We start from the raw sequence: 144,179 nt of genomic DNA on the forward strand, positions 1-144,179 counted from the left end.
TGTTTAGTATTTTGATTATTATGTGGCGAGGGGACTTTTTTTTTTTTTTTTGGATCCAGCCTATTCAGTGTTCTGTAAGCTTCTTGTATTTCTTTCTTTAGGTTAGGAAAGTTTTCTTCTATGATTTTGTTGAATATATTTTCTGTGCCTTTGAGTTGATATTCTTCTCCTTCTTCTATCCCTATGATACTTAGGTTTGGTCTTTTCATGGTGTCCCAAATTTCCTGGATGTTTTGTGTTACGACTTTTTTGTCTTTAGTGTTTTCTTTGACTGACGAATCTATTTTCTCTATCATATCTTCAGTGTCAGAGATTCTCTGTTCCATCTCTTGCAATCGTTTGGTTATGTTTGTTTCTGTAGTTCCTGTTCGTTTAGTCAGGATTTCTATTTCCAGCATTCCCTCAGCATGTATTTTCTTTATTGTCTAAAATTCATTTTTCCGATCTTGGAATGTTTCTTTCATCTGTTTAATTGCTTTTTCTTGGCTTTCTTTCATTTCTTCCCATTTTTTTGTTCATTTTTTCTTCCATTTCTTTAAGGGAGTTTTTTTATTTCCTCTTTAATGGAGCTTTTCATTACCTCTTTAAGGGAATTTTTTATTTCTTCTTTAAGGGAATGTTTTATTTCTTCTTTAAGGGCCTCTAGCATCTTCTTAAAGTCGTTTTTAGGGTTGATTTCTTCTGTTTCTTCTGTCTTGGTATGTTCAGGTCTTGCAGGTGTAGAATCACTAGGTTCTGATGTTGCCATATAGGTCTTTATGTTGTTGCCTGTATTTTTGCACTGGTGTCTACTCATCTCTTCCTCTGCTCGGTGCAGGTGGTGTCTGTGTCTGAGAGTGCCTCCCTTGTTCTAATTTTTAGTCTTGGTTCAGTAGGAGTTCTTGGTTAAATTGGTGCTATTGGGCTGTTTCTTCAGGGGCAGCTGATCTCAGTCAGTGAAGTATATACTTATGATTCTGGTGATCTGGTTTGGTGGCTGGGCAGGGCCTTCTTCTGTGTTCCCAGGGCACGTTTTGTTCATTCGTGAACTCCTCAGCTGATCTTGTTTCTTCAGACTTCAAACTGTAGGGATCTGAATCCTCTCCCAGATGGATTTCAGCTGAGTGGGGTATTCTCGTTTTTGTTTGGATGAGCTAGTGATGAGAGTAGAGTATTAAAGGCTTCCAACATCAGTGTGTGAGGGTCAATGTGTGATTTAAGCTGTGTTAGTGCTTCTTTTACAAACTTGGGTGTCCTTGTGTTTTGGGCTAAGTTGCTAAGAATTGAAATGTCCTCTTGGTGAATTTTTCCTTTGATTGAGTATGTAATGTCCTTCCCTATGTCTTTGAATTGGTTTGAAATCTGTTTTGTTAGATATTAAAATGGCTACACCAGCTCATTTCTTAGTTCCATTTACTTGGTGGTGGTGGTGGTGGTGGTGGTGGTGGTCGTGGTGTGTATTTCTTTCAGGAGCCATGGTCATGAACTATTGTGGGATGAAGTGAGAATTCCACCATCATTTACAAGGTCAACCAACCAAAATCCAGGATTCTGATGAATACAAGGCATTTTGGAATTATTTCCTTTTGAATGAATTGGCTGTTTCTTGTTGTAGGTTTCTTGTGCAATTACAGCAATGATATCTCCCTATTCCCACACAACTTCATGTATGTGTATAAGTAATCTCATGATTACATCTCATTGTATATATATGGATGTTCAGGATGATGACTTCTCATTAGCTGTACAGTTTTGATATAAAGAAAATGTACCTGGGTATGCTTCATAACTAGATCTTTTGTACCATGAGCCTGTAGACACTTAAAGCATGCCTTGTTCCTTTTACTTAGACTAACAAAGACAATAATCTTGCCTCAGTCAAATTGCACACATTTGGCTCATTTTTACCTTAGAGCTAGTTCACACTAGCCTAAGGACCTTTGTAAATAGATCATAAGTTTAAAACTTCACATTTATACACAAGGATAGAGTCACAGGTGTCTACCAAAATTGCTAACACAAAACACCCTAAGAAAAGCACGCCAGTTCTTCAGTTTCCAAGTCTGCTGACAACAGATCTATGTCTGAAACTTTGTCTCATTTGTGCACTATGGCCTTCCCATTTATTCCTGAAACCTTGAAAATGTGTGTTGCCATAGTAAATGGCTCAGCTCCTTATTGTTTACTCTAGGAATGTGCTTTTGACCAATGAGAAGTAACAGAAGTTACTCTTGTAACTTTTTCTATTGCTTCAAGCCTCGTGCACAGGAGGCGTTTTAGGCTAGATGAAAGAAGCTAAGGAATTAGGAGCTAAAATAGTAACAGAGAATTAGAGCTAAGAAATTATAGACATGTAGGAAGAGAATTAGAATTAAAAGTCAGAAGAATAAAGAGACATGCACAGAAAGAATATGGTGTGAACAAATTCATTCCTTCACCTCAGGTTCTTAGATTTCCTCGCTTATTCGATGCTACTTATTGTAGCATCGCCTTTAGAACCCTAAAAAAGGCTTTAAGTCTGGTCCTTAAAAGCCTTCCTTATGTTTCTCTACTCTTGATTTTGCTGGTCTGGATTATTTTTTCTCTGTTTTCATGTATGTGGATATTTTCAAGTTGGAGTTTTCTTTTTTTAATTTAAAACATTTTTAATTGATTTTACATACCAACTACATAGACCCCTCTCTTCACTCTTCCCACACCCCTCTGCAGTTCCCTGACCCAGCCTCATTCCCTTTTCCAAAAGGATAAGTTCCTCCATGGGGGGGACAGCTAAGCCTGGTTCATTCATATGAGGGAGGACTAAACCTTTCCCCCCTGCATCAAGGATGAGCAAGGTATCCAACCATAAGTAATGGGATCCAGAAAGCCAGCGCATGTACTGGGGATAGATCCTGACCACACTACCAGGGGTCCCTCAGACAGACCCAGCTGTACAACTGTCTCCCTTATGCAGCAGGTCTAGTCAGGTCCCATGCAGGTTCCACAGCTGCTGTTCTAAATTTTGTGAGTTCCTATGAGCCCGGTTCAGTTGTCTCTGTAGACTTCTTCATCATATCTTGACCCCAACCTTGCTCATATAATCCCTCTTCCCTCTCTTCAACTGAGTTCCCTACTTGTTTTATGATAACTTATAGGTTAACTCATAATCACTTTGTTTTCATATGAAAAATATTTGAATGTGTGTCTGTGTGTTTGATAACTATACAAGAAAAAAGTACATTCATTGAAGGTAAATAATAGATGTAAACAATATATTTTACTAATCACTCATTTCTAAAGCCATTAACTCGCTGAAGTCACCAGGTCATTGGTATTAAAAAAAGTTCCCATTTTATTGACAAGAGGTTAATTTTTATTTTATTTTTTTCTTTTCCTTTTCTTTTAAAACATTTTCTACTCACTCTACATACCACCCACAGATCCCACCTCTTCCCTCCTCCCAACCTCCAACCCTCCCTCCCAAGCCACCCCAAATCCTCACATCTCCCAAATCAATGTCTCCCATGGGGAGTCAGCAGAGTCAGGCACAATGAGCCTAGGCAGGTCCAAGCCCCTCCCCACTGCACCAAGGCTTCACAAGGCATCACACCACAGGCACTGGGCTCCCCAAAGCCTGCCCATGCACCAGGGATGGATCCTCATCCCCCTGCCTGGTTGCCCCCCAAACAGTTTGAGCCAAACAACCATCTTCCATATCCAGAGGGCCTAGTCTAGTCCGATGGGGGTTCCTCGGCCACTAGTCTACAACTCAAGGGCTTCCACTAGTGTGGCCAGTCATCTTTGCCTGTCTACCCATCATGATCTCAATGTCCTCCACCTGCAGAATCCCTCCTCTCTTTCATTGATTGCATTCCTAGAGCTCAGCCTGGTGCCTCACCATGGATCTCTGTATCTGCCTTCATCAGTCACTGGACAAAGGCTCTATGATGATGGTAAGGTATTCACTAGACTGGTAACCAGAGTAGACCAGTCCAAGGACCCTATAGACCACTGCCAGCACTTATGGTGATACTTTATTTGTACTAAAATGTGATTTTATTTGTATGTTAATAAATAAAGGTGCCTGGGGGTCAGAGCTAATAGCAAGCCATAGCAGAAGCTGGGCGGAGGTGGTGCACGCCTTTAATCCCAGCTCTTGGGAGGCAGAGCTAGATGGATTTCTGTGTGTTCAAGGATATAGCCAGCATGGAGCCACATGCCTTTAATCTCAATACCAACCATAGAAGACCTGACAGTGATGAGGAGGTCATGTGGTTGGGTGTACAACCAATGAGAAGGCAGAACAGAAAGTCTATATAAAGACAAACACACAGGAAGTAGGTCTTTTGGCTGAAGAGCATAGATGCAGCAGTGAAAGCTAAGGCTCTTAGCTCTGACCTCTTGGGCTCTCATCTCCACATTGGCTCTGTGTTTCTTATTTAATAAGACAGTTACTTCTACAGCACTCCAAGTTGGGGTCATCCTTGAGGATTCCTGAGAGTCTCCCTGGCACCCTGCCTCTTCCTAGTCCCATGATGTCCTCATCTATCATGGTATCTCCCTCACTGTAGTCCCACTTGGTCCCTGTTCCAACTCAACTCTCCCATTTCCCTATGTTCTCATGCCCCACTCCATTCCCTCCACCATTCTCCCACTCCCAGTCCACTCATGTAGATCTCCTCCACTTCTCCTTTGCTGGGTCACCCATGTGTCCTTCCTAGAGTCTTTCCCTGCTAGCTAGCCTCTCTGGAGCTGTGGGTTGCAGTCTGGCCATCCCTTCCCTCACATCTAGTATCTACTTATAAGTGAGTACATACTACGTTTGTCCTTCTGAATCTTGGTTACCTCCCTCAGGATGATATTTTATAGTTCCATCCACTTGCCTCTAAATTTTATGATGTCATTGTTTTTTGCTGCTGAGTTCTACTCCATTGTGCATATGTGCCACATTTTCTTTATCCATTCTTCAGTTCAGAGGCATCTAGGATGTTTCCATATTCTTGATATTAGAATAATGCTGATATGAACATAGTTGAGCATGTGTCCTTGTGGCAAGATTGAGAATTCATTGAGTATATGCCCAAAATGGTATAGCTGGGTCTTGAGGAAGACTTATTCCCAATTTTCTGAGAAACTGCCATAGTGATTTCCAGAGTGGCTGTACAAGTTTGCATTCCCACCAACAGTGGAGGAGTGTTCCCCTTACTCCACATCCTCTCCAACATAAGCTGTCTTCAGTGTTTGGGGTCTTAGCCATCCTGACAGGTGTAAGATGGTATCACAGAGTTGTTTTGATTTGCATTTCCCTGATGACTAAGGATGTTGAGCAGTTCCTTAAATGTCTTTCAGCCACTTGAGGTTCTTCTATTGAGAATTCTCTGTTAAGCTCTGTAGCCCATTTTTTAATTGGATTGTTCAGTATTTTGAAGTCTAGCCTTTTGAGTTCTTTTTATATTTTGGAGATCAACCCTTTGTCAGATGTAGGGTGGGTAAAGATTTTTTCTCATTCTGTAGACTGTCATTTTGTCGTATTGACTGTGTCCTTTGCTCTACAAAAGCTTCTCAGTTTCAGGAGGTCCTACTTATTAATTGTTGCTCTCAGTGTCTATGCTACAGGTGTTATATTTATATTTAGGAAGTGGTCTCCTGTGCCAATGTATTCCAGAATACTTCCTACTTTCTCTTCTGTCAAGTTCAGTGTAACTGGATTTATGTTGAGGCCTTTGATCTACTTGGACTTGAGTTTTGTGCATGGCAACAGATATGGATCTATTTGCAATCTTCTGCATCTTGACATCCAGTTGTGCCAGCACCATTTGTTGAAGATGCTTTCTTTTTTCCATGGTACTGTTTTGGATTCTTTGTCAAAAATCCTATGTTCATAGGTATGCAGATTAATGTCAGGGTCTTCAATTCGATTCCATTAGTCCATGTGTCAGTTTTTATGCCAATACCAAGCTGTTTTTATTACTATAGTTCTATAGTAGATCTTGAGGTCAGGCATCATGATGCCTCCAGAGGTTCCTTTATTATACAGCATTCTCTTAGCTCTCCTAGGTTTTTTTGTTTTTCCATATAAAGTTAAGTATTGTTCTTTCTAAGTCTGTGAATAATTGCATTGGGATTTTGATGGGGATTGCATTGAATCTGTAGATTGCTTTTGGTAAGATTGCCATTTTTACTATGTTACTTCTACCTATCCATGAGCATGGGAGATCTTTCCATTTTCTGATGTCTTCTTTGATTTCTTTCTTCAGAGACTTAAATTTCTTATCATACAGGTCTTTCACTTGCTTAGTTAGAGTTACTCCGTATTTTATATTATTTGTGGCTATTGTAAAGGGTGATGTTTCTTTGATTTCTTTCTCAACCCATTTATCATTTGTATATAGGAGGGCTACTGATTTTTTTTTTTAGTTCATCTTGTATCCTGCCACATTACTGAACATGTTTATCAGTTGTAGGAGTTACCCCATGGAATTTTTGGGGTCACTTATGTATACTATCGTATCATCTGCAAATAATGCAAATTTGATTTCTTCCTTTCCAATTTGTATCCCCTTGATCTCCTTTTGCTGACTTATAGCTCTAGCTAGAACTTCAAGTACTATATTGAATAAATATGGGGAAAGTGGACAGCCTTGTCTTGTTCCTGTTTTAGTGGGATCATTTTGAGTTTCTCTCCATTTACTTTGATGTTGGCTGTCAGCTTGCTGTAAATTGTCTTTATTATGTTTAGGTATGTTTCTTGTATTCCTGATCTCTCTAAAACCTTTATCATGAAGGGGTGTTGGATTTTGTCAAAGGCTTTTTCAGCATCTAATGAGATGATCATGTGGTTTTTTCTTTCAGTTTGTTTATATGGTGCATTACATTGACAGATTTTCATATGTTGAACCATCCTTGCATCCCTGAAAGGAAGTCTGCTTGGTCATGGTGGATAATTTTTTTTGTGTGTGTGTTCCTGGACTCTGTTAGCCAGTATTTTACCGAGTATTTTTGTATCAATATTCATGAGGCTGATTGTTCTGTAATTCTCTTTCTTTGTTGTATCTTTGTGTGGTTTAGGTATCAGGGTAACTGTCGCCTCATAAAAAGAGTTTGTTAATGTTTCTTCTGTTTCTATTGCATGGAACAATTTGAAGAGTATTGGTATTAGCTCTTCTTTGAAAATCTGTTAGATTTCTGTGCTGAAACCATCTCGTTTGGGCTTTTTTTGGTTGGGAGACTTTTAATGACTGTTTCTATTTCCTTTGGGGTTACTGGTCTATTTAAATAGTTTATCTGGTCTTGATTTAACTTTGGTATGTGGTACCTATCCAAAAAATCATCCACTTCTTTTAGATTTTCTAATTTTGTGGAGTAGAGGTTTTTGAAGTATGACCTGATGATTCTCTGGATTTCCTAATTTTCTGTTGTTATCTCTCCCTTTTCATTTCTGATTTTGTTAATTTGGTTGCTCTTTCTCTGCTTTTTGGTTAATTTGGATAAAGGCTTAGAAAATCTTGTTGATTTTCTCAAAGAAATAATTTTTTGTTTCATTGGGTTTTTTTTTTTTGTATTGTTCTCTTTGTTTTTATTTTATTGATTTCAGCCCTCAATTTGATTATTCCCTGGCATCTATTCCTTCTGGGTAACTTTGCTTTTTCTTGTTCTAAAGCTTTCAGGTGTGGTGTTAAGTCACTAGTATGAGCTTTCTCCAACTTCTTTATGTGGGCATTTGTGCCATGAATTTTTCCTCTTAGCACTGCTTTCATAATGTCCCATAAATTTAGGTTTGTTGTACATTCATTTTCATTGAATTATAGGAAATCTTTAATTTCGTTCTTTATTTCTTTCTTGACCCATTGGTGATTCAACTGGGCATTATTCAGTCCATGAGACTGTAGGCTTTCTGTAATTTTTGTTGTTGTTGAAATCTAACTTTAAGCCATGGTTATCTGAAAAGATACAGGAGGTTATTTCAATTTTTTTTTGTATCTGTTGAGATTTGCTTTGTGACCAAGCATGTGGTCGATTTTGGAGAAGGTTCCATGGGGTGCTGAGAAGAAGGTATATTCTTTTGTGTTAGGGTGAAATATTCTGTAGATATCTAATAAGATCATTTGAGTCATAGTGTCTGTTAGTTCCCTTATTTCTCTGTTAAGTTCCTGTCTGGCAGACCTGTCCACTGGTGAGAGTGGGGTGTTGAAGTCTCCCACCTAGTAGTATATGGGGTTTGATATATGATTTAAGGTTTAGCAATATTTCTTTTACAAATGTAGGTGCCCTTGTATTTGGGGCATAAACATTCAGAATTGAGACTTCATCTAGTCAAATTTTCTCTGTGATAAGTATGTAATGTCCTTCCCAATCTCTTTCGCTTGATTTTAGTTTAAGTCTATTTTATTAGACATTAGGATAGTTACACCAGCTTGCTTCTTATATCTATTTGATTGGGAAGTCTCTTCCCAGCCTTTTATTCTGAGGTAGTATCTGTTTTTGAAGTTGAGGTGTGTTTCTTGTGTGCAGCAGAAGGATGGATCTTGTTTTTGTATCCATTCTGTTAGCTTGTGTCTCTTTATAGGTGAATTGAGACCATTGATATTTGTGGATGTTAATGACCGGTGATTGTTAATTCCTGTTATTTTTTGGTGGTAGTATTGTATATTTCCCTTCTTTAGTATTGGTTGGTGTGGAACTGTCTATTGCCTGTATTTTCATGGGTATATCTAACTTCCTTAGGTTGTATTTTTCCCTCTAGTGCTTTCTGTAGGGTTGGATTTGAGGAAAGATATTGTTTAAATCTGGTTTTATCATGGAATATTTTGCTTACTCTGTCTATGTTGATGGAGAGTTTTGCTGGGTATAATAGTCTGGGTTGGCATCCATAGTCAATTAGTGTCTGTATAATGTCTGTCCAGGACCTTCTGGATTTTAGATTCTCCATTGAGATATCAGGTATTATTCTTATAGGTCTGCCTTTTCATGTTACTTGGCCTTTTTCCTTTGTAGCTCTTAATATTTTTTCTTTATTCTGTATGTTTAGTGGTTTGATTATTATGTGGTGAGGGGACTTTTTTTTTTGGATCCAGTCTACTTGGTGTTCTGGAAGCTTCTTATATCTTTATAGGCATTTCTTTCTTTAGGTTGGGAAAGTTTTCTTCTATAATTTTGTTGAATATATTTTCTGTGCCTTTCAGTTGGTATTCTTCTCATTCTTCTATCCCTATTATTCTTTGGTTTAGTCTTTTCATGGTGTCCCAAATTTCCTGGACACATTGGGTCATGACATTGTTGACTTTAGTGTTTTCTTTGACTGATGATTCTATTTCCTCTTATCATATCTTCAACACCAGAGATCAGCTCTTCCATCTCTTGTATTCTGTTGGTTATGCTTGCATCTGTAGTTCCTGTTCGTTTACTTAGATTTTCCACTTCCTATATTCCCCCCAGTTTATGTCTTCTTTATTGTCTCGATTTAAATGTTCAAATGTTGAACTGTTTAACTCACCTGTTTAATTGCTTTCTCTTGGCTTTCTTTAAGGTATTTACTGGTTTCTTCCAATTTTTTTTTAACTTTTCCTCGAATTAAGAGAATTTTTCATTTCCTCTTTTAAGATCTCTATCATCTTCTTAAGGTCATTTTTAATGTCGACTTCTTCTTTTTTTTCTGTGTTGGGATGTTCAGGTCTTGCTGATGTACGTTCTGATGGAGCCATTTTGGTTTTTATGCTGTTGTCCCTATTTCTTCTCTGGCATCTACCCATCTCTTTCTCGACTTGGTGAAAGCATTATCTGTGTCTGAGGGAGCCTCTCTTGGTCTGATAGATACTCTTGGTCCAGTGGGAGCTCTTGGTCTAATTGGTGCTGATGATTCTTTGTCTCATGGAACAGCTGTTTGTCAAATCTGGCCCTGGCAGGCTCTGTCTTAGGGAACACTTGCAATCTCAGAGGGTGGGTGATATTTGGGGGAGATAGAGCTTGTGGGTTACAGGGTGTGATGGGGCATGGTGGTAGTCTGACGTGCTTGCACGAGGCCTGCCAATTGACTTGAGACTGGGACAGCAATGGGTGGTGGTGTGGGGGCACAGGGTTGTACCCCTGGGCCCCATCTAGACAAAGACTCACCTCTTAGTCCAATCAGGCACTGGCAGGCTCTGTCTCAGGGAGCAGCTGCAGTCTCAGATGGTGGGTGGGTTTTGGGGGAGGTGTGGCTTGGTTACAGGGTCTGATGGGGGATGGGGGTAGTCTGACCTATGTGTAGGAGGTCTGCCTGCCAACTGGTCTAAACTGGAACTGCAATGTGTGGTGGTGTAGGGGCACAGGGTTGTGCCCCTGGGCCCAAATCTTAGGGCTTGGGGTGTTCAGGTATGAGGACAAAGACTCACCTCTTAGTCCAATCGGATGCTGGCAGGCTCTGTCTCAGGGAAAAGTTGTAGTCTCCTGGAGTTTTTCTTCCAGCACTTTGTTTAGGGCTATACTTTTAGACAAATATTGTTTAAATTTGACTTTATCTTTGAATATCTTAATTTCTCTATCTATGGTGATTGAAGGTTTTGCTGGTTATATGGTCTGGGCTGGCATCTGTGGTCCCTTTGAGTCTGCAGCACATCTGTTTCAGCCCTTCTGGCTTTTAGTGTCTCCATTGAGAAGTCAGGTGCAATTCTAATAGGTCTGCCTTTACATGTTCCTTGGTCTTTTTCCCTTGCAACTTTTAATATTCTTTCTCTGTTCTCTACATTTAATGTTTTGATCATTATGTTCTGAAACGACTTTCTTTTGTGGTCCAATCTGTTTGGTGTTCTCTATGCTTCTACCTTTATAGATATCTCTTTTATGTTAGGAAAATTTTCTTCTATGGTTTTGCTGAAACTATTTTCTGGTCCTTTGAGCAGGGATTCTTCCCCTTCTTCTATTCTTATTATTCTTAGTCTTTTCATAGTATTCCAGATTTCCTGGATGTTTTGTGTAAAGAGTTTTCTAAATTGAACATTTACTTTGACCAATGTATCCATTTCTTCTATCATATCTTCAATGCCTGAGCTTCTTTTGTCAATGTCTTGTATTTTGGTGGTGAAGTTAGCCTGTTTAGTTCCTGTTCGATTTCCTAAATTTTTCATTTCCAGAATTCTCCCACTTTGCATTTTCTTTATTGATTCTATTTCTATTTTCTGTCCTTGAATAGTTTATTTCCTTCTACTGTTTGTGTTTTCCTATAAGTGAGCTATCCATCTCCTCCCACTGTTTATATTTCCCTAGATTTCTTATTTATTCATTTCCTCTTTAAGGATCTCTATCATCTTCATAAGGCTCTTTTAAATCTTGAGCATGAACTATGTTGGAATGTTCAGGGCCAGCTGTGGTAGGGTTGCTGGGCTCTAGTGGAGACATACTGTCCTGGCTGTTCCTGATTGTGTTTTTGTGCTGGCATCCAGGACTCTGGGATTGGGGTGATTATAGGTCTAGGTGCAGATTTCTGGGTTTGTCTGTGTTGGGTGGGTGTCTTGTTTCTTGGTCTCTGTTTCTTCTCTGGTTTTTAGGTGATTCTAATGGCTGTGTGTTGTTACCTAGTGGGAAATTTTCTTTGTCCTTTTTTCCCTGGTCTGCCCAGCTGGTGTGTTCCCAGGGAATGCCTGCTGGCTTTGGAAGCAGGAATAATGGATGAGTTGGGGGGAAGGTAGGTTGGAGGAGAGGATCTTTGTGATTCATTAGGTATGGGTTCAGGGAGGACAGGGAGTGCACAGCAGGCATTCTGTTATAGAGCTGGGGATGAGACTGGGACTTGGGTGGATCTGGAGGAGCAGAAGGAGAGGTGGGGATTCTTTGTCAGTCTACCTGCTTCCTTGACAGGAATGGTGTTTGGGTTAATAAGGGGTAACTTCTGGGGAAGATGGGGGAATCCACAGGAGATGGGGGAAGAGGAGCAGAGAAGGATGCAGCATGTGTTCCATTATAGAGTTGGGAAGAAGGCTAGTGACTGGATATTGGAAACTGAGGAAGAGGTGAAGTCTGCAGGCAGCCTACTTGTTTCCCTGGCAGGAGTTGCTTGTAGGTTAGCAGAGAGTGCAAATTCATTTTCTTAAGAAAGAATAGCAAGAGTAAATGACATCATCTATGAGCCTGGTAGAGTCTTTGGTCCAGGGAGGTATTTATCTGTGAGCACTGGGGAGATGGGGCATGTGCTGGTGCAGTTGTCTGCATTAAATACTCTTTGTCTTGTTAAATTATAAGAGAAATGAAAATTACTAGCATGTATTTAAGCAAAAAAACAAAAACAACAAACAAACAAACAAAAAAACAAACATCCATGATGGGTAATATCCGGAACCAGAGAAAGCTCAGAGTTACAGCAACCATCAGAGTCATTCCACGGTTTCTACAGATAATAGGGAGCTGTGCATGGACACACAGCTTGATTGGTGCCAGCTCTGCTTTTGCTTTACTTGGCCATGCTGGAGTAGTTGGCAGCCTGGGGTGGGTCAACTGTTATGAATGACTGAGACTTCTACTTCATTGGAAGATATAATCTCAAGTTATTGAGTAGTTGTGTTGGCTGTTGTGTTTGTTTAATTTGTTAGGGCCTCCAGCCAAATTTAAATCAGTTTTATAGACTCTATGGGTTGTAAACATGGAAAATTTGTGTTCAGGTTTATATCCTTTGGAGAAAGGGAGGCTCTAGAAAGAATTCCTTAGCTTTTAATTGTACATGTTTCATTCTTTTTTTTTTTTTTTTTTTTGGTTTTTTGAGACAGAGTTTCTCTGTAGCTTTGGAGCCTGTCCTAGACTAGCTCTTTAGACCAGGCTGGTCTCGAACTCACAGAGATCCACCTGCCTCTGCCTCTCGAGTGCTGGGATTACAGGCATGCGCCACCACTGCCCAGCTGTTTCATTCTTTTATACATCTCAAATCACTTTCTTTTCATTCTCATCCCTTCATAACTTGCTTTTCCATATCCCAATAACCTGCATTTCACATGCCTTAAGTTTTTTTTCCTTCTTCCCAAAACATTTTGTTTGTATATCTATACCTAAAACCTTTTCATCTTAGACCCAACATATACTTTACTTATACTCAAACCTCATGACTTACTTAAACTTTAAAGTTTCACATTTTTGTACCTCAAACTACTTCCTCGGACCCAAGACAGCACTTATCCATACCCTGATGACATACATAAGGCTTCATATTTTTATATCTTAAACTGCTTACTGAAATCAAAACATCAAACTTTGATCCTCATATCTCAAACCTTGATATTCTTTTAAAAACATTATGGCAAGCCATATCTAGATGGAATGGCAGAAATCATAAAGCCAGCACAGCTGCTTGACAAAAGATCCAGCAAAGCTGAGCCCCATGATGGCTGCCATGCCACCTTTGATTTTCATCTCCACATGTTGCATACTTGAGAGATTTTTATCATTTGTACAATTTGAGGATATTAGACTGATGAAATATTTCTTATGAACCATTTTATACCTTCGCCCAGGAATCCTGCTTCTAAGCTTCCCCAGGAGAGTCCTGAACATATTATTCCCTCTGCTTTTAGGGAAGTATCCTTATCTACTTGAGGGTCTTCCTTATGCCTTGAAGGTTATGACACATAAAGAAGCCAGAGGCCTCTTCATGGGGCTCTGAGACATTCTTGAGACATCTGTCCCTTTTCTTATATGGTAATAAGATATTCAGAACAAAGTAAACTAAAAAAGGCCAACAAGATTTGGTGGGCTAGAGGAGTTTGACACAGTTCAGATTACAAGCCTCTTTCCACTATACACTCAGCCCATTATGTGGTGTAGAACTCTGCCCTACATAGAGGCATATTGATGAGCAAAGTATGGAGTGGAAAGATGATAAAAAATATGAGGTGTCAGGACTTCACTCTCTTAGAAAAGTTAGCTCATGCAGAGCCACTATAATGTCATATGACTAAGGAACAACAGAATGCTAGGATTAGACATATAGACAGATTGTATAAAGATATAAATATGAACATTGTATTATGGCAGAATTTGAATAATAAAAGCTTTGCAGCAGCTTTGGCCTGAGGATTTCTCCTGGGCACTCTGACCACTAGCAGTTAATGATACACTGCTTGGGACATGGCAAAATGGCCAGGATGGTTGAAGATTTTGTTTTGGTCTAATGCCCTTGAAGCAGTCAAAGCTACCAGCCTGAGAACAGGCTGTCATATGCCTCAAATTCTCAAACACTGGCTTATGGTGTTAATGAGTAAGACTGATACTTTGTTTATTAATGATGTCAAAACCTGAGGGAAAATGATTGGAAATGATAACTCTGTTCTGTCATAGTTTATTAATGATGACTAAAAGACAAGCAAAAGGAAGTGAAACACATGTCCAAAACAAAAAAATGACGTGATCTGTGTTTTGGAACATCATGAATGTATCCTTGCTTACTAATTTCTGTATAAAGAAAGAAACACTGTGGCTACTAGTTAGTCAGGCTAAGATTCTCCCAACCACCATGGCCTGGCTCACTTCCTTCCCATGCTGACTCATTAAATCTTCTGCGGGGTCTATACAACCTGAAGGAAGGCTCCTGGCAACATTACATCTGAAAATATATTATTTTTTTTTTGTACTTAATTCATGGTGCTATCCTCTACTTGGAAATTAATACCTTTTTTTTCTTTGAAACAATAATAATTTGTAACCAATTGTCTTAAATGATGACAAATGTTTGTAACCCATTGAACTCAAATGACCAAAATCCATGTAAATTTTTCTTTTCCTGTGGAAACAAAAGCATAAATCTTCCCAAATAAATTGTAACTATGACTTTCATACTGAAGTCAAATTTTTTCAAAGTATGCAGGCTGGTAATTCAACATTTACCGAGCATTATCAAGACAGAGAAGGGTTAAGGTGGGAAGCATCTAGCCAGCACAAGAGATCTTGATATTTCCACAGTGAGGAAGAACTTGGCTTAGGAAGAAAGGGAGGGGATGTGGTTCCAGAGTGTGTCCTTGGCTGCCAGTGTTCCTGGAAAATAATGTTTTTGTTAATTCTCTAATAATTAACAATTAAGATCAGGTTGTCAGTTCAGCATTCAAACAGTTTGTCAGTTGCAGCCAGTTCCCATCACCTGGCCATAGCTCCTGTCTCTGCCCACATGGACTGAGAGCATGCACCCCACCCTCTGTGAGAGCCACTGGCTGGGTATGGCCTCTCCTGCAGACCAAGACCAGCCCTGCCTGTGCTGCAGGCCTGATAGCAAGAGAACTATGGAGGGAGGTGGCCCTTGCTGGGCCTCTCTCCTTCTCTCCCAGGAACATAAGGGAGGTTAGTCGACAGAAATTAGTAACACTGACGTAGACATAAGTACCATTACATCAGCACTGAGGTGACAGCCTCACTGATGCTTAGCAAGCCCCATCTAACAGAAGGCCTCTCTTGTAGTACACAAGCCCCACCTGGCAGAAGCTACCTGCTTATCTCAGTTCAGTCAGGCAACCCAGTCCCTTTAAACACATGGAACAGAACAGTAACATAGTAGCAGTCAGAACATAGACCAAGATAGGGACAAAGACATCATTTTGTGGGCACAACCCACTCAGCGACCCACTCTGCCTCTACAGAGTAACCAGGGGAATCCAATCCCCAGAGAACTGTTTCCTGGGCCCTGGAACATCACCTAGGACCCCAACCTATGATCCACCAGTACCTCACCATAGATCTTATGTGGGCTTCACAGACACATCTCCCACTGCCATAAATGGCCAGAAACAGAAACAATAAACCAAAAATGCTTGCCAGGCAAATCTGATGTCACCTGATGTTATCTGTTGTTACCTGATAATGGGCTCCAAAGGACTCAACAGAGGGTGGTTCTTGTGGGATTGGGAATCATGGTGGGTCTTCCAAATGTTGTACCCCCAGTCCCCAAGACACCACCTAAAGACCACATACAATGCAAAAGCAAAGAGTCTTGGTATTGTTATGAGATGACTCAGGACTCTGCATCTATCTGACCCATCAGCATAGCAGGAAAGACCTTGAGCATCAATGGGGCAGGGTTTTCAAAGCAAGGGGGATTGGGGTCTACAGATTGTATAGGAACAGACTATGGATTGGTTTATGCAAGTGGCAAACATGTTAGTAACTTTATTTATTTATTTATTTATTTATTTATTTATTTATTTATTTATTTATTTATTTATTTATTATTGATTCATTGATTGAGGTTTTTTGAGACAGGGTTTCTCTGTGTAGTTTTGATTCCTGTTCTAGAACTTGCACTGTAGACCAGGCTGGCCTCTAAATCACAGAGATCTGCCTTGCTCTGCCTCCCAAGTGCTGGGATTAAAGGCGTGTACGACCACTGCCTGGCAATATTAGTAACTTTTAATTGGTTAAGTTCAATTGGGGGTTCCAGTTGGGAGTTATCCATTTTTAGGCAGGCCTGGACAAGTCCTAGGCTTTGTCCTTGAGCTGCCATGGAGGCTGGCTGGCCTAGCATGGACTCATTGTGGTTGCTGTATCAGTGGCCCAGGTTTCACAATGATGCACACACATAGCTCTAAGTTGGTGAGGGCTCCCAAAGAGTAAACACCGGGCTCAACCTTGAGCGGTCAGAGTTCATGCAGAAAGGGAGTTATTGTAAGGACTGTGTGTTTTGTTCATGGCCTTCCCAGAATGGCTTGCTCAATTCTCAGGACATGAAATTGTGGTCTGATCTCTGAAAGAAGACTCAGCAGCCTCTTATGGCTTCTGCTGGGTCTTCTCATTCCCCCCTCAAATAGTGTATCATCTCCAATCTTGGAGATGTTTATTTTTGTTAAAAGACTTTATTATAAGGGTAGTAGATTGTTTTGAAGACTAATCAGAGCAGGACAGAAGAGGTTTTCCATTATCAACAGCAAAGTGAGCCTCTCCTTATTCAGTTGTTGCCATCTGCAAGAGTGTCATGGGTTTGGTTCTGGGATTGGTGATATTGTGATTCTAGCATCCTCAGTTTAGTGATACTCAGACAGGAATTATTATTTAGTTTAGGCATCAGTGAAGTAAGAGCCAACAGTAATTAGTAGAAGCAGAAGGGCCCAAAGACCTGTAATGGCTGACAGAGTTCCTTATCCTAAAGGAAGTTGGAAATGAGAATGGGGACCAGTCATTATTTTATCTCAGATTCCCTTTGACAAGAAATTCCCTTTTGATCTAACATTGGGGGGGGGGTGGTTGACAATAAGGGAGACATTTTTGCCTCTGTAATTTCTTCCTGCTGACATTGGGATGTTGTTGTCAGGGTCCTGGGAAGCCAGAATGTTAGTCAACAGCAAGGAGGGAATAAAGAAGCATCTGTTTTATTGACCAACTGAAGAGATGGCGTTTATATAGGCTGGATTGGTTCATATTAGATTTCAGAAAGTTCAGGTGTCATAGTCATTTGGAGTAGGTTGTCAGCAAATGATGCTTGGATGTGTCTGTTAGCCAAGTGGTTACCTATTGAGACAGATATAAACTAGGAACAGCCATTGAAATTGATGAACTTCACTTATTCAAACCCCGATGACATACTCAAGCCCTCATATTTTTATATCTTAAACTGTTATCTCAAACCAAAAGACCATTTATTCAAACTTTGATCCTCATATCTTTTTTTTTTTTTTTTTTTTTTTGGTTTTTTGAGACAGGGTTTCTCTGCGTAGCTTTGCGCCTTTCCTGGAGCTCACTTGGTAGCCCAGGTTGGCCTCGAACTCACAGAGATCCGCCTGGCTCTGCCTCCCGAGTGCTGGGATTAAAGGCGTGCGCCACCACCGCCCGGCTGATCCTCATATCTTAAGCTTTCATATTCTTATAAAACATTACATTCTAAATATCTTTTTTCTACTTAATTCATGGAGCTATCCTGTACTGGAAATTTGATACAGTTTTTCTTCTTCTTTGAAGCAATAATAATTTGTAACCATTTGTCTTAAATGATGGCAAATGTTTGCAACCCATTGAACTCAAATGACCAAAATCCATGTAAATTTTTCTTTTCCTGTGGAAACAAAAGCATAAATCTTCCCAAATAAATTGTAATTATGACTTTCATACTGAAGTCAAATTTTTTCAAAGTATGCAGGCTGGTAATTCAACATTTACTGAGCATTATCAAAACAGAGAAGGGTTAAGGTGGGAAGCTTCTAGCCAGCACAAGAGACCTTAATATTTCCACAGTGAGGAAGAACTTGGCTTAGGAAGAAAGGGAGGGGATGTGGTTCCAGAGTGTGTCCTTGGCTGCCAGTGTTCCTGGAAAAAAATGTTTTTGCTAATTCTCTAATAATTAACAATTAAGATCAGGTTGTCAGTTCAGCATTCAAACAGTTTGTCAGTTGCAGCCAGTTCCCATCACCTGGCCATAGCTCCTGTCTCTGCCCACATGGACTGAGAGCATGCACCCCACCCTCTGTGAGAGCCACTGGCTGGGTATGGCCTCTCATGCAGACCAAGACCAGCCCTGCCTGTGCTGCAGGCCTGATAGCAAGAGAACTATGGAGGAGGTGGGCCTTGCTGGGCCTCTCTTCTTCTCTCCCAGGAACATAAGGGTGGTTAGTAGACAGAAATTAGTAACACTGACGTAGACATAAGTACCATTACATCAGCACTGAGGTGACAGCCTCACTGATGCTTAGCAAGCCCCATCTAACAGAAGGCCTCTCTTGTAGTACACAAGCCCCACCTGGCAGAAGCTACCTGCTTATCTCAGTTCAGTCAGGCGACCCAGTCCCTTTAAACACATGGAACAGAACAGTAACATAGTAGCAGGCAGAACATAGACCAAGATAGGGACAAAGACATCATTTTGTGGGCACAACCCACTCAGCAACCCACTCTGCCTCTACAGAGGAACCAGGGGAATCCAATCCCCAGAGAACTGTTTCCTGGGCCCTGGAACATCACCTAGGACCCCAACCTATGATCCACCAGTACCTCACCATAGATCTTATGTGGGCTTCACAGACACATCTCCCACTGCCATAAATGGCCAGAAACAGAAACAAGAAACCAAAAATGCTTGCCAGGCAAATCTGATATCACCTGATGTTAGTGCTGGACCTCAGCAGTTTTCTGGAAGTTTGATGTAAGCCTCTGGGATACCATCAGTCTTGCATCTTTCATGTCTGCCAAACCAGTTCCACATGGATGCTGCTGCCAAGTTCTAATGCTAGATCAGCCATTACCTTGCTCCATGGATCACATTGTTCTATAGCCTGAAGAACCTTTGGCCACTGGTTCCTGACGCTGGGATAACACTTTCTAGGTGACAATTTTTTAGAAAGCAACCATGCAATTTACAAAACGGAGCCTCCAGTGGGTGAATTCTTGCCCTCAGGGCAGCTATCCCATTGTCCCAGTGCAGAGCTGTTACTCCCAAAGATGGGAGGAGAAACACAACTGACCCATATCATCATGGCCAAATGAATTAAAGCAAGCGTTTCTTTTCATGTACACAGGCTGCAGCCCCCAAAAGCAAGGTTCAAGATGCCAGCATTGGACCTGAGGAAGACAAGGCTTTTTTAGAGCTTAGGGATAGATAGCATCCAAATAGGGGAAAACAGGCAGGATTACAGGCACAGAACATAACAGGTGGTCATAACAAGGCAATCACAATTGGTGTTCTTAATAAGGTAGTTACATGTGGTCATATAACCTTTTGAAACAAAGGTAGGGTCACAAATGACTATGAAAAACACTTTGAGGTGGCTGAAGAGATAGCTCATAGGTTAAGATCACTAGCTGCTTTTCTAGAGGTCCTGAGTTCAATTCCCAGCAACCTCATGGTGGCTCACAACCATCTATGATATATGTAATAAATAAATGAATCTTTAAATAAAACCATTTTGAAACAAATAAATGTTTGCCATTCCTGGAACAGGCAGTACAGAACTACTGGTAATTAAGGTTACAGTTGGGGCATGGCCAAATCCTTGCGAAACAGAGGTTTAATCATAAACAGGAATGAACCTAGTCTGTCTTTACTATAAGTTGGCTTTTAAGCTTAAGATGGAGGCAGGCTGGTTTTTCACACAAATTTGTCCTCAATGCTGCTGATTACTCTAACAATTAGAGCTGCTTTCTTGAACCCACACTGTCTGCAACTTTAAACTCTCTGATGTTCCTTTTTTCTTTCTTTTTTTCCTTTCTCTTTTTTTTCAAAATTGCATCATTCTCCTATCTTCCTGCTCTACTTTTGGGTCCTTGTCCCCATGGACTTGAGTCAGAGCCGTGAGCAGTAACCCTGCCACTGTCCTACTGCTCTCTTGTCATTAAATGTCTATCACCAAATAAATGACTCCTTCATTTTTTCTTTATTAACATAATTCTCTCCCTTGACTCCTTCAGAATGTCACACCATGTACCCCAATACTCCTCATTTCCCAATCTTCCCGTATCTGCCCTCCATCAGTTTCTCCCCCTTTCTCTTCTTGCATATGACTAATCACATCTTTCCAGTTCTTCATCTGTCATCATCTCCTTTGTCAAAATGTCAAGATAAGACACAATCTCCTTCCATAGAAGATGAAGGTTCTCTTCCAAGACACAGACATGGATGCAGGTTGAACCCGGTGTGTAGATGTTAGCTCTCTACATTTATGCTAGTTTGTAGTTTACAACTGAATGATAAGTAACAAAGATGGTAAAATAAGTGTTGGAACATGGGATAAGCTTTAATTTACTTTAAAATTTGTGGTATTGGGATAGAATGAATGCCCTTTGAGAGAGCAGGATGGGTTATTTTTAAGGATGGAGGAGAGTGTTAATTGTTGAACATTCCCTGTAAAGTTGAAGTTGAAATTTAAATGCCATTATCACTGCATTAAGAAATGAGATGTGGATGGATCCCAATCCCTCCGCCTGGGTGTCCCCCAAACAGTTCGGGCTAAACAACTGTCTCCATTATCCAGAGGGCCTTGCTGTGGCATGGAGGGGCTTGAACCTGCCTGTGCTCAGTGTGCTGGGCTCTGCTGACTCCCCATAGGAGACCTTGATTTGGAGGATGTGGGGATGGGTTGTGGCTTAGAAGGGAGGGCAGGGGTGTGGGAGGAGGAAGGAGGTCGGATCTGTGGGTGCTATGTAGGGTAAGTAGAAAATTTCTTAATAAAAAAATGAAAAAAAAGGAATGAGATGTGAACTGGGAGGTGGTTCATCAGTGAAGAGCACTTGCTGTTCTTGCAGAGGACCTGGGTTCAGTTCCCAGCACCTCCATGGTGGCTCACAGTCATCTACATCTCTAATTTGAGAGCATATACTGTTCTCTTCCACCTTTTGAGCACCAGACATGCATGTAGTAAACATATGTATGTTCAGATGAAATACTCATACACACAAAATCAAAATTAAAAAAGAATAAAATGACAGCGTGAAACTCTACAGCTTCCTAATGTCTATTCTAAGTGAATAGATGTTCACTGAGTTGTATAGACTGTGGGTCTTGTCAATTTCTTTGTGTTATGTCTTATAAAACAGTTAATTAAATAAAGCAGCAAAAGATGAAATGATATGTTTAAAATGTGGTTCAGGCTTTGCCTTTATGTTGTTTGGTTGAGGAATGTTCCTTACCAGCTTACTTATTTGATCGGTTGATCTTTAGTTGATAGTCATATTTTGGGAGTTGTAGAGAATTTAAAGGGTTGTGAGTGGTGGTAGCAGGTTATTTAGATTGGGTGACATTCATAGCCTCTCTCTCTCTCTCCCTCTGTCTCTTTCTCTCCCTCTCGCTTTCTCTCTCTTCCCCCGCCCCTTGACTTGCATTTCTTTTTTGATACTGATCTATGATCCTTCCCATGTCAAAGCTGGGGCCCAAACTACCTAGAATTCAAACAGGGAACTAAATGGCGAGAGCAATCACATAACAATCCCACTGCTGCACCAGTCCTTTGTCACTGTGGTAAATACCTGCTCAGAAGCCAGTGTGAGGAAGGATTTACTTAGGGTCAGTTTCAAGGCAGGAAGGCAGGGCAGCTGGGCCTCTAGGTTTGCTGTGGGAGCATGTGACAGCTGGGAAGGAGAGAGAGGAGGGTCCTCTCGGGAACCTACATCTTTCTGCCATGTCTGTGAACGTCCTAAAAATACAACTAGTTAGAGATCAAACATTCAAACATGTGGAGTCCTGGGAGAAATCTCACACTCTAACCATGGCACTCTGTGAATGGATTGTGTCACTGTCATAGAGTGTGTCCTCTGTGGGAGGGTTCGGTCTCCTTTTTAGCTCTGTCAGTCTTAGGCACACTTGATTGCCCCATGTCATGTTATAATGCAGCAGGAAATGCCTCACCAGACACCAGTGCGGTGTTCTTGGAAATAACTGCTTCTAGAAGCACAACTTTAAAATGCCTACTAATTATCACTTCCCAGTCTCTGTCATTCTGCCTTGTTAGAAAACAGAGTAAGACATTCTCAGCATACTGAGGTCGGAGTCTACAGGGGACAGTGATGCTACTAGAAAGAGATGGGTCAGTGGGAAGGTCAGAGGGCTCTACTTCCCGTGAGACAGCCAGGAGGAGGAGGTGATCACCAGTCACACTGATCAGAACCCCAGGGGCTCCAACTGCTCCTCGGCCAGGCTGAAGCCTCTCTCCACATGACTGCTGAGCCTGACCACTACTGTGTCTCTTGTCTCCCTACCACAGAGGTAGCTGGGCCCAGTGGCGGCCCCCTGAGTTAGACGGGCCCAGCGGCGGCAGCTGGCAGAGACATTCAGGCCCAGCGGTGGCCCACAGAGGTAGACAGACACGGTGGCAGAGACAAGCAGATGCAGGTAGGCCCGCGGAGGTGGCCCTCAGAGGTAGACAGGCATGGCAGCAGTGGCTGACAGGAATATACAGGTCGAGCTGCAGCCAGCAGAGACATACAGGCCCGGTGGCGGCCCCCAGAGGCAGACAGACCCTGCGGCAGCTGACAGGGAAATACAGGCCCAGCGGCGAACCTCAGAGATAGGCCCAGGGACGGAGACAAGCAGACGCAGCTTGGAACAGGGACGCCCCTAACCCCAACACCTGGGGAAGAAGCTATCTCCGTGGGTCAGAACCAGAACGAATCTGAACACTCCGTCTGAGGACAACCCAGGGCCCAGCTGCTGATCCTGTGAAACCCAACAACTTGGAGGTGTTGGTGAGAATACCCTGCTCAGCTGAAACCAATCTGGGAGAGGATTCAGATGCCTACAGTTTAAAGTCTGAAGAAACAAGATCAGCTGAGGAGTTGACAAATGAACAAAACGTGACCTGGGAACACAGAAGAATGCGCTACCCAGCCACCAAACCAGATCGCCAGAATCATAAGTATATAATTCACCGATTGAAATCAGCTACCCCTGAAGAAATAGTCCAATAGCACCAATTTAACCAAGAACCCCCACTAAACCAAGACTAAAAATTAGAACAAGAGAGGCACTCTCAGACACAGACACCACCTGCACTGCACAGAGGAAGAGATGAGTAGACGCCAGTGCAAAAATTCAGGCAACAACATAAAGACCTATATGGCAACATCAGAACCTAGTGATTCTACACCTGCAAGACCTAAACATACCATGACAGAAGAAACAGAAGAAATCAACCCTAAAAATGACTTTAAGTAGATGATAGAGGCCCTTAAGGAAGAAATAAAACATTCCCTCAAAGAGGAAATAAAAACTTTCCTTAAGAGGAAATGAAAAACTACCTTAAAGAGGAAATAAAAACTTTCCTTAAAGAGGAAATAAAAAACTCCCTTAAAGAGGAAATAAAAACTTCCCTTAAAGAGGAAATGAAAAACTCCATTAAAGAGGAAATAAAAAAACTCCCTTAAAGAAATGGAAGAAAAAAATGAACAAAAAATGGGAAGAAATCAAAGAAAGCCAAGAAAAAGCAATTAAACAGATGAAAGAAACATTCCAAGATCTGAAAAATGAATTTGAGACAATAAAGAAAACACATGCTGAGGGAATACTGGAAATAGAAATCCTGACTAAACGAACAGGAACTACAGAAACAAGCATAACCAAACGATTGCAAGAGATGGAACAGAGAATCTCTGACACTGAAGACACGATAGAGAAAATAGATTCGTCAGTCAAAGAAAACAATAAAGACAAAAAAGTTGTAACACAAAACATCCAGGAAATTTGGGACACCATGAAAAGACCAAACCTAAGAATAATAGGCATAGAAGAAGGAGAAGAATACCAACTCAAAGGCACAGAAAATATATTCAACAAAATCATAGAAGAAACCTTTCCTAACCTAAAGAAAGAAATACCTAGGAAGATACAAGAAGCTTACAGAACACCGAATGGGCTGGATCCAAAAAAAAAAAAAATCCCCTCGCCACATAATAATCAAAATACTAAACACACAGAACAAAGAAAAAATATTAAGAGCCGCAAAGGAAAAAGACCAAGTAACATATAAAGGCAAACCCATCAGAATAATACCAGACTACTCAATAGAGACTATGAAAGCTAGAAGATCATGGACAAACCTCATGCAGACACTAAGAGACCACGGATGCCAACCCAGACTATTATACCCAGCAAAACTCTCAATCACCATAGGCGGAGTAAACAAAATATTCCAGGATAAAACCAGATTTAATCAATACCTGTCCACAAACCCAGCCCTACAGAAAGCACTAGAAGGGAAAATCCAACCCAAAGAAGCTAAACACATCCATGAAAAATCAAGCAATAGATAATCCCATACCAACAAACACCACAGAAGGACAACACAACACAACCACAAAAAATAACAGGAATTAACAATCACTGGTCATTAATATCCATCAATATCAATGGTCTCAACTCACCTATAAAAAGACACAGGCTAACAGAATGGATAAGAAAACAGGACCCATCCATTTGCTGTATACAATAAACACACCTTAACTCCAAAGACAGACACTACCTCCGAGTAAAGGGCTGGGAAAAGGTTTTCCAAGCAAATGGACCTAAGAAACAAGCTGGTGTAGCTATCCTAATATCTAATAAAATAGACTTCGGCCGGGCGTTGGTGGCGCACGCCTTTAATCCCAGCACTCGGGAGGCAGAGCCAGGCGGATCTCTGTGAGTTCGAGGCCAGCCTGGGCTACCAAGTGAGCTCCAGGAAAGGCGCAAAGCTACGCAGAGAAACCCTGTCTCGAAAAACCAAAAAAAAAAAAAAAAAAAAAAAAAAAAATAGACTTCAAACTAAAATCAATCAAAAGAGACCAGAATGGACATTACATATTCATCACGGGAAAAATCCACCAAGATGAAGTCTCGATTCTAAACATTTATGCTCCAAATACAAAAGCACCCACATTTATAAAAGAAACACTACTAAAGTTTAAAACGCACATCAAACCCCACACATTAGTAGTGGGAGATTTTAACACACCACTCTCACCAAAAGATAGATCTACCAGACTGAAACTTAACAAAGAAATAAAGGACGTAACAGATGTTATGACTCAAATGGACCTAATAGATATCTACAGAATATTCCATCCTAACACAAAAGAATATACCTTCTTCTCAGCACTCCATGGAACCTTCTCAAAAATTGACCACATGCTTGGACACAAAACAAATCTCAACAGATACAAAAAAATTGGAATAACCTCCTGTATCTTATCAGACCACCATGCCTTAAAGTTAGACCTCAACAACAACAAAAATTATAGAAAACCCACAAACTCATGGAAACTGAATAATGCCCACCTGAAACATCAATGGGTCAAGGAAGAAATAAAAAAAGAAATTAAAGAGTTCCTAGAATTCAATGAAAATGAAAGTATAACATACCCAAACATATGGGACACTATGAGAGCAGTGCTAAGAGGAAAATTCATAGCTCTAAATGCACACATAAAGAAGATGGAGCAATCCCATACCAATGAATTAACAGCACAACTGAAAGCTCTAGAACAAAAAGAAACAAAGTCACCCAGGAGAAATAGACCCCAGGAAATAATCAAATTGAGGGCTGAAATCAACGAAATAGAAAACAAGAGAACAATACAAAAAATCAATGAAACAAAGAGTTGGTTCTTTGAACAAATCAACAAGATAGACAAACCCCTAGCCAAATTAACCAAAAGGCAAAGAGAGAGCACCCAAATTAACAAAATCAGAAATGAAAAGGGAGACGTAACAACAGACAAGGACAAAATCCAGAGAATCATCAGATCATACTTCAAAAACCTGTACTCCACAAAAATGGAAAACCAGGAAGAAATGGACAATTTTCTGGATAAATACCACATACCAAAATTAAATCAAGACCAGATAAACCATTTAAATAGACCAATAACCCCTAAAGAAATAGAAACAGTCATCAAAAGTCTCCCAACCAAAAAAAGCCCAGAACCAGATGGTTTCAGTGCAGAATTCTACCAGACTTTCAAAGAAGAATTAATACCAATCCTCTTCAAAGTGTTCCACACAATAGAAACAGAAGGAACACTACCAAACTCTTTTTATGAGGCTACAATTACCCTGATACCCAAACCACACAAAGATGCAACAAAGAAAGAGAACTACAGACCAATCTCCCTCATGAACATTGATGCAAAAATACTCAACAAAATATTGGCAAACCGAATCCAAGAATACATCAAAACAATCATCCATCACGACCAAGTAGGATTCATCCCAGGGATGCAAGGATGGTTCAACATACGAAAATCATTCAATGTAATACTCCATATAAACAAACTGAAAGAAAAAAAACACATGATCATCTCCTTAGATGCTGAAAAAGCCTTTGACAAAATCCAACACCCCTTCATGATAAAGGTCTTAGAATGATCAGGAATACAAGGAACATTTCTAAACATAATAAAAGCAATTTATAGCAAGCCAACAGCAAACATCAAATTAAATGGAGAGAAACTCAAAGCGATACCACTAAATTCAGGAACAAGACAAGGCTGTTCACTCCCTCCATATTTATTCAATATAGTACTAGAAGTCTAGCTAGAGCAATAAGACAACAAAAGGAGATCAAAGGGATACAAATTGGCAAGGAAGAAGTCAAACTTTCACTATTTGCAGATGATATGATAGTATACAAAAGTGACCCCCAAAACTCTACCAGGGAACTCCTACAGCTGATAAACTCCTTCAGTAAAGTGGCAGGATACAAGATCAACTCCAAAAAATCAGTAGCCCTCCTATACACAAATGATAAAAGGGATGAGAAAGAAGTCAGAGAAACATCACCCTTTACAATAGCCACAAATAATATAAAATACCTTGGGATAACACTAATTAAACAAGTGAAGTACCTTTTTGATAAGAACTTTAAATCTCTAAAGAAAGAAATTGAAGAAGATATCAGAAAATGGAAGGATCTCCCATGCTCATGGATTAACATAGTAAAAATGGCAATCTTACCAAAAGCAATCTACAGATTCAATGCAATCCCCATCAAAATCCCAACACAATTCTTCACAGACTTGGAAAGAAAAATACTCAACTTCATATGGAAAAACAAAAGACCCAGCATAGCTAAAAGAATCCTATACGATAAAGCAACCCTTGGAGGCATCACCATCCCTGACCTCAAACTCTACTATAGAGCTATAGTAATAAAAACAGCTTGGTACTGCTATAAAAACCGACATACGGACCAATGGAAGCGAATTGAAGACCCTGACATTAATCCATGCACATATGAACAACTGATTTTTGACAAAGGAGCCAAAACTATACAATGGAACAAAGAAAGTATCTTCAACAAATGGTGCTAGCATAACTGGATGTCAATATGTAAAAGATTACAAATAGATCCATATCTGTCACCATGCACAAAACTCAAGTCCAAGTGGATCAAAGACCTAAACATAAATCCAGTTATACTAAACTTAATAGAAAAGAAAATAGGAAGCACTCTTGAACGCATTGGCACCGGAGACCATTTCCTAAATAAAACACCAACAGCACAGACCCTGAGCACAACCATTAATAAATGGGACATCTCGAAACTGAGAAGCTTTTGCAGGGCAAAAGACACAGTCAATAAGACAAAAAGACAGCCAACAGATTGGGAAAAGATCTTCACCAACCCCAATCTGACAGAGGATTGATCTCCACAATATATAAAGAACTCAAGAAACTAGACATCAAAGTACTGAACAGTCCAATTAAAAAATGGGCTAAAGAGCTAAACAGAGAATTCACAAAACAAGAAATACAAATGGCTGAAAGACATTTAAAGAAATGCTCAACATCCTTAATCATCAAAGAAATGCAAATCAAGATACCACCTTTCACCTGTTAGAATGGCTACGATCAAAAACATCAATGACAACCAATGTTGGAGAGGATGTGGAGCAAAGGGAACACTCCTCCACTATTGGTGGGAATGTAAACTTGTACAACCACTGTGGAAATCAGTATGGCGGTTTCTCAGAAAATTAGGAATCGAACTACCTCAAGACCCAGCCATCCCACTCTTGGGCATATACCCAAGGAATGCTGATTCATACCATAAAGATACATGCTCAGCTATGTTCATAGCAGCACTATTTGTAATAGCCAGAACCTGAAAACAACCTAGATGCCCATCAACGGAAGAATGGATGGAAAAAATGTGGTACATATACACAATGGAGTACTAATCAGCAGAGAAAAACAATGAAAGCATGAAATTTGCAGGCAAATGGATGGAACTAGAAAAAATCATCCTGAGTGAGGTAACCCAAACCCAGAAAGACCGTTATGGTATGTACTCACTCATAGGTGGATTCTAGATATAAAATAAAAAACAATCAGACCACACCCATAGAACCATAGAGGCTATATACATAGCATGGAGGTCCCTAGGACGACTGTGGCATATAATAAATTTCAGTTTTACTCAATTATTAAAAAAATAGCCAAATGAATGGAAACACATGAACTATGAACCAAAGGCTGAGGGGCCCCCAGATGGATCAGGCCCTCTGAATAGGTGAGACAGTTGATTGGCTTGATCAGTTTGGGAGGCAACTAGCCAGTGGGACCAAGTCCTGTGCTCATTGCATGAGTTGGCTGTTTGAAACCTGGAGCTTATGCAGGGACACTTGGCTCAGTCTGGGAGGAAGGGACTGGACCTGCCTGGACTGAGTCTACCAAGTTGATCGCAGTCCTCAGGGGAGGACTTGTCCTGGAGGAGGTGGGAATGGAGGGTGGGCTGGGGGTAAGGGGAGGGGGTAGGAGGGGGGGGAGAATAGGGGAACCCATGGCTGATATGTAGAACTGAATGGTATTGTAAAATATATATATATATATATATATATATATATATATATATATATGGAATATACAATGAATAAAAAAGAAATATCCCTTCACATATACAGCACACACACAAATCCATTCCCAAATCAATAAACAGACAAAACTGAGCTGAGAAATGTACACTCACCCCAAGAAATCAAGATGTGTTACTCCCAATGTTCTTTTGTCCTGTGTATCTATTTCAAGTCCTTGACAACATCTGTGGAACAGGGAGTGAGAAGGTCACTGGCAGCCCAAATAGGAAGCATGGTTGCTCACACTACTGGACAATGATGAAATAGGAGGTGGGAATAGCTGAAGTTACATAACTGGGTGGAAAGACAGGCTCAGCATAAAAGTCCTGCTGGAGTGTGCAGTGGAGTGGATGGTGGTCAGACCAGGACCATGGAGGCCAGTGTCCTGCTCTTCCTCACTATCATTGTGGGCTTCTTACTGCTTCTGGTCAGGAGACACCCAAAAGCCCATGGCCACCTACCACCAGGACCACGTCCACTGCCCCTCTTGGGAAACCTTCTACAGTTGGACAGAAGAGGCCTCCTCAACTCCTTCATGCTGGTGAGACATACACAGTGTCTGTGCCCTATGGGTTTAGCCCTGTGTTTGCTCCTGGAGATCACTCAGCAGGACGAGAAAGGGATTCCATCCAAGCTCTAGCCTCAGGTGGGAAGGGGGCTAAGGGAAAGTTGAAAGGCTGATTGGTGATGGATGGTGCCCAGATCCACAGGCATGTCCTCTCAATGTTGAAATCATGTGGGGGACTGTGTTTGGACTGTGAAAGATGACAGGGGTGTCCAGGTGTGTGTCAAGGTTTTACAATTTTTCTCTTTGGTGCTTCTTTGTTCCAGAAGAGAAAGAAAGATGCCAGAGACATTAACAGATAAGGTTTGCTTCTGCCAGCACAAGGGATTAGCCTGCCTTGTTCAGGAGCAAAGAGGAGGAGAGGCAGGTCAGGAGGTGGGGTAGGTAGGGAGTGCTTAGCAGTTATGAACACCATGGACCATCCAAGCAGCTGACCATGGCACCATCATACCAGTCTTCACAGGGGAGATTTCATGTTCAATTACCATTTTTTTTTGTTAATAATCAATTAGCATTCTTGGCCCCACTCCATTTAGAGAGCCGATATAGCGGCAACAATCCCAACCTCCTGCTACCCCTTGATTGTTAACAGATCACCCATCTGTACCATTGGTGTAGTCATTTATTTTTATCTAGCTTTTGAGACAAGGTCATCCTACTTTTCCCAGGTTAACCTCAAACTCATGATCCTCTTTCAAGTTTCATATAACATCTTTAATCTGATCTGTGTATTGATAGTTCATTGTTGCTTAAGTTTCTAAGTTGTGACCCGTCCTAAAAAACATAAGTATATCAATATCAAATTTGTCTAGAGGTTTTACTTAGCATTGTCCCCTAAACTACACTGGACACTGACCGTTTTCATAGCCTTTCATTTCTATTAGCTGCATTGCAGTCTAGAGTGAAATAAAGGTTGTGAGAGGATGAGGTGGGTTATGTGCAAACACTGCACCATTCTCTTCAAGGGCTTTCAGCACTTGAGGGTTGTGACATTCCTGGGATCAGTTCCCTGAACATGCTCAGATGGTTGCATTGTCAGGTATTTTCCAAATGTGTATGCTGTAGTCATGACTCACATTCAGGTCCACCACCAGATGACTATCACTTTTCCTTTCCATGTAACTCAGTGGGTGAATCAGGACCATCCTCTGGATGTTGTCAGAAGGCACTGGACAGGTTGTCACTGGGTCACAGGAAGAATGGTCCAGCTGGCCAGACTGAAGGTGTGGGCATGGAGCTACATGGATAGCTGAATCCATATCTATATCTATTTCTTTGATACAGAATTGTATGAAGCTGAGGCTAGCTTCCAAATGGATGTCTATCCAAGGATGACTTGGTATTCCCTGGCCTCTGCCTCCATATTGCTTGATTATAAACTTGTGTTGCCCTTCCTCCCTACACTACAGTACTGTTGTACTGATCAGGAAGCCCAACCAATCAATGCAGACCCTGACTATGTTTGGAATTAAGCCTTCTATCTTAGGTTCCTAGAAGGGAAAGAGTGGTCATATGAGAGGTTCCTATCTTCCATTCTGTATGTGTTTTCATAGTGTAACATCATCATCTGCACTGACTAACAACAACCGTGGTCCCCTTATGTTTGGCAGTTTAGAGAAAAATATGGAGATGTGTTCACAGTGCACCTGGGACCGAGGCCTGTGGTCATGTTGTGTGGGACAGAGGCCATAAGGGAGGCTCTGGTGGACCAAGCTGAGGCTTTCTCTGGCCGGGGGACAGTTGCTGTGGTTGAGCCAATTGTACAGGGATATGGTAAGACATGGGACAGGATGGCGTAGAGGATATGGTCCAGGAAGTTGGAGCCAGAGCTGTGTTGAAAGACTCAGGTTCCCAGACCTTTCAGTGTAACCTACCCCTACTTTTTAAGGTGTGATCTTTGCCAATGGGGAATGCTGGAAAGTCCTTAGGCGATTCTCTGTGGCCACCATGAAGGAATTTGGGATGGGGAAGCGGAGTGTGGAGGAGCGGATAAAGGAGGAGGCACGATGTCTGGTGGAGGAGCTGCAGAAATTCCAGGGTGAGTCTCTGAGAATGGGCATAAAGGAAGATGGTGATACAGGGATCTGAGTGCACAACCAAAGAAAGAGAAACAGACATATAGGGGTAGATAAAAAGGCAGACAAACTGACAGACCAACACATACACACACAAACACACACACACACACAAACACACACACACACACACACACACACACACAGTATGGGGAGGATGAGATATGGACAGAGGTGGAAAGAGAGAAAAAATGCAAGAGCAGGGAAGAAACATGAGGTATATTGTGTCCAAAATAACTCAGAAACATGTACTGATAAAAGCCGCAGAGTTTCTTCAGAAAATCAGTCTGTGAATTTACTTTGTTTGCCTGTTGGGTATGACTGGTGCACTTGTCCTCTCAGAATTCAGAAAGTGAGGCAAGATGCTCAGGAGTTCAAGGCTGGTCCCATCTATATTTCGAGGCTCTCTTTTTGATAGGATTGTGGCTGAGTGAAGGTTGCTTCCAGCACCACATACATGGGGCACGGTCCTACACGTTTATAATCCCAGCACTCTAGGGCTGGAGGCAGGAGGCTGAGATTTCCAAGGTCATCTTCTGCTACATATGGAGTTCAAAGCCACTTTAGGTTAATGTTTGTTGTTGCCCCACACCATGTTCTTATCAAAGACAAACACAGACCCTAGGTAACTGAGAGGGAAGGGGGCAGGAGGAACTGCAGACATGTTCTAAGCAGGGAACTGTGTTTTCTTCCTTGTACTTGTGCTGGTGAGCAGCAGTGAGCACAGAGGCTGATGGGAGTTTGACTCTGGGTGAACTCAGAGGCACTTCTGGGGACTTGAGGGGTCTTTACATCAAGGGCGTATTGGTGACATGACTGTTGTTTGCACCTCCATTTCTGTACACGGGACATTTGCCGTCTCTATTCACCTTTCTCAGGAGATCTGGAGAAAGCAGTCAGAGATGGAGGGACCCAAAGGAAAAGAAGTGAGCTCTAAGGCTGAGAGTGAAGGTGATGAGCCCCAGGGAAGGATCTATACCAGGCTCCAGGCAACTTCAGACTCAAATGGAAATCTACAGTGTCAGCACACTGGACTTTTTTGATCTGAGGAGGCAAGGGAAAAAGACACTCACACACCTTCTTGATGGTTTCCTTTCCTCTTCCTCTTCTCGTCCTCCTCCTCCTCTTCATCCTCCTCCTCCTTCTTCTGCTCTCCTCCTTCTCTTTCTCCTCCTTTTCCTCCTCCTTCTGCTCCTCCTCCTTCTTCTTTTTGCCTCTACAACTTATATTCCCCAACAAAGTCTTTTAAGCCATACAGGCTTCACAATGTGGTTACATTCAAATTTTCAAGTGAATGATTATAATGGATATAGGTAAAAACATATTTTCAACTAACTCCCTTACATGATTAAAAACAGAGTCACCCTAATAACTCACATACATTATAACATCTAAGCAACTTGTTAAGACTAATAGAATATGAGAAAACAAGGACCATTTCATCTCTTCCAACTCTTTTGTTGGAAGGCTGCATATTGCTTTTACAAAAAAAAAGAATCAACCACTTTATTATCTATCTTGAAAGGTAATCTTATAAGGAATTTTAAAGAAGTCGTAAACCCAAACTTTTATACATAAAAACCAGTCAGTCAGCTGATCTCTGAATCCTCAGAGTACATTCTGATTTATCAAAAATATCTAATATCAGAAAATTAAGGTCAGGAGTGGGTGAAAGGAATTAATCATCACCTTTGATCACCAACCAGACCTAGCATGGAAAGTACTTCAGCTAACAACAGTCAGGCTGCTCTGTATTTTTGACCCTATCCTAATGAATCTATAACTCAACTGTGTGTCCTTGTGAACTTCAGATTGTTTTCTGCGGTTCTTTGTCTTAAAGCTATTCTCGGAGCATATGGTCTAACCAAAATTATTTTGAAGCTTTGTTTGAACTAATGGTGCAAACAGAAATCTGTGACAGCATCTTTCAGCATTAAGAGAATTAGAGCCTGCCTGGACCGGGGGACTCAATCGTTTCCCTTAATCATTATCCTGAACTGTGATCTAAAGCAGCTCCTCGGGTGAAACTGATAGGCATTAGCTGTAAAACTCATAGGCCCTAACTGTGTAACATTTCCTTGTATTTATTTTTATTCATCAAAACTCTGTATAAACTATCATTATTATCATCAACTTGGCAGTACAATTTAGGTAGGAATCATTTTCATGACAATCCACAGATAAAAATGCCCATGAGAAAGGTTCCCATGAAATAAACATACCACATCACAGGCAGAGATGTCTCCCCCCCCCCCCCCCCCCCCCCCCGCCGATCCATTAACACCATGTGAGATCCCAGAGGAAGATGGCCATAGAAACATGTAAAGGCAGAGCAGAATCAAAAGACATTCTGGGGTACTGGGTCTTATGGCCTTGCCAAACTGAGATTGACCAATCAGAGAGTTTCCTCCTGGTGGGCTGACACCTTGGACTCCAAGTGTCACCTGTTGCTCCTCTGACACAGCCACCAGCAGATGTACATGGGATCAGAGGCCACAGACAAGCCAGCCTCGGGGTGAGGGGCAATGGTAGCCCAATGGTAGCCCTCTAACCACCAGGGTCCATGACTGAACCTGACATAGGAAGGTGGCAGGGAGCAGGTGCTGATGGCTTCAGGAAAACCACAGAGCCCAGAAGTGAGAGAAGGGATGGCAGATTGGCATGCAGAGTGCAGGGCCTGTAAATTCACACAGGCATTCCCTGAATCCTTCTCTGCACCATTCCAGCCAGTGGGAGTTAGCTATCAGCTCAGAGTCAGAATGTTGTCCTGGGAGGAGGTGTACATTGGAGGCTGAATATATACACTCTTCTCTCCACCCTAGTATCCTAGTCCCAACCTTAGTTAGCTGAGTTGCCTTAGTGAAGGTAGACTCCCTTTTTGTGTATATGAATAGTATCCCATTTTCTGTGCAGTACTGAGGGAAGTTGAATAAAAGGATGCATTCAATTCTAAGTGAAGGGCCTAGACTCATATGTGCATCATATGCAAATATGGTGGCCACTGTTGTTGTACTTTGCTTAGTGAGTGGTGGGGACAGCCTCACAGGATGGGGATGAAGCCAAATGTTCCATGGTTCTTTATTCCCTGCCTCTTGTCCTGCATCCTTCTCCTTCAGGAGCCCCCATGGACCCCACCTTCCTCTTCCAGAGCATCACAGCCAACATCATCTGCTCCATTGTCTTTGGAGAGCGCTTTGACTACAAAGACCGCCAGTTCCTACACCTCCTGGACCTGATCTATCAGACCTTCTTGCTCTACAGCTCATTCTCCAGCCAGGTCAGTGGTGGGAAGAGAAGAGTATCCAGGGCAAAGGAAAGAAGACACTGCTCTGTGGGTGAAGAAGGGAGTGTCTTCCGGCTGGAAGAAAAGCAGAGACAACATGGAGAGGCGAGGAGTTTGAGAGCAGGACAAAGAGAAGGATGGGGAGCAGGGCAGAGACCTGAATGTAGAAATACAGAGCCATACACACATGCAGAAAATGGTGATGTTGGTGATGCAACTGTAGCTCAGAGGGCAGAGGACTTGGTTTTCATGCCTGGGGCCCAGGCTGTATATCCTGGGTGTCGTGGTACAGAACTCATGCAATTCCTGCACGTGAAGATGGGGGGGGCGGGGATGAGAAATTCAGGGTGATCTTTAGCTGCATATTGAGTTTAAGGCCAGTCTGGTGTGCATGAGACCTTGTGTCCATAAAGACAAACTCCCAGATTAAAACAAACAATGATAATTCAGCACAGGGTATTGGGAGAGAGAGCAGAGGAGAGGAAAAGGGAGACAGAGAGAAGGGAAAGGTTTATTACAGCCTAGGAGAACCTGCTCCAAGGCTGGACACAGTGTTTGCAAGGAATCCATGGAGGTGTGAAGTGATCATTTTTTTTAATCTGAGGGATTTTTAAGGATTGGCAGAAAAACTGACACACATGTTAAAGGTTACTTTCTTTTTCTCTCATATTTTAGCTTTCCTTTTTTGTTACAGATAGCTATATGTACCAACATAAATCCTTCAGGCAAAATAAAAGGTACATTTGAAGGTCACATTTCACTTGATAAGAAACAGATTCCTCCCTACAACAACACACTTGTAATAAATGTTAGCTTTCTAATTGGTGTGGTTGTAATCTGCAGCTGCAGTGTAAAGAAAGAACTGGTCATTGTTATCTAGTTAGAGAGATAGACTTATCAAAGATTTTAGAACAGTTATAAACCTAAACTATTGAGGAGTCTAAGAAAAATAAGAAATCATCAACTATCCCATATTTCTGAGTGTAATAAACATTTTTTTTTATTCTGAAGAGGGCGCTAGATATTGTTAGAGATGGTTGTGAGCCACCATGTGGTTGCTGGGAATTGAACTCAGGACCTCTGGAAGAGCAGTCAGTGCTCTTAACCGCTGAGCCATCTCTCCAGTCCTAAACATTTTAAACTAACATTTTGTGATTGAGAGGAACATCAGGCTTTCGTGAATTCTCTGAACTAAATGCTTTTGTTGGAACTCAGGTTTTCCTCGAATCTCCTAATATAATCCTACTTGATATTTTCCAAGTCACAGTGACATTAAATGCATTTTAATTCTCAAAATATATTTTTTTCTGTCCTGCTTATAACTTTAGATCATAAAAAAGGAAACTTGTAACTCTTTTTCACCTGTGCAATTTTAGGACTCAACATAAAAACAGTTAGTTAGCTGAACTTTTGAGTTTTCAGGTGTATGCCTGTATCATACAACTGAGGTTAGGAATTTGTACAGAGAGTTAATCACTGGCCTATGTTATCAGCCAGACTTAGCAAGAGAGACTGGCATAGTAATTAGGTTGCTATGTACCTGTAACCTTGGTTCAACAAATCAGACAGCTGCTATTTTGTCCTTGAGAATTAGACTGCTTTCCCTGGGAAATGTTTATCTTAAAACCCATTAGCAAGGCACCTGGTCTAATTTGAAGTTACTTTGAAGCCTAAAACCAGCTGATAGTATATAGCTGTCTTAGTAACTAGAAATACAACAGTTTTCCTTTGTTAGCCTGAGCTATGACATAAAATAGATCCTAAATATATGACAGTCCTCATGGAACAGTAGACCTAGTTATGAAAAATATCCTAGTATTATTTCTATTCACCAAAATTATACAGCTCAAGAAGAAATCTTCTTCCTGGCAATCCACAGATATAAATGTGCCCAGTAGGGGCAATATATTCATGAGATGAGCATATTACAATATAGGCAGTGGATGACTCACAGCACCATATACACAGCAGCAGCAAGCATGCAGGGACACAACAGAAGCAAAATACATTATGGAGTCTGTTTTCTTTCAAGCCTTGCTTGAGTGAGACAATCCCATCAGAGAATTGAACTTCTGATGGGCTGTCATCTTGATTATTAATTGCCATCTGCTATTGCTCTGACATATCTATAGACTACCAGCAAAGGTTAGAGACAGATTTAAAGTTCAAAAGGATACACATATGAGGTGTGTGTGTGTGTGTGTGTGTGTGTGTGTGTGTGTGTGTGTGTGTGTTTTGCATGTTTCCTCATGGAAACTGGGGACCTAGAAGTATGTTGGTTTGAATAAGATTGGCCCACATAGACTAGTGTCTTTGCATGCTTGAGTGTCAGTTGAAGAGCTGTTTGGAAGGATTAGGATCTGGGTCCTTGTTGGAGGAAATGTGTTGCTTGAGGTGAACTTTGAGGTTTCCAAATCCTATCCAAGACCCAGTGTTCCCTCTAGTTCTGCTTGTCTGCCTGTATATCATGATGTCACCTCTCAGGCACATGCCAGTCTGCCTGTATATCATGATGTCAGCTCTCAGGCACATGCCAGTCTGCCTGTATATCATGATGTCAGCTCTCAGGTACATGCCAGTCTGCCTGTATATCATGATGTCAGCTCTCAGGCACATGCCTGTCTGCATGCTGCCATGTTTGCTGCCATGATGATAATGGACTAACCTTCTGAAATGGTAGACAAGCCCTCAAAAATACCTTTTTTTTGTAAGAAATACCTTGGTTGTGATGTCTCTTCATAGCAATAGAAGAGTGACTAAGTTAGAGCACTATTTCCTGAGTCCTGCTAGCTCCAGGTGACCTCCTGGGTCCTTCTTTCTTGCAGGTGTTTGAGCTCTTCTCTGGCTTCCTGAAGTACTTTCCTGGTGTCCACAAGCAAATCTTCAAAAACATGCAGGAAATCCTCGACTACATTGGTCAGAGTGTGGAGAAGCACAGGGCAACCTTGGACCCCAGCAATCCAAGAGACTTCATTGATACCTACCTTCTACGGATGGAGAAGGTAAGTCCTGCATGCATGAGAGAAGTAATGGATGAGAGTGAAGGCTGGGGATGTGAGCAGAGGAAAGGGGGGGCAGAGAATGGAGGAGAGATAGGAAATGGAGTGGAGAAGATGCAGAAGAATCTAGAAATTGAAGACTAGAGAAGGGGAGGAGAAAATGAAATAGGGAGAAAGAAGGCTGTGGAAGAAACACAGAGCAAGGAACAAAAAGAAGAAAAGACCTCAGAGGAAGAGAGAGCCAGGGAGACAAAACTTGATAAACTACCAGATAGCAAAGTCGAGAGAGAAGGAGACAGAACAAACAGAGCAAGTGACATTATAGAGGAATGAAAACTGTCATGTGGTCCACATAGTGTGAGACAGAAGGACAGTTCCCAGGATGTGTGAGCATCTCCCTGTAAGGACCCAGTCACCCCTGACCCTCCCTTCTCTCTCCCTTCTGGAACCAGGAGAAGTCGAACCAGCATACGGAGTTCCATCTCCAGAACCTCATGATCTCCGTGGTGTCTCTCTTCTTTGCTGGCACCGAGACCAGCAGCACCACGCTCCGCTATGGCTTCCTGCTCATGCTCAAATACCCCCATGTTGCAGGTGTGCCACAGGCTGCCAGTTGGGAGATCTTCTAGCACTCTTTTGGCTGTGGAGATTTGTGTGGATGAGAGATACAAGGGACTCTTACATCAGGAGCTCTGAAGGCTTTGATCTACTTCTAAACTAGGGCACTGTTGTGGGTGAATGAACACTCAGCTGGCCCATTTTCTGCTATCACTTAAGGGCTTTTCCATCCATCCATCCATCCATCCACCCATCCAACTATCTATCCATCCACCCATCCTTCCTTCCTCCTTCCCTTTTGTCTTTACTTCCATCCATTCACTCATCTTCCTGTCCACCCACCTCTTCACCCATCTATCTATTATCCACCCATCCATTTATCCTTTTTTTATCCATCCAGCTGCATACCTATTCATGACTGTCACTGAGTCATTCATTTATTCATATACAAATCTTTTCATTCCTTAAACCTTCCAACTGGCCTTTCCTCCATGTATCTTTTTAATGTCTCATTCATTTATCTGTTATTTAATTATCATTCAATACACCTACTTATGGTGATATATTGTGTACTCTAATAAACTTATCTGGGGATCACAGGACAGAGCCAGCCATTAGATTAGACATAGAGGCTAGACAGTGTTGGCACACACACTTAATCCTATCACTTGGGAGGCAGAGATCTGTCTGGATCTCTGTGGGATCAAGGCCACACAGGGAGAAGAGTCAGGCAGTGGTGGCACACACCTTTAATCCCAGCACTTGAGATCTCATGCCTTTGCTTGGAAAGCACACAGGCCTTTAATCCCAGGAAGTGACATGGCTGGGTGGAGAATGGTACATAAGGGATGAGGAGACAGGAACTAAGCAGCAGTTCAACTGAGACCCTCAGGGATAAGGACTCAGGCTTTCAGTCTGAGGATTTGTCAAAACAGGATCAGCTGAGGAGTTGACAAGGTGAGGTTGACTGTGGCTTGTTTTGTTTCTATGATCTTTCAGCTTTCATCCCAATATCTGGTTCTGTTTTTTTTTTATTTTAATTAATAAGACCATTTAGCAATTCATGTTAGACCTACATGTTTATTCCTATATTTACTCATTCATTTATTCATTCACTCACTCACATATTCCTTTGTTGAATCTACATTTGCTTGATTATTGTCTGGTTGTATGCATTGATTTATTTATGTAAGTACCATTTATTGATTCATTAATTGTTTAATATAACCAGTAAAAGAAGAATACATATATCCAGGTTTTAGTTTGTTCATTTCATTTGCTCAGCAGCCTTTACTTCTATTAACTGACTTATTCATTGCTTTGTTGACTTTCACACTCACATTCTAAAAATAAAAAAGTGATTTTCTCTTACTGTGAGTATGCATGAAGCAGCTCATGTGCAGAGGTGGAAGGACAATTCTACATAGCTGGGCCTCTCCTACACCTTCACATGGGTTCTGTATATCAAAGTCAGTCTGTCAGGATGCAAGTCAAGTGCACTTACTGGTTGAGCCATTTTATCTGCCAATGTGTTCACTCATGTATTCATATTTTGTATTCAATTATACATAGATTAATTTACTTCCTTTTATATCTGAGGATATAGCTGCAGATTCTTAGCCTGGATTTTTAAATTTATTTTACTAATGTACATTGTTGTTTTCCTGCATATATGTCTGTGCGATGGTGTTGGATTCCCTGGACCTGAAGTCACAGACAACCTGTGGGTGCTAGTAATTGAACCTGGAACCTCTGCAAGAGTAGTAGTCAGTACTATTAACCACTGAGTCATTTCTCCAGCCCACTGGATTTTTAAACATAAATTCCATTCAAAGATGTCTGTCTGCCTGTCACTCTTGGTGTGTTTGTATATTTGTGTGTGTGTATGTATGATTGATATACAGAAGTACAAATTATAACATTATGTTTCAAATGGAGAAAATTCTTACCATCTCCTTCTCCAGTCATCACTCCAGATGGATAGATTAAAAATATCCCTTTGCTGTAGGTTTTCAGTTTTCTATTTACAAGCAAGGTTGGAGCTTTTGAGAGAGACTCTACTATAGATGTAAGTGTGGCTGGAGAGACAGGTACCTGAGAGAAGCACAGATGTGCATGCCCAAGAGTTCACTGTGTCTTTCTCAGCAGAGTCTACTTGCTCTGCATTTTTCCTAGGCTATTAGCTGGCAGAAAAGAGGGTCACTGTACATTGCCTCCATGAAAGGAGGGAGGGCACTGTCTGTTGTCTCCCTTTTCTGTGCAGAGAAAGTCCAAAAGGAGATCGATCAGGTGATTGGCTCACACCGCCTACCAACCCTTGATGACCGCACCAAAATGCCTTACACTGAGGCTGTCATCCATGAGATTCAGAGATTTTCAGATATCACCCCGATTGGTGTACCACACAAAGTCACCAAAGACACTTTGTTCCGAGGGTACCTGCTCCCCAAGGTGAGACCAGCGGCTATTCCACATCTCTACTCCATGTCCATCCTCCACTCTCCTCATCACCAACCTCAGCCTGTTTGTGGTTTCCTATATTTTGTGTTTCTTAGGGACAGACTGTTTGCAGGTGGGAGTCAGGGTATGCTAATATCTTTGCGTCTCATAATGTCTCCTAGAATACTGAAGTGTACCCCATCCTGAGTGCAGCTCTCCATGACCCACAGTACTTTGAACAACCAGACACCTTCAACCCTGACCACTTCCTGGATGCCAATGGGGCACTGAAGAAAAATGAAGCTTTTATGCCCTTCTCTATAGGTGAGAACCACTTGTGCGTCTTTTCCCAGACACTAGAGGGCAGGCTCATCCTCCAGGATACAGACAGGTCTAGGTCCCTGATTACTGATTTATTCCAGCTGCTTTGCCTGCACCATTTCATTCACCCTGGCTACAGTTCCATAAGAGGACTCTTGAACTAAAGGAACATTCTGGCCATCAGGACTTTGGGGAATTATTTAAAAGCCTCTAATCCTGAGCAAATGCATTTTCTTAAGAAACAACAGCAAGAACAACTGACGTCTTCTATGAACACTGCCATGAATAAACTGTGTAGGGTCTTGATGGCCAAGGAAGCATTGAGTTTAGCTGTGAGCACTGGGGAGATGGGGCATGTCTTGATATGCTTGTCTATGTGTGCAGTAAATACTCTTGCTTGGTAAATTGTAAGAGAAATCTAAATTACTACAGCAAAAAAAAAAAAAAATCCTATCCATGATGGATAATATCCTGAACCAGAGAAAGTTCAGGGTTACAGCACTCTTAAGTGTCAGCCCAGGTTGTCTATAGACAATGGGAAGCTCTTCATGGACACACAGCTTGAATGTTGCCAGCTCTGCTTTTGCCTTACTTGGCTATGCTGGGGTAGTTGGCAGGCTGGGGTTGGTCAACTGCTATGAGAGACTGAGACTTCTTCATTGGAAGATACAATCTCAAGTTGTTAATTAGTTTGGTTGCCTATTGTGTTTGGTTGGTTTGTTACATACAGAAGCTGCCTCCAGCCAAATTTAATTCAGTTTTATGGACTCTACAGGATGTAAACATGGAAAATTTGTGTTCAGGTTTTTGTCTTTTGGAGAAAGGAGCATTCTAGAAACAATTCCTTAGCCTTTTGTTGTGCCTTCCACCATGTCCTCATGATAGGAATGGAACCCAGGGCTGTGTCTGTGTTAAACATATTGTTTTCAAAAAAGCCCCTACCTCTAGCCTCTTGGTGCATTCTAGAAGATGTTCTCCTGCTATTCCTCCTCTCTGTTTTCATTCTCTCACTGAGGGATTTCAGACAAATGTTTTTCACTGAGCCATGTCTCAGCTAAAAATTGTCTAGTGTTGAATGTCCAAGTGATGTTGGTTAGGAAGTTTAGAAAAAGCAAGCCAAAGAGAATAGATAATAAGACATATAGTGATGGTCCGTACAGACACAGGTTCAGGGAGCCTGCTCTGGGATGCAAGTAAGCAAGCAAGCTAGAGAGTGAGCAAACAAGCAAGCCAAAAGGATATTAGAACCAAAGAGACATGAATGGTGTCTGAATCTCCTGCTCCAGACATGGGGACATTGTGTGAGAGTGAGATCAACCTTTAAAAGCTGCTCTGGAAAAATCTGGGTCATAAAATGAGTTCTAGGAGAACTGTCTCAGAGAGATAGATACTCCATGAATTTCTAAGCTCATGTTACTTAAGTTCAGGAAAAGGGACACTCAAGGGGATAGAGTGCTTTCCCTAGACACCCCTACACAGGCACGTTTTCCCAACAACTGGAGGGTACAGAGTTTTCTGGGAAATCCCTCCTCCACCTGGAGGCCTGAGGTGGTCAGGTGCAGATTAAGAATCTCTGAGGTACAGGGCAGGAGGTGGAGCCTCTGCCTGGGCTTTCAGGGTCCCATAGCTATGTGGTACTCCATGACCACGTGACAAATCAACAAGGCTCCTTATGTCTCTGAGAATCCTGTGGGTGCCATAGGCCCTTTTCATGTGCCCCTGCCCATTCTCAACTGTGTGAACAACTGTGTTCAGGAACTTGTTGAAGTTCCATTGATCACAAGCAGGAAAAACAAAGGAGTCAGAGAGAAAGAAAGAAAGGTGTAGGAGAGGATGAGTGACAGAGGGGACAGAGAAAGGGGAGAGACAGAGAGGCCATGGTCTGTAGTCTATCAACTTCCTGCTTCAGTCAATGTACTCAGGAGCCAAGTGCTGTACTTTCAGGCATGTGCCTTCATGTCTGGCTCATATAGGACCCTTAATACCATCCAGTTGTTATCTAAGGGTCTTTGTAAACAGTACCATCACCCTCAGGGCAGTGCTATGCGATGGGTACCAATCCCTCACATGAGAAAGGAGGGAATACTAAAGATGTTGCATTAATCATATGTACACATACACACTTTTTTTCTAATCTAAGTGCATTTGTACAGTTCTGGAACAAAGGACTCTGATAATCCATTCTTACAGTTCTGGAACAAAGGACTCTGATAATCCAACAAAAGCTGGAAATCTGTCAGAAGTGGCCATGAGACACCCACCAACAGTCTGTCCTGAATTTTATGATTAATTTATTGTGTATATGTTTGCATGCATATACATGTGTCCTATGGTGTGTGTGTGTGTGTGTGTGTGTGTGTGTGTGTGTGTGTGTGTGTGTGTTTATGTCAAAGGACAGACTTTGGGTGTTGGTTCTCTCTTTCCAGCATGTGGGTTTAGGAGATTGAACTCATGTCTTCAGAGCTGATAGCAGGCTTCTTTCTGTGCTAAGAAGTTGCACCAATTCTTTAAGGTTTTGGGAATCTCTTAGCATTTTTAAATTGCAGGTTGAGGGTCAAACTCATTTTTATTCTTTGCAATGGGTCTAGTTGTCTGGGTGCAAGGATGAGAAAGTTTGAAGGTTGTATACTGTCCTGGCATTCACATGGCTCATCCTCTGTGCCCACAGGAAAGCGCATTTGTCTTGGTGAAGGCATTGCCCGCAGTGAGTTGTTCCTTTTCTTCACTACCATTCTCCAGAACTTCTCTGTGTCCAGTCCCGTGGCTCCTGAGGACATTGACATCAGTCCCAAGGAGACTGGCTTCGGCAAAGTGCCCCCAATATACCAGATCTGCTTCTTGGCCCGCTAAATGGGCTGAGGTGGCCAGGTGTCCTCACTCCTGTTGAGAATGGCCTCATCTTTCTGCCTCTGAGAGACCTGCTGGAGTCCAGGCCCTGGGTCACTGCTCACTTCCTTCCTCCTTCCTGCACCTTCAGCAAAGCTGGAGGTGTGTTTTTCTGCCCTGTGATTGGCACTGGAGTAATCAATCAGGTGCCTTTCTTGATATGTGAACAGAGAGACTTCAGGAAGCCACATCTCATAGTGAATCACTCCCAACAGCCACAGTCTCCATGGTCTACGGTGATGGCCTCTGTATATGGTCTGAATTCTGTCTCTATAGACTTGCCTAATATGTATGGTTCGTGTAAACAAAATCACATGGTGTGTGATCTTTGGTGTCTGGTGTCTTTTACTTCACACAATATTATCTACGTTCCTGTGCTTTGCAGGCCACAGTCACAAACCTTCATGGACTTTTCTCATGATCTTTTCAGCCAAAAGCATAATTACCTTCTTTCCTGTGTTCTGCCAGCAGAAGGTGTGGTCCTGATTTTGGGTGGGTCTTCCTGGTACTAAGAATTTGATAAGAAATCTCTCAGAGCATGCCCAGCAGCTTGGGTTTTAGTTGATGCCAGATGCAGTCAAGTAAACACTCAAGAGCAGCCAGCACAATCCCCAGTCCACTGACCACCTGGTGACTTTAACATTCCACGTCTTGGTTGTCTGGTAACTACAATTCTTCTCAGAAGGGCTTCTGGCTGCACACTCCATCACATCCAGGCCAGGTTTGTGAAGGGAGACCCTGTTACCTTGTTCCCTGCTCCTCTGTGAGATCCTGGAACAGCAGGTGGCTGATGCCACATGTTTAATATAGTGGAAGAATAACCAATAAGTAAATAAACAACTCAATAATGTGACAAAATGAGTCATTCCATAAACTTGTTCAATATGCAGCCAGACTTAGTCTGTCTCAAATCTCTGTCACTCCCTCAGATGACCAGAGTAAATCCTCATCCTCAGTCTCCCAGATTGACCCAGTTCTGTGAGTCATCTGCTCTTGCTGTCTTGTCACCTTCTGACAGAAGTCTCTGGGAGCCACACTTTGAGCAGTGTCCCCTGAAACTCAGCCTCTGCACACCACACTGCTGGGACAAGCAGGTGCTTGTGGGAAGTTCATTTATTTAACATCATCAACTAGGAAGGGGTCTCTAGGCAGCCATTGGCCAATCAGCAGGCAGCTCTCAACTCACCTCTGAGATACTAAATTTCCACCTTAGTTACCGAGCTCCCTGCAGCCTATGGAGAGTTACCAGGAGCTTAGCCAAAGTAGATTCCTGTAATACTCTCTTCCACCAACCACAGAAACAGGACAACAAACAGATCAGTCTGTCTTCAAGAAAAATGGGTCTGTGCTGCATGCCAAGGTAGGACCTTGGCACTCTGGCTTCTCCTGAATCTTGGTAGTCTGGATCTCGGGTGGCTCCAGCTCAAGGACTGTCTCTCTCCTAGACAATGGCTTCTGCCTTTGATTGAGAACATTTTGCAAACAGACCTTATGAACTTACTCAAATCCTTCCAAGGGGTGAGATGTGGAGGAGGTCAGGGTGAGGAGGCAGGAGGTGGGAGGAAATAAGTGATACTCACAGGCAGCAAAGTGTTGGAAGTCCATGATTCAACAGACATCTCCAAATCAGGCTGGGAATTCTCTTTTTCCAGCCCTGCTGTGGCACTAGAGAAGCTTTTAGAATTGTAATGAGAAGCAACAGTTGGAAGGTAGGTAAGGAGATAGGTTCTGGTAGACATAGTGTGGTCTCCATCCCGGAGAGCAGCATTTGCATGCTGTGGAGTCTGTGAAACTCATAATGTCCAAAGCTGAGAAGGTTCTCAGAAAAGCTGGGACCATGGCCTTAAAGAAAGAGACATGAGAGATGGTCATATGAAACCACAGAGCTCCAGTTTGGTTTCTTCCCTGATGAGACCCAGACAACACTGGGGAGTGTGATCCAGAGAGGAAGGACCCATCACCAGGGTCAGCTTGTGAAGTCTGCGCTCTGCCTTGTAGCCAGGAGGGGAATATGGAGATACTGTCACAGCGCACATGGGTCTCAGCATGTTCTAGTTCTGGGTGGATATGAAGCAATATGGGAGGCCCTAGTGGATCAGGCTGAGGCTTTCCCTGGCCAAGGGCTTATGGCTATCATTGATCCATCTTCCAGGAAGTGGTGAATGGGAAATGGTCCTGAAGATAGATAGAGGGAAGATCCCTCCCAAGCCCATTATTAGGTATGATTTTACTTTATTTGGTTTTTTGAGACAGGGTTTCCCCGTGTAGCTTTGCACCTTTCCTGGATCTCCCTCTGTAGACCAGGCTGGCCTCGAACTCACAGAGATCCACCTGCCTCTTGCCTCCCAAGTGCTGGATTAAAGGCATGTGCCACCACCACCCGTAGGTATAATTTTAATTGTTATTATTTTTTTGTGGTCAAAAGACTTGGAGATTCCTCAAGGGGTTCTGTCTTCCACCACAAAGGACTTTGTACCAAAAATGGAGCATGAAAGCTGAAATCAAGGTGGAACCTCTGGATCTGCTGGTGGAACTTCGGAAAACCTGGGTTGAGTCCCAGGTGTGTGTGCAGGAGGTCAACATGATGAAGACACAGAGATGGAGAGTGTGATTGCTAAAGATCCAGAAGAGTGGTGCAGACACATTCAGGGATAAGGATGAGGGTAACAAGTTAAAGATCCAAAGATACATTTCAAAATGGAAATTTCACAGAAAATATTAGAACTAAAATATGTGATACTAGAAATAGTTCACATAGATACAAAGCATCTGGGTGGGAAGGACAGATGGATGTGATACTAACTGGTGTGTGGTAATTTGAATGAGAACAACCTCCATTGGCTCATATATTTGAATACTTGGTCCCCAGTTGGTAGCAATGTTTGGAAAGTATTAGAAGGTGTGGCCTTCTAATTGATGGAGGAGGTGTGTCACTGGGGATGGGCTTTGAGGTTTCCAAAGCTCATGCCTTTCCCAGTTATCTCTCTGTCTGCCTCTTGACATGGATTAGATGTAAACTCTCAGGTACTGCTTCAGCACCATGACTGTCCATCTGCTTGCATGTTCCTGACATGATGGTTATGGTCTCAACTCTGAAACTGTAGCCCCAGTAAATTCTTTTTTTCCTCTCAGCTGAGCTGGTCATGGTGTCTTAGCAGAGCAATAGAAGAGCAATCAAGACAAAGGGTATGAAAGGAGAACAGACTCTCAGAGAGTCAGAGATGAGACCAGAGAGACACAGGTGCACAAGGAGTCACACCATGACTAGAAAATAATAGACACAGAAAGGTTTCAGAAGTACAGGCAAACCTGGAGATGGCACCAGCCATGTGAGAGTCAGCTAGAGGGACAATGTAGGGTAATGAGACCAAGACAGAGGGTACAGTACAGGAAGGTGGATACAATGGAACAGAGTGGCATAGACACACATGTGAGAGATAGAGACAGAGACATGAGAGACACAGAGTGACAGAAATAGATGAGAGAGACAAGCAGTGAGATTAATACTGTGTGTAATGATGAATATAATAGGAAAAGGAAGCTACATGTAAATTTACGCAAATTACATGCAGATACTGTTGTAGTTTAGTTAAAAAATGGCAGAGGACAACCTTGCTGGGTCAGAGCCAAGGGCACCACAAAGTTACACCATACAACAGAACTCACATGGGAGTTTTATTGGAGGGAAGGCAGGGAGAGGAGTGGAGGAAGAGAAGGGGGTGCAGAGGCAGCCTCCAGAGACAGGAAGAGGTGGGAAGAGGAGAGCAAAATGGGCAGAGTTTGTTTTTTTTGTAAGGGGATTTAATCTATGAGCCTAGGGAGAGCTCTACATAGTGGCAAAGCTGATGACATATTTTTGCATGACCCTGAGCAGGCTAGTGTAGATGCCTGAGTACTAATATTTCTCCCTTTTGTTTATTATAAAAAGGTAATGAGGTAGGAAGGGGTGACAGATGAGGTGGGATTGAGGGCATCGTGTTCTTGAGACTTCTTCCTGCTGACCAGGGGAGAAAGCTGGGATGCTGGTCATGTCCTAGGGTAGCAGGCTGTTTCTGAAATTGTCCAGTGATGCTTGGACCTAGCAAGATGCTTAAGTAGAAGATAAAACTATGTTTAGGGGGAAGAATTTTTTTTCTTAAGTTCTGGTATTTGAGGAAGGGGAGTCCCAAGGGCAGGGAAAGGTGGGGACAGTACTTATCTGGAGTGCATATGAATGATTTGAGGTGGATCCAAGTCTGAAATCCACACTGTAGAATAGGTAGTACAAGAAAAGGGATCAATTTTAGACACATTAACATTCCCACTGTTTGTGATCTGTACAGAAATCCACACTTTGGAAAGCCAATATACACATGCCTTTGAGTCATTAGAAAGCAACCAAAGGGAATTTCATCATAGAATTGTAGTGTGGTAGTATAGTAGTTTGTACTCTGCCACAGCTAGATTAATAGCTTATCAGAATCCCATTGATTAATGTTAAGGCCATGAATTGTTGGAATCTTCATGTAACAATAGCACAGCAAGTGAGAGAAGTCTGGAACCCGTTTCATTCTTTTATACATTTCAAATCACTTTCTCCTTATCATCACTCAAGCTTTCGTATCTTCACATAAACAAACCTTAAAGCACCTTCTTAGACACTAAAACATTTTTCTTAGATCCTCAACTTAAGCTTCCATGGCTTCACATAAACTCTACACCTTAAAACACCTTCTTTCTATCTAATTCACCAGGAGATACAGATGGCTGAGATCAGTCACTGTAAAGCAAGCTCCTTTAAATAAAGGAATGGTAAAAAGTTACATTGAAATCTGTGAGTTTATCTCACTTTTGAGTCTAGTAATGAGGCCAGTTGTGTCTAGACTTAATATCAGCTCTAGGAGAGTGAGGCCTGTGCCTTGGATTTTACACGGAGAACTGGGAAGGTGGCTGGAGCCTTGGTTGCTGCTGTTAAACTGACAAAGCTGTCACTATCCAAGTTATCAAACAGCATCAGAGTCTGAGGAGAAAATTTTACCTGAGTAAGCTGCAGACCAAGCAGCTTCTGACTGTATTAAAAACGACAGACTCTTACTTGCTGGCTACCTAGACAGCTACCTCGGGGTACTCCAGGGCCCTTGGTGGTAGAGGTCCTAGGGCAGCATCAGTCTGGTCCGCAGTTCCCAGGACCAGAAGATCCGACCGACTTTCCTGTGGAGTAGGAACTTGTGGGAGGACCAGTCTACCTTGTCCAGGCAACTCAGGGCAGTTGATTTCCCAGTGTCCTGTTGTCCACAGTCTGGACAGGGTCTTGGCAGCAGTTAACGTGAAAGGCAGGTTTTTGTTCAGTGGCTGGTATTGCCACATTTACAACAAGCTCTGGTGGAGGTTCTTCTGTGCTCCTGTATCTTCTTTGGAGGAAATAGAGGTGCTGCCAGGAGCTGGCAAGTCTCTGTATCAAGTAAAGCTTTTTAACTAAACATTTAAATGTCATATTATACAGACCTCTGAAGCATTTGAAGACTATCTATTAAATATATCTGAATAGACAAATTTGGTTTCTTTCTAGTTATTTGTTTTAAGCTTAACTTTGAAAACATATATAGGGGACTAAGTAAGGCTTATCCCTGTAATTAATTATATTAGTACTTAGCATGACTAAAATTAAAGAATTAGGTCATTTATAAGGTGACTATTAACTTGTGTTCTGCAACCATCTACAATATGTTAGCAGCTCTCATCAGAGTAGGACTTTCCATTCCATTCCTGTGAGAATAAATATCAAAATAAAAGTTTCTGATCACAGATAATGGGCTCTGTAAAAAAACCAAAATAGCCATTTTGTGGGTGAAAGCAGAACAAGTCTGGTCCAAGCTGCTAAGGCTGTCTGTCTCCTGAGACAGCGAGGAATAGTGACAGGGAAGATCCCAGGGTGAAATGGGAACAGGGAAAGGGGGCTTGTGAGTTGGGGTGTGGCCCATGAGCAGGGATTGAGGGAGCCCAGAGGCCAGCACTGCCCTTGACAAGCTGTGTGGCCCTCTGCCCAAATGCCCAACTCTGGTGATAGCACCCTCTTTGGGGATCAGAGGCTCCATTATAGAATATGTATCTTATTTATTAAATGTCCTTTTTATCAAATGCATGTTGCCACTTATCTAAGTTTTCTAGAAGCTTGATATTGAACATTTGGCAGAGACGTAAGTGCTTAGGTGTAAATCTCTGAATTAGCTTTTGTTAATCTGAATAGATCTTTATAACCTTAAATTTTTATCACTATATAGAGTATATTCTAAAGCAGAGTTCAATTACATATACAATTTGTTGTAACATATATAATAATATATATTTTAAATCATCATACAAAAGTCAAAATATTCAAAATATTCAAAATCTAACCATATATTTTTATCATCATACAAAAGTCAAAATATTCAATTCAAAATTCTTGAGACTTGTTGCTTCTTTAGTCTAAAAGGAGATACAATGAATGTAGAGCACATCAGGACTAAGAAGTGTACTCTTTAACCTCAGTAAAAGATGGATGCCAGCCATATGGGGGCTCCACAACCACTTGTCTACAGCTCATGGTCTTCCACTAGTGTGGCCAGTCATCTCTGCATGTCTTCCCATCATGATCTCGATGTCCCCCACCTGCAGAATCCCTCCTCTCTCTCATGGATTGGATTCTTGGTGTTTGGCTCGAACTGTTTGTGGGGCACCCAGGCAGGGTGATCGGGATCTGTCCCTGGTGCATGGGCAGGCTTTTGGGAGTGCAGTGCCTGCGGTGTGAGGCCTTGGTGCAGTGGGAAGGGGCTTGGACCTGCCTAAGCTCAGTGTGCCGGGCTCTGCTGACTGCTCATGGGAGACCTTGATTTTGGGATGTGGGGATGTGGGGTAGCTTGGGAGGGAGGGCTGGGGGTGGGAGGAGGGAGCAGGTGGGATCTGTGGGTGGTATGTATAGTGAGTAGAAAGTTTCTTAATAAAGAAAAATGAAAAACAAATAAATAAAAAAGAAAAAAAGGAATATTTTGGGATGTTCTGTGACTCAAATCTGAACCTTATGTAGTCAAGAATCACTGTCAGAGAAAGACGTGTCAGGGGGAAAGACAGAGAGCTCCAGGTGCTAAGAGCCAGCCAGGAGGAGGAGGTGATCACCAGTCACAGTGATCAGAGACCCAGAGGCTCCAACTGCTCTTCTGCCAGGATGAAGCCTCTCTCCACCTGACTGCTGAGCCACACCACCACTATGTCTCTTGTCTCTGTACTTCTGCATTTTCTGCCCTCTGTGGCTGTCCCAGGCCAGAGTGAGATGGCAACTGGGGCTGTGGTAGGTACAAACACAGAGAGATTCACACAGTAATATGCAACTCTATGCCTGTCACTCAAGTCACACATGAAACTCAGAACACAGAGTAGCCCCATAACGCAGTAAGGTACTTGTAAGCCACATTGCCTCACACCTTTAATCTCAGTATTCAGGAGGCAAAAGGATGAGTTGCTCTAAGTTGTAGGCCTGTATAGTCTAAGGAATCAGTTCCAGGACAGCCAGAGCTAGACAGAGAAATCCTGTCTTGAAAATCCAACCAATATACACTCCCCCATACCTCCTCACACACACATGCATGCACCATCACACACACATATCTAGAGAAACACACAAAAGCACACTTATGCACATTCTCATAATATATATTGTGGGGCATTTACCCACCACCCCCACAGTTCCCCAGAGTTTTCTTGAGTGCAATCAGCAAGAAATATTAGATATAAGGATTTATAGCGGAGAATCTTGCAGAGATAAACAGATAGAAAATAAAGGATAGCCTCGAGAGGGCCTGGAACCTATTCCAATGGGCCTCGACTATCTCTGGCCCAGGGTTTTTATAGAGATGCCAACGGGTGGAGCAAAAGACCTCCTCCCCTAGCACAGCCAAGTGCAGACCATCTCAGACACCTGCACTCAGGCCCGTGGTCCTGATCATCCTCTATTCGGACCTGCTGGGTAAAGCCACGAAGAACCCGAGAACGGGCTCCCACAATATATCCCCTCACACATGTCACACACACACACACACACACACACACACACACACACACACACACACACATGTCTGAGTAAATAATCAGACAAAACTGAGCGGACAAGTGCACACTCACCCCCAGAAATCAAGATGCATTACTCCCAATGTTCTTTTGTCCTGTGTTCTGTTTCATTGTTCTTGGCAACATCTATGGAATAGAGAGTGAGCAGGTCACCAGCAGCCCAAGAAGGAAGTATGAGACAATGATAAGATAGGAGGCAGAAACAGTTAAAGTTGCCAACTGGGCAGAGAGGCAGGTTTAGCATCAAATGTCCTCCTGGCGTGTACAGTGATGTCCACTGTGGTCAGACCAGGACCATGGAGTCCAGTGTCCTGCTCCTCCTCACTATTCTCACCAGTTTTTTGCTACTCCTGGTCAGGGGACACAAAAAAGCCCATGGTCACCTCCCACCAGGACCATGTCCTGCTCTGGGATATCTTTCTGCATACTGTGAATGTGTTGCTGTGACTGGTTAATAAAGAAGCTGCTCTGGTCTGTGCTGAGTCAGGTTATAGCCAGTCAGGAAATCCATATAGATACAGGAAGAAGAGAACAGAAACAGGAGAGAAGCCAGCCTGCTACCCAAGGAACAACATGCCAGCAGTCCAATAAAGCCATGGAAAAGGTGGCAAAACATAGATGAATAGATATGGGTTAATTTAAGATATAAGAGCTAGCTAGCAAGGAGCTTGAGCCATAGGCCATCCAGTTCATAGTTATTGTAAATAATATCAGCCTGTGTGTGTTTACTTGTGTCTGAGTGGCTGTGGGGCTGGGAGGGACACAAGAAAACTTATGGCTACAAATGGCACCCAACATGGGTCAAGAGTTTCCACCTAAAACCTGAGCTTAAGAAGAGATTATAATGTAGCTAAGGGCACCTTCCTAGTTCATGTTGCTCATGGCAGTCATAACACAGTGATGATTATGATCCTGTTCAAATACCCTCATATTGCAGGTGTGCCACAGGCTGCCTGTTGAGCAATCTTCTAGCTCACTTTTCAGTGTGGAGGTTTGTGTGGATGAAAGAGACATGGGCCTCTTACATCAGGAGCTCTAAAGACTTTAACCTATTTCTAAAGTAGGTCAGTGCTGTGGGTAGTGTGTGAATGAACACTCAGCTGGCCCATTTTCTGCTGTCATTTAAAAGTTCATCCATCTTTCCATCCATCATCCATCCATCCATCCATCCATCCATCCATCCATCCATTCATCCATCTGTCCTTCCTTCTTTCTGCCCTTCCATACATCTACTCATCCATCCATCCTTCCATCCATCCATCCATCCATTCATCCATCCATCCATCCATCCATCCATCCTTCCCTCCTTCTTTCCTTATGTCTTTACATTAATCCATTCACTCAAATTCCTGTCCATCCACCTCTTCACCCATTTACTCATGCTATTTATTTGCCCATTTATCTAGTATCCACCCACACATTTATCTGTTTTTCTATCCATCCAGCTATACACCTCTTCACCTACTCATGTAGTCATCTGCCCATCTTTTCTATATCCATGGATTATTAATCCTAGAGTCTGCTTCACCCAACCAATGACAAATATTCCATTCATTTATTTTGATTAATCAACTCATGAGTTTTATGAGTGAGGCATCTGCCATTGTTTCATTGGTCTATTCATACACAAATCTTTTCATTCCTTAATCCTTCCAACTCACCTTCGATTATATCCTGCATGTGTCCATCTACTCCTGCATGTATTTGTTCAATAACTCACTTGATTATCTATGATTTATTTATCATTCAATACACCTACCTATATATTCCTATATTTACTCATTCATTCATTCATTCATTCATTCATTCATTCATTCATTCATGTTCTTTTGTTAAATCTAACATTTGCTTGATTATTGGTTAGTTGTATTCATTGATTTATTTATGAACCATTTACTGATTTATTAATTGTTTAATATAATGAGTGAAAACTGGCATTATACATTCACTTGATTATTGGCTAGCTGTGTTCACTGATTTATTTGTGTATGAACCATTTATTGATTCATTAATACATTAATGTAATTAGTGAAAAGTGGAATATATACATCCAGTGTTTAGTTGGCTCATTTAATTCTCTCAGCAATCTTTCCTTTCATAACTGAATCATCCATTGCTTGGTTGACTTACACACTCACATTCTAAAAATTTACAAATGATTTGGTGTTACTGTGAGTGTGCCTGCCACAGCTCGTTTGTGGAGGTGTGAAGACAACTCTGTTTCTGATAGAAATATTAGAAGATATTGTTCTAATGAGTGGTCACCAGCCATCCATGTTATACAAGAACAGAGCACAACAACTGATAATCTTCCAAAAACACCAACAGCTCTTCCTTTAAAATGGTCAACAGAAAAACCTGCATGGGTTCAGCAATGGTCTTTAACAACAGAGAAACTCCAGACTTTAGAAGAGCTGGTAGAAGAACAGTTAAATGCTCAGCATATTGAAGAATCAACCAGCCCTTGAATTCTCCTGTATTTGTTATTAAAAAGAAATCTGGTAAATGGCGAATGGTAACAGACCTTAGAGCAATTAACAAAGTAATTCAGCCAATGGGCTCTCTACAATCTGGAATCCCTTTGCCTACTCTGTTACCAAAAGGATGGCCTCTCATAGTTACTGATTTAAAAGACTGTTTCTTTTCAATACCCTTACAAGAAAAAGACAGAGAAAGATTTGCTTTCACAGTGCCTACTTATAATAATTTTCAACCTGTTAAAAAATTTCAATGGAGGGTCCTCCCACAGGGAATGTTGTATAGCCCAACTCTGTGCCAATGTTTTGTATAACAGCCATTGGAAGGGGTATGTAAAAAAATTCCTAAATATATAATTTATCCTTATATGGATGATATTTTACTAGCTGACTCAAATGAAGATACTTTAGAAAGAATGTTTGAAGAAATAAAGAAAATTTTGCCTTGCTGGGGATAACAAATTGCTCATGAAAAGATACGAACAGGAGATTCTATTTATTATTTTGGATATAAAATAGAGCTACAAAAAATTAGACCCCAAAAGGTGCAAATTAGGAGAGATCGACTACAGACTCTTAATGACTTTCAAAGAATATTTGGAGTCATTTCTCATCTAAGAACTATTGTTGCGGTAAAAAATGATGAACTGAACAATTTCTTCAAAACCTTAGAAGGTGACAAGGACTTCAATAGTCCAAGGGAATTATCACCTGAAGTTGAGAAAGAATTGGCCTTGGTAGAAAAGAAAGTACATAAAAGGCACGTAGATCATATTGATTCAAAGCTGGATTGCATTTTGGTTATTTTACCTTCTAGGCATTATCCTAAAGGAATATTAATGCAGAGAGAAGATATTATATTGGAATAGATATTTTTACCGAATAAACCAAATAAAAAATTAAAAACTTATGTGGAAAAAATCTCTGACTTGATTTGGAAAGGAAAATTGAGACTTCTTCAATTAGTAGGAATAGACCCAGCAGAAATTGTCGTACCTTTAACTAAGGAGGACACTGAAAAATTATGGATAGAAAGTGAACCTTGGCAAAAAGCTTGCAGTAATTTATTGGGAGAAATTAACAGCAAATATCCCAAAAGCAATAGAATTGATCTTATAAAGAGAGCTGATTGGATCTTGCCTCGAATTGTATGGGAAAAACCCATATCTGGCGTTCATACATTTTATGAAGATGCCAACAAACAAGGAAAGGCAGGTTACAAATCCAAAAATTTAAGTAAAGTGGTTCAAAGTCCTTATAATTCAGATCAAAAATCAGAATTGCATGCTATTCTGTTGGTATTAATGGATTTCTCAGAACCTCTCAACGTAGTAACTGACTCTCAGTATGCAGTAGTATTACATATTGAGACTGCAGAATTTATCCCTGATGCTTCAGAATTAACTTCACTATTCATTCAATTACAAGATACAATCAGGAAAAGGAATCATCCTTTATATATAACTCACATTTGATCCCATGCTGGTCTGCCAGGCCCTCTAGCACAAGGCCATGATGAGATTGATAAATTATTGATAGGAAATGTGCTGGAGGCCTCAGAATTTCATAAAAAACATCATGTCAATAGTAAAGGTTTAAAAAAGGATTTTTCTATAACCTGGCAACAAGCCAAAGAAATAGTAAAGAAATGTCCTACTTGTTCCTTCTACAATCAAATGCCATTACCAGCAGGATATAACCCAAAGGGTACCCAGAGGAATGAAATCTGGTTGATGGATGTGTTTCATTTTGCAGAATTTGGAAAATTGAAATATGTACACCACACCATCGATACTTATTCAGGATTTCAATGGGCAACTGCTTTGAGTTCTGAAAAAGCTGATTCTATAATCACTCATTTGCTAGAAGTTATGGCTCTCATGGGTATACCTGCACAAATCAAAACTGACAATGCTCCAGCATATGTCTCAGTTAAAATGAAACAGTTTTTTGCTTATTACAATATAAAGCATATTACAGGCATACCACATAATCCTACAGGTCAAGCATTTATAGAAAGATCAAACAGAACTCTAAAGGATATGCTAAATAAACAGAAAGGGGTAACAAAACCCCCCAGAAATAGACTACATAATGCTTTATTAACTTTGAATTATCTCAGTGCTAATGAGAAAGGAATAACAGCTGCAGAGAGACATTGGATAATAAAAAAAACTGCAGAATTAAATCAGCCTATATAATTTAAGGATGTGGTGACCTCATAATGGAAACCAGGATATGTGTTACATTGGGGACGAGGTTTTATTTTTGTTTGTACAGGAAAAGATAAGCTGTGGGTTCCATCAAAATTGATAAAGGTTCAATTTGAACAAGAGAGACTTCTTAATTAGAGGAGGTGATAGTTCATCAACCAGCATGAATATCCAATTTAAACTAACTTATACCAGTAACACATGCCTTTTCATTAAATCAGATAATAACTTGCCAAAAAGGACATCCCCAAAAAATTTTGGGGAAAGGTTTTTGTTTTTGTCTTTTAGGAGAATGAAGGTTAAGGAATCTGAAGAACACTGGACAAATGAGACAACTGAAGAAAAGGGACAAGTAATCTATCCCAGGAAACAGAGTGAAATGGCATATGGGTATATTATCTAAAAAATTTTATGTCTTCCTAAATCTTTGTTTCTGCTTTTCTCTAAAGATTTAACACTATTGGTCTTCTAATAGTCCCAGTTCAATTAAAATTTAAAGCTGACTTTGGAGGTGGAGAATGGCTCTCTCCTTCTTTAAACTCAAGCATGTTGTTAAAAGGAAAATGCAAATTCCCTGTATCATGCCAGAAGAAAAGAACCATCTTCTGCTATGGGATAGGAGAAAAGCCAAATTAATTAAGGGACTATTCTATTACTAATCTCAACTCTTTGATTCTATTCTGATTCTTTAAACTTTTCTTAAAGTATGAATTTTATATCAAAATTTACAAGATTAATATATATATATATGTATATATATACATTTTAAACTTTGTTAAGATATGAATGGTCATATAAAAGTAATAACTAATTTCAGAAAGAAAAAAAAGGCTTCAATTAGCTGCATACATATGTCTTTGTGTTCGAGTCTCTTATCAGTTTTCTACAGGAAATCACGGCCAGGCCTAACATCAACTGAAGTTTCCAGGAAGAAGATAGGGCCCCACAACAACAACAATTCCACGTGGACAATAATAATATCACTAAGCTGACAAACATCATCTACAGATCAGCTTTGAACTACAAAGTGCTCAGAGCAATTTTGAGAGGGCTAGCTGAGATGATCCAGTCTCAAAGGCTACTTGAATAAGGATTTGAGATAAACCCTGAACTTTAGTATTATACACAGACTGGCTAACAAAGGATATAGTTACCTTTCCTAGAATTTGACAACCTAAATTTTTTTCTTTTCAGGATAAAGATATCTTTGCCCATACCCAGCAGGAAGCAATTTTAAGAATATGACACCCACATTCCCAAGGAGGTGGTGTGGTGTGGTGTGTGTGTGTGTGTGTGTGTGTGTGTGTGTGTGTGTGTGTGTGTGTTTGTGTGTGTTTGTGTGTGTGTGTGTTTGTGGTCTTGTAATGGATTTTGGGTCTGGAATAATTTTCATTGATTGAGGGGTTGATTACAAGTTGTTGTCAAGGGTTAGGAGAAGGGCTAAGAAAAGGAGATTAGATTTAAGGTTCTTGTTTAAAAGAAACGAAAAGAAAAAAACAATTCCTAGTTTTATATACTTTACATTGGATTGGATTGTTTTATATTTTATACAAATTATATATATTGAAATTGATATTGTAGAAAATGCTATTATGTATATTTCTAATTGTACTTATACCATTCATTTAACAATGTAATGCAATTTTCTGATCCTTGAATGTTATTATTACCAACTATTAGGATATAAAGAAATGAAAGTTAGTAGTTAGACATTATAATAGAACTTGTAGTCATATTTGGTATGTTTTCAAGATTGAGCAGGTATATTTTAGATAGACAGGTCATCTTCAAACCCTTCAGAGATCTATAGAATATGGCATTTAAAATGTTTTGATAACTTAAAAATTTTTCTTTTTTGTTATGACTATGAGACATGTTGGCTCCTGGCAGTACCAATCTACTTCAGAGACAATATGGGCATTGAAAAAACTGCAATTGGAGTTAACTTTCATTGTGGCAAAAGTTAGCCACTGGACAACAAAGTATCCTCGAATCAACTTCTGACAAACAGGACAGACAGGACACAAAACAAAGGACTACTGATTCTTGTCAAAACAAGTGTGGTTATGGCTTTATCAAATGGCATCTTCTGAGGTCAGGACAATATGGCACCATCCCTGAAGTGACCTTCGCAATCTGGAAAAGGTACAGTGCCCTTTTCTTCGAAGGCAGCTGAACAGGCAGTGGGCCAATGGCTTCTGATGTGCAATGGAACAGCAGCTGAAACAGTTATTCTTGAAGAGTAACTAAGCTCATGCCTCTCAATAGTAGAATGGCATTTAATAGAGGGATGTGTAGAAGAACGGGATGCTGAGATGAAGCTACATGCACACATAGCCAAGAAGAATGGATAGCTGAATTCAATAAACATCAACAATTTCCAGAATTTAAAATCCTGAATCATGACATGACACTAGTGGAATTCAGGTGTTTCTGGTACATGGACTGCTCTCACCCAATGTGAGATTGAACTATTGACCTTGTGTACATCCTACTTCACAAATGAGTCTGTCAGATATGCTAAGCCTATAGGCTGAAGATGATGCCCCAACACTGCGGAGAAACCTCAGATGACTGTCCAGGCAGCTGGTTGTTTCTGTCAACTCACAATTTTTTGAAGTTGCTTGCATGTACTTCCTGCTTTTATTTTTGTTAGCTAATATTATTTCCTTCTTGGATCTCTGAGGGAGTTGAAGATTAGTTAGTTATAGTTGGAGATTAATTAGGATAGAAAGTGAATTAGATACATTTTGGACTTACCAAATTAGGATAGATAATGGAATTATTTTCTCTGAATTTGTCAAATACAAATGGACTAGACATTGCTTAGGTATTTATTACTTGTATATATTGTATATAGTTATTGTGCTTTTGTATATAGTTTTTCTTATGTAGGTTATAAGTTTTTTCCTTTTTTCTTTTTATTAAAATAGAAAAGGGGAAATATGGTGATATTTTATTTTATACTAAAATGTTATTTATATGTTAATAAATAAAGTTGCCCGGGGGTCAGAGCTATTAGCAAGCCATAGGAAACCTGGGCGGTCTTGGGGTACACCTTTAATCCTAGCACTTGGTAGGCAGAACTCGGTAGATCTCTGTGTGTTCAGGGATACATCCAGCATTGGAGACACAGGCCTTTAATCTCAATACCAACCATAGAAGACCTGGAGGTCTGTACAGACAGGCAGTGACGAGGTGGTCATGTGGTTGGGTTTACAACCAATGAGAAGGCAGAACAGAAAGACTATTTAAAGACAAACACACAGGAAGTAGCTCTCTTTCAAGATGTAGGACCACTGCAGGAGGAAGTGTAAGGTTTTAGCTCTTAGCTCTGACCTCTTGGCTTCCTTCTTTGCATTGGTTCTGTGTTTCTTAATTAATAAGATGGTTGGTTACATCTACACAACTCTGTGTATTTGGGTCTCTCCTACACCTTCACATGAGTTCTGGATGTCAAAGTCAGGCTGTCAGGATGCAGGTCAAGTGCATTTGCTGGTTGAACAATTGTATCAGCCAACAGACTCACCAATGTATTCATAATTTGTATTCAATTATATTTAGATTAATTTATTTCTGAGGATATATAGCCTTAAATTCTCAGCCTGGATTTTTAAATTTATTTTATTAATGTACATTGTCATTTTTTTCCTGCATCTATGTCTGTGTGATGATGTTGGATTTCCTGGACCTGGAGTCACAGACAGTGAGAGTCACTATGTGAGTGGTTGAAATTGAACCTGTGTCCTCTAAGAGAGCGACCGGTGCTCTTAAACAATGTGCCATCTCTCCACCCCAGATTTTTAACATAAATTAAATGCGTAGATGTCTGATTGTGTGTCTCTGTCTGTCTTTGTGTGTTTGTAATTTGTGTGTGTGTGTTATATGGAGGAACACAATTCATAACACTATATTTCAAAAGCAGAGAATTCTTACCCTCTCCCCCTCCAGCCCTTACTCCAGATTGACAGATGAAAAAGTCCTTTGCTGTAAGTTTTCTATTTCTCTCTTTCAGGAGCAAGTTTGGAGCTTTTGAGAGAGACTCTACTATAGATCTAAGTGTGGCTGGAGAAACAGGTGCCTGAGGGAAGCACAGGTGTGCATGCCCAAGAGTGCACTGTGTCTTTCTCAGCAGAGTCTCCTTGCTCTGCACTGTTCCTAGGCTATTAGCTGGCAAAAAACAGGGTCACACTGCATTGCCTCCATGAAAGGAGGGAGGGCACTGTCTGTTGTCTCCCTTTTCTGTGCAGAGAAAGTCCAAAAGGAGATCAGTCAGGTGATCAGCTCACACTGCCTACCAACCCTTGATGACCTCACCAAAATGCCTTACACTGAGGCTGTCATCCATGAGATTCAGAGATTTTCAGATCTAGACCCAATTGGTATCCCACACAAAGTCACCAAAGACACTTTGTTCTGAGGGTACCTGCTACACAAGGTGAGACCAGCTGCCATTCCACATCTCTACTCCATGATCATCCTCCACTCTCCTCATTACCAACCTCAGCCTGTTTGTGGTTTCCTACATTCTGTTTCTCAGGGACTCACTGCAGATGGGAGTCAGGGTATGCTAATATCTTTGTGTCTCATAATGTCTCCTAGAACACTGAAGTGTACCCCATCCTGAGTGCAGCTCTCTATGACCCACAGTACTTTGAAAACCCAGACACCTTCAATCCTGATCACTTCCTACATGCCAGTGGGGCTCTGATGTAAAATGAAGCTTTTATGCCCTTCTCTGTAGGTGAGACCCACTTGTGCTTCCTCTCCCAGACACTAGAGGGCAGGCTCATCCTGCGGGATCCAGGCAGGACTAGGACCATGTTTACTGAGTCTGTTCCAGCTGCTTTGCCTGAACCATCCTATACACCATGGCTACAGTCCTTCTGGGGAATCTTGTACTAAGGGAGCATGCTGGTCCGGAGGATTTTGTAGAGGTATTTAAAACGTCTAAACTAGAGCAAATTCATCTTTCTTATTTTATTATGAGGGGAATTTTTTTTTTAATCTGGCAACATTTTCTTTAATATTGAGAAAGAGAAACAGAGCAAGAATCCCACTTTCTGTTGTTCACTCTTCAGGAATACCTTTTTTCATTAAGAATTTTTTTTTCCATTTTACATACCAATCTGAGATCCCCCCTCTTCTCTCTTCCCACTTCCCCACCCTTCCCCCCAATCCATCCCTGGTTCCCTCCAAAAGAAGGAAGGCCTCCCAGGGAGAGGCACATCCAGTAGTGGTAAGTCCAACCCCTTCCCCCGCCTTAAGGCTGCACAAAGTGTCTCATCATAGATAGTGGGCTCCACAAAGCCCCCTCATGCACTAGGGATGAATTCTGATTCTACCACCACGGGCCCCCGCAGCAAGTCAAGCTCCACCATTGTCAAACATGGTATGTACCCACTCATAAGTGGATACTAGAAATAAAGCAAAGGATAACCAGACAACAATCCATAACTCCAGAGAAGCTAGCTAACAAGGAAGACTCAAAGAGGGATGCATGGATCGCCCTGGGAAGAGGAAGATCTCCAAGTGTGACATGGGGGTGATGGATGGGCAATGGAGGGTCGGGCATGGGGCATGAGAACATAAGTGAATGCGGTGGTCGAGCTGGAAAAGGGATGGAGTGGGAAAGCAATGAGAAAGATACCATGATGGAGGGTGATATCATGGGGATAGAGAGAAACCCAGTGCTTGGGAAGTTGTCAGGAACCCCCAAAGATGACCCCAGCTTAGACCACTAGAAATAGTTTAGAGGTACCTGAACTGAACTGGCTTGCCCCAGTGATCAGATCAGTAAATACTCTGTCATCCCAGAGCTTTTCTCCAATGGCTGATGAAGGCAGATTAAGAGATCCACAGGCAAACACCAGCAGAGCTCCAGGAGTCCAGTTGGGGAGAGAGAAGAGGGATTCTATGAGCAAGTGCATCAGGATCATGATGGGGAAACCTGCAGAGACACCAAACCAAACAAGTGGCAACTCAGGAAAGTTAGATCAATGGCTGTGGAGCCTGCATGGGAAAACCTTTTATAATGAGAGAAAACATTTGTCTTAATTGTGATTAAATGCCTGACAAAGGAGAACAAAGTATCTTTACAGAGAACTAAATGTGCTAAGTGTAAAACCAGTTTTCTGCTGCTGCTCCCAACAATAAGTAACAGATATTCTTATATCTGGATTTTCAAGATGTCTTTAAGGCCAATGCAGTAATTTCCATGCAAAGTCCTCAAAAGACAAAAAGACAGTGTCTCTACTTTAGAGAGTGTAACGATCAACATAATCCATCAGTTCTTTTTCCGATTGCATCAAACCCATCAATGGAGTTGCTTTTCCTGTTAGACTTCTGCTTTTTAATTTTTCTTTTTTCTCCTTCAAAAATCAATATACACTGGTTACAGTTTTCCCTCTATCTACTTTTCCCATTTTCTCTCCCCACCAACTGCTCCTCTCAAGATCTACCCTATTTCTGCCTCTCATTAGAGAACAGGCTTCTAAGAGATAACAACCAAGCATGACAAAATAAAACATAAGATAAAACAAAAACCATCACATCGAAGATGTACATTGCAAACCTGCAGAAGGAAAAGATCCCAAGAGAAGGCACTAGAATCAGAGATCCACTCATCTACACACTCAGGATCCCATAAAAACACTAAACTGAATTTTATAATATATGCCCAGAGGACCTGGTGCAAACCCAAACAGGCCTGTCTCAGTCTGAGTTTAGATGAGCTTTGCTCAGTTGATTCAGAGGGCCTTGTTTTCCTGGTGTCCTCTGTCTCCTCTGTCTCTTTTCTTTATTTTCTCTCACTCTCTGTTTCCTTTCCCTGGGGGTTTCCTGAACTCTGAGGGGAGGGATTGAACAAGACATTCCATTTAGATTGGTATGTTCCAAGATTTCTGTCTGCTGAAATGTCTGGCTGTGCATCTTTGAATTTGTTCCTGTCAGCTGCCGGAGAAAGCTTCTCTGATGATGGCTGAATAAGGAAGGCACTGATCTATGAGTGTAGCAGAATATCGCTAGGAGTCATTTTATTGTTAATTTTTTTGGACCCATAGCATTTGGTTATATCCTATGTCTCTGGGCCATCTAGTGTCTGGTTCTGGGTCTCCCAAACACTGTTGCATATTCACCCAGACCTTGGATAGTTACTCCCACAATGTGCCACTGTTGAGCCCTAGCATGTCTTGCAGGCAGGACAGCTTTGTTCATCAAAGGTTTTGTGGTTGGGTTCGTGTATGCATTTCTCTTCTGGGAGCCCACAGAATACCTTCTTATACCAAAGACACAAGAAAATGGGGGTGAATGTTCTATACGTGGGCACCAGCTCAATGTCTCCAAGTTCATTGAATTCTGTGGGTGTTCTCTTCAGAAATGGGGCCTCTGCTGTCAGTTTGTGGAGAGCAACCTCTTGTCTTGGCAATAGTCTTAGGTTGTTTGTGAGTTTCCATAGGCCCCTTTGGCCAACAACTCAATAGAATGTAACCCAGTCCCGGTACTAGAAGCTTCATTTAGTGACAAGAGATGGCCAGTTGGGACTATGTCTCTCTCATTACTTGGAGACTTTATTAGGATCACCTTCACATAGTTTAGGAAGTTTCCACAGCACTAGGTATCCACACCACCACTCAATGCTCCTCAATTCTAGTGGTTTCTCCCCACATTCTCTCTCTCCAACCCACCTCTCTTCCCTACCTGATCCTCTCATTCCTGTCCCCTCTGATGCCCCTAGTACACCCATGAAATCTATTTTATTTCCCCTCCCAGGGAGATCTATGTATCCCTCCTAGTCCCTTTGTCTATGCCTAACCTTTCAGGGTCTATGGATGGTAGCGTGGTTATCATTTACTTAATGGCTAATATCCACATATAAGTGAATACACACCTTGTTTATCTGTCTTGGTCTGGGTTTCCTCACGCAGGATTTTTTTCTAGTTCCATCCATTTGCCTGCAAATTCCATGTTGTCATTTCTTTTAAAAGCAGCTAGATAATACTTCATTGTATAAATGTGACACATTTTCTTTATCCTTTTGTTGAGGAACATGTAGGTTGTTTCCAATTCTGGCTATACTGAATGAGGCAGAAATGAACATGGTTGAACAAGTGTTTTTGTGGTGGAATTAAATGTCCAGTGGGTAATGCTCGAGAGTGATATTGCTGTGTCTTAAAGTATATCAATTGCTAACTTTCTGAGGAACTGCCACATTGATTTCCATAGTGGCTGTATAAGTTTACACTCCCACCAGAAATGGAGGATTGTTCCCCTTACTCCACTTCCTCAGCAGCATGTGCTGTCCCTTGTGTTATTGATCTTAGCCATTCTGAGAGGTGTAAGATGGAATCTCAAAGTCATTTTGATTTACATTCCCCCTGATGGCTAGGGTGTTGAACATTTCTTTAAGTGTTTCTCAGCCATTTGAGTTTGCTCTATTGAGAATTCTCTGTGTCGATCGATATCTTATTTTTAAATTGGATTATGTGTTTTTTATATCTAATATCTTGAAATCTTTATATACTGTGGATATTAGTCCTTTATTAGATGTGGAGTTGGTAAAAATCTTTCCTATTCTGCACGCTGCCACCCACTTTGTCCAAATGATTGTGTTCTTTGCCTTGCAAAGGCCTTTCCATTATGTGAGGTCCCATTTATTAATTGTTGATGATCTTGATGCCTATGCTATTCTTGTTCTGCACAGGAAGCCATCACCTGTGTCAATGAGCTCAAGGCTGTTCCCCACTTTCTCTTCTATTAGGTTCAGTATATCTGGTTTTATGTTGAGGTCTTTGATCCATTTGGAGTGAGCTTTGTGCAGGGTGATAAGTGTGGATCTGTTTGCACTCTTCTGCATTCAGCCATCCAATTTGACCAGCACCATTTGTTACAGATGCTGTCCTGTTTTTCCATTGTGTATTTCTGGCTTCTTTTGGAAGGATGGCCGCTTTTACTATGCTAATCCTATTCATTCACCAGCATGATAGGTCTTTCCCTCCTCTGATATCGTCTCCAATTTCTTTGTTCAAAGAGTTGAAGTTTTTCTTGTACAAGGCTTTCACTTGCTTGGTTAGAGTTACCCCAAGATATTTATATTATTTGAAGCCATTGTGAAAGGTGTTGTTTCCCTTTACTTTCTAAGTCTGTTTGTCATTTGTATATAGAAGGACTACTGGATGTTGTGTGTTAATTGTTTTATCGAGTCATTTTGCTGAAAGTGTTTATCAGTTGTTGGAATTACACAGTGGAATTTTGGGGTCACTTATGTATATGTATAGTGTCATGTCATCTGCAAATAATGATACTTTGACTTCTTCCTTTCCAATTTATATGCCCTTGATCTCCCTCAGTTGTATTATTGCTCTAGCTAAAACTTCAACCACTCTACTGAATAGGTGTGTAGACAGTAGATAATTTTGTCTTGTTCTGAATTTTAGTGGAATTGCTTTGAGTTCCTCTCCATTTAATTTGATGTTGGCTGTAGGCTTGCTATAATCTGCCTTTATTATGTTTAGGTATATCCCTTATATCTCTAATCTCTCCAGCACTTTTATCATGAAGGGTATTGGATCTTGTCAAAGGCCTTTTCTCCATCTTATGAGGTGACAGTGTAGTTTTTCTTTCAGTTTGTTTATCTGGTGGATTACATTTATTAATGTTTCATATATTGAACCATCCCTGGGACTCTGGGATGAAGCCTACTTGATCACAGTGGATGATCTTTTGATGTGTCTTGGATTTGGTTTGCAAGCATTTTATTATAGAGTCTTTTGCATCTATAAGGGAAATTGGTCTGTAACTCTCCTTCTTTGTGGAGTCTTTATGTGGTTTGGGTATCAGGGTAACTGTGGCCTCCTAAAATGAAATGGACAATGTCCCTCCTGTTTTTATTTTGTGGAATTATTTGAGGAATATTGACATGAACTCTTCTTTGAAAGAATTTTGTTAAAATCATCTGTTCCTGGGCTTTTTTAGGAGGAGAGTGTTGGAACAGATTTAATGACTGCTTCTATTTCACTGGGGCTTATAGGTCTGTTTAAATTCCTTATCTGATCTTGATTCAACTTGGTAAGTAGTACCTACTGAGGAAAATTATTCATTTCTTTGTAGGTTTTCCTATTTGGTGAAACACAAGGTTTTTTTTTTTTTTTTTTTTATTTATTTTTTATTTTTTTTAGGATGCCCTTACAATTCTCCCAGTTTCCTCAGTGTCTGTTATGTTTTTCTTTTTACTTCTGGTCTTGTTAATTTGGATAGTCTCTTTCCACCTTCTAATTTGAATAAAGGTTTGTCGATCTTATAGATTTTCTCAAAGAACAAGTTCTTTGTTTCATTGATTCTTTGTATGGTTCTCTTTGTTTCTGTTTTATTGCTTTCAACCCTGAGTTTGATTATTCCTTTTGGTTGTAACTTCTTTTTGTTCTAGAGCACTGGTTCTCACCCTTCCTAATGATGTAACCCAAAAATCTCCATGTTGTGATGACCCCCAAGTATAAAATTATTTCGTTGCTACTTCATAACTGTAATTTTTCTACTGTTATGAACTATGATGCAAATATCTGATATGTAGGATAGTAACAACCCACAGATTAAGAACTGATGTTCTAGAGCTTTCAGGTGTACTACTAAGTTGCTAGTAGAGATCACTCCAGTTTTTGCTCCATCTTCTTTATGTGTGCATTTAGAGCTATGAATTTTCCTCTTAGCACTGCTTTCATAGTGTCCCATAAGTTTGGGTATGTTGTCCTTTCATTTTCATTGAATTCTAGGAAATCTTTAATTTCTTTCTTTATTTATTCCTTGACCCATTGATGTTTCAGGTGGGCGTTATTCAGTTTCCATGAGTTTGTGGGTTTTCTATAATTTTTGTTGTTGTTGAGGTCTAACTTTAAGGCATGGTGGTCTGATAAGATACAGGAGGTTATTCCAATATTTTGAATCTGTTGAGATTTGTTTTGTGGCCAAGCATGTGTTAGGATGGAATGTTCTGTAGATATCTATTAAGTCCATTTGAGTCATAACATCTGTCAGGTCCTTTATTTCTTTGTTAATTTTCAGTCTGGTAGATCTGTCTTTTTGTGAGAGTGGTGTGTTAAAATCTTCCACTACTAATGTGTGGGGTTTGATGCGCATTTTAAACTTTAGTAGTGTTTCTTTTATGAATGTGGGTGCTTTTGTATTTGGAGCATAAATGTTTAGAATCGAGACTTCATCTTGGTGGATTTTTCCCATGATAAATATGCAATGTCCATCCTGATCTCTTTTGATTGATTTTAGTTTGAAGTCTATTTTATTAGATATTAGGATAGCTACATCAGCTTGTTTCTTATGTCCATTTGCTTTGAAAGCCTTTTCCCAGCCCTTTCCTCGGAGGTAGTGTCTGTCTTTGAAGTTAAGGTGTGTTTCTTGTATGCAGCAGATGGATGGGTCCTGTTTTCTTATCCATTCTGTTAGCCTGTGTCTTTTTATAGGTGAGTTGAGACCATTGATATTGATGGATATTAATGACCAGTGATTGTTAATTCCTGTTATTTTTTGTGGTTGTGTTGTGTTGTCCTTCTTTGATGTACGTTGGTGTGGGATTATCTATTGCTTGATTTTTCATGGATGTGTTTAGCTTCTTTGGGTTGGATTTTCCCTTCTAGTGCTTTCTGTAGGGCTGGGTTTGTGGACAGGTATTAATTAAATCTGGTTTTATCCTGACATATTTTGTTTACTCTGCCTATGGTGATTGAGAGTTTTGCTGGGTATAATAGTCTGCGTTGGCATCCGTGGTTTCTTGGTGTCTGCATAAGATTTGTCCATGATCTTCTAGCTTTCATAGTCTCTATTGAGAAGCCTGGTGTTATTCTGATGGGTTTGCCTTTATATGTTACTTGGTCTTTTTCCTTTGCGGCTCTTAATATTTTTTCTTTGTTCTGTGTGTTTAGTATTTTGATTATTATGTGGCGAGGGGACTTTTTTTTTTTGGATCCAGCCTATTCAGTGTTCTGTAAGCTTCTTGTATCTTCATAGGTATTTCTTTCTTTAGGTTAGGAAAGGTTTCTTCTATGATTTTGTTGAATATATTTTCTGTGCCTTTGAGTTGGTATTCTTCTCCTTCTTCTATCCCTATGATACTTAGGTTTGGTCTTTTCATGGTGTCCCAAATTTCCTGGATGTTTTGTGTTACGACTTTTTTGTCTTTAGTGTTTTCTTTGTCTGACAAATCTATTTTCTCTATCATGTCTTCAGTGTCAGAGATTCTCTGTTCCATCTTTTGCAATCGTTTGGTTATGCTTGTTTCTGTAGTTCCTGTTCGTTTAGTCAGGATTTCTATTTCTAGCATTCCCTCAGCATGTATTTTCTTTATTGTCTCAAATTCATTTTTCCGATCTTGGAATGTTTCTTTCATCTGTTTAATTACTTTTTCTTGGCTTTCTTTCATTTCTTCCCATTTTTTTGTTCATTTTTTCTTCCATTTCTTTAAGGGAGTTTTTTTATTTCCTCTTTAATGGAGTTTTTCATTACCTCTTTAAGGGAATTTTTTATTTCTTCTTTAAGGGAATGTTTTATTTCTTCTTTAAGGGCCTCTAGCATCTTCTTAAAGTCGTTTTTAGGGTTGATTTCTTCTGTTTCTTCTGTCTTGGTATGTTCAGGTCTTGCAGATGTAGAATCACTAGGTTCTGATGTTGCCATATAGGTCTTTATGTTGTTGCCTGTATTTTTGCACTGGCGTCTACTCATCTCTTCCTCTGCGCGGTGCAGGTGGTGTTTGTGTCTGAGAGTGCTTCCCTTGTTCTAATTTTTAGTCTTGGTTCAGTAGGAGTTCTTGGTTTAATTGGTGCTATTGGGCTGTTTCTTCAGGGGCAGCTGATCTCAGTCAGTGAAGTATATACTTATGATTCTGGTGATCTGGTTTGGTGGCTGGGCAGGGCCTTCTTCTGTGTTCCCAGGGCACGTTTTGTTCATTCGTGAACTCCTCAGCTGATCTTGTTTCTTCAGACTTCAAACTGTAGGGATCTGAATCCTCTCCCGGATGGATTTCAGCTGAGCGGGGTATTCTCATTTTTGTTTGGATGAGCTACTAATGAGAGTAGAGTATTAAAGACTTCCAACATCAGTGTGTGAGGGTCAATGTGTGATTTAAGCTGTGTTAGTGCTTCTTTTACAAACTTGGGTGTCCTTGTGTTTTGGGCTAAGTTGCTAAGAATTGAAATGTCCTCTTGGTGAATTTTTCCTTTGATTGAGTATGTAGTGTCCTTCCCTATGTCTTTGAATTGGTTTGAAATCTGTTTTGTTAGATATTAAAATGGCTACACCAGCTCATTTCTTAGTTCCATTTACTTGGTGGTGGTGGTGGTGGTGGTGGTGGTGGTGGTGGTGGTGGTCGTGGTGTGTGTTTTTTCAAGGAGCCATGGTCATGAACTATTGTGGGATGAAGTGAGAATTCCACCATCATTTACAAGGTCAACCAACCAAAATCCAGGATTCTGATGAACACATGGCATTTTGGAATTATTTCCTTTTGAATGAATTGGCTGTTTCTTGTTGTAGGTTTCTTGTGCAATTACAGCAATGATATCTCCCTATTCCCACACAACTTCATGTATGTGTATAAGTAATCTCATGATTACATCTCATTGTATATATATGGATGGTCAGGATGATGACTTCTTATTAGCTGTACAGTTTTGATATAAAGAAAATGTACCTGGGTATGCTTCATAGCTAGATCTTTTGTACCATGAGCCTGTAGACACTTAAAGCATGCCTTGTTCCTTTTACTTAGACTAACAAAGACAATAATCTTGCCTCAGTCAAATTGCACACATTTGGCTCATTTTTACCTTAGAGCTAGTTCACACTAGCCTAAGGACCTTTGTAAATAGATCATAAGTTTAAAACTTCACATTTATACACAAGGATAGAGTCACAGGTGTCTACCAAAATTGCTAACACAAAACACCCTAAGAAAAGCACGCCAGTTCTTCAGTTTCCAAGTCTGCTGACAACAGATCTATGTCTCAAACTTTGTCTCATTTGTGCACTATGGCCTTCCCACTTATTCCTGAAAACTTGAAAATGTGTGTTGCCATAGTAAATGGCTCAGCTCCTTATTGCTTACTCTAGGAATGTGCTTTTGACCAATGAGAAGTAACAGAAGTTACTCTTGTAACTTTTTCTATTGCTTCAAGCCTCATGCACAGGAGGCGTTTTAGGCTAGATGAAAGAAGCTAAGGAATTAGGAACTAAAATAGTAACAGAGAATTAGAGCTAAGAAATTATAGACATGTAGGAAGAGAATTAGAATTAAAAGTCAGAAGAATAAAGAGACATGCACAGAAAGAATATGGTGTGAACAAATTCATTCCTTCACCTCAGATTCTAAGTTTTCCTCGCTTATTCGATGCTACTTATTGTAGCATCGCCTTTAGAACCCTAAAAAAGGCTTTAAGTCTGGTCCTTAAAAGCCTTCCTTATGTTTCTCTACTCTTGATTTTGCTGGTCTGGATTATTTTTTCTCTGTTTTCATGTATGTGGATATTTTCAAGTTGGAGTTTTCTTTTTTTAATTTAAAACATTTTTAATTGATTTTACATACCAACTACATAGACCCCTCTCTTCACTCTTCCCACACCCCTCTGCCTTTCCCTGACCCAGCCTCATTCCCTTTTCCAAAAGGATAAGTTCCTCCATGGGGGGACAGCTAAGCCTGGTTCATTCATATGAGGGAGGACTAAACCTTTTCCCCCTGCATCAAGGATGAGCAAGGTATCCAACCATAAGTAATGGGATCCAGAAAGCCAGCGCATGTACTGGGGATAGATCCTGACCACACTGCCAGGGGTCCCTCAGACAGACCCAGCTGTACAACTGTCTCCCTTATGCAGCAGGTCTAGTCAGGTCCCATGCAGGTTCCACAGCTGCTGTTCTAAATTTTGTGAGTTCCTATGAGCCCAGTTCAGTCGTCTCTGTAGACTTCTTCATCATATCTTGACCCCCACCTTGCTCATATAATCCCTCTTCCCTCTCTTCAACTGAGTTCCCTACTTGTTTTATGATAACTTATAGGTTAACTCATAATCACTTTGTTTTCATATGAAAAATATTTGAATGTGTGTCTGTGTGTTTGATAACTATACAAGAAAAAAGTACATTCATTGAAGGTAAATAATAGATGTAAACAATATATTTTACTAATCACTCATTTCTAAAGCCATTAACTCGCTGAAGTCACCAGGTCATTGGTATTAAAAAAAAGTTCCCATTTTATTGACAAGAGGTTAATTTTTATTTTATTTTTTTCTTTTCCTTTTCTTTTAAAACATTTTCTACTCACTCTACATACCACCCACAGATCCCACCTCTTCCCTCCTCCCAACCTCCAACCCTCCCTCCCAAGCCACCCCAAATCCTCACATCTCCCAAATCAATGTCTCCCATGGGGAGTCAGCAGAGTCAGGCACAATGAGCCTAGGCAGGTCCAAGCCCCTCCCCACTGCACCAAGGCTTCACAAGGTGTCACACCACAGGCACTGGGCTCCCAAAAGCCTGCCCATGCACCAGGGATGGATCCTCATCCCCCTGCCTGGTTGCCCCCCAAACAGTTTGAGCCAAACAACCATCTTCCATATCCAGAGGGCCTAGTCTAGTCCGATGGGGGTTCCTCGGCCACTAGTCTACAACTCAAGGGCTTCCACTAGTGTGGCCAGTCATCTTTGCCTGTCTACCCATCATGATCTCAATGTCCTCCACCTGCAGAATCCCTCCTCTCTCTCAATAATTGCATTCCTAGAGCTCAGAGTGGTGCCTCACCATGGATCTCTGTATCTGCCTTCATCAGTCACTGGACAAAGGCTCTATGATGATGGTAAGGTATTCATTAGACTGGTCACCAGAGTAGACCAGTCCAAGGACCCTATAGACCACTGCCAGCACTTATGGTGATACTTTATTTGTACTAAAATGTGATTTTATTTGTATGTTAATAAATAAAGGTGCCTGGGGGTCAGAGCTAATAGCAAGCCATAGCAGAAGCTGGGTGGAGGTGGTGCACGCCTTTAATCCCAGCTCTTGGGAGGCAGAGCTAGGTGGATTTCTGTGTCTTCAAGGATATAGCCAGCATGGAGTCACATGCCTTTAATCTCAATACCAACCATAGAAGACCTGGCAGTGATGAGGAGGTCATGTGGTTGGGTGTACAACCAATGAGAAGGCAGAACAGAAAGTCTATATAAAGACAAACACACAGGAAGTAGGTCTTTTGGCTGAAGAGCATAGATGCAGCAGTGAAAGCTAAGGCTCTTAGCTCTGACCTCTTGGGCTCTCATCTCTGCATTGGCTCTGTGTTTCTTATTTAATAAGACGGTTACTTCTACAGCACTCCAAGTTGGGGTCATCCTTGTAGATTCCTGAGAGTCTCCCTGGCACCCTGCCTCTTCCTAGTCCCATGATGTCCTCATCTATCATGGTATCTCCCTCACTGTAGTCCCACTTGGTCCCTGTTCCAACTCAACTCTCCCATTTCCCTATGTTCTCATGCCCCACTCCATTCCCTCCACCATTCTCCCACTCCCAGTCCACTCATGTAGATCTCCTCCACTTCTCCTTTGCTGGGTCACCCATGTGTCCCTCCTAGAGTCTTTCCCTGCTAGCTAGCCTCTCTGGAGCTGTGGGTTGCAGTCTGGCCATCCCTTCCCTCACATCTAGTATCTACTTATAAGTGAGTACATACTACGTTTGTCCTTCTGAATCTTGGTTACCTCCCTCAGGATATTTTATAGTTCCATCCATTTGCCTCTAAATTTTATGATGTCATTGTTTTTTGCTGCTGAGTACTACTCCATTGTGCATATGTGCCACATTTTCTTTATCCATTCTTCAGTTCAGAGGCATCTAGGATGTTTCCATATTCTTGATATTAGAATAATGCTGATATGAACATAGTTGAGCATGTGTCCTTGTGGCAAGATTGAGAATTCATTGAGTATATGCCCAACATGGTATAGCTGGGTCTTGAGGAAGACTTATTCCCAATTTTCTGAGAAACTGCCATAGTGATTTCCAGAGTGGCTGTACAAGTTTGCATTCCCACCAACAGTGGAGAGTGTTCCCCTTACTCCACATCCTCTCCAACATAAGCTGTCTTCAGTGTTTTGGGTCTTAGCCATTCTGACAGGTGTAAGATGGTATCACAGAGTTGTTTTGATTTGCATTTCCCTGATGACTAAGGATGTTGAGCAGTTCCTTAAATGTCTTTCAGCCACTTGAGGTTCTTCTATTGAGAATTCTCTGTTAAGCTCTGTAGCCCATTTTTTAATTGGATTGTTCAGTATTTTGAAGTCTAGCTTTTTGAGTTCTTTTTATATTTTGGAGATCAACCCTTTGTCAGATGTAGGGTGGGTAAAGATTTTTTCTCATTCTGTAGACTGTCATTTTGTCGTATTGACTGTGTCCCTTGCTCTACAAAAGCTTCTCAGTTTCAGGAGGTCCCACTTATTAATTGTTGCTCTCAGTGTCTATGCTACAGGTGTTATATTTATATTTAGGAAGTGGTCTCCTGTGCCAATGTATTCCAGAATACTTCCTACTTTCTCTTCTGTCAAGTTCAGTGTAACTGGATTTATGTTGAGGCCTTTGATCTACTTGGACTTGAGTTTTGTGCATGGCAACAGATATGGATCTATTTGCAATCTTCTGCATCTTGACATCCAGTTGTGCCAGCACCATTTGTTGAAGATGCTTTCTTTTTTCCATGGTACTGTTTTGGATTCTTTGTCAAAAATCCTATGTTCATAGGTATGCAGATTAATGTCAGGGTCTTCAATTCGATTCCATTAGTCCATGTGTCAGTTTTTATGCCAATACCAAGCTGTTTTTATTACTATAGTTCTATAGTAGATCTTGAGGTCAGGCATCATGATGCCTCCAGAGGTTCCTTTATTATACAGCATTCTCTTAGCTCTCCTAGGTTTTTTTGTTTTTCCATATAAAGTTAAGTATTGTTCTTTCTAAGTCTGTGAATAATTGCATTGGGATTTTAATGAGGATTGCATTGAATCTGTAGATTGCTTTTGGTAAGATTGCCATTTTTACTATGTTACTTCTACCTATCCATGAGCATGGGAGATCTTTCCATTTTCTGATGTCTTCTTTGATTTCTTTCTTCAGAGACTTAAAGTTCTTATCATACAGGTCTTTCACTTGCTTAGTTAGAGTTACTCCGTATTTTATATTATTTGTGGCTATTGTAAAGGGTGATGTTTCTTTGATTTCTTTCTCAACCCATTTATCATTTGTATATAGGAGGGCTACTGATTTTTTTTTTAGTTCATCTTGTATCCTGCCACATTACTGAACATGTTTATCAGTTGTAGGAGTTACCCCATGGAATTTTTGGGGTTACTTATGTATACTATCCTATCATCTGCAAATAATGCAAGTTTGATTTCTTCCTTTCCAATTTGTATCCCCTTGATCTCCTTTTGCTGTCTTATAGCTCTAGCTAGAACTTCAAGTACTATATTGAATAAATATGGGGAAAGTGGACAGCCTTGTCTTGTTCCTGTTTTAGTGGGATCATTTTGAGTTTCTCTCCATTTACTTTGATGTTGGCTGTCAGCTTGCTGTAAATTGTCTTTATTATGTTTAGGTATGTTCCTTGTATTCCTGATCTCTCTAGAACCTTTATCATGAAGGGGTGTTGGATTTTGTCAAAGGCTTTTCAGCATCCAATGAGATGATCATGTGGTTTTTTCTTTCAGTTTGTTTATATGGTGCATTACATTGACAGATTTTCATATGTTGAACCATCCTTGCATCCCTGAAAGGAAGTCTGCTTGGTCATGGTGGATAATTTTTTTTTTTTGGTGTGTTCCTGGACTCTGTTAGCCAGTATTTTACCAAGTATTTTTGTATCAATATTCATGAGGCTGATTGTTCTGTAATTCTCTTTCTTTGTTGTATCTTTGTGTGGTTTAGGTATCAGGGTAACTGTCGCCTCATAAAAAGAGTTTGTTAATGTTCCTTCTGTTTCTATTGCGTGGAACAATTTGAAGAGTATTGGTATTAGCTCTTCTTTGAAAATCTGTTAGAATTCTGTGCTGAAACCATCTGGTTTGGGCTTTTTTTGGTTGGGAGACTTTTAATGACTGTTTCTATTTCCTTTGGGGTTACTGGCCTATTTAAATAGTTTATCTGTCTTGATTTAACTTTGGTATGTGGTACCTATCCAAAAAATCATCCACTTCTTTTAGATTTTCTAATTTTGTGGAGTAGAGGTTTTTGAAGTATGACCTGATGATTCTCTGGATTTCCTAATTTTCTCTTGTTATCTCTCCCTTTTCATTTCTGATTTTGTTAATTTGGTTGCTCTTTCTCTGCTTTTTGGTTAATTTGGATAAAGGCTTAGAAAATCTTGTTGATTTTCTCAAAGAAATAATTCTTTGTTTCATTGTTTTTTTTGTATTGTTCTCTTTGTTTTTATTTTATTGATTTCAGCCCTCAATTTGATTATTCCCTGGCATCTATTCCTTCTGTGTAACTTTGCTTTTTCTTGTTCTAAAGCTTTCAGGTGTGGTGTTAAGACACTAGTATGAGATTTCTCCAACTTCTTTATGTGGGCATTTGTGCCATGAATTTTTCCTCTTAGCACTGCTTTCATAATGTCCCATAAATTTAGGTTTGTTGTACATTCATTTTCATTGAATAATAGGAAATCTTTAATTTCCTTCTTTATTTCTTTCTTGACCCATTGGTGATTAAATTGGGCATTATTCAGTCCATGAGACTGTAGGCTTTCTGTAATTTTTGTTGTTGAAATCTAACTTTAAGCCATGGTTATCTGAAAAGATACAGGAGGTTATTTCAATTTTTTTTTTTGTATCTGTTGAGATTTGCTTTGTGACCAAGCATGTGGTCGATTTTGGAGAAGGTTCCATGGGGTGCTGAGAAGAAGGTATATTCTTTTGTGTTAGGGTGGAATATTCTGTAGATATCTAATAAGATCATTTGAGTCATAGTGTCTGTTAGTTCCCTTATTTCTCTGTTAAGTTCCTGTCTGGCAGACCTGTCCACTGGTGAGAGTGGGGTGTTGAAGTCTCCCACCTAGTAGTATATGGGGTTTGATGTATGATTTAAGCTTTAGTAATATTTCTTTTACAAATGTAGGTGCCCTTGTATTTGGGGCATAAACATTCAGAATTGAGACTTCATCTAGTCAAATTTTCTCTGTGATAAGTATGTGATGTCCTTCCCAATCTCTTTCGCTTGATTTTAGTTTAAGTCTATTTTATTAGACATTAGGATAGTTACACCAGCTTGCTTCTTATATCTATTTGATTGGGAAGTCTCTTCCCAGCCTTTTATTCTGAGGTAGTATCTGTTTTTGAAGTTGAGGTGTGTTTCTTGTGTGCAGCAGAAGGATGGATCTTGTTTTTGTATCCATTCTGTTAGCTTGTGTCTCTTTATAGGTGAATTGAGACCATTGATATTTGTGGATGTTAATGACCGGTGATTGTTAATTCCTGTTATTTTTTGGTGGTAATATTGTATGTTTCCCTTCTTTGGTATTGGTTGGTGTGGAACTGTCTATTGCCTGTATTTTCATGGGTATATCTAACTTCCTTAGGTTGTATTTTTCCCTCTAGTGCTTTCTGTAGGGTTGGATTTGTGGAAAGATATTGTTTAAATCTGGTTTTATCATGGAATATTTTGCTTACTCTGTCTATGTTGATGGAGAGTTTTGCTGGGTATAATAGTCTGGGTTGGCATCCATAGTCAATTAGTGTCTGTATAATGTCTGTCCAGGACCTTCTGGATTTTAGATTCTCTATTGAGATATCAGGTATTATTCTTATAGGTCTGCCTTTTCATGTTACTTGGCCTTTTTCCTTTGTAGCTCTTAATATTTTTTCTTTATTCTGTATGTTTAGTGGTTTGATTATTATGTGGTGAGGGGACTTTTTTTTTTGGATCCAGTCTACTTGGTGTTCTGGAAGCTTCTTATATCTTTATAGGCATTTCTTTCTTTAGGTTGGGAAAGTTTTCTTCTATAATTTTGTTGAATATATTTTCTGTGCCTTTCAGTTGGTATTCTTCTCATTCTTCTATCCCTATTATTCTTTGGTTTAGTCTTTTCATGGTGTCCCAAATTTCCTGGACACATTGGGTCATGACATTGTTGACTTTAGTGTTTTCTTTGACTGATGATTCTATTTCCTCTTATCATATCTTCAACACCAGAGATCAGCTCTTCCATCTCTTGTATTCTGTTGGTTATGCTTGCATCTGTAGTTCCTGTTCGTTTACTTAGATTTTCCACTTCCTATATTCCCCCCAGTTTATGTCTTCTTTATTGTCTCGATTTAAATGTTCAAATGTTGAACTGTTTAACTCACCTGTTTAATTGCTTTCTCTTGGCTTTCTTTAAGGTATTTACTGGTTTCTTCCAATTTTTTTTTAACTTTTCCTCGAATTAAGAGAATTTTTCATTTCCTCTTTTAAGATCTCTATCATCTTCTTAAGGTCATTTTTAATGTCGACTTCTTCTTTTTCTTCTGTGTTGGGATGTTCAGGTCTTTCTGATGTAGGTTCTGATGGAGCCATTTTGGTTTTTATGCTGTTGTCCCTATTTCTTCTCTGGCATCTACCCATCTCTTTCTCTACTTGGTGCAAGCATTATCTGTGTCTGAGGGAGTCTCTCTTGGTCTGATAGATACTCTTGGTCCAGTGGGAGCTCTTGGTCTAATTGGTGTTGATGACTCTTTGTCTCATGGAACAGCTGTTTGTCAAATCTGGCCCTGGCAGGCTCTGTCTTAGGGAACACTTGCAATCTCAGAGGGTGGGTGATATTTGGGGGAGATAGAGCTTGTGGGTTACAGGGTGTGATGGGGCATGGTGGTAGTCTGACGTGCTTGCACGAGGCCTGCCAATTGACTTGAGACTGGGACAGCAATGGGTGGTGGTGTGGGGGCACAGGGTTGTACCCCTGGGCCGCATCTAGACAAAGACTCACCTCTTAGTCCAATCAGGCACTGGCAGGCTCTGTCTCAGGGAGCAGCTGCAGTCTCAGATGGTGGGTGGGTTTTGGGGGAGGTGTGATTTGGTTACAGGGTCTGATGGGGGATGGGGGTAGTCTGACCTATGTGTAGGAGGTCTGCCTGCCAACTGGTCTAAACTGGAATTGCAATGTGTGGTGGTGTAGGGGCACAGGGTTGTGCCCCTGGGCCCAAATCCTAGGGCTTGGGATGTTCAGGTATGAGGACAAAGACTCACCTCTTAGTCCAATCGGATGCTGGCAGGCTCTGTCTCAGGGAAAAGTTGTAGTCTCCTGGAGTTTTTCTTCCAGCACTTTGTTTAGGGCTATACTTTTAGACAAATATTGTTTAAATTTGACTTTATCTTTGAATATCTTAATTTCTCTATCTATGGTGATTGAAGGTTTTGCTGGTTATATTGTCTGGGCTGGCATCTGTGGTCCCTTTGAGTCTGCAGCACATCTGTTTCAGCCCTTCTGGCTTTTAGTGTCTCCATTGAGAAGTCAGGTGCAATTCTAATAGGTCTGCCTTTACATGTTCCTTGGTCTTTTTCCCTTGCAACTTTTAATATTCTTTCTCTGTTCTCTACCTTTAATGTTTTGATCATTATGTTCTGAAAGGACGTTCTTTTGTGGTCCAATCTGTTTGGTGTTCTCTATGCTTCTACCTTTATAGATATCTCTTTTATGTTAGGAAAATTTTCTTCTATGTTTTTGCTGAAACTATTTTCTGGTCCTTTGAGCAGGGATTCTTCCCCTTCTTCTATTCTTATTATTCTTAGTCTTTTCATAGTATTCCAGATTTCCTGGATGTTTTGTGTAAAGAGTTTTCTAAATTGAACATTTACTTTGACCAATGTATCCATTTCTTCTATCATATCTTCAATGCCTGAGCTTCTTTTGTCAATGTCTTGTATTTTGGTGGTGAAGCTAGCCTGTTTAGTTCCTGTTCGATTTCCTAAATTTTTCATTTCCAGAATTCTCCCACTTTGCATTTTCTTTATTGATTCTATTTCTATTTTCTGTCCTTGAATAGTTTATTTCCTTCTACGGTTTGTGTTTTCCTATAAGTGAGCTATCCATCTCCTCCCACTGTTTATATTTCCCTAGATTTCTTATTTATTCATTTCCTCTTTAAGGATCTCTATCATCTTCATAAGGCTCTTTTAAATCTTGAGCTTGAACTATGTTGGAATGTTCAGGGCCAGCTGTGGTAGGGTTGCTGGGTTCTAGTGGAGACATACTGTCCTGGCTGTTCCTGATTGTGTTTTTGTGCTGGCATCCAGGACTCTGGGATTGGGGTGATTATAGGTCTAGGTGCAGATTTCTGGGTTTGTCTGTGTTGGGTGGGTGTCTTGTTTCTTGGTCTCTGTTTCTTCTCTGGTTTTTAGGTGATTCTAATGGCTGTGTGTTGTTACCTAGTGGGAAATTTTCTTTGTCCTTTTTTCCCTGGTCTGCCCAGCTGGTGTGTTCCCAGGGAATGCCTGCTGGCTTTGGAAGCAGGAATAATGGGATGAGTTGGGGGAAGGTAGGGTGGAGGAGAGGATCTTTGTGATTCATTAGGTATGGGTTCAGGGAGGACAGGGAGTGCACAGCAGGCATTCTGTTATAGAGCTGGGGATGAGACTGGGACTTGGGTGGATCTGGAGGAGCAGAAGGAGAGGTGGGGATTCTTTGTCAGTCTACCTGCTTCCTTGACAGGAATGGTCTTTGGGTTAGTAAGGGGTAACTTCTGGGGAAGATCGGGGGAATCCGCAGGAGATGGGGGAAGAGGAGCAGAGAAGGATACAGCATGTGTTCCATTGTAGAGTTGGGAAGAAGGCTAGTGATTGGATATTGGAAACTGAGGAAGAGGTGAAGTCTGCAGGCAGCCTACTTGTTTCCCTGGCAGGAGTTGCTTGTAGGTTAGCAGAGAGTGCAAATTCATTTTCTTAAGAAAGAATAGCAAGAGTAAATGACACCATCTATGAGCCTGGTAGAGTCTTTGGTCCAGGGAGGTATTTATCTGTGAGCACTGGGGAGATGGGGCATGTGCTGGTGCAGTTGTCTGTTTGCATTAAATACTCTTTGTCTTGTTAAATTATAAGAGAAATGAAAATTACTAGCATGTATTTAAGCAAAAAAAAAACAACAAACAAACAAACAAAAAAAAACATTCATGATGGATAATATCCTGAACCAGAGAAAGCTCAAAGTTACAGCAACCATCAGAGTCATTCCACGGTTTCTACAGATAATAGGGAGCTGTGCATGGACACACAGCTTGATTGGTGCCAGCTCTGCTTTTGCTTTACTTGTCCATGCTGGAGTAGTTGGCAGCCTGGGGTGGGTCAACTGTTATGAATGACTGAGACTTCTACTTCATTGGAAGATATAATCTCAAGTTATTGAGTAGTTGTGTTGGCTGTTGTGTTTGTTTAATTTGTTAGGGCCTCCAGCCAAATTTAAATCAGTTTTATAGACTCTATGGGTTGTAAACAGGAAAATTTGTGTTCAGGTTTATATCCTTTGGAGAAAGGGAGGCTCTAGAAAGAATTCCTTTGCCTTTAATTGTACATGTTTCATTCTTTTTTTTCTTTTTTTTTGTTTTTTTTTTGGGGGGGGACAGAGTTTCTCTGTAGCTTTGGAGCCTGTCCTAGACTAGCTCTTTAGACCAGGCTGGTCTCGAACTCACAGAGATCCACCTGCCTCTGCCTCCCGAGTGCTGGGATTACAGGCATGCACCACCACTGCCCAGCTGTTTCATTCTTTTATACATCTCAAATCACTTTCTTTTCATTCTCATCCCTTCATAATTTGCTTTTCCATATCCCAATAACCTGCATTTCACATGCCTTAAGTTTTTTTCCTTCTTCCCAAAACATTTTGTTTATATATCTATACCTAAAACCTTTCCATCTTAGACCCAACATATACTTTACTTATACTCAAACCTCATGACTTACTTAAACTTTAAAGTTTCACATTTTTGTACCTCAAACTACTTCCTCGGACCCAAGAGAGCACTTATCCATACCCTGATGATATACATAAGGCTTCATATTTTTATATCTTAAACTGCTTACTGAAATCAAAACATTGAACTTTGATCCTCATATCTCAAACCTTGATATTCTTTTAAAAACATTATGGCAAGCCATATCTAGATGGAATGGCAGAAAGCATAAAGCCAGCACAGCTGCTTGACAAAAGATCCAGCAAAGCTGAGCCCCATGATGGCTGCCATGCCACCTTTGATTTTCATCTCCACATGTTGCATACTTGAGAGACTTTTAATTTTTGTACAATTTGAGGATATTAGACTGATGAAATATTTCTTATAAACCATTTTATACCTTCGCCCAGGAATCCTGCTTCTAAGCTTCCCCAGGAGAGTCCTGAACATATTATTCCCCCTGCTTTTAGCGAAGTATCCTTATCTACTTGAGGGTCTTCCTTATGCCTTGAAGGTTATGACACATAAAGAAGCCAGAGGTCTCTCCATGTGGCTCTGAGACATTCTTGAGACATCTGTCCCTTTTCTTATATGGTAATAAGATATTCAGAACAAAGTAAACTCAAAAAGGCCAACAAGATTTGGTGGGCTAGAGGAGTTTGACACAGTTCAGATTACAAGCCTCTTTCCACTATACACTCAGACCATTATGTGGCGTAGAACTCTGCCCTACATAGAGGCATATTGATGAGCAAAGTATGGAGTGGAAAGATGATCAAAAATATGAGGTGTCAGGACTTCACTCTCTTAGAAAAGTTAGCTCATGCAGAGCCACTATAATGTCATATGACTAAGGAACAACAGAATGCTAGGATTAGACATATAGACAGATTGTATAAAGATATAAATATGAACATTGTATTATGGCAGAATTTGAATAATAAAAGCTTTGCAGCAGCTTTGGCCTGAGGATTTCTCCTGGGCACTCTGACCACTAACAGTTAATGATACACTGCTTGGGACATGGCAAAATGGCCAGGATGGTTGAAGATTTTGTTTTGGTCTAATGCCCTTGAAGCAGTCAAAGCTACCAGCCTGAGAACAGGCTGTCATATGCCTCAAATTCTCAAACACTGGCTTATGGTGTTAATGAGTAAGACTGATACTTTGTTTATTAATGATGTCAAAACCTGAGGGAAAATGATTGGAAATGATAACTCTGTTCTGTCATAGTTTATTAATGATGACTAAAAGACAAGCAAAAGGAAGTGAAACACATGTCCAAAACAAAAAAATGACGTGATCTGTGTTTTGGAACATCATGAATGTATCCTTGCTTACTAATTTCTGTATAAAGAAAGAAACACTGTGGCTACTAGTTAGTCAGGCTAAGATTCTCCCAACCACCATGGCCTGGCTCACTTCCTTCCCATGCTGACTCATTAAATCTTCTGCGGGGTCTATACAACCTGAAGGAAGGCTCCTGGCAACATTACATCTGAAAATATATTATTTTTTTTTGTACTTAATTCATGGTGCTATCCTCTACTTGGAAATTAATACCTTTTTTTTCTTTGAAACAATAATAATTTGTAACCAATTGTCTTAAATGATGACAAATGTTTGTAACCCATTGAACTCAAATGACCAAAATCCATGTAAATTTTTCTTTTCCTGTGGAAACAAAAGCATAAATCTTCCCAAATAAATTGTAACTATGACTTTCATACTGAAGTCAAATTTTTTCAAAGTATGCAGGCTGGTAATTCAACATTTACCGAGCATTATCAAGACAGAGAAGGGTTAAGGTGGGAAGCATCTAGCCAGCACAAGAGATCTTGATATTTCCACAGTGAGGAAGAACTTGGCTTAGGAAGAAAGGGAGGGGATGTGGTTCCAGAGTGTGTCCTTGGCTGCCAGTGTTCCTGGAAAATAATGTTTTTGTTAATTCTCTAATAATTAACAATTAAGATCAGGTTGTCAGTTCAGCATTCAAACAGTTTGTCAGTTGCAGCCAGTTCCCATCACCTGGCCATAGCTCCTGTCTCTGCCCACATGGACTGAGAGCATGCACCCCACCCTCTGTGAGAGCCACTGGCTGGGTATGGCCTCTCCTGCAGACCAAGACCAGCCCTGCCTGTGCTGCAGGCCTGATAGCAAGAGAACTATGGAGGGAGGTGGCCCTTGCTGGGCCTCTCTCCTTCTCTCCCAGGAACATAAGGGAGGTTAGTCGACAGAAATTAGTAACACTGACGTAGACATAAGTACCATTACATCAGCACTGAGGTGACAGCCTCACTGATGCTTAGCAAGCCCCATCTAACAGAAGGCCTCTCTTGTAGTACACAAGCCCCACCTGGCAGAAGCTACCTGCTTATCTCAGTTCAGTCAGGCAACCCAGTCCCTTTAAACACATGGAACAGAACAGTAACATAGTAGCAGTCAGAACATAGACCAAGATAGGGACAAAGACATCATTTTGTGGGCACAACCCACTCAGCGACCCACTCTGCCTCTACAGAGTAACCAGGGGAATCCAATCCCCAGAGAACTGTTTCCTGGGCCCTGGAACATCACCTAGGACCCCAACCTATGATCCACCAGTACCTCACCATAGATCTTATGTGGGCTTCACAGACACATCTCCCACTGCCATAAATGGCCAGAAACAGAAACAATAAACCAAAAATGCTTGCCAGGCAAATCTGATGTCACCTGATGTTATCTGTTGTTACCTGATAATGGGCTCCAAAGGACTCAACAGAGGGTGGTTCTTGTGGGATTGGGAATCATGGTGGGTCTTCCAAATGTTGTACCCCCAGTCCCCAAGACACCACCTAAAGACCACATACAATGCAAAAGCAAAGAGTCTTGGTATTGTTATGAGATGACTCAGGACTCTGCATCTATCTGACCCATCAGCATAGCAGGAAAGACCTTGAGCATCAATGGGGCAGGGTTTTCAAAGCAAGGGGGATTGGGGTCTACAGATTGTATAGGAACAGACTATGGATTGGTTTATGCAAGTGGCAAACATGTTAGTAACTTTATTTATTTATTTATTTATTTATTTATTTATTTATTTATTTATTTATTTATTTATTTATTATTGATTCATTGATTGAGGTTTTTTGAGACAGGGTTTCTCTGTGTAGTTTTGATTCCTGTTCTAGAACTTGCACTGTAGACCAGGCTGGCCTCTAAATCACAGAGATCTGCCTTGCTCTGCCTCCCAAGTGCTGGGATTAAAGGCGTGTACGACCACTGCCTGGCAATATTAGTAACTTTTAATTGGTTAAGTTCAATTGGGGGTTCCAGTTGGGAGTTATCCATTTTTAGGCAGGCCTGGACAAGTCCTAGGCTTTGTCCTTGAGCTGCCATGGAGGCTGGCTGGCCTAGCATGGACTCATTGTGGTTGCTGTATCAGTGGCCCAGGTTTCACAATGATGCACACACATAGCTCTAAGTTGGTGAGGGCTCCCAAAGAGTAAACACCGGGCTCAACCTTGAGCGGTCAGAGTTCATGCAGAAAGGGAGTTATTGTAAGGACTGTGTGTTTTGTTCATGGCCTTCCCAGAATGGCTTGCTCAATTCTCAGGACATGAAATTGTGGTCTGATCTCTGAAAGAAGACTCAGCAGCCTCTTATGGCTTCTGCTGGGTCTTCTCATTCCCCCCTCAAATAGTGTATCATCTCCAATCTTGGAGATGTTTATTTTTGTTAAAAGACTTTATTATAAGGGTAGTAGATTGTTTTGAAGACTAATCAGGGCAGGACAGAAGAGGTTTTCCATTATCAACAGCAAAGTGAGCCTCTCCTTATTCAGTTGTTGCCATCTGCAAGAGTGTCATGGGTTTGGTTCTGGGACTGGTGATATTGTGATTCTAGCATCCTCAGTTTAGTGATACTCAGACAGGAATTATTATTTAGTTTAGGCATCAGTGAAGTAAGAGCCAACAGTAATTAGTAGAAGCAGAAGGGCCCAAAGACCTGTAATGGCTGACAGAGTTCCTTATCCTAAAGGAAGTTGGAAATGAGAATGGGGACCAGTCATTATTTTATCTCAGATTCCCTTTGACAAGAAATTCCCTTTTGATCTAACATTGGGGGGGGGTGGTTGACAATAAGGGAGACATTTTTGCCTCTGTAATTTCTTCCTGCTGACATTGGGATATTGTTGTCAGGGTCCTGGGAAGCAAGAATGTTAGTCAACAGCAAGGAGGGAATAAAGAAGCATCTGTTTTATTGACCAACTGAAGAGATGGCGTTTATATAGGCTGGATTGGTTCATATTAGATTTCAGAAAGTTCAGGTGTCATAGTCATTTGGAGTAGGTTGTTGTCAGCAAATGATGCTTGGATGTGTCTGTCAGCCAAGTGGTTACCTATTGAGACAGATATAAACTAGGAACAGCCATTGAAATTGATGAACTTCACTTATTCAAACCCCGATGACATACTCAAGCCCTCATATTTTTATATCTTAAACTGTTATCTCAAACCAAAAGACCATTTATTCAAACTTTGATCCTCATATCTTTTTTTTTTTTTTTTTTTTTTTTTTTTTTTTTTTTGGTTTTTTGAGACAGGGTTTCTCTGTGTAGCTTTGCGCCTTTCCTGGAGCTCACTTGGTAGCCCAGGTTGGCCTCGAACTCACAGAGATCCGCCTGGCTCTGCCTCCCGAGTGCTGGGATTAAAGGCGTGCGCCACCACCGCCCGGCTGATCCTCATATCTTAAGCTTTCATATTCTTATAAAACATTACATTCTAAATATCTTTTTTCTACTTAATTCATGGAGCTATCCTGTACTGGAAATTTGATACAGTTTTTCTTCTTCTTTGAAGCAATAATAATTTGTAACCATTTGTCTTAAATGATGGCAAATGTTTGCAACCCATTGAACTCAAATGACCAAAATCCATGTAAATTTTTCTTTTCCTGTGGAAACAAAAGCATAAATCTTCCCAAATAAATTGTAATTATGACTTTCATACTGAAGTCAAATTTTTTCAAAGTATGCAGGCTGGTAATTCAACATTTACTGAGCATTATCAAAACAGAGAAGGGTTAAGGTGGGAAGCTTCTAGCCAGCACAAGAGACCTTAATATTTCCACAGTGAGAAAGAACTTGGCTTAGGAAGAAAGGGAGGGGATGTGGTTCCAGAGTGTGTCCTTGGCTGCCAGTGTTCCTGGAAAATAATGTTTTTGTTAATTCTCTAATAATTAACAATTAAGATCAGGTTGTCAGTTCAGCATTCAAACAGTTTGTCAGTTGCAGCCAGTTCCCATCACCTGGCCATAGCTCCTGTCTCTGCCCACATGGACTGAGAGCATGCACCCCACCCTCTGTGAGAGCCACTGGCTGGGTATGGCCTCTCCTGCAGACCAAGACCAGCCCTGCCTGTGCTGCAGGCCTGATAGCAAGAGAACTATGGAGGAGGTGGGCCTTGCTGGGCCTCTCTTCTTCTCTCCCAGGAACATAAGGGTGGTTAGGAGACAGAAATTAGTAACACTGACGTAGACATAAGTACCATTACATCAGCACTGAGGTGACAGCCTCACTGATGCTTAGCAAGCCCCATCTAACAGATGGCCTCTCTTGTAGTACACAAGCCCCACCTGGCAGAAGCTACCTGCTTATCTCAGTTCAGTCAGGCGACCCAGTCCCTTTAAACACATGGAACAGAACAGTAACATAGTAGCAGTCAGAACATAGACCAAGATAGGGACAAAGACATCATTTTGTGGGCACAACCCACTCAGCAACCCACTCTGCCTCTACAGAGTAACCAGGGGAATCCAATCCCCAGAGAACTGTTTCCTGGGCCCTGGAACATCACCTAGGACCCCAACCTATGATCCACCAGTACCTCACCATAGATCTTATGTGGGCTTCACAGACACATCTCCCACTGCCATAAATGGCCAGAAACAGAAACAATAAACCAAAAATGCTTGCCAGGCAAATCTGATATCACCTGATGTTAGTGCTGGACCTCAGCAGTTTTCTGGAAGTTTGATGTAAGCCTCTGGGATACCATCAGTCTTGTATCTTTCATGTCTGCCAAACCAGTTCCACATGGATGCTGCTGCCAAGTTCTAATGCTAGATCAGCCATTACCTTGCTCCATGGATCACATTGTTCTATAGCCTGAAGAACCTTTGGCCACTGGTTCCTGACGCTGGGATAACACTTTCTAGGTGACAATTTTTTAGAAAGCAACCATGCAATTTACAAAATGGAGCCTCCAGTGGGTGAATTCTTGCCCTCAGGGCAGCTATCCCATTGTCCCAGTGCAGAGCTGTTACTCCCAAAGATGGGAGGAGAAACACAACTGACCCATATCATCATGGCCAAATGAATTAAAGCAAGCGTTTCTTTTCATGTACACAGGCTGCAGCCCCCAAAAGCAAGGTTCAAGATGCCAGCATTGGACCTGAGGAAGACAAGGCTTTTTGAGAGCTTAGGGATAGATAGCATCAAAATAGGGGAAAACAGGCAGGATTACAGGCACAGAACATAACAGGTGGTCATAACAAGGCAATCACAATTGGTGTTCTTAATAAGGTAGTTACATGTGGTCATATAACCTTTTGAAACAAAGGTAGGGTCACAAATGGCTATGAAAAACACTTTGAGGTGGCTGAAGAGATAGCTCATAGGTTAAGATCACTAGCTGCTTTTCTAGAGGTCCTGAGTTCAATTCCCAGCAACCTCGTGGTGGCTCACAACCATCTATGATATATGTAATAAATAAATGAATCTTTAAATAAAACCATTTTGAAACAAATAAATGTTTGCCATTCCTGGAACAGGCAGTACAGAACTACTGGTAATTAAGGTTACAGTTGGGGCATGGCCAAATCCTTGCGAAACAGAGGTTTAATCATAAACAGGAATGAACCTAGTCTGTCTTTACTATAAGTTGGCTTTTAAGCTTAAGATGGAGGCAGGCTGGTTTTTCACACAAATTTGTCCTCAATGCTGCTGATTACTCTAACAATTAGAGCTGCTTTCTTGAACCCACACTGTCTGCAACTTTAAACTCTCTGATGTTCCTTTTTTCTTTCTTTTTTTCCTTTCTCTTTTTTTTCAAAATTGCATCATTCCCCTATCTTCCTGCTCTACTTTTGGGTCCTTGTCCCCATGGACTTGAGTCAGAGCCGTGAGCAGTAACCCTGCCACTGTCCTACTGCTCTCTTGTCATTAAATGTCCTTCACCAAATAAATGGCTCCTTCATTTTTTCTTTATTAATATAATTCTCTCCATTGACTCCTTCAGAATGTCACACCATGTACCCCAATCCCCCTCATTTCCTAATCTTCCTGTGTCTGCCCTCCATCAGTTTCTCCCCCTTTCTCTTCCTGCATATGACTAATCACATCTTTCCAGTTCTTCATCTGTCATCATCTCCTTTGTCAAAATGTCAAGATAAGACACAATCTCCTTCCATAGAAGATGAAGGTTCTCTTCCAAGACACAGACATGGATGCAGGTTGACCCCGGTGTGTAGATGTTAGCTCTCTACATTTATGCTAGTTTGTGGTTTACAACTGAATGATAAGTAACAAAGATGGTAAAATAAGTGTTGGAACATGGGATAAGCTTTAATTTACTTTAAAATTTGTGGTATTGGGATAGAATGAATGCCCTTTGAGAGAGCAGGATGGGTTATTTTTAAGGATGGAGGAGAGTGTTAATTGTTGAACATTCCCTGTGAAGTTGAAGTTGAAATTTAAATGCCATTATCACTGCATTAAGAAATGAGATGTGGATGGATCCCAATTCCTCCGCCCGGATGTTCCCCCCAAACAGTTCGGGCTAAACAACTGTCTCCATTATCCAGAGGGCCTTGCTGTGGCATGGAGGGGCTTGAACCTGCCTGTGCTCAGTGTGCTGGGCTCTGCTGACTCCCCATAGGAGACCTTGATTTGGAGGATGTGGGGATGGGTTGTGGCTTAGAAGGGAGGGCAGGGGTGTGGGAGGAGGAAGGAGGTCGGATCTGTGGGTGCTATGTAGGGTAAGTAGAAAATTTCTTAATAAAAAAATGAAAAAAAAGGAATGAGATGTGAACTGGGAGGTGGTTCATCAGTGAAGAGCACTTGCTGTTCTTGCAGAGGACCTGGGTTCAGTTCCCAGCACCTCCATGGTGGCTCACAGTCATCTACATCTCTAATTTGAGAGCATATACTGTTCTCTTCCACCTTTTGAGCACCAGACATGCATGTAGTAAACATATGTATGTTCAGATGAAATACTCATACACACAAAATCAAAATTAAAAAAGAATAAAATGACAGCGTGAAACTCTACAGCTTCCTAATGTCTATTCTAAGTGAATAGATGTTCACTGAGATGTATAGACTGTGGGTCTTGTCAATTTCTTTGCGTTATGTCTTATAATACAGTTAATTAAATAAAGCAGCAAAAGATGAAATGATATGTTTAAAATGTGGTTCAGGCTTTGCCTTTATGTTGTTTGGTTGAGGAATGTTCCTCACCAGCTTACTTATTTGATCGGTTGATCTTTAGTTGATAGTCATATTTTGGGAGTTGTAGAGAATTTAAAGGGTTGTGAGTGGTGGTAGCAGGTTATTTAGATTGGGTGACATTCATAGCCTCTCTCTCTCTCTCCCTCTGTCTCTTTCTCTCCCTCTCGCTTTCTCTCTCTTCCCCCGCCCCTTGACTTGCATTTCTTTTTTGATACTGATCTATGATCCTTCCCATGTCAAAGCTGGGGCCCAAACTACCTAGAATTCAAACAGGGAACTAAATGGCGAGAGCAATCACATAACAATCCCACTGCTGCACCAGTCCTTTGTCACTGTGGTAAATACCTGCTCAGAAGCCAGTGTGAGGAAGGATTTACTTAGGGTCAGTTTCAAGGCAGGAAGGCAGGGCAGCTGGGCCTCTAGGTTTGCTGTGGGAGCATGTGACAGGTGGGAAGGAGAGAGAGGAGGGTCCTCTCAGGAACCTACATCTTTCTGCCATGTCTGTGAACGTCCTAAAAATACGACTAGTTAGAGATCAAGCATTCAAACACGTGGAGTCCTGGGAGAAATCTCACACTCTAACCATGGCACTCTGTGAATGGATTGTGTCACTGTCATAGAGTGTGTCCTCTGTGGGAGGGTTCGGTCTCCTTTTTAGCTCTGTCAGTCTTAGGCACACTTGATTGCCCCATGTCATGTTATAATGCAGCAGCAAATGCCTCACCAGACACCAGTGCGGTGTTCTTGGAAATAACTGCTTCTAGAAGCACAACTTTAAAATGCCTACTAATTATCACTTCCCAGTCTCTGTCATTCTGCCTTGTTAGAAAACAGAGTAAGACATTCTCAGCATACTGAGGTTGGAGTCTACAGGGGACAGTGATGCTACTAGAAAGAGATGGGTCAGTGGGAAGGTCAGAGGGCTCTACTTCCCGTGAGACAGCCAGGAGGAGGAGGTGATCACCAGTCACACTGATCAGAACCCCAGGGGCTCCAACTGCTCCTCGGCCAGGCTGAAGCCTCTCTCCACATGACTGCTGAGCCTGACCACTACTGTGTCTCTTGTCTCCCTACCACAGAGGTAGCTGGGCCCAGTGGCGGCCCCCTGAGTTAGACGGGCCCAGCAGCGGCAGCTGGCAGAGACATTCAGGCCCAGCGGTGGCCCACAGAGGTAGACAGACACGGTGGCAGAGACAAGCAGATGCAGGTAGGCCCGCGGAGGTGGCCCTCAGAGGTAGACAGGCACGGCAGCAGTGGCTGACAGGAATATACAGGTCGAGCTGCAGCCAGCAGAGACATACAGGCCCGGTGGCGGCCCCCAGAGGCAGACAGACCCTGCGGCAGGTGACAGGGAAATACAGGCCCAGCGGCGAACCTCAGAGATAGGCCCAGGGAAGGAGACAAGCAGACGCAGCTTGGAACAGGGACGCCCCTAACCCCAACACCTGGGGAAGAAGCTATCTCCGTGGGTCAGAACCAGAACGAATCTGAACACTCCGTCTGAGGACAACCCAGGGCCCAGCTGCTGATCCTGTGAAACCCAACAACTTGGAGGTGTTGGTGAGAATACCCTGCTCAGCTGAAACCAATCTGGGAGAGGATTCAGATGCCTACAGTTTAAAGTCTGAAGAAACAAGATCAGCTGAGGAGTTGACAAATGAACAAAACGTGACCTGGGAACACAGAAGAATGCGCTACCCAGCCACCAAACCAGATCGCCAGAATCATAAGTATATAATTCACCGATTGAAATCAGCTACCCCTGAAGAAATAGTCCAATAGCACCAATTTAACCAAGAACCCCCACTAAACCAAGACTAAAAATTAGAACAAGAGAGGCACTCTCAGACACAGACACCACCTGCACTGCACAGAGGAAGAGATGAGTAGACGCCAGTGCAAAAATTCAGGCAACAACATAAAGACCTATATGGCAACATCAGAACCTAGTGATTCTACACCTGCAAGACCTAAACATACCATGACAGAAGAAACAGAAGAAATCAACCCTAAAAATGACTTTAAGTAGATGATAGAGGCCCTTAAAGAAGAAATAAAACATTCCCTCAAAGAGGAAATAAAAACTTTCCTTAAGAGGAAATGAAAAACTACCTTAAAGAGGAAATAAAAACTTTCCTTAAAGAGGAAATAAAAAACTCCCTTAAAGAGGAAATAAAAACTTCCCTTAAAGAGGAAATGAAAAACTCCATTAAAGAGGAAATAAAAAAACTCCCTTAAAGAAATGGAAGAAAAAATGAACAAAAAATGGGAAGAAATCAAATCAAGCCAAGAAAAAGCAATTAAACAGATGAAAGAAACATTCCAAGATCTGAAAAATGAATTTGAGACAATAAAGAAAACACATGCTGAGGGAATACTGGAAATAGAAATCCTGACTAAACGAACAGGAACTACAGAAACAAGCAAAACCAAACGATTGCAAGAGATGGAACAGAGAATCTCTGACACTGAAGACACGATAGAGAAAATAGATTCGTCAGTCAAAGAAAACACTAAAGACAAAAAAGTTGTAACACAAAACATCCAGGAAATTTGGGACACCATGAAAAGACCAAACCTAAGAATAATAGGCATAGAAGAAGGAGAAGAATACCAACTCAAAGGCACAGAAAATATATTCAACAAAATCATAGAAGAAACCTTTCCTAACCTAAAGAAAGAAATACCTAGGAAGATACAAGAAGCTTACAGAACACCGAATGGGCTGGATCCAAAAAAAAAAAAAATCCCCTCGCCACATAATAATCAAAATACTAAACACACAGAACAAAGAAAAAATATTAAGAGCCGCAAAGGAAAAAGACCAAGTAACATATAAAGGCAAACCCATCAGAATAATACCAGACTACTCAATAGAGACTATGAAAGCTAGAAGATCATGGACAATCCTCATGCAGACACTAAGAGACCACGGATGCCAACCCAGACTATTATACCCAGCAAAACTCTCAATCACCATAGGCGGAGTAAACAAAATATTCCAGGATAAAACCAGATTTAATCAATACCTGTCCACAAACCCAGCCCTACAGAAAGCACTAGAAGGGAAAATCCAACCCAAAGAAGCTAAACACATCCATGAAAAATCAAGCAATAGATAATCCCATACCAACAAACACCACAGAAGGACAACACAACACAACCACAAAAAATAACAGGAATTAACAATCACTGGTCATTAATATCCATCAATATCAATGGTCTCAACTCACCTATAAAAAGACACAGGCTAACAGAATGGATAAGAAAACAGGACCCATCCATTTGCTGTATACAATAAACACACCTTAACTCCAAAGACAGACACTACCTCCGAGTAAAGGGCTGGGAAAAGGTTTTCCAAGCAAATGGACCTAAGAAACAAGCTGGTGTAGCTATCCTAATATCTAATAAAATAGACTTCAAACTAAAATCAATCAAAAGAGACCAGGATGGACATTACATATTCATCACGGGAAAAATCCACCAAGATGAAGTCTCGATTCTAAACATTTATGCTCCAAATACAAAAGCACCCACATTTATAAAAGAAACACTACTAAAGTTTAAAACGCACATCAAACCCCACACATTAGTAGTGGGAGATTTTAACACACCACTCTCACCAAAAGATAGATCTACCAGACTGAAATTTAACAAAGAAATAAAGGACGTAACAGATGTTATGACTCAAATGGACCTAATAGATATCTACAGAATATTCCATCCTAACACAAAAGAATATACCTTCTTCTCAGCACTCCATGGAACCTTCTCAAAAATTGACCACATGCTTGGACACAAAACAAATCTCAACAGATACAAAAAAATTGGAATAACCTCCTGTATCTTATCAGACCACCATGCCTTAAAGTTAGACCTCAACAACAACAAAAATTATAGAAAACCCACAAACTCATGGAAACTGAATAATGCCCACCTGAAACATCAATGGGTCAAGGAAGAAATAAAAAAAGAAATTAAAGAGTTCCTAGAATTCAATGAAAATGAAAGTATAACATACCCAAACATATGGGACACTATGAGAGCAGTGCTAAGAGGAAAATTCATAGCTCTAAATGCACACATAAAGAAGATGGAGCAATCCCATACCAATGAATTAACAGCACAACTGAAAGCTCTAGAACAAAAAGAAACAAAGTCACCCAGGAGAAATAGACCCCAGGAAATAATCAAATTGAGGGCTGAAATCAACGAAATAGAAAACAAGAGAACAATACAAAAAATCAATGAAACAAAGAGTTGGTTCTTTGAACAAATCAACAAGATAGACAAACCCCTAGCCAAATTAACCAAAAGGCAAAGAGAGAGCACCCAAATTAACAAAATCAGAAATGAAAAGGGAGACGTAACAACAGACAACGACAAAATCCAGAGAATCATCAGATCATACTTCAAAAACCTGTACTCCACAAAAATGGAAAACCAGGAAGAAATGGACAATTTTCTGGATAAATACCACATACCAAAATTAAATCAAGACCAGATAAACCATTTAAATAGACCAATAACCCCTAAAGAAATAGAAACAGTCATCAAAAGTCTCCCAACCAAAAAAAGCCCAGAACCAGATGGTTTCAGTGCAGAATTCTACCAGACTTTCAAAGAAGAATTAATACCAATCCTCTTCAAAGTGTTCCACACAATAGAAACAGAAGGAACACTACCAAACTCTTTTTATGAGGCTACAATTACCCTGATACCCAAACCACACAAAGATGCAACAAAGAAAGAGAACTACAGACCAATCTCCCTCATGAACATTGATGCAAAAATACTCAACAAAATATTGGCAAACCGAATCCAAGAATACATCAAAACAATCATCCATCACGACCAAGTAGGATTCATCCCAGGGATGCAAGGATGGTTCAACATACGAAAATCATTCAATGTAATACTCCATATAAACAAACTGAAAGAAAAAAAAACACATGATCATCTCCTTAGATGCTGAAAAAGCCTTTGACAAAATCCAACACCCCTTCATGATAAAGGTCTTAGAATGATCAGGAATACAAGGAACATTTCTAAACATAATAAAAGCAATTTATAGCAAGCCAACAGCAAACATCAAATTAAATGGAGAGAAACTCAAAGCGATACCACTAAATTCAGGAACAAGACAAGGCTGTTCACTCCCTCCATATTTATTCAATATAGTACTAGAAGTCTAGCTAGAGCAATAAGACAACAAAAGGAGATCAAAGGGATACAAATTGGCAAGGAAGAAGTCAAACTTTCACTATTTGCAGATGATATGATAGTATACATAAGTGACCCCCAAAACTCTACCAGGGAACTCCTACAGCTGATAAACTCCTTCAGTAAAGTGGCAGGATACAAGATCAACTCCAAAAAATCAGTAGCCCTCCTATACACAAATGATAAAAGGGCTGAGAAAGAAGTCAGAGAAACATCACCCTTTACAATAGCCACAAATAATATAAAATACCTTGGGATAACACTAATTAAACAAGTGAAGTACCTTTTTGATAAGAACTTTAAATCTCTAAAGAAAGAAATTGAAGAAGATATCAGAAAATGGAAGGATCTCCCATGCTCATGGATAGGTAGGATTAACATAGTAAAAATGGCAATCTTACCAAAAGCAATCTACAGATTCAATGCAATCCCCATCAAAATCCCAACACAATTCTTCACAGACTTCGAAAGAAAAATACTCAACTTCATATGGAAAAACAAAAGACCCAGCATAGCTAAAAGAATCCTATACGATAAAGCAACCCTTGGAGGCATCACCATCCCTGACCTCAAACTCTACTATAGAGCTATAGTAATAAAAACAGCTTGGTACTGCTATAAAAACTGACATACGGACCAATGGAAGCGAATTGAAGACCCTGACATTAATCCATGCACATATGAACAACTGATTTTTGACAAAGGAGCCAAAACTATACAATGGAACAAAGAAAGTATCTTCAACAAATGGTGCTGGCATAACTGGATGTCAATATGTAAAAGATTACAAATAGATCCATATCTGTCACCATGCACAAAACTCAAGTCCAAGTGGATCAAAGACCTAAACATAAATCCAGTTATACTAAACTTAATAGAAAAGAAAATAGGAAGCACTCTTGAACGCATTGGCACCGGAGACCATTTCCTAAATAAAACACCAACAGCACAGACCCTGAGCACAACCATTAATAAATGGGACATCTCGAAACTGAGAAGCTTTTGCAGGGCAAAAGACACAGTCAATAAGACAAAAAGACAGCCAACAGATTGGGAAAAGATCTTCACCAACCCCAATCTGACAGAGGATTGATCTCCACAATATATAAAGAACTCAAGAAACTAGACATCAAAGTACTGAACAGTCCAATTAAAAAATGGGCTAAAGAGCTAAACAGAGAATTCACAAAACAAGAAATACAAATGGCTGAAAGACATTTAAAGAAATGCTCAACATCCTTAATCATCAAAGAAATGCAAATCAAGATACCACCTTTCACCTGTTAGAATGGCTACGATCAAAAACATCAATGACAACCAATGTTGGAGAGGATGTGGAGCAAAGGGAACACTCCTCCACTATTGGTGGGAATGTAAACTTGTACAACCACTGTGGAAATCAGCATGGCGGTTTCTCAGAAAATTAGGAATCGAACTACCTCAAGACCCAGCCATCCCACTCTTGGGCATATACCCAAGGAATGCTGATTCATACCATAAAGATACATGCTCAGCTATGTTCATAGCAGCACTATTTGTAATAGCCAGAACCTGAAAACAACCTAGATGCCCATCAACGGAAGAATGGATGGAAAAAATGTGGTACATATACACAATGGAGTACTACTCAGCAGAGAAAAACAATGAAAGCATGAAATTTGCAGGCAAATGGATGGAACTAGAAAAAATCATCCTGAGTGAGGTAACCCAAACCCAGAAAGACAGTTATGGTATGTACTCACTCATAGGTGGATTCTAGATATAAAATAAAAAACAATCAGACCACATCCATAGAACCATAGAGGCTATATACATAGCATGGAGGTCCCTAGGACGACTGTGGCATATAATAAATTTCAGTTTTACTCAATTATTAAAAAAAATAGCCAAATGAATGGAAACACATGAACTATGAACCAAAGGCTGAGGGGCCCCCAGATGGATCAGGCCCTCTGAATAGGTGAGACAGTTGATTGGCTTGATCAGTTTGGGAGGCAACTAGCCAGTGGGACCAAGTCCTGTGCTCATTGCATGAGTTGGCTGTTTGAAACCTGGAGCTTATGCAGGGACACTTGGCTCAGTCTGGGAGGAAGGGACTGGACCTGCCTGGACTGAGTCTACCAAGTTGATCGCAGTCCTCAGGGGAGGACTTGTCCTGGAGGAGGTGGGAATGGAGGGTGGGCTGGGGGTAAGGGGAGGGGGTAGGAGGGGGGGAGAATAGGGGAACCCATGGCTGATATGTAGAACTGAATGGTATTGTAAAATATATATATATATATATATATATATATATATATATATGGAATATACAATGAATAAAAAAGAAATATCCCTTCACATATACAGCACACACACAAATCCATTCCCAAATCAATAAACAGACAAAACTGAGCTGAGAAATGTACACTCACCCCAAGAAATCAAGATGCGTTACTCCCAATGTTCCTTTGTCCTGTGTATCTGTTTCAAGTCCTTGACAACATCTGTGGAACAGGGAGTGAGAAGGTCATTGGCAGCCCAAATAGGAAGCATGGTTGCTCACACTACTGGACAATGATGAAATAGGAGGTGGGAATAGCTGAAGTTACATAACTGGGTGGAAAGACAGGCTCAGCATAAAAGTCCTGCTGGAGTGTGCAGTGGAGTGGATGGTGGTCAGACCAGGACCATGGAGGCCAGTGTCCTGCTCTTTCTCACTATCATTGTGGGCTTCTTACTGCTTCTGGTCAGGAGACACCCAAAAGCCCATGGCCACCTACCACCAGGACCACGTCCCCTGCCCCTCTTGGGAAACCTTCTACAGTTGGACAGAAGAGGCCTCCTCAACTCCTTCATGCTGGTGAGACATACACAGTGTCTGTGCCCTATGGGTTTAGCCCTGTGTTTGCTCCTGGAGATCACTCAGCAGGACGAGAAAGGGATTCCATCCAAGCTCTAGCCTCAGGTGGGAAGGGGGCTAAGGGAAAGTTGAAAGGCTGATTGGTGATGGATGGTGCCCAGATCCACAGGCATGTCCTCTCAATGTTGAAATCATGTGGGGGACTGTGTTTGGACTGTGAAAGATGACAGGGGTGTCCAGGTGTGTGTCAAGGTTTTACAATTTTTCTCTTTGGTGCTTCTTTGTTCCAGAAGAGAAAGAAAGATGCCAGAGACATTAACAGATAAGGTTTGCTTCTGCCAGCACAAGGGATTAGCCTGCCTTGTTCAGGAGCAAAGAGGAGGAGAGGCAGGTCAGGAGGTGGGGTAGGTAGGGAGTGCTTAGCAGTTATGAACACCATGGACCATCCAAGCAGCTGACCATGGCACCATCATACCAGTCTTCACAGGGGAGATTTCATGTTCAATTACCATTTTTTTTTGTTAATAATCAATTAGCATTCTTGGCCCCACTCCATTTAGAGAGCCGATATAGCGGCAACAATCCCAACCTCCTGCTACCCCTTGATTGTTAACAGATCACCCATCTGTACCATTGGTGTAGTCATTTATTTTTATCTAGCTTTTGAGACAAGGTCATCCTACTTTTCCCAGGTTAACCTCAAACTCATGATCCTCTTTCAAGTTTCATATAACATCTTTAATCTGATCTGTGTATTGATAGTTCATTGTTGCTTAAGTTTCTAAGTTGTGACCCGTCCTAAAAAACATAAGTATATCAATATCAAATTTGTCTAGAGGTTTTACTTAGCATTGTCCCCTAAACTACACTGGACACTGACCGTTTTCATAGCCTTTCATTTCTATTAGCTGCATTGCAGTCTAGAGTGAAATAAAGGTTGTGAGAGGATGAGGTGGGTTATGTGAAAACACTGCACCATTCTCTCCAAGGGCTTTCAGCACTTGAGGGTTGTGACATTCCTGGGATCAATTCCCTGAAGATGCCCAGATGGTTGCATTGTCAGGTATTTTCCAAATGTGTATGCTGTAGTCATGACTCACATTCAGGTCCACCACCAGATGACTATCACTTTTCCTTTCCATGTAACTCAGTGGGTGAATCAGGACCATCCTCTGGATGTTGTCAGAAGGCACTGGACAGGTTGTCACTGGGTCACAGGAAGAATGGTCCAGCTGGCCAGACTGAAGGTGTGGGCATGGAGCTACATGGATAGCTGAATCCATATCTATATCTATTTCTTTGATACAGAATTGTATGAAGCTGAGGCTAGCTTCCAAATGGATGTCTATCCAAGGATGACTTGGTATTCCCTGGCCTCTGCCTCCACATTGCTTGATTATAAACTTGTGTTGCCCTTCCTCCCTACACTACAGTACTGTTGTACTGATCAGGAAGCCCAACCAATCAATGCAGACCCTGACTATGTTTGGAATTAAGCCTTCTATCTTAGGTTCCTAGAAGGGAAAGAGTGGTCATATGAGAGGTTCCTATCTTCCATTCTGTATGTGTTTTCATAGTGTAACATCATCATCTGCACTGACTAACAACAACCGTGGTCCCCTTTTGTTTGGCAGTTTCGAGAAAAATATGGAGATGTGTTCACAGTGCACCTGGGACCGAGGCCTGTGGTCATGTTGTGTGGGACAGAGGCCATAAGGGAGGCTCTGGTGGACCAAGCTGAGGCTTTCTCTGGCCGGGGCACAGTTGCTGTGGTTGAGCCAATTGTACAGGGATATGGTAAGACATGGGACAGGATGGCGTAGAGGATATGGTCCAGGAAGGTGGAGCCAGAGCTGTGTTGAAAGACTCAGGTTCCCAGACCTTTCAGTGTAACCTACCCCTACTTTTTAAGGTGTGATCTTTGCCAATGGGGAATGCTGGAAAGTCCTTAGGCGATTCTCTGTGGCCACCATGAAGGACTTTGGGATGGGGAAGCGGAGTGTGGAGGAGCGGATAAAGGAGGAGGCACGATGTCTGGTGGAGGAGCTGCAGAAATTCCAGGGTGAGTCTCTGAGAATGGGCATAAAGGAAGATGGTGATACAGGGATCTGAGTGCACAACCAAAGAAAGAGAAACAGACATATAGGGGTAGATAAAAAGGCAGACAAACTGACAGACCAACACATACACACACAAACACACACACACAAACACACACACACACACACACACACACACACACACACACACAGTATGGGGAGGATGAGATATGGACAGAGGTGGAAAGAGAGAAAAAATGCAAGAGCAGGGAAGAAACATGAGGTATATTGTGTCCAAAATAACTCAGAAACATGTACTGATAAAAGCCGCAGTTTCTTCAGAAAATCAGTCTGTGAATTTACTTTGTTTGCCTGTTGGGTATGACTGGTGCACTTGTCCTCTCAGAATTCAGAAAGTGAGGCAAGATGCTCAGGAGTTCAAGGCTGGTCCCATCTATATTTCGAGGCTCTCTTTTTGATAGGATTGTGGCTGAGTGAAGGTTGCTTCCAGCACCACATACATGGGGCACGGTCCTACACGTTTATAATCCCAGCACTCTAGGGCTGGAGGCAGGAGGCTGAGATTTCCAAGGTCATCTTCTGCTACATATGGAGTTCAAAGCCACTTTAGGTTAATGTTTGTTGTTGCCCCACAGCATGTTCTTATCAAAGACAAACACAGACCCTAGGTAACTGAGAGGGAAGGGGGCAGGAGGAACTGCAGACATGTTCTAAGCAGGGAACTGTGTTTTCTTCCTTGTACTTGTGCTGGTGAGCAGCAGTGAGCACAGAGGCTGATGGGAGTTTGACTCTGGGTGAACTCAGAGGCACTTCTGGGGACTTGAGGGGTCTTTACATCAAGGGCGTATTGGTGACATGACTGTTGTTTGCACCTCCATTTCTGTACACGGGACATTTGCCGTCTCTATTCACCTTTCTCAGGAGATCTGGAGAAAGCAGTCAGAGATGGAGGGACCCAAAGGAAAAGAAGTGAGCTCTAAGGCTGAGAGTGAAGGTGATGAGCCCCAGGGAAGGATCTATACCAGGCTCCAGGCAACTTCAGACTCAAATGGAAATCTACAGTGTCAGCACACTGGACTTTTTTGATCTGAGGAGGCAAGGGAAAAAGACACTCACACACCTTCTTGATGGTTTCCTTTCCTCTTCCTCTTCTCGTCCTCCTCCTCCTCTTCATCCTCCTCCTCCTTCTTCTGCTCTCCTCCTTCTCTTTCTCCTCCTTTTCCTCCTCCTTCTGCTCCTCCTCCTTCTTCTTTTTGCCTCTACAACTTATATTCCCCAACAAAGTCTTTTAAGCCATACAGGCTTCACAATGTGGTTACATTCAAATTTTCAAGTGAATGATTATAATGGATATAGGTAAAAACATATTTTCAACTAACTCCCTTACATGATTAAAAACAGAGTCACCCTAATAACTCACATACATTATAACATCTAAGCAACTTGTTAAGACTAATAGAATATGAGAAAACAAGGACCATTTCATCTCTTCCAACTCTTTTGTTGGAAGGCTGCATATTGCTTTTACAAAAAAAAAGAATCAACCACTTTATTATCTATCTTGAAAGGTAATCTTATAAGGAATTTTAAAGAAGTCGTAAACCCAAACTTTTATACATAAAAACCAGTCAGTCAGCTGATCTCTGAATCCTCAGAGTACATTCTGATTTATCAAAAATATCTAATATCAGAAAATTAAGGTCAGGAGTGGGTGAAAGGAATTAATCATCACCTTTGATCACCAACCAGACCTAGCATGGAAAGTACCTCAGCTAACAACAGTCAGGCTGCTCTGTATTTTTGACCCTATCCTAATGAATCTATAACTCAAATGTGTGTCCTTGTGAACTTCAGATTGTTTTCTGCGGTTCTTTGTCTTAAAGCTATTCTCGGAGCATATGGTCTAACCAAAATTATTTTGAAGCTTTGTTTGAACTAATGGTGCAATCAGAAATCTGTGACAGCATCTTTCAGCATTAAGAGAATTAGAGCCTGCCTGGACCGGGGGACTCAATCGTTTCCCTTAATCATTATCCTGAACTGTGATCTAAAGCAGCTCCTCGGGTGAAACTGATAGGCATTAGCTGTAAAACTCATAGGCCCTAACTGTGTAACATTTCCTTGTATTTATTTTTATTCATCAAAACTCTGTATAAACTATCATTATTATCATCAACTTGGCAGTACAATTTAGGTAGGAATCATTTTCATGACAATCCACAGATAAAAATGCCCATGAGAAAGGTTCCCATGAAATAAACATACCACATCACAGGCAGAGATGTCCCCCCCCCCCCCCCCCCCGATCCATTAACACCATGTGAGATCCCAGAGGAAGATGGCCATAGAAACATGTAAAGGCAGAGCAGAATCAAAAGACATTCTGGGGTACTGGGTCTTATGGCCTTGCCAAACTGAGATTGACCAATCAGAGAGTTTCCTCCTGGTGGGCTGACACCTTGGACTCCAAGTGTCACCTGTTGCTCCTCTGACACAGCCACCAGCAGATGTACATGGGATCAGAGGCCACAGACAAGCCAGCCTCGGGGTGAGGGGCAATGGTAGCCCAATGGTAGCCCTCTAACCACCAGGGTCCATGACTGAACCTGACATAGGAAGGTGGCAGGGAGCAGGTGCTGATGGCTTCAGGAAAACCACAGAGCCCAGAAGTGAGAGAAGGGATGGCAGATTGGCATGCAGAGTGCAGGGCCTGTAAATTCACACAGGCATTCCCTGAATCCTTCTCTGCACCATTCCAGCCAGTGGGAGTTAGCTATCAGCTCAGAGTCAGAATGTTGTCCTGGGAGGAGGTGTACATTGGAGGCTGAATATATACACTCTTCTCTCCACCCTAGTATCCTAGTCCCAACCTTAGTTAGCTGAGTTGCCTTAGTGAAGGTAGACTCCCTTTTTGTGTATATGAATAGTATCCCATTTTCTGTGCAGTACTGAGGGAAGTTGAATAAAAGGATGCATTCAATTCTAAGTGAAGGGCCTAGACTCATATGTGCATCATATGCAAATATGGTGGCCACTGTTGTTGTACTTTGCTTAGTGAGTGGTGGGGACAGCCTCACAGGATGGGGATGAAGCCAAATGTTCTATGGTTCTTTATTCCCTGCCTCTTGTCCTGCATCCTTCTCCTTCAGGAGCCCCCATGGACCCCACCTTCCTCTTCCAGAGCATCACAGCCAACATCATCTGCTCCATTGTCTTTGGAGAGCGCTTTGACTACAAAGACCGCCAGTTCCTACACCTCCTGGACCTGATCTATCAGACCTTCTTGCTCTACAGCTCATTCTCCAGCCAGGTCAGTGGTGGGAAGAGAAGAGTATCCAGGGCAAAGGAAAGAAGACACTGCTCTGTGGGTGAAGAAGGGAGTGTCTTCCGGCTGGAAGAAAAGCAGAGACAACATGGAGAGGCGAGGAGTTTGAGAGCAGGACAAAGAGAAGGATGGGGAGCAGGGCAGAGACCTGAATGTAGAAATACAGAGCCATACACACATGCAGAAAATGGTGATGTTGGTGATGCAACTGTAGCTCAGAGGGCAGAGGACTTGGTTTTCATGCCTGGGGCCCAGGCTGTATATCCTGGGTGTCGTGGTACAGAACTCATGCAATTCCTGCACGTGAAGATGGGGGGGGCGGGGATGAGAAATTCAGGGTGATCTTTAGCTGCATATTGAGTTTAAGGCCAGTCTGGTGTGCATGAGACCTTGTGTCCATAAAGACAAACTCCCAGATTAAAACAAACAATGATAATTCAGCACAGGGTATTGGGAGAGAGAGCAGAGGAGAGGAAAAGGGAGACAGAGAGAAGGGAAAGGTTTATTACAGCCTAGGAGAACCTGCTCCAAGGCTGGACACAGTGTTTGCAAGGAATCCATGGAGGTGTGAAGTGATCATTTTTTTTAATCTGAGGGATTTTTAAGGATTGGCGGAAAAACTGACACACATGTTAAAGGTTACTTTCTTTTTCTCTCATATTTTAGCTTTCCTTTTTTGTTACAGATAGCTATATATACCAACATAAATCCTTCAGGCAAAATAAAAGGTACATTTGAAGGTCACATTTCACTTGATAAGAAACAGATTCCTCCCTACAACAACACACTTGTAATAAATGTTAGCTTTCTAATTGGTGTGGTTGTAATCTGCAGCTGCAGTGTAAAGAAAGAACTGGTCATTGTTATCTAGTTAGAGAGATAGACTTATCAAAGATTTTAGAACAGTTATAAACCTAAACTATTGAGGAGTCTAAGAAAAATAAGAAATCATCAACTATCCCATATTTCTGAGTGTAATGAACATTTTTTTTATTCTGAAGAGGGCGCTAGATATTGTTAGAGATGGTTGTGAGCCACCATGTGGTTGCTGGGAATTGAACTCAGGACCTCTGGAAGAGCAGTCAGTGCTCTTAACCGCTGAGCCATCTCTCCAGTCCTAAACATTTTAAACTAACATTTTGTGATTGAGAGGAACATCAGGCTTTCGTGAATTCTTTGAACTAAATGCTTTTGTTGGAACTCAGGTTTTCCTCGAATCTCCTAATATAATCCTACTTGATATTTTCCAAGTCACAGTGACATTAAATGCATTTTAATTCTCAAAATATATTTTTTTCTGTCCTGCTTATAACTTTAGATCATAAAAAAGGAAACTTGTAACTCTTTTTCACCTGTGCAATTTTAGGACTCAACATAAAAACAGTTAGTTAGCTGAACTTTTGAGTTTTCAGGTGTATGCCTGTATCATACAACTGAGGTTAGGAATTTGTACAGAGAGTTAATCACTGGCCTATGTTATCAGCCAGACTTAGCAAGAGAGACTGGCATAGTAATTAGGTTGCTATGTACCTGTAACCTTGGTTCAACAAATCAGACAGCTGCTATTTTGTCCTTGAGAATTAGACTGCTTTCCCTGGGAAATGTTTATCTTAAAACCCATTAGCAAGGCACCTGGTCTAATTTGAAGTTACTTTGAAGCCTAAAACCAGCTGATAGTATACAGCTGTCTTAGTAACTAGAAATACAACAGTTTTCCTTTGTTAGCCTGAGCTATGACATAAAATAGATCCTAAGTATATGACAGTCCTCATGGAACAGTAGACCTAGTTATGAAAAATATCCTAGTATTATTTCTATTCACCAAAATTATACAGCTCAAGAAGAAATCTTCTTCCTGGCAATCCACAGATATAAATGTGCCCAGTAGGGGCAATATATTCATGAGATGAGCATATTACAATATAGGCAGTGGATGACTCACAGCACCATATACACAGCAGCAGCAAGCATGCAGGGACACAACAGAAGCAAAATACATTATGGAGTCTGTTTTCTTTCAAGCCTTGCTTGAGTGAGACAATCCCATCAGAGAATTGAACTTCTGATGGGCTGACATCTTGATTATTAATTGCCATCTGCTATTGCTCTGACATATCTATAGACTACCAGCAAAGGTTAGAGACAGATTTAAAGTTCAAAAGGATACACATATGAGGTGTGTGTGTGTGTGTGTGTGTGTGTGTGTGTGTGTGTGTGTGTGTGTGTTTTGCATGTTTCCTCATGGAAACTGGGGACCTAGAAGTATGTTGGTTTGAATAAGATTGGCCCACATAGACTAGTGTCTTTGCATGCTTGAGTGTCAGTTGAAGAGCTGTTTGGAAGGATTAGGATCTGGGTCCTTGTTGGAGGAAATGTGTTGCTTGAGGTGAACTTTGAGGTTTCCAAATCCTATCCAAGACCCAGTGTTCCCTCTAGTTCTGCTTGTCTGCCTGTATATCATGATGTCACCTCTCAGGCACATGCCAGTCTGCCTGTATATCATGATGTCAGCTCTCAGGCACATGCCAGTCTGCCTGTATATCATGATGTCAGCTCTCAGGTACATGCCAGTCTGCCTGTATATCATGATGTCAGCTCTCAGGCACATGCCTGTCTGCATGCTGCCATGTTTGCTGCCATGATGATAATGGACTAACCTTCTGAAATGGTAGACAAGCCCTCAAAAATACCTTTTTTTTTGTAAGAAATACCTTGGTTGTGATGTCTCTTCATAGCAATAGAAGAGTGACTAAGTTAGAGCACTATTTCCTGAGTCCTGCTAGCTCCAGGTGACCTCCTGGGTCCTTCTTTCTTGCAGGTGTTTGAGCTCTTCTCTGGCTTCCTGAAGTACTTTCCTGGTGTCCACAAGCAAATCTTCAAAAACGTGCAGGAAATCCTCGACTACATTGGTCAGAGTGTGGAGAAGCACAGGGCAAACTTGGACCCCAGCAATCCAAGAGACTTCATTGATACCTACCTTCTACGGATGGAGAAGGTAAGTCCTGCATGAATGAGAGAAGTAATGGATGAGAGTGAAGGCTGGGGATGTGAGCAGAGGAAAGGGGGGGCAGAGAATGGAGGAGAGATAGGAAATGGAGTGGAGAAGATGCAGAAGAATCTAGAAATTGAAGACTAGAGAAGGGGAGGAGAAAATGAAATAGGGAGAAAGAAGGCTGTGGAAGAAACACAGAGCAAGGAACAAAAAGAAGAAAAGACCTCAGAGGAAGAGAGAGCCAGGGAGACAAAACTTGATAAACTACCAGATAGCAAAGTCGAGAGAGAAGGAGACAGAACAAACAGAGCAAGTGACATTATAGAGGAATGAAAACTGTCATGTGGTCCACATAGTGTGAGACAGAAGGACAGTTTCCAGGATGTGTGAGCATCTCCCTGTAAGGACCCAGTCACCCCTGACCCTCCCTTCTCTCTCCCTTCTGGAACCAGGAGAAGTCGAACCAGCATACGGAGTTCCATCTCCAGAACCTCATGATCTCCGTGGTGTCTCTCTTCTTTGCTGGCACCGAGACCAGCAGCACCACGCTCCGCTATGGCTTCCTGCTCATGCTCAAATACCCCCATGTTGCAGGTGTGCCACAGGCTGCCAGTTGGGAGATCTTCTAGCACTCTTTTGGCTGTGGAGATTTGTGTGGATGAGAGATACAGGGGACTCTTACATCAGGAGCTCTGAAGGCTTTGATCTACTTCTAAACTAGGGCACTGTTGTGGGTGAATGAACACTCAGCTGGCCCATTTTCTGCTATCATTTAAGGGCTTTTCCATCCATCCATCCATCCATCCACCCATCCAACTATCTATCCATCCACCCATCCTTCCTTCCTCCTTCCCTTTTGTCTTTACTTCCATCCATTCACTCATCTTCCTGTCCACCCACCTCTTCACCCATCTATCTATTATCCACCCATCCATTTATCCTTTTTTTATCCATCCAGCTGCATACCTATTCATGACTGTCACTGAGTCATTCATTTATTCATATACAAATCTTTTCATTCCTTAAACCTTCCAACTGGCCTTTCCTCCATGTATCTTTTTAATGTCTCATTCATTTATCTGTTATTTAATTATCATTCAATACACCTACTTATGGTGATATATTGTGTACTCTAATAAACTTATCTGGGGATCACAGGACAGAGCCAGCCATTAGATTAGACATAGAGGCTAGACAGTGTTGGCACACACACTTAATCCTATCACTTGGGAGGCAGAGATCTGTCTGGATCTCTGTGGGATCAAGGCCACACAGGGAGAAGAGTCAGGCAGTGGTGGCACACACCTTTAATCCCAGCACTTGAGATCTCATGCCTTTGCTTGGAAAGCACACAGGCCTTTAATCCCAGGAAGTGACATGGCTGGGTGGAGAATGGTACATAAGGGATGAGGAGACAGGAACTAAGCAGCAGTTCAACTGAGACCCTCAGGGATAAGGACTCAGGCTTTCAGTCTGAGGATTTGTCAAAACAGGATCAGCTGAGGAGTTGACAAGGTGAGGTTGACTGTGGCTTGTTTTGTTTCTATGATCTTTCAGCTTTCATCCCAATATCTGGTTCTGTTTTTTTTATTTTAATTAATAAGACCATTTAGCAATTCATGTTAGACCTACATGTTTATTCCTATATTTACTCATTCATTTATTCATTTACTCACTCACATATTCCTTTGTTGAATCTACATTTGCTTGATTATTGTCTGGTTGTATGCATTGATTTATTTATGTAAGTACCATTTATTGATTCATTAATTGTTTAATATAACCAGTAAAAGAAGAATGCATATATCCAGGTTTTAGTTTGTTCATTTCATTTGCTCAGCAGCCTTTACTTCTATTAACTGACTTATTCATTGCTTTGTTGACTTTCATACTCACATTCTAAAAATAAAAAAGTGATTTTCTCTTACTGTGAGTATGCATGAAGCAGCTCATGTGCAGAGGTGGAAGGACAATTCTACATAGCTGGGCCTCTCCTACACCTTCACATGGGTTCTGTATATCAAAGTCAGTCTGTCAGGATGCAAGTCAAGTGCACTTACTGGTTGAGCCATTTTATCTGCCAATGTGTTCACTCATGTATTCATATTTTGTATTCAATTATACATAGATTAATTTACTTCCTTTTATATCTGAGGATATAGCTGCAGATTCTTAGCCTGGATTTTTAAATTTATTTTACTAATGTACATTGTTGTTTTCCTGCATATATGTCTGTGCGATGGTGTTGGATTCCCTGGACCTGAAGTCACAGACAACCTGTGGGTGCTAGTAATTGAACCTGGAACCTCTGCAAGAGTAGTAGTCAGTACTATTAACCACTGAGTCATTTCTCCAGCCCACTGGATTTTTAAACATAAATTCCATTCAAAGATGTCTGTCTGCCTGTCACTCTTGGTGTGTTTGTATATTTGTGTGTGTGTATGTATGATTGATATACAGAAGTACAAATTATAACATTATGTTTCAAATGGAGAAAATTCTTACCATCTCCTTCTCCAGTCATCACTCCAGATGGATAGATTAAAAAATATCCCTTTGCTGTAGGTTTTCAGTTTTCTATTTACAAGCAAGGTTGGAGCTTTTGAGAGAGACTCTACTATAGATCTAAGTGTGGCTGCAGAGACAGGTACCTGAGAGAAGCACAGATGTGCATGCCCAAGAGTTCACTGTGTCTTTCTCAGCAGAGTCTACTTGCTCTGCATTTTTCCTAGGCTATTAGCTGGCAGAAAAGAGGGTCACTGTACATTGCCTCCATGAAAGGAGGGAGGGCACTGTCTGTTGTCTCCCTTTTCTGTGCAGAGAAAGTCCAAAAGGAGATCGATCAGGTGATTGGCTCACACCGCCTACCAACCCTTGATGACCGCACCAAAATGCCTTACACTGAGGCTGTCATCCATGAGATTCAGAGATTTTCAGATATCACCCCGATTGGTGTACCACACAAAGTCACCAAAGACACTTTGTTCCAAGGGTACCTGCTCCCCAAGGTGAGACCAGCGGCTATTCCACATCTCTACTCCATGTCCATCCTCCACTCTCCTCATCACCAACCTCAGCCTGTTTGTGGTTTCCTATATTTTGTGTTTCTTAGGGACTGACTGTTTGCAGGTGGGAGTCAGGGTATGCTAATATCTTTGCGTCTCATAATGTCTCCTAGAATACTGAAGTGTACCCCATCCTGAGTGCAGCTCTCCATGACCCACAGTACTTTGAACAACCAGACACCTTCAACCCTGACCACTTCCTGGATGCCAATGGGGCACTGAAGAAAAATGAAGCTTTTATGCCCTTCTCTATAGGTGAGAACCACTTGTGCGTCTTTTCCCAGACACTAGAGGGCAGGCTCATCCTCCAGGATACAGACAGGTCTAGGTCCCTGATTACTGATTTATTCCAGCTGCTTTGCCTGCACCATTTCATTCACCCTGGCTACAGTTCCATAAGAGGACTCTTGAACTAAAGGAACATTCTGGCCATCAGGACTTTGGGGAATTATTTAAAAGCCTCTAATCCTGAGCAAATGCATTTTCTTAAGAAACAACAGCAAGAACAACTGACGTCTTCTATGAACACTGCCATGAATAAACTGTGTAGGGTCTTGATGGCCAAGGAAGCATTGAGTTTAGCTGTGAGCACTGGGGAGATGGGGCATGTCTTGATATGCTTGTCTATGTGTGCAGTAAATACTCTTGCTTGGTAAATTGTAAGAGAAATCTAAATTACTACAGCAAAAAAAAAAAAAAATCCTATCCATGATGGATAATATCCTGAACCAGAGAAAGTTCAGGGTTACAGCACTCTTAAGTGTCAGCCCAGGTTGTCTATAGACAATGGGAAGCTCTTCATGGACACACAGCTTGAATGTTGCCAGCTCTGCTTTTGCCTTACTTGGCTATGCTGGGGTAGTTGGCAGGCTGGGGTTGGTCAACTGCTATGAGAGACTGAGACTTCTTCATTGGAAGATACAATCTCAAGTTGTTAATTAGTTTGGTTGCCTATTGTGTTTGGTTGGTTTGTTACATACAGAAGCTGCCTCCAGCCAAATTTAATTCAGTTTTATGGACTCTACAGGATGTAAACATGGAAAATTTGTGTTCAGGTTTTTGTCTTTTGGAGAAAGGAGCATTCTAGAAACAATTCCTTAGCCTTTTGTTGTGCCTTCCACCATGTCCTCATGATAGGAATGGAACCCAGGGCTGTGTCTGTGTTAAACATATTGTTTTCAAAAAAGCCCCTACCTCTAGCCTCTTGGTGCATTCTAGAAGATGTTCTCCTGCTATTCCTCCTCTCTGTTTTCATTCTCTCACTGAGGGATTTCAGACAAATGTTTTTCACTGAGCCATGTCTCAGCTAAAAATTGTCTAGTGTTGAATGTCCAAGTGATGTTGGTTAGGAAGTTTAGAAAAAGCAAGCCAAAGAGAATAGATAATAAGACATATAGTGATGGTCCGTACAGACACAGGTTCAGGGAGCCTGCTCTGGGATGCAAGTAAGCAAGCAAGCTAGAGAGTGAGCAAACAAGCAAGCCAAAAGGATATTAGAACCAAAGAGACATGAATGGTGTCTGAATCTCCTGCTCCAGACATGGGGACATTGTGTGAGAGTGAGATCAACCTTTAAAAGCTGCTCTGGAAAAATCTGGGTCATAAAATGAGTTCTAGGAGAACTGTCTCAGAGAGATAGATACTCCATGAATTTCTAAGCTCATGTTACTTAAGTTCAGGAAAAGGGACACTCAAGGGGATAGAGTGCTTTCCCTAGACACCCCTACACAGGCACGTTTTCCCAACAACTGGAGGGCACAGAGTTTTCTGGGAAATCCCTCCTCCACCTGGAGGCCTGAGGTGGTCAGGTGCAGATTAAGAATCTCTGAGGTACAGGGCAGGAGGTGGAGCCTCTGCCTGGGCTTTCAGGGTCCCATAGCTATGTGGTACTCCATGACCACGTGACAAATCAACAAGGCTCCTTATGTCTCTGAGAATCCTGTGGGTGCCATAGGCCCTTTTCATGTGCCCCTGCCCATTCTCAACTGTGTGAACAACTGTGTTCAGGAACTTGTTGAAGTTCCATTGATCACAAGCAGGAAAAACAAAGGAGTCAGAGAGAAAGAAAGAAAGGTGTAGGAGAGGATGAGTGACAGAGGGGACAGAGAAAGGGGAGAGACAGAGAGGCCATGGACTGTAGTCTATCAACTTCCTGCTTCAGTCAATGTACTCAGGAGCCAAGTGCTGTACTTTCAGGCATGTGCCTTCATGTCTGGCTCATATAGGACCCTTAATACCATCCAGTTGTTATCTAAGGGTCTTTGTAAACAGTACCATCACCCTCAGGGCAGTGCTATGCGATGGGTACCAATCCCTCACATGAGAAAGGAGGGAATACTAAAGATGTTGCATTAATCATATGTACACATACACACTTTTTTTCTAATCTAAGTGCATTTGTACAGTTCTGGAACAAAGGACTCTGATAATCCATTCTTACAGTTCTGGAACAAAGGACTCTGATAATCCAACAAAAGCTGGAAATCTGTCAGAAGTGGCCATAAGACACCCACCAACAGTCTGTCCTGAATTTTATGATTAATTTATTGTGTATATGTTTGCATGCATATACATGTGTCCTATGGTGTGTGTGTGTGTGTGTGTGTGTGTGTGTGTGTGTGTGTGTGTGTGTGTGTGTTTATGTCAAAGGACAGACTTTGGGTGTTGGTTCTCTCTTTCCAGCATGTGGGTTTAGGAGATTGAACTCATGTCTTCAGAGCTGATAGCAGGCTTCTTTCTGTGCTAAGAAGTTGCACCAATTCTTTAAGGTTTTGGGAATCTCTTAGCATTTTTAAATTGCAGGTTGAGGGTCAAACTCATTTTTATTCTTTGCAATGGGTCTAGTTGTCTGGGTGCAAGGATGAGAAAGTTTGAAGGTTGTATACTGTCCTGGCATTCACATGGCTCATCCTCTGTGCCCACAGGAAAGCGCATTTGTCTTGGTGAAGGCATTGCCCGCAGTGAGTTGTTCCTTTTCTTCACTACCATTCTCCAGAACTTCTCTGTGTCCAGTCCCGTGGCTCCTGAGGACATTGACATCAGTCCCAAGGAGACTGGCTTCGGCAAAGTGCCCCCAATATACCAGATCTGCTTCTTGGCCCGCTAAATGGGCTGAGGTGGCCAGGTGTCCTCACTCCTGTTGAGAATGGCCTCATCTTTCTGCCTCTGAGAGACCTGCTGGAGTCCAGGCCCTGGGTCACTGCTCACTTCCTTCCTCCTTCCTGCACCTTCAGCAAAGCTGGAGGTGTGTTTTTCTGCCCTGTGATTGGCACTGGAGTAATCAATCAGGTGCCTTTCTTGATATGTGAACAGAGAGACTTCAGGAAGCCACATCTCATAGTGAATCACTCCCAACAGCCACAGTCTCCATGGTCTACGGTGATGGCCTCTGTATATGGTCTGAATTCTGTCTCTATAGACTTGCCTAATATGTATGGTTCGTGTAAACAAAATCACATAGTGTGTGATCTTTGGTGTCTGGTGTCTTTTACTTCACACAATATTATCTACGTTCCTGTGCTTTGCAGGTCACAGTCACAAACCTTCATGGACTTTTCTCATGATCTTTTCAGCCAAAAGCATAACTACCTTCTTTCCTGTGTTCTGCCAGCAGAAGGTGTGGTCCTGATTTTGGGTGGGTCTTCCTGGTACTAAGAATTTGATAAGAAATCTCTCAGAGCATGCCCAGCAGCTTGGGTTTTAGTTGATGCCAGATGCAGTCAAGTAAACACTCAAGAGCAGCCAGCACAAGCCCCAGTCCACTGACCACCTGGTGACTTTTACATTCCACGTCTTGGTTGTCTGGTAACTACAATTCTTCTCAGAAGGGCTTCTGGCTGCACACTCCATCACATCCAGGCCAGGTTTGTGAAGGGAGACCCTGTTACCTTGTTCCCTGCTCCTCTGTGAGATCCTGGAACAGCAGGTGGCTGATGCCACATGTTTAATATAGTGGAAGAATAACCAATAAGTAAATAAACAACTCAATAATGTGACAAAATGAGTCATTCCATAAACTTGTTCAATATGCAGCCAGACTTAGTCTGTCTCAAATCTCTGTCACTCCCTCAGATGACCAGAGTAAATCCTCATCCTCAGTCTCCCAGATTGACCCAGTTCTGTGAGTCATCTGCTCTTGCTGTCTTGTCACCTTCTGACAGAAGTCTCTGGGAGCCACACTTTGAGCAGTGTCCCCTGAAACTCAGCCTCTGCACACCACACTGCTGGGACAAGCAGGTGCTTGTGGGAAGTTCATTTATTTAACATCATCAACTAGGAAGGGGTCTCTAGGCAGCCATTGGCCAATCAGCAGGCAGCTCTCAACTCACCTCTGAGATACTAAATTTCCACCTTAGTTACCGAGCTCCCTGCAGCCTATGGAGAGTTACCAGGAGCTTAGCCAAAGTAGATTCCTGTAATACTCTCTTCCACCAACCACAGAAACAGGACAACAAACAGATCAGTCTGTCTTCAAGAAAAATGGGTCTGTGCTGCATGCCAAGGTAGGACCTTGGCACTCTGGCTTCTCCTGAATCTTGGTAGTCTGGATCTTGGGTGGCTCCAGCTCAAGGACTGTCTCTCTCCTAGACAATGGCTTCTGCCTTTGATTGAGAACATTTTGCAAACAGACCTTATGAACTTACTCAAATCCTTCCAAGGGGTGAGATGTGGAGGAGGTCAGGGTGAGGAGGCAGGAGGTGGGAGGAAATAAGTGATACTCACAGGCAGCAAAGTGTTGGAAGTCCATGATTCAACAGACATCTCCAAATCAGGCTGGGAATTCTCTTTTTCCAGCCCTGCTGTGGCACTAGAGAAGCTTTTAGAATTGTAATGAGAAGCAACAGTTGGAAGGTAGGTAAGGAGATAGGTTCTGGTAGACATAGTGTGGTCTCCATCCCGGAGAGCAGCATTTGCATGCTGTGGAGTCTGTGAAACTCATAATGTCCAAAGCTGAGAAGGTTCTCAGAAAAGCTGGGACCATGGCCTTAAAGAAAGAGACATGAGAGATGGTCATATGAAACCACAGAGCTCCAGTTTGGTTTCTTCCCTGATGAGACCCAGACAACACTGGGGAGTGTGGTCCAGAGAGGAAGGACCCATCACCAGGGTCAGCTTGTGAAGTCTGCGCTCTGCCTTGTAGCCAGGAGGGGAATATGGAGATACTGTCACAGCGCACATGGGTCTCAGCATGTTCTAGTTCTGGGTGGATATGAAGCAATATGGGAGGCCCTAGTGGATCAGGCTGAGGCTTTCCCTGGCCAAGGGCTTATGGCTATCATTGATCCATCTTCCAGGAAGTGGTGAATGGGAAATGGTCCTGAAGATAGATAGAGGGAAGATCCCTCCCAAGCCCATTATTAGGTATGATTTTACTTTATTTGGTTTTTTGAGACAGGGTTTCCCCATGTAGCTTTGCACCTTTCCTGGATCTCCCTCTGTAGACCAGGCTGGCCTCGAACTCACAGAGATCCACCTGCCTCTTGCCTCCCAAGTGCTGGATTAAAGGCATGTGCCACCACCACCCGTAGGTATAATTTTAATTGTTATTATTTTTTTGTGGTCAAAAGACTTGGAGATTCCTCAAGGGGTTCTGTCTTCCACCACAAAGGACTTTGTACCAAAAATGGAGCATGAAAGCTGAAATCAAGGTGGAACCTCTGGATCTGCTGGTGGAACTTCGGAAAACCTGGGTTGAGTCCCAGGTGTGTGTGCAGGAGGTCAACATGATGAAGACACAGAGATGGAGAGTGTGATTGCTAAAGATCCAGAAGAGTGGTGCAGACACATTCAGGGATAAGGATGAGGGTAACAAGTTAAAGATCCAAAGATACATTTCAAAATGGAAATTTCACAGAAAATATTAGAACTAAAATATGTGATACTAGAAATAGTTCACATAGATACAAAGCATCTGGGTGGGAAGGACAGATGGATGTGATACTAACTGGTGTGTGGTAATTTGAATGAGAACAACCTCCATTGGCTCATATATTTGAATACTTGGTCCCCAGTTGGTAGCAATGTTTGGAAAGTATTAGAAGGTGTGGCCTTCTAATTGATGGAGGAGGTGTGTCACTGGGGATGGGCTTTGAGGTTTCCAAAGCTCATGCCTTTCCCAGTTATCTCTCTGTCTGCCTCTTGGCATGGATTAGATGTAAACTCTCAGGTACTGCTTCAGCACCATGACTGTCCATCTGCTTGCATGTTCCTGACATGATGGTTATGGTCTCAACTCTGAAACTGTAGCCCCAGTAAATTCTTTTTTTCCTCTCAGCTGAGCTGGTCATGGTGTCTTAGCAGAGCAATAGAAGAGCAATCAAGACAAAGGGTATGAAAGGAGAACAGACTCTCAGAGAGTCAGAGATGAGACCAGAGAGACACAGGTGCACAAGGAGTCACACCATGACTAGAAAATAATAGACACAGAAAGGTTTCAGAAGTACAGGCAAACCTGGAGATGGCACCAGCCATGTGAGAGTCAGCTAGAGGGACAATGTAGGGTAATGAGACCAAGACAGAGGGTACAGTACAGGAAGGTGGATACAATGGAACAGAGTGGCATAGACACACATGTGAGAGATAGAGACAGAGACATGAGAGACACAGAGTGACAGAAATAGATGAGAGAGACAAGCAGTGAGATTAATACTGTGTGTAATGATGAATATAATAGGAAAAGGAAGCTACATGTAAATTTACGCAAATTACATGCAGATACTGTTGTAGTTTAGTTAAAAAATGGCAGAGGACAACCTTGCTGGGTCAGAGCCAAGGGCACCACAAAGTTACACCATACAACAGAACTCACATGGGAGTTTTATTGGAGGGAAGGCAGGGAGAGGAGTGGAGGAAGAGAAGGGGGTGCAGAGGCAGCCTCCAGAGACAGGAAGAGGTGGGAAGAGGAGAGCAAAATGGGCAGAGTTTGTTTTTTTTGTAAGGGGATTTAATCTATGAGCCTAGGGAGAGCTCTACATAGTGGCAAAGCTGATGACATATTTTTGCATGACCCTGAGCAGGCTAGTGTAGATGCCTGAGTACTAATATTTCTCCCTTTTGTTTATTATAAAAAGGTAATGAGGTAGGAAGGGGTGACAGATGAGGTGGGATTGAGGGCATCGTGTTCTTGAGACTTCTTCCTGCTGACCAGGGGAGAAAGCTGGGATGCTGGTCATGTCCTAGGGTAGCAGGCTGTTTCTGAAATTGTCCAGTGATGCTTGGACCTAGCAAGATGCTTAAGTAGAAGATAAAGCTATGTCTAGGGGGAAGAATTTTTTTTCTTAAGTTCTGGTATTTGAGGAAGGGGAGTCCCAAGGGCAGGGAAAGGTGGGGACAGTACTTATCTGGAGTGCATATGAATGATTTGAGGTGGATCCAAGTCTGAAATCCACACTGTAGAATAGGTAGTACAAGAAAAGGGATCAATTTTAGACACATTAACATTCCCACTGTTTGTGATCTGTACAGAAATCCACACTTTGGAAAGCCAATATACACATGCCTTTGAGTCATTAGAAAGCAACCAAAGGGAATTTCATCATAGAATTGTAGTGTGGTAGTATAGTAGTTTGTACTCCGCCACAGCTAGATTAATAGCTTATCAGAATCCCATTGATTAATGTTAAGGCCATGAATTGTTGGAATCTTCATGTAACAATAGCACAGCAAGTGAGAGAAGTCTGGAACCCGTTTCATTCTTTTATACATTTCAAATCACTTTCTCCTTATCATCACTCAAGCTTTCGTATCTTCACATAAACAAACCTTAAAGCACCTTCTTAGACACTAAAACATTTTTCTTAGATCCTCAACTTAAGCTTCCATGGCTTCACATAAACTCTACACCTTAAAACACCTTCTTTCTATCTAATTCACCAGGAGATACAGATGGCTGAGATCAGTCACTGTAAAGCAAGCTCCTTTAAATAAAGGAATGGTAAAAAGTTACATTGAAATCTGTGAGTTTATCTCACTTTTGAGTCTAGTAATGAGGCCAGTTGTGTCTAGACTTAATATCAGCTCTAGGAGAGTGAGGCCTGTGCTTTGGATTTTACACGGAGAACTGGGAAGGTGGCTGGAGCCTTGGTTGCTGCTGTTAAACTGACAAAGCTGTCACTATCCAAGTTATCAAACAGCATCAGAGTCTGAGGAGAAAATTTTACCTGAGTAAGCTGCAGACCAAGCAGCTTCTGACTGTATTAAAAACGACAGACTCTTACTTGCTGGCTACCTAGACAGCTACCTCAGGGTACTCCAGGGCCCTTGGTGGTAGAGGTCCTAGGGCAGCATCAGTCTGGTCCGCAGTTCCCAGGACCAGAAGATCCGACCGACTTTCCTGTGGAGTAGGAACTTGTGGGAGGACCAGTCTACCTTGTCCAGGCAACTCAGGGCAGTTGATTTCCCAGTGTCCTGTTGTCCACAGTCTGGACAGGGTCTTGGCAGCAGTTAACGTGAAAGGCAGGTTTTTGTTCAGTGGCTGGTATTGCCACATTTACAACAAGCTCTGGTGGAGGTTCTTCTGTGCTCCTGTATCTTCTTTGGAGGAAATAGAGGTGCTGCCAGGAGCTGGCAAGTCTCTGTATCAAGTAAAGCTTTTTAACTAAACATTTAAATGTCATATTATACAGACCTCTGAAGCATTTGAAGACTATCTATTAAATATATCTGAATAGACAAATTTGGTTTCTTTCTAGTTATTTGTTTTAAGCTTAACTTTGAAAACATATATAGGGGACTAAGTAAGGCTTATCCCTGTAATTAATTATATTAGTACTTAGCATGACTAAAATTAAAGAATTAGGTCATTTATAAGGTGACTATTAACTTGTGTTCTGCAACCATCTACAATATGTTAGCAGCTCTCATCAGAGTAGGACTTTCCATTCCATTCCTGTGAGAATAAATATCAAAATAAAAGTTTCTGATCACAGATAATGGGCTCTGTAAAAAAACCAAAATAGCCATTTTGTGGGTGAAAGCAGAACAAGTCTGGTCCAAGCTGCTAAGGCTGTCTGTCTCCTGAGACTGCGAGGAATAGTGACAGGGAAGATCCCAGGGTGAAATGGGAACAGGGAAAGGGGGCTTGTGAGTTGGGGTGTGGCCCATGAGCAGGGATTGAGGGAGCCCAGAGGCCAGCACTGCCCTTGACAAGCTGTGTGGCCCTCTGCCCAAATGCCCAACTCTGGTGATAGCACCCTCTTTGGGGATCAGAGGCTCCATTATAGAATATGTATCTTATTTATCAAATGTCCTTTTTATCAAATGCATGTTGCCACTTATCTAAGTTTTCTAGAAGCTTGATATTGAACATTTGGCAGAGACGTAAGTGCTTAGGTGTAAATCTCTGAATTAGCTTTTGTTAATCTGAATAGATCTTTATAACCTTAAATTTTTATCACTATATAGAGTATATTCTAAAGCAGAGTTCAATTACATATACAATTTGTTGTAACATATATAATAATATATATTTTAAATCATCATACAAAAGTCAAAATATTCAAAATATTCAAAATCTAACCATATATTTTTATCATCATACAAAAGTCAAAATATTCAATTCAAAATTCTTGAGACTTGTTGCTTCTTTAGTCTAAAAGGAGATACAATGAATGTAGAGCACATCAGGACTAAGAAGTGTACTCTTTAACCTCAGTAAAAGATGGATGCCAGCCATATGGGGGCTCCACAACCACTTGTCTACAGCTCATGGTCTTCCACTAGTGTGGCCAGTCATCTCTGCATGTCTTCCCATCATGATCTCGATGTCCCCCACCTGCAGAATCCCTCCTCTCTCTCATGGATTGGATTCTTGGTGTTTGGCTCGAACTGTTTGTGGGGCACCCAGGCAGGGTGATCGGGATCTGTCCCTGGTGCATGGGCAGGCTTTTGGGAGTGCAGTGCCTGCGGTGTGAGGCCTTGGTGCAGTGGGAAGGGGCTTGGACCTGCCTAAGCTCAGTGTGCCGGGCTCTGCTGACTGCTCATGGGAGACCTTGATTTTGGGATGTGGGGATGTGGGGTAGCTTGGGAGGGAGGGCTGGGGGTGGGAGGAGGGAGCAGGTGGGATCTGTGGGTGGTATGTATAGTGAGTAGAAAGTTTCTTAATAAAGAAAAATGAAAAACAAATAAATAAAAAAGAAAAAAAGGAATATTTTGGGATGTTCTGTGACTCAAATCTGAACCTTATGTAGTCAAGAATCACTGTCAGAGAAAGACGTGTCAGGGGGAAAGACAGAGAGCTCCAGGTGCTAAGAGCCAGCCAGGAGGAGGAGGTGATCACCAGTCACAGTGATCAGAGACCCAGAGGCTCCAACTGCTCTTCTGCCAGGATGAAGCCTCTCTCCACCTGACTGCTGAGCCACACCACCACTATGTCTCTTGTCTCTGTACTTCTGCATTTTCTGCCCTCTGTGGCTGTCCCCGGCCAGAGTGAGATGGCAACTGGGGCTGTGGTAGGTACAAACACAGAGAGATTCACACAGTAATATGCAACTCTATGCCTGTCACTCAAGTCACACATGAAACTCAGAACACAGAGTAGCCCCATAACGCAGTAAGGTACTTGTAAGCCACATTGCCTCACACCTTTAATCTCAGTATTCAGGAGGCAAAAGGATGAGTTGCTCTAAGTTGTAGGCCTGTATAGTCTAAGGAATCAGTTCCAGGACAGCCAGAGCTAGACAGAGAAATCCTGTCTTGAAAATCCAACCAATATACACTCCCCCATACCTCCTCACACACACATGCATGCACCATCACACACACATATCTAGAGAAACACACAAAAGCACACTTATGCACATTCTCATAATATATATTGTGGGGCATTTACCCACCACCCCCACAGTTCCCCAGAGTTTTCTTGAGTGCAATCAGCAAGAAATATTAGATATAAGGATTTATAGCGGAGAATCTTGCAGAGATAAACAGATAGAAAATAAAGGATAGCCTCGAGAGGGCCTGGAACCTATTCCAATGGGCCTCGACTATCTCTGGCCCAGGGTTTTTATAGAGATGCCAACGGGTGGAGCAAAAGACCTCCTCCCCTAGCACAGCCAAGTGCAGACCATCTCAGACACCTGCACTCAGGCCCGTGGTCCTGATCATCCTCTATTCGGACCTGCTGGTTAAAGCCACGAAGAACCCGAGAACGGGCTCCCACAATATATCCCCTCACACATGTCACACACACACACACACACACACACACACACACACACACACACACACACACACACATGTCTGAGTAAATAATCAGACAAAACTGAGCGGACAAGTGCACACTCACCCCCAGAAATCAAGATGCATTACTCCCAATGTTCTTTTGTCCTGTGTTCTGTTTCATTGTTCTTGGCAACATCTATGGAATAGAGAGTGAGCAGGTCACCAGCAGCCCAAGAAGGAAGTATGAGACAATGATAAGATAGTAGGCAGAAACAGTTAAAGTTGCCAACTGGGCAGAGAGGCAGGTTTAGCATCAAATGTCCTCCTGGCGTGTACAGTGATGTCCACTGTGGTCAGACCAGGACCATGGAGTCCAGTGTCCTGCTCCTCCTCACTATTCTCACCAGTTTTTTGCTACTCCTGGTCAGGGGACACAAAAAGGCCCATGGTCACCTCCCACCAGGACCATGTCCTGCTCTGGGATATCTTTCTGCATACTGTGAATGTGTTGCTGTGACTGGTTAATAAAGAAGCTGCTCTGGTCTGTGCTGAGTCAGGTTATAGCCAGTCAGGAAATCCATATAGATACAGGAAGAAGAGAACAGAAACAGGAGAGAAGCCAGCCTGCTACCCAAGGAACAACATGCCAGCAGTCCAATAAAGCCATGGAAAAGGTGGCAAAACATAGATGAATAGATATGGATTAATTTAAGATATAAGAGCTAGCTAGCAAGGAGCTTGAGCCATAGGCCATCCAGTTCATAGTTATTGTAAATAATATCAGCCTGTGTGTGTTTACTTGTGTCTGAGTGGCTGTGGGGCTGGGAGGGACACAAGAAAACTTATGGCTACAAATGGCACCCAACATGGGTCAAGAGTTTCCACCTAAAACCTGAGCTTAAGAAGAGATTATAATGTAGCTAGGGGCACCTTCCTAGTTCATGTTGCTCATGGCAGTCATAACACAGTTATGATTATGATCCTGTTCAAATACCCTCATATTGCAGGTGTACCACAGGCTGCCTGTTGAGCAATCTTCTAGCTCACTTTTCAGTGTGGAGGTTTGTGTGGATCAAAGAGACATGGGCCTCTTACATCAGGAGCTCTAAAGACTTTAACCTATTTCTAAACTAGGTCAGTGCTGTGGGTAGTGTGTGAATGAACACTCAGCTGTCCCATTTTCTGCTGTCATTTAAAAGTTCATCCATCCTTCCATCCATCTATCCATCCATCCATCCATCCATCCATCCATCCATCCATCCATCCATCCTTCCCTCCTTCTTTCCTTATGTCTTTACATTAATCCATTCACTCAAATTCCTGTCCATCCACCTCTTCACCCATTTACTCATGCTATTTATTTGCCCATTTATCTAGTATCCACCCACACATTTATCTGTTTTTCTATCCATCCAGCTATACACCTCTTCACCTACTCATGTAGTCATCTGCCCATCTTTTCTATATCCATAGATTATTAATCCTAGAGTCTGCTTCACCCAACCAATGACAAATATTCCATTCATTTATTTTGATTAATCAACTCATGAGTTTTATGAGTGAGGCATCTGCCATTGTTTCATTGGTCTATTCATACACAAATCTTTTCATTCCTTAATCCTTCCAACTCACCTTCGATTATATCCTGCATGTGTCCATCTACTCCTGCATGTATTTGTTCAATAACTCACTTGATTATCTATGATTTATTTATCATTCAATACACCTACCTATATATTCCTATATTTACTCATTCATTCATTCATTCATTCATTCATGTTCTTTTGTTAAATCTAACATTTGCTTGATTATTGGTTAGTTGTATTCATTGATTTATTTATGAACCATTTACTGATTTATTAATTGTTTAATATAATGAGTGAAAACTGGCATTATACATTCACTTGATTATTGGCTAGCTGTGTTCACTGATTTATTTGTGTATGAACCATTTATTGATTCATTAATACATTAATGTAATTAGTGAAAAGTGGAATATATACATCCAGTGTTTAGTTGGCTCATTTAATTCTCTCAGCAATCTTTCCTTTCATAACTGAATCATCCATTGCTTGGTTGACTTACACACTCACATTCTAAAAATTTACAAATGATTTGGTGTTACTGTGAGTGTGCCTGCCACAGCTCGTTTGTGGAGGTGTGAAGACAACTCTGTTTCTGATAGAAATATTAGAAGATATTGTTCTAATGAGTGGTCACCAGCCATCCATGTTATACAAGAACAGAGCACAACAACTGATAATCTTCCAAAAACACCAACAGCTCTTCCTTTAAAATGGTCAACAGAAAAACCTGCATGGGTTCAGCAATGGTCTTTAACAACAGAGAAACTCCAGACTTTAGAAGAGCTGGTAGAAGAACAGTTAAATGCTCAGCATATTCAAGAATCAACCAGCCCTTAAATTCTCCTGTATTTGTTATTAAAAAGAAATCTGGTAAATGGCGAATGGTAACAGACCTTAGAGCAATTAACAAAGTAATTCAGCCATTGGGCTCTCTACAATCTGGAATCCCTTTGCCTACTCTGTTACCAAAAGGATGGCCTCTCGTAGTTACTGATTTAAAAGACTGTTTCTTTTCAATACCCTTACAAGAAAAAGACAGAGAAAGATTTGCTTTCACCGTGCCTACTTATAATAATTTTCAACCTGTTAAAAAATTTCAATGGAGGGTCCTCCCACAGGGAATGTTGTATAGCCCAACTCTGTGCCAATGTTTTGTATAACAGCCATTGGAAGGGGTATGTAAAAAAATTCCTAAATATATAATTTATCCTTATATGGATGATATTTTACTAGCTGACTCAAATGAAGATACTTTAGAAAGAATGTTTGAAGAAATAAAGAAAATTTTGCCTTGCTGGGGATAACAAATTGCTCATGAAAAGATACGAAGAGGAGATTCTATTTATTATTTTGGATATAAAATAGAGCTACAAAAAATTAGACCCCAAAAGGTGCAAATTAGGAGAGATCGACTACAGACTCTTAATGACTTTCAAAGATTATTTGGAGTCATTTCTCATCTAAGAACTATTGTTGCGGTAAAAAATGATGAACTGAACAATTTCTTCAAAACCTTAGAAGGTGACAAGGACTTCAATAGTCCAAGGGAATTATCACCTGAAGTTGAGAAAGAATTGGCCTTGGTAGAAAAGAAAGTACATAAAAGGCACGTAGATCATATTGATTCAAAGCTGGATTGCATTTTGGTTATTTTACCTTCTAGGCATTATCCTAAAGGAATATTAATGCAGAGAGAAGATATTATATTGGAATAGATATTTTTACCGAATAAACCAAATAAAAAATTAAAAACTTATGTGGAAAAAATCTCTGACTTGATTTGGAAAGGAAAATTGAGACTTCTTCAATTAGTAGGAATAGACCCAGCAGAAATTGTCGTACCTTTAACTAAGGAGGACACTGAAAAATTATGGATAGAAAGTGAACCTTGGCAAAAAGCTTGCAGTAATTTATTGGGAGAAATTAACAGCAAATATCCCAAAAGCAATAGAATTGATCTTATAAAGAGAGCTGATTGGATCTTGCCTCGAATTGTATGGGAAAAACCCATATCTGGCGTTCATACATTTTATGAAGATGCCAACAAACAAGGAAAGGCAGGTTACAAATCCAAAAATTTAAGTAAAGTGGTTCAAAGTCCTTATAATTCAGATCAAAAATCAGAATTGCATGCTATTCTGTTGGTATTAATGGATTTCTCAGAACCTCTCAACGTAGTAACTGACTCTCAGTATGCAGTAGTATTACATATTGAGACTGCAGAATTTATCCCTGATGCTTCAGAATTAACTTCACTATTCATTCAATTACAAGATACAATCAGGAAAAGGAATCATCCTTTATATATAACTCACATTTGATCCCATGCTGGTCTGCCAGGCCCTCTAGCACAAGGCCATGATGAGATTGATAAATTATTGATAGGAAATGTGCTGGAGGCCTCAGAATTTCATAAAAAACATCATGTCAATAGTAAAGGTTTAAAAAAGGATTTTTCTATAACCTGGCAACAAGCCAAAGAAATAGTAAAGAAATGTCCTACTTGTTCCTTCTACAATCAAATGCCATTACCAGCAGGATATAACCCAAAGGGTACCCAGAGGAATGAAATCTGGTTGATGGATGTGTTTCATTTTGCAGAATTTGGAAAATTGAAATATGTACACCACACCATCGATACTTATTCAGGATTTCAATGGGCAACTGCTTTGAGTTCTGAAAAAGCTGATTCTATAATCACTCATTTGCTAGAAGTTATGGCTATCATGGGTATACCTGCACAAATCAAAACTGACAATGCTCCAGCATATGTCTCAGTTAAAATGAAACAGTTTTTTGCTTATTACAATATAAAGCATATTACAAGTATACCACATAATCCTACAGGTCAAGCATTTATAGAAAGATCAAACAGAACTCTAAAGGATATGCTAAATAAACAGAAATGGGTAACAAAACCCCCCAGAAATAGACTACATAATGCTTTATTAACTTTGAATTATCTCAGTGCTAATGAGAAAGGAATAACAGCTGCAGAGAGACATTGGATAATAAAAAAAACTGCAGAATTAAATCAGCCTATATAATTTAAGGATGTGGTGACCTCATAATGGAAACCAGGATATGTGTTACATTGGGGACGAGGTTTTATTTTTGTTTGTACAGGAAAAGATAAGCTGTGGGTTCCATCAAAATTGATAAAGGTTCAATTTGAACAAGAGAGACTTCTTAATTAGAGGAGGTGATAGTTCATCAACCAGCATGAATATCCAATTTAAACTAACTTATACCAGTAACACATGCCTTTTCATTAAATCAGATAATAACTTGCCAAAAAGGACATCCCCAAAAAATTTTGGGGAAAGGTTTTTGTTTTTGTCTTTTAGGAGAATGAAGGTTAAGGAATCTGAAGAACACTGGACAAATGAGACAACTGAAGAAAAGGGACAAGTAATCTATCCCAGGAAACAGAGTGAAATGGCATATGGGTATATTATCTAAAAAATTTTATGTCTTCCTAAATCTTTGTTTCTGCTTTTCTCTAAAGATTTAACACTATTGGTCTTCTAATAGTCCCAGTTCAATTAAAATTTAAAGCTGACTTTGGAGTTGGAGAATGGCTCTCTCCTTCTTTAAACTCAAGCATGTTGTTAAAAGGAAAATGCAAATTCCCTGTATCATGCCAGAAGAAAAGAACCATCTTCTGCTATGGGATAGGAGAAAAGCCAAATTAATTAAGGGACTATTCTATTACTAATCTCAACTCTTTGATTCTATTCTGATTCTTTAAACTTTTCTTAAAGTATGAATTTTATATCAAAATTTACAAGATTAATATATATATGTATATATATACATTTTAAACTTTGTTAAGATATGAATGGTCATATAAAAGTAATAACTAATTTCAGAAAGAAAAAAAAGGCTTCAATTAGCTGCATACATATGTCTTTGTGTTCGAGTCTCTTATCAGTTTTCTACAGGAAATCACGGCCAGGCCTAACATCAACTGAAGTTTCCAGGAAGAAGATAGGGCCCCACAACAACAACAATTCCACGTGGACAATAATAATATCACTAAGCTGACAAACATCATCTACAGATCAGCTTTGAACTACAAAGTGCTCAGAGCAATTTTGAGAGGGCTAGCTGAGATGATCCAGTCTCAAAGGCTACTTGAATAAGGATTTGAGATAAACCCTGAACTTTAGTATTATACACAGACTGGCTAACAAAGGATATAGTTACCTTTCCTAGAATTTGACAACCTAAATTTTTTTCTTTTCAGGATAAAGATATCTTTGCCCATACCCAGCAGGAAGCAATTTTAAGAATATGACACCCACATTCCCAAGGAGGTGGTGTGGTGTGGTGTGTGTGTGTGTGTGTGTGTGTGTGTGTGTGTGTGTGTGTGTGTGTTTGTGTGTGTTTGTGTGTGTGTGTGTTTGTGGTCTTGTAATGGATTTTGGGTCTGGAATAATTTTCATTGATTGAGGGGTTGATTACAAGTTGTTGTCAAGGGTTAGGAGAAGGGCTAAGAAAAGGAGATTAGATTTAAGGTTCTTGTTTAAAAGAAACGAAAAGAAAAAAACAATTCCTAGTTTTATATACTTTACATTGGATTGGATTGTTTTATATTTTATACAAATTATATATATTGAAATTGATATTGTAGAAAATGCTATTATGTATATTTCTAATTGTACTTATACCATTCATTTAACAATGTAATGCAATTTTCTGATCCTTGAATGTTATTATTACCAACTATTAGGATATAAAGAAATGAAAGTTAGTAGTTAGACATTATAATAGAACTTGTAGTCATATTTGGTATGTTTTCAAGATTGAGCAGGTATATTTTAGATAGACAGGTCATCTTCAAACCCTTCAGAGATCTATAGAATATGGCATTTAAAATGTTTTGATAACTTAAAAATTTTTCTTTTTTGTTATGACTATGAGACATGTTGGCTCCTGGCAGTACCAATCTACTTCAGAGACAATATGGGCATTGAAAAAACTGCAATTGGAGTTAACTTTCATTGTGGCAAAAGTTAGCCACTGGACAACAAAGTATCCTCGAATCAACTTCTGACAAACAGGACAGACAGGACACAAAACAAAGGACTACTGATTCTTGTCAAAACAAGTGTGGTTATGGCTTTATCAAATGGCATCTTCTGAGGTCAGGACAATATGGCACCATCCCTGAAGTGACCTTCGCAATCTGGAAAAGGTACAGTGCCCTTTTCTTCGAAGGCAGCTGAACAGGCAGTGGGCCAGTGGCTTCTGATGTGCAATGGAACAGCAGCTGAAACAGTTATTCTTGAAGAGTAACTAAGCTCATGCCTCTCAATAGTAGAATGGCATTTAATAGAGGGATGTGTAGAAGAACGGGATGCTGAGATGAAGCTACATGCACACATAGCCAAGAAGAATGGATAGCTGAATTCAATAAACATCAACAATTTCCAGAATTTAAAATCCTGAATCATGATATGACACTAGTGGAATTCAGGTGTTTCTGGTACATGGACTGCTCTCACCCAATGTGAGATTGAACTATTGACCTTGTGTACATCCTACTTCACAAATGAGTCTGTCAGATATGCTAAGCCTATAGGCTGAAGATGATGCCCCAACACTGCGGAGAAACCTCAGATGACTGTCCAGGCAGCTGGTTGTTTCTGTCAACTCACAATTTTTTGAAGTTGCTTGCATGTACTTCCTGCTTTTATTTTTGTTAGCTAATATTATTTCCTTCTTGGATCTCTGAGGGAGTTGAAGATTAGTTAGTTATAGTTGGAGGTTAATTAGGATAGAAAGTGAATTAGATACATTTGGACTTACCAAATTAGGATAGATAATGGAATTATTTTCTCTGAATTTGTCAAATACAAATGGACTAGACATTGCTTAGGTATTTATTACTTGTATATATTGTATATAGTTATTGTGCTTTTGTATATAGTTTTTCTTATGTAGGTTATAAGTTTTTTCCTTTTTTCTTTTTATTAAAATAGAAAAGGGGAAATATGGTGATATTTTATTTTATACTAAAATGTTATTTATATGTTAATAAATAAAGTTGCCCGGGGGTCAGAGCTATTAGCAAGCCATAGGAAACCTGGGCGGTCTTGGGGTACACCTTTAATCCTAGCACTTGGTAGGCAGAACTCGGTAGATCTCTGTGTGTTCAGGGATACATCCAGCATTGGAGACACAGGCCTTTAATCTCAATACCAACCATAGAAGACCTGGAGGTCTGTACAGACAGGCAGTGACGAGGTGGTCATGTGGTTGGGTTTACAACCAATGAGAAGGCAGAACAGAAAGACTATTTAAAGACAAACACACAGGAAGTAGCTCTCTTTCAAGATGTAGGACCACTGCAGGAGGAAGTGTAAGGTTTTAGCTCTTAGCTCTGACCTCTTGGCTTCCTTCTTTGCATTGGTTCTGTGTTTCTTAATTAATAAGATGGTTGGTTACATCTACACAACTCTGTGTATTTGGGTCTCTCCTACACCTTCACATGAGTTCTGGATGTCAAAGTCAGGCTGTCAGGTTGCAGGTCAAGTGCATTTGCTGGTTGAACAATTGTATCAGCCAACAGACTCACCAATGTATTCATAATTTGTATTCAATTATATTTAGATTAATTTATTTCTGAGGATATATAGCCTTAAATTCTCAGCCTGGATTTTTAAATTTATTTTATTAATGTACATTGTCATTTTTTTCCTGCATCTATGTCTGTGTGATGATGTTGGATTTCCTGGACCTGGAGTCACAGACAGTGAGAGTCACTATGTGAGTGGTTGAAATTGAACCTGTGTCCTCTAAGAGAGCGACCGGTGCTCTTAAACAATGTGCCATCTCTCCACCCCAGATTTTTAACATAAATTAAATGCGTAGATGTCTGATTGTGTGTCTCTGTCTGTCTTTGTGTGTTTGTAATTTGTGTGTGTGTGTTATATGGAGGAACACAATTCATAACACTATATTTCAAAAGCAGAGAATTCTTACCCTCTCCCCCTCCAGCCCTTACTCCAGATTGACAGATGAAAAAGTCCTTTGCTGTAAGTTTTCTATTTCTCTCTTTCAGGAGCAAGTTTGGAGCTTTTGAGAGAGACTCTACTATAGATCTAAGTGTGGCTGGAGAAACAGGTGCCTGAGGGAAGCACAGGTGTGCATGCCCAAGAGTGCACTGTGTCTTTCTCAGCAGAGTCTCCTTGCTCTGCTCTGTTTCTAGGCTGGCAGAAAAGAGGGTCACTGTGCATTGCCTCCATGAAAGGAGGGAGGGCACTGTCTGTTGTCTCCCTTTTCTGTGCAGAGAAAGTCCAAAAGGAGATCAGTCAGGTGATCAGCTCACACTGCCTACCAACCCTTGATGACCTCACCAAAATGCCTTACACTGAGGCTGTCATCCATGAGATTCAGAGATTTTCAGATCTAGTCCCAATTGGTATCCCACACAAAGTCACCAAAGACACTTTGTTCTGAGGGTACCTGCTACCCAAGGTGAGACCAGCTGCCATTCCACATCTCTACTCCATGATCATCCTCCACTCTCCTCATTACCAACCTCAGCCTGTTTGTGGTTTCCTACATTCTGTTTCTCAGGGACTCACTGCAGATGGGAGTCAGGGTATGCTAATATCTTTGTGTCTCATAATGTCTCCTAGAACACTGAAGTGTACCCCATCCTGAGTGCAGCTCTCTATGACCCACAGTACTTTGAAAACCCAGACACCTTCAATCCTGATCACTTCCTACATGCCAGTGGGGCTCTGATGTAAAATGAAGCTTTTATGCCCTTCTCTGTAGGTGAGACCCACTTGTGCTTCCTCTCCCAGACACTAGAGGGCAGGCTCATCCTGCGGGATCCAGGCAGGACTAGGACCATGTTTACTAAGTCTGTTCCAGCTGCTTTGCCTGAACCATCCTATACACCATGGCTACAGTCCTTCTGGGGAATCTTGTACTAAGGGAGCATGCTGGTCCGGAGGATTTTGTAGAGGTATTTAAAACGTCTAAACTAGAGCAAATTCATCTTTCTTATTTTATTATGAGGGGAATTTTTTTTTTAATATGGCAACATTTTCTTTAATATTGAGAAAGAGAAACAGAGCAAGAATCCCACTTTCTGTTGTTCACTCTTCAGGAATACCTTTTTTCATTAAGAATTTTTTTTTCCATTTTACATACCAATCTGAGATCCCCCCTCTTCTCTCTTCCCACTTCCCCACCCTTCCCCCCAATCCATCCCTGGTTCCCTCCAAAAGAAGGAAGGCCTCCCAGGGAGAGGCACATCCAGTAGTGGTAAGTCTAACCCCTTCCCCCGCCTTAAGGCTGCACAAGGTGTCTCATCATAGATAGTGGGCTCCACAAAGCCCCCTCATGCACTAGGGATGAATTCTGATTCTACCACCACGGGCCCCCGCAGCAAGTCAAGCTCCACCATTGTCAAACATGGTATGTACCCACTCATAAGTGGATACTAGAAATAAAGCAAAGGATAACCAGACAACAATCCATAACTCCAGAGAAGCTAGCTAACAAGGAAGACTCAAAGAGGGATGCATGGATCGCCCTGGGAAGAGGAAGATCTCCAAGTGTGACATGGGGGTGAGGGATGGGCAATGGAGGGTCGGGCATGGGGCATGAGAACATAAGTGAATGCGGTGGTCGAGCTGGAAAAGGGATGGAGTGGGAAAGCAATGAGAAAGATACCATGATGGAGGGTGATATCATGGGGATAGAGAGAAACCCAGTGCTTGGGAAGTTGTCAGGAACCCCCAAAGATGACCCCAGCTTAGACCACTAGAAATAGTTTAGAGGTACCTGAACTGAACTGGCTTGCCCCAGTGATCAGATCAGTAAATACTCTGTCATCCCAGAGCTTTTCTCCAATGGCTGATGAAGGCAGATTAAGAGATCCACAGGCAAACACCAGCAGAGCTCCAGGAGTCCAGTTGGGGAGAGAGAAGAGGGATTCTATGAGCAAGTGCATCAGGATCATGATGGGGAAACCTGCAGAGACACCAAACCAAACAAGTGGCAACTCAGGAAAGTTAGATCAATGGCTGTGGAGCCTGCATTGGAAAACCTTTTATAATGAGAGAAAACATTTGTCTTAATTGTGATTAAATGCCTGACAAAGGAGAACAAAGTATCTTTACAGAGAACTAAATGTGCTAAGTGTAAAACCAGTTTTCTGCTGCTGCTCCCAACAATAAGTAACAGATATTCTTATATCTGGATTTTCAAGATGTCTTTAAGGCCAATGCAGTAATTTCCATGCAAAGTCCTCAAAAGACAAAAAGACAGTGTCTCTACTTTAGAGAGTGTAACGATCAACATAATCCATCAGTTCTTTTTCCGATTGCATCAAACCCATCAATGGAGTTGCTTTTCCTGTTAGACTTCTGCTTTTTAATTTTTCTTTTTTCTCCTTCAAAAATCAATATACACTGGTTACAGCTTTCCCTCTATCTACTTTTCCCATTTTCTCTCCCCACCAACTGCTCCTCTCAAGATCTACCCTATTTCTGCCTCTCATTAGAGAACAGGCTTCTAAGAGATAACAACCAAGCATGACAAAATAAAACATAAGATAAAACAAAAACCATCACATCGAAGATGTACATTGCAAACCTGCAGAAGGAAAAGATCCCAAGAGAAGGCACTAGAATCAGAGATCCACTCATCTACACACTCAGGATCCCATAAAAACACTAAACTGAATTTTATAATATATGCCCAGAGGACCTGGTGCAAACCCAAACAGGCCTGTCTCAGTCTGAGTTTAGATGAGCTTTGCTCAGTTGATTCAGAGGGCCTTGTTTTCCTGGTGTCCTCTGTCTCCTCTGTCTCTTTTCTTTATTTTCTCTCACTCTCTGTTTCCTTTCCCTGGGGGTTTCCTGAACTCTGAGGGGAGGGATTGAACAAGACATTCCATTTAGATTGGTATGTTCCAAGATTTCTGTCTGCTGAAATGTCTGGCTGTGCATCTTTGAATTTGTTCCTGTCAGCTGCCGGAGAAAGCTTCTCTGATGATGGCTGAATAAGGAAGGCACTGATCTATGAGTGTAGCAGAATATCTCTAGGAGTCATTTTATTGTTAATTTTTTTGGACCCATAGCATTTGGTTATATCCTATGTCTCTGGGCCATCTAGTGTCTGGTTCTGGGTCTCCCAAACACTGTTGCATATTCACCCAGACCTTGGATAGTTACTCCCACAATGTGCCACTGTTGAGCCCTAGCATGTCTTGCAGGCAGGACAGCTTTGTTCATCAAAGGTTTTGTGGTTGGGTTCGTGTATGCATTTCTCTTCTGGGAGCCCACAGAATACCTTCTTATACCAAAGACACAAGAAAATGGGGGTGAATGTTCTATACGTGGGCACCAGCTCAATGTCTCCAAGTTCATTGAATTCTGTGGGTGTTCTCTTCAGAAATGGGGCCTCTGCTGTCAGTTTGTGGAGAGCAACCTCTTGTCTTGGCAATAGTCTTAGGTTGTTTGTGAGTTTCCATAGGCCCCTTTGGCCAACAACTCAATAGAATGTAACCCAGTCCCGGTACTAGAAGCTTCATTTAGTGACAAGAGATGGCCAGTTGGGACTATGTCTCTCTCATTACTTGGAGACTTTATTAGGATCACCTTCACATAGTTTAGGAAGTTTCCACAGCACTAGGTATCCACACCACCACTCAATGCTCCTCAATTCTAGTGGTTTCTCCCCACATTCTCTCTCTCCAACCCACCTCTCTTCCCTACCTGATCCTCTCATTCCTGTCCCCTCTGATGCCCCTAGTCCACCCATGAAATCTATTTTATTTCCCCTCCCAGGGAGATCTATGTATCCCTCCTAGTCCCTTTGTCTATGCCTAACCTTTCAGGGTCTATGGATGGTAGCGTGGTTATCATTTACTTAATGGCTAATATCCACATATAAGTGAATACACACCTTGTTTATCTGTCTTGGTCTGGGTTTCCTCACGCAGGATTTTTTTCTAGTTCCATCCATTTGCCTGCAAATTCCATGTTGTCATTTCTTTTAAAAGCAGCTAGATAATACTTCATTGTATAAATGTGACACATTTTCTTTATCCTTTTGTTGAGGAACATGTAGGTTGTTTCCAATTCTGGCTATACTGAATGAGGCAGAAATGAACATGGTTGAACAAGTGTTTTTGTGGTGGAATTAAATGTCCAGTGGGTAATGCTCGAGAGTGATATTGCTGTGTCTTAAAGTATATCAATTGCTAACTTTCTGAGGAACTGCCACATTGATTTCCATAGTGGCTGTATAAGTTTACACTCCCACCAGAAATGGAGGATTGTTCCCCTTACTCCACTTCCTCAGCAGCATGTGCTGTCCCTTGTGTTATTGATCTTAGCCATTCTGAGAGGTGTAAGATGGAATCTCAAAGTCATTTTGATTTACATTCCCCCTGATGGCTAGGGTGTTGAACATTTCTTGAAGTGTTTCTCAGCCATTTGAGTTTGCTCTATTGAGAATTCTCTGTGTCGATCGATATCTTATTTTTAAATTGGATTATGTGTTTTTTATATCTAATATCTTGAAATCTTTATATACTGTGGATATTAGTCCTTTATTAGATGTGGAGTTGGTAAAAATCTTTCCTATTCTGCACGCTGCCACCCACTTTGTCCAAATGATTGTGTTCTTTGCCTTGCAAAGGCCTTTCCATTATGTGAGGTCCCATTTATTAATTGTTGATGATCTTGATGCCTATGCTATTCTTGTTCTGCACAGGAAGCCATCACCTGTGTCAATGAGCTCAAGGCTGTTCCCCACTTTCTCTTCTATTAGGTTCAGTATATCTGGTTTTATGTTGAGGTCTTTGATCCATTTGGAGTGAGCTTTGTGCAGGGTGATAAGTGTGGATCTGTTTGCACTCTTCTGCATTCAGCCATCCAATTTGACCAGCACCATTTGTTACAGATGCTGTCCTGTTTTTCCATTGTGTATTTCTGGCTTCTTTTGGAAGGATGGCCGCTTTTACTATGCTAATCCTATTCATTCACCAGCATGATAGGTCTTTCCCTCCTCTGATATCGTCTCCAATTTCTTTGTTCAAAGAGTTGAAGTTTTTCTTGTACAAGGCTTTCACTTGCTTGGTTAGAGTTACCCCAAGATATTTATATTATTTGAAGCCATTGTGAAAGGTGTTGTTTCCCTTTACTTTCTAAGTCTGTTTGTCATTTGTATATAGAAGGACTACTGGATGTTGTGTGTTAATTGTTTTATCGAGTCATTTTGCTGAAAGTGTTTATCAGTTGTTGGAATTACACAGTGGAATTTTGGGGTCACTTATGTATATGTATAGTGTCATGTCATCTGCAAATAATGATACTTTGACTTCTTCCTTTCCAATTTATATGCCCTTGATCTCCCTCAGTTGTATTATTGCTCTAGCTAAAACTTCAACCACTCTACTGAATAGGTGTGTAGACAGTAGATAATTTTGTCTTGTTCTGAATTTTAGTGGAATTGCTTTGAGTTCCTCTCCATTTAATTTGATGTTGGCTGTAGGCTTGCTATAATCTGCCTTTATTATGTTTAGGTATATCCCTTATATCTCTAATCTCTCCAGCACTTTTATCATGAAGGGTATTGGATCTTGTCAAAGGCCTTTTCTCCATCTTATGAGGTGACAGTGTAGTTTTTCTTTCAGTTTGTTTATCTGGTGGATTACATTTATTAATGTTTCATATATTGAACCATCCCTGGGACTCTGGGATGAAGCCTACTTGATCACAGTGGATGATCTTTTGATGTGTCTTGGATTTGGTTTGCAAGCATTTTATTATAGAGTCTTTTGCATCTATAAGGGAAATTGGTCTGTAACTCTCCTTCTTTGTGGAGTCTTTATGTGGTTTGGGTATCAGGGTAACTGTGGCCTCCTAAAATGAAATGGACAATGTCCCTTCTGTTTTTATTTTGTGGAATTATTTGAGGAATATTGACATGAACTCTTCTTTGAAAGAATTTTGTTAAAACCATCTGTTCCTGGGCTTTTTTAGGAGGAGAGTGTTGGAACAGTTTTAATGACTGCTTCTATTTCACTGGGGCTTATAGGTCTGTTTAAATTCCTTATCTGATCTTGATTCAACTTGGTAAGTAGTACCTATTGAGGAAAATTATTCATTTCTTTGTAGGTTTTCCTATTTGGTGAAACACAAGGTTTTTTTTTTTTTTTGTTTTGTTTTGTTTTGTTTTGTTTTTGTTTTTTTAGGATGCCCTTACAATTCTCCCAGTTTCCTCAGTGTCTGTTATGTTTTTCTTTTTACTTCTGGTCTTGTTAATTTGGATAGTCTCTTTCCACCTTCTAATTTGAATAAAGGTTTGTCGATCTTATGGATTTTCTCAAAGAACAAGTTCTTTGTTTCATTGATTCTTTGTATGGTTCTCTTTGTTTCTGTTTTATTGCTTTCAACCCTGAGTTTGATTATTACTTTTGGGTGTAACTTCTTTTTGTTTTAGAGCACTGGTTCTCACCCTTCCTAATGATGCAACCCAAAAATCTCCATGTTGTGATGACCCCCAAGTATAAAATTATTTCGTTGCTACTTCATAACTGTAATTTTTCTACTGTTATGAACTATGATGCAAATATCTGATATGTAGGATAGTAACAACCCACAGATTAAGAACTGATGTTCTAGAGCTTTCAGGTGTGCTACTAAGTTGCTAGTAGAGATCATTCCAGTTTTTGTTTGTTTGTTTGTATTTTTTTCTTGTGTCTTTTACATGAAATATCTGCTGTCCATAGTTACTACAGTTAATTGATTTTTCTTTTTTTGTGTTTTTTTTTAATTTTTATTTATTTTATTTTACAATACCATTCAGTTCTACATATCAGCCATGGGTTTTTATTCTTTTTTTTTCTTTTTTTTAATATATATATATTTTTAATTTTACAATACCATTCAGTTCTACATATCAGCCATGGGTTGCCCTATTCTCCCCCCTCCCACGTCCTCCCCTTAACCGCAGCCTACCCTCCATTCCCACCTCCTCCAGGACAAGTCCTCCCCTGAGGACTGCGATCAACTTGGTAGACTCAGTCCAGGGAGGTCCAGTCCCTTCCTCCCAGACTGAGCCAAGTGTCCCTGCATAAGTTCCAGGTTTCAAACAGCAACTCATGCAATGAGCACAGGACTTGGTCCCACTGCCTAGTTGCCTCCCAAACTGATCAAGCCAATCAACTGTCTCACCTATTCAGAGGGCCTGATCCATCTGGGGGCCCCTCAGCCTTTGGTTCATAGTTCATGTGTTTCCATTCATTTGGCTATTTTTTTTTCAATAATTGAGTAAAACTGAAATTTATTATATGCCACAGTCATCCTAGGGGCCTCCATGCTATATATATAGCCTCTATGGTTCTATGGGTTGTGGTCTGATTGTTCTTTATTTTATATCTAGAATCCACCTATGAGTGAGCACATACCATAACGGTCTTTCTGGGTTTGGGTTACCTCACTCAGGATGATTTTTTCTAGTTCCATCCATTTGCCGGCAAATTTCATGCTTTCATTGTTTTTCTCTGCTAAGTAGTACTCCATTGTGTATATGTACCACATTTTTTTCATCCATTCTTCTGTTGATGGGCATCTAGGTTGTTTCCAGGTTCTGGCTATTACAAATAGTGCTGCTATGAACATAGCGGAGCATGTATCTTTTTATGGTATGAATCAGCATTCCTTGGGTATATGCCCAAGAGTGGGATGGCTGGGTCTTGAGGTAGTTCGATTCCTAATTTTCTGAGAAAGCACCATACTGATTTCCACAGTGGTTGTACAAGTTTACATTCCCACCAACAGTGGAGGAGTGTTCCCTTTGCTCCACATCCTCTCCAACATTTGACTGTCATTGGTGTTTTTGATCATAGCCATTCTGACAGGTGTAAGGTGTTATCTGAGAATCATTTTGATTTGCATTTCTCTGATGATTAAGGATGTTGAGCATTTCTTTTTTTTCTCTTTTTTTGTGATATATATTTTTTATTTTACAATATCATTCAGTTCTACATATCAGACATAGGTTCCCCTATTCTCCCCCCTCCCACGCCCTCCCCTTACCCCCAGCCCACCCTCCATTCCCACCTCCTCCAGGACAAGTCCTCCCCTGAGGACTGTGATCAACTTGGTAGACTCAGTCCAGGGAGGTCCAGTCCCTTCCTCCCAGACTGAGCCAAGTGTCCCTGCATAAGTTCCAGGTTTCAGACAGCCAACTCATGCAATGAGCACAGGACTTGGTCCCACTGCCTAGATGCCTCCCAAACTGATCAAGCCAATCAACTGTCTCACCTATTCAGAGGGCCTGATCCATCTGGGAGCCCCTCAGCCTTTGGTTCATAGTTCATGTGTTTCCATTCATTTGGCTATTTTTTTTCAATAATTGAGTAAAACTGAAATTTATTATATGCCACAGTCGTCCTAGGGACCTCCATGCTATATATATAGCCTTCATGGTTCTATGGGTTGTGGTCTGATTGTTCTTTATTTTATATCTAGAATCCACCAATGAGTGAGTACATACCATAACTGTCTTTCTGGGTTTGGGTTACCTCACTCAGGATGATTTTTTCTAGTTCCATCCATTTGCCTGCAAATTTCATGCTTTCATTGTTTTTCTCTGCTGAGTAGTACTCCATTGTGTATATGTACCACATTTTTTTTCATCCATTCTTCCGTTGATGGGCATCTAGGTTGTTTCCAGGTTCTGGCTATTACAAATAGTGCTGCTATGAACATAGCTGAGCATGTATCTTTATGGTATAAATCAGCATTCCTTGGGTATATGCCCAAGAATGGGATAGCTGGGTCTTGAGGTAGTTCAATTCCTAATTTTCTGAGAAACCGCCATACTGATTTCCACAGTGGTTGTACAAGTTTACATTCCCACCAACAGTGGAGGAGTGTTCCCTTTGCTCCACATCCTCTCGAACATTGGTTGTCATTGGTGTTTTTGATCGTAGCCATTCTAACAGGTGTAAGGTGGTATCTCAGAGTCGTTTTGATTTGCATTTCTCTGATGATTAAGGATGTTGAGCATTTCTTTAAATGTCTTTCAGCCATTTGTAGTTCTTGTTTTGTGAATTCTCTGTTTAGCTCTTTAGCCCATTTTTTAATTGGACTGTTCAGTGCTTTGATGTCTAGTTTCTTGAGTTCTTTATATATTGTGGAGATCAATCCTCTGTCAGATGTGGGGTTGGTGAAGATCTTTTCCCAATCTGTTGGCTGTCTTTTTGTCTTATTGACTGTGTCTTTTGCCCTGCAAAAGCTTCTCAGTTTCGAGATGTCCCATTTATTAATGGTTGTGCTCAGGGTCTGTGCTGTCGGTGTTTTATTTAGGAAATGGTCTCTGGTGCCAATGCGTTCAAGAGTGCTTCCTATTTTCTTTTCTATTAAGTTTAGTGTAACTGGATTTATGTTTAGGTCTTTGATCCACTTGGACTTGAGTTTTGTGCATGGTGACAGATATGGATCTATTTGTAATCTTTTACATATTGACATCCAGTTATGCCAGCACCATTTGTTGAAGATACTTTCTTTGTTCCATTGTATAGTTTTGGCTCCTTTGTCAAAAACCAGGTGTTCATATGTGCATGGATTAATGTCAGGGTCTTCAATTCGATTCCATTGGTCCGTATGTCGGTTTTTATACCAGTACCAAGCTGTTTTTATTACTATAGCTCTATAGTAGAGTTTGAGGTCCGGGATGGTGATGCCTCCAAGGGTTGCTTTATCGTATAGGATTCTTTTAGCTATGCTGGGTCTTTTGTTTATCCATATGAAGTTGAGTATTTTTCTTTCCAAGTCTGTGAAGAATTGTGTTGTGATTTTGATGGGGATTGCATTGAATCTGTAGATTGCTTTTGGTAAGATTGCCATTTTTACTATGTTAATCCTACTCATCCATGAGCATGGGAGATCCTTCCATTTTCTGATATCTTCTTCAATTTCTTTCTTTAGAGATTTAAATTCTTGTCAAAAAGGTCCTTCACTTGTTTAGTTAGTGTTATCCCAAGGTATTTTATATTATTTGTGGCTATTGTAAAGGGTGATGTTTCTCTGACTTCTTTCTCAGCCCTTTTATCATTTTTGTATAAGCGGGCTACTGATTTTTTTGAGTTGATCTTGTATCCTGCCACTTTAGTGAAGGAATTTATCAGCTGTAGGAGTTCCCTGGTAGAGTTTTTGGGGTCACTTAAGTATACTATCATATCATCTGCAAATAGTGAAAGTTTGACTTCTTCCTTGCCAATTTGTATCCCTTTGATCTCCTTTTGTTGTCTTATTGCTCTAGCTAGAACTTCTAGTACTATATTGAATAAATATGGGGAGAGTGGACAGCCTTGTTTTCTTCCTGAATTTAGTGGTATCTCTTTGAGTTGCTCTCCATTTAATTTGATGTTTTCTGTTGGCTTGCTATAAATTGCTTTTATTATGTTTAGAAATGTTCCTTTTATTCCTGATCTTTCTAAGACCTTTAACAAGAATGGATGTTGGATTTTGTCAAAGGCTTTTTCAGCATCTAAGGAGATGATCATGTGGTTTTTTTTCTTTCAGTTTGTTTATATGGTATATTACATTGACTGATTTTCATATGTTGAACCATCCTTGCATCCCTGGGATGAATCCTACTTGGTCGTGATGGATAATTGTTTTAATGTATTCTTGGATTCGGTTTGCCAATATTTTGTTGAGTATTTTTGCGTCAATGTTCATGAGGGAGATTGGTCTGTAGTTCTCTTTCTTTGTTGCATCTTTGTGTGGTTTGGGTATCAGGGTAATTGTAGCCTCGTAAAAAGAGTTTGGTAGTGTTCCTTCTGTTTCTATTGTGTGGAACACTTTGAAGAGGATTGGTATCAGTTCTTCTTTGAAAGTCTGGTAGAATTCTGCACTGTAACCATCTGGTCCTGGGCTTTTTTTGGTTGGGAGACTTTTTTTTTTTTGTTTGTTTGTTTGTTTTCTAACTTTAATTTGCACATAATAATTGGACATGCTTATGGAGAGTGGTGTGACATTTCAGTACAATGAGTAATAATCAGGTCAGAATAACTGACATTTCCATCACCTCAGATACCACATTTGTTTGTTGGGAACATTCAAAATCTTCTCTATAAGCTATTTTAGACAAAAAATAAATAAATAAATAAAAACCATGTGTTAGCTGTTGGTTAATTCAATATTGCTGAGGGTGGTGACAAGAATTCTGGCTTGTTTTACCGTTATCTAGATAAAGGTATGCATAATCTATTACCTGTCAGTTTTAAAAGTAGGTACATCCAAAGAAGTATGCACCTGTGTGAACCAGGAAATAAGTGACAAATATAGCAACTTCCCTTGCCATCGCCCCAGCCTAGAAATGCTGTGTCCCACAGGAGAAAGGATATATAAATTACAGGATGTCCATAAAATAGTGCATTGTACAATGGTCCCAACAAATGACAACAGCAGCTACATCCCCATGGTAAACCTTGAATGCGTTGTATCGGGTGAAAGAAGACCGACCTCTGACCTCCAAAGTCGGCAACGTCTTTCTAACATAAGGAACTAGATGACTGACCGGAGAGGGGCAGAGAGGGTGGAGGTCCTGACCAGCGGGGGACAAGCAGGGCTACAGATATGTGGGCACTGTTTGGATGTAGGCTCCAGTCACATGGCTGTTTGCACTACAATCCGTTGTTATTTGTATGCTGTTAGTGGTTTTTTTTTTTTTTTTTTTTTTATTTTTTTTGTGATATATATTTTTTATTTTACAATACCATTCAGTTCTACATATCAGCCATGGGTTCCCCTATTCTCCCCCCTCCCACGCCCTCCCCTTACCCCCAGCCCACCCTCCATTCCCACCTCCTCCAGGACAAGTCCTCCCCCGAGGACTGTGAGCAACTTGGTAGACTCAGTCCAGGGAGGTCCAGTCCCTTCCTCCCAGACTGAGCCAAGTGTCCCTGCATAAGTTCCTGGTTTCAAACAGCCAACTCATGGAATGAGCACAGGACTTGGTCCCACTGCCTAGATGCCTCCCAAACTGATCAAGCCAATCAACTGTCTCACCTATTCAGAGGGCCTGATCCAGCTGGGAGCCCCTCAGCCTTTGGTTCATAGTTCATGTGTTTCCATTCATTTGGCTATTTTTTTCAATAATTGAGTAAAACTGAAATTGATTATATGCCACAGTCATCTTAGGGACCTCCATGCTATATATATAGACTCTATGGTTCTATGGGTTGTGGTCTGATTGTTCATTTTATATCTAGAATCCACCAATGAGTGAGTACATACCATAACTGTCTTTCTGGGTTTGGGTTACCTCACTCAGGATGATTTTTTCTAGTTCCATCCATTTGCCTGCAAATTTCATGCTTTCATTGTTTTTCTCTGCTGAGTAGTACTCCATTGTGTATATGTACCACATTTTTTTCATCCATTCTTCCGATGATGGGCATCTAGGTTGTTTCCAGGTTCTGGCTATTACAAATAGTGCTGCTATGAACATAGCTGAGCATGTATCTTTATGGTATAAATCAGCATTCTTTGGGTATATGCCCAAGAGTGGGATGGCTGGGTCTTGAGGTAGTTCGATTCCTAATTTTCTGAGAAACCGCCATACTGATTTCCACAGTGGTTGTACAAGTTTACATTCCCACCAACAGTGGAGGAGTGTTCCCTTTGCTCCACATCCTCTCGAACATTGGTTGTCATTGGTGTTTTTGATCGTAGCCATTCTAACAGGTGTAAGGTGGTATCTCAGAGTCGTTTTGATTTGCATTTCTCTGATGATTAAGGATGTTGAGCATTTCTTTAAATGTCTTTCAGCCATTTGTAGTTCTTGTTTTGTGAATTCTCTGTTTAGCTCTTTAGCCCATTTTTTAATTGGACTGTTCAGTGCTTTGATGTCTAGTTTCTTGAGTTCTTTATATATTGTGGAGATCAATCCTCTGTCAGATGTGGGGTTGGTGAAGATCTTTTCCCAATCTGTTGGCTGTCTTTTTGTCTTATTGACTGTGTCTTTTGCCCTGCAAAAGCTTCTCAGTTTTGAGATGTCCCATTTATTAATGGTTGTGCTCAGGGTTTGTGCTGTCGGTGTTTTATTTAGGAAATGGTCTCCAGTGCCAATGCGTTCAAGAGTGCTTCCTATTTTCTTTTCTATTAAGTTTAGTGTAACTGGATTTATGTTTAGGTCTTTGATCCACTTGGACTTGAGTTTTGTGCATGGTGACAGATATGGATCTATTTGTAATCTTTTACATATTGACATCCAGTTATGCCAGCACCATTTGTTGAAGATACTTTCTTTGTTCCATTGTATAGTTTTGGCTCCTTTGTCAAAAACCAGGTGTTCATATGTGCATGGATTAATGTCAGGGTCTTCAATTCGATTCCATTGGTCCGTATGTCGGTTTTTATACCAGTACCAAGCTGTTTTTATTACTATAGCTCTATAGTAGAGTTTGAGGTCCGGGATGGTGATGCCTCCAAGGGTTGCTTTATCGTATAGGATTCTTTTAGCTATCCTGGGTCTTTTGTTTTTCCATATAAAGTTGAGTATTTTTCTTTCCAAGTCTGTGAAGAATTGTGTTGTGATTTTGATGGGGATTGCATTGAATCTGTAGATTGCTTTTGGTAAGATTGCCATTTTTACTATGTTAATCCTGCCTATCCATGAGCATGGGAGATCCTTCCATTTTCTGATATCTTCTTCAATTTCTTTCTTTAGAGATTTAAAGTTCTTATCAAAAAGGTCTTTCACTTGTTTAGTTAGTGTTATCCCAAGGTATTTTATATTATTTGTGGCTATTGTAAAGGGTGATGTTTCTCTGACTTCTTTCTCAGCCCTTTTATCATTTGTGTATAGGAGGGCTACTGATTTTTTGGAGTTGATCTTGTATCCTGCCACTTTACTGAAGGAGTTTATCAGCTGTAGAAGTTCCCTGGTAGAGTTTTTGGGGTCACTTATGTATACTATCATATCATCTGCAAATAGTGAAAGTTTGACTTCTTCCTTGCCAATTTGTATCCCTTTGATCTCCTTTTGTTGTCTTATTGCTCTAGCTAGAACTTCTAGTACTATATTGAATAAATATGGGGAGAGTGGACAGCCTTGTCTTGTTCCTGAATTTAGTGGTATCGCTTTGAGTTTCTCTCCATTTAATTTGATGTTTGCTGTTGGCTTGCTATAAATTGCTTTTATTATGTTTAGAAATGTTCCTTGTATTCCTATTCTTTCTAAGACCTTTATCATGAAGGGGTGTTGGATTTTGTCAAAGGCTTTTTCAGCATCTAGGGAGATGATCATGTGGTTTTTTTCTTTCAGTTTGTTTATATGGTGTATTACATTGACTGATTTCCGTATGTTGAACCATCCTTGCATCCCT

The 144,179-nt window shown here is 41.1% G+C and overlaps 2 protein-coding genes and 1 long non-coding RNA gene across 4 annotated transcripts; 2 read left to right on the forward strand and 1 right to left on the reverse strand.

Annotated features, from left to right (window-relative positions):
* Nucleotides 1–14,238: 14,238 nt before the first annotated feature.
* On the reverse strand, nucleotides 14,239–98,297 carry LOC121827916 (uncharacterized). 2 transcript variants are annotated; one of them, XR_013052164.1, is made up of 5 exons: nucleotides 98,182–98,290; nucleotides 62,862–63,050; nucleotides 29,316–29,387; nucleotides 15,757–15,858; nucleotides 14,239–14,946 (listed from the first exon to the last, which is right to left on the reverse strand). It is a non-coding gene; the product is annotated as an uncharacterized LOC121827916 (long non-coding RNA). The 2 variants fall into 2 exon arrangements; XR_013052163.1 differs by lacking the exons at nucleotides 14,239–14,946; nucleotides 15,757–15,858; nucleotides 29,316–29,387; nucleotides 62,862–63,050 and adding exons at nucleotides 83,269–83,975; nucleotides 84,786–84,887; nucleotides 86,301–86,434 and having other exon boundaries at nucleotides 98,182–98,297.
* On the forward strand, nucleotides 29,533–44,653 carry LOC143273893 (cytochrome P450 2B1-like). Its single transcript, XM_076574427.1, has 9 exons — nucleotides 29,533–29,743; nucleotides 31,378–31,540; nucleotides 31,656–31,805; nucleotides 34,959–35,119; nucleotides 37,951–38,127; nucleotides 38,577–38,718; nucleotides 40,946–41,133; nucleotides 41,304–41,445; nucleotides 44,111–44,653. Exons 1-9 carry the CDS (start codon nucleotides 29,573–29,575, stop codon nucleotides 44,290–44,292), a joined length of 1,476 nt encoding a protein of 491 aa, XP_076430542.1. The 5' UTR covers nucleotides 29,533–29,572; the 3' UTR covers nucleotides 44,293–44,653.
* A 64-nt stretch (nucleotides 98,298–98,361) lies between the features above and the next one.
* On the forward strand, nucleotides 98,362–113,518 carry LOC143273891 (cytochrome P450 2B1-like). The gene is made up of 9 exons (XM_076574413.1): nucleotides 98,362–98,609; nucleotides 100,244–100,406; nucleotides 100,522–100,671; nucleotides 103,819–103,979; nucleotides 106,813–106,989; nucleotides 107,439–107,580; nucleotides 109,807–109,994; nucleotides 110,165–110,306; nucleotides 112,976–113,518. Exons 1-9 carry the CDS (start codon nucleotides 98,439–98,441, stop codon nucleotides 113,155–113,157), a joined length of 1,476 nt encoding a protein of 491 aa, XP_076430528.1. The 5' UTR covers nucleotides 98,362–98,438; the 3' UTR covers nucleotides 113,158–113,518.
* Nucleotides 113,519–144,179: the final 30,661 nt, after the last annotated feature.

The sequence above is a fragment of the Peromyscus maniculatus genome, chromosome 1 (genome assembly GCF_049852395.1).
Source record: "Peromyscus maniculatus bairdii isolate BWxNUB_F1_BW_parent chromosome 1, HU_Pman_BW_mat_3.1, whole genome shotgun sequence".
Lineage (NCBI taxonomy): Eukaryota > Metazoa > Chordata > Mammalia > Rodentia > Cricetidae > Peromyscus > Peromyscus maniculatus.

Excerpts from the sequence above, each read along its gene's own strand:
- LOC143273893 (XM_076574427.1), top strand. The coding sequence starts at position 29,573 with ATGGAGGCCAGTGTCCTGCTCTTCCTCACTATCATTGTGGGCTTCTTA. Across the intron at positions 31,806-34,958 it reads GGAGCTGCAGAAATTCCAGG|GAGCCCCCATGGACCCCACC; the intron begins GTGAGTCTCTGA and ends CTTCTCCTTCAG. Across the intron at positions 41,134-41,303 it reads GAGGGTACCTGCTCCCCAAG|AATACTGAAGTGTACCCCAT; the intron begins GTGAGACCAGCG and ends AATGTCTCCTAG.
- LOC143273891 (XM_076574413.1), top strand. The coding sequence starts at position 98,439 with ATGGAGGCCAGTGTCCTGCTCTTTCTCACTATCATTGTGGGCTTCTTA. Across the intron at positions 100,407-100,521 it reads GCCAATTGTACAGGGATATG|GTGTGATCTTTGCCAATGGG; the intron begins GTAAGACATGGG and ends CTACTTTTTAAG. Across the intron at positions 106,990-107,438 it reads ACCTTCTACGGATGGAGAAG|GAGAAGTCGAACCAGCATAC; the intron begins GTAAGTCCTGCA and ends TTCTGGAACCAG.